Below are 141,041 nucleotides of genomic sequence, written 5' to 3' on the forward strand. Positions count from 1 at the left end.
GGGCTCCCCAGCTCACAGGAAGGTCCCACATCCCTTTGACCTCCCAGCCTGAGGTCCTCAGCTCAGCCTGGACCAATGCCACCCCAACCAGGCTGGACTCTTCCTTTCCGTCCTACCAGCCTCCAGAATCAGTCTCCCAGAAACCACCTCTGAGCATATCAATCTGCTTTGGAACTTGCAGTGGATCTCCACTGCCCATGAGATAAAGTCCAACGAAGCTCCTCGTCCCACACTTCACAGCCTGGTTGCCTCTGACCTCTCCAGAGTCCTCTGCTTGCACACACTGTACTTTCTGGCCAGATGCCATCACGTCCACCTCTCACCTCCAGACCTTTGCTCCTGCCAGACCCCTGGCCTGGCTGCCTTTTCACTCTGCCTTTACTGGTTTCACAAAGCCCTTCTCCGATGGTGATCCCACCACGACTGCCCCTCCCTCCTTGGATCCTGTAGCATTTTCACCATTTCTACCAAAAAAAAAAAAAGGGTCCCATGGTAGGAGATAAGGACTCTGAGTGATCCACTGCTGAGCTCCCCCGAATGAAGTCATTCGTTGGGTCATCGTGTGTTTGTGGAGCGCCTACCACACTCCTGGTTCTGTCTGGGGCCTGGGGCACAGCCGTGATCAAGACAGGATGGGACTCATACTGTACCAGGGGCGTTAATTCCCGAGTGAATCCTGGCTTTTGCAAAGACCTTAGCTTCTTTCACTGATGCCCCTCCAGACTCGGTGTCCAGCACCCCAGGAATCCAAAGCAGCCATTCCCTACCCCTGTTTGCTCATCCACACAATCGCCTGCCACCTGAATGTACAGAGCAGGTGTGCACACAGGCACCTGGGCACGGAGTCCTGGGGGCAGGGGACGGGGTGGTGAGGGCTGCATGTAAACGTGTGCGGGGCCGTCCGGGGTGCACAGTGGTGCTGGGTGGCCCCGCCCTCCACGCCGCCTGTCTGCGCATCTCACCCGGCCCCCCGGAGCTAGCGGCTCCCAGCACACTGTGCTCCTGCTGCTTAATTTTGCTGAACACCGAGTCCCAACCCCGTGTTAACTGGTTTTGCTCCAGCCTTTTGTGCCTCCCATTAAGTGAGGAAATGCCACCCATAAAATTTTAATTTTAAAAGCCAACTTGTTTGTTTTATGTTGAAATTCCCCAGGCAGCTCCAGCAGAGGGAAACAGACACGTTTTTGTTTCATTAAAGCAACTTGAGTGAAGATAAAAAAAGAAGCTGAAAAATTAGATTTAAAAACAGAGCAAGAAGCTTTTAAAGAAAATGAATGACAAATGAGCTGCCGCGGAGGGCGGCGGGGATCAGGCTCCACTTCTGCCCGCCTGCGCCGCCCCTGCAGGGAGATGGCGGGGCGAAAGAGGGAGTCGGACACCCTTGGCTGGCGCCCCCAAAAAGCCAGACCGTGGACTCCCTCCTCCTTGAAAGTTGCAAAGTGCTGTTCACTTGTCTGAGGAAGGAAGTCAGTGACATCTGCTTCAGCCACCAAAGCAGAATTTCCAGGTTCTATGTCCTAGAGGAAGCAGGCAAGAGGGACTCCACCACTGGGCCAGCAGCATCCTCTTCCTCAAGGACAAACTGCATGATGGTTAAGCCATCTGGGTGGCCCTGGCTCTACCACTTACCAGCTGCATAATGGAGGGCAAGTGGCCTCAGTTTTCTCATCTGTAAATGGGAATCATAATGTTACTTGGGGTTCATAGGGGTGTTGTGAGGATTAAACAGGTTAATACACTGAAAACACTTAAAACAGAGGCTGGTATGCAGTAAGTGTTTAACTAATGGTAGCTTTTACTACTCTCATCCTGCTGCTACTCTTCCACTCCCTGCTCCCTTCCTCATCTACACATCCCCTCACCACTCAAAGGTCCTTTTAATGATGTCCCTGAGCTAAAGAGAGACTGGGGGGTGGGGGGAGCGGCGGGGGTGGGTGGAGACGTCTGATGAAAGATTGGGAAACCCCATTCCATGGCAATTCTTTTTTTCAATTTATTTTTTTGGGCTGCATTGGGTCTTCATTGCTGCATGCAGGCTTTCTCTAGTTGCGGCGAGTGGGGGCTGCTCTTTGTTGCGGTGCACAGGCTTCTCATTGCAGTGGCTTCTCTTGTTGCAGAGCACAGGCTCTAGGTGCACAGGCTTCAGTAGTTGTGGTACACAGGCTCAGTAGTTGTGGCTCACGGGCTCTAGAACGCAGGCTCAGTAGTTGTGGTACGTGGGTTTAGTTGCTCCACAGCATGTGGGATCTTCTCGGACCAGGGCTCAAACCCGTGTCCCCTATATTGGCAGGCAGATTCTTAACCACTGCGCCATCAGGGAAGGCCCCATGGCAATTCTTGTGGGCCAAACCAATTCATTAAAATGTTATTATAATCCTGTCAAGGGAAGCCAGGCTCCCTGGGTTCAAAGCCCAGCTCCACCACTTACCAGCTGTGTGTTCTTGGGCAAGAGTCTTCTGGGCCTCAGTCTCTGCATTAATAAAATGGGAACAATAAGTGGATCAGCTACACGTTGTCATGGAAATCTAATAAAACAAGCTCTACGGAGTGTCCAGCACTGCTAAATGCCCAGTAAATGGCCGATGTTCTGCATCAGGTCTGGGGGTCCGAGGCTGTGGAGGTGGAGAAGGGGCTGGGCAGGTGGTACCATAATAGTGACCTCACCTCCCTGTTCACGGCTGTAGCCATGGAGTCGTTATTAATAGCGCTCCCTTTCATTCTCTAAAGTGTTCTAATCTGGATGACTAATTATATGGTCATCCTACTCCAAATCCCCCACATCAGTGAGCGGGGCTCAGAGCTTGCCCCCCGGGAAAAAGTCCTGACCCTTGACCTGTTTTCTGCCTGACTACAGAGTCCTATCCTGGAGCCCTAACCTCACACTTGGCTCGGGCTAAAGAAGCTCATTACCTCAGTCAGGGTGATGAAGAGTCGGGTTGGGGAGAGGCTGGGGAAAGGCCAAGGGTGCCCGGAAGGCACTGGGAATGGAGTCTGGGACTCCGGGACTCCTCTCCACCGCTGCCGGCAATTTACGCAACTCTTGATGCTCGACTTCCTCTTCTCTCCAGGGAAGCTGGGGGTGGAGGGATTAGCCACAGGGCTATCCTTACCAACAGTTGCAAAGATCAAATCAAACCAGAGAATGGATATGAAACTGTTTTGTAAACTGTAAAGTGTTGCTCACTTTTGACCAGCCACCGAAGCAGAATTTCCAGGTTCTCTTCCTGGAGGTGACCAAGATGGGGACAGAGAGGGTCACAAAGGGGCACAAATGCGGAAGGGGCGATCTGGCCGGTGCCTTGGCACGCAGAAGTCCTGTAACTCACAGCCTGTGTCCTGCAGAGCCTGACCCACTACTCACAGGCCCCCAACACCTGCCCAGGGCGCTCTGGCCCCCTCAGAGACCCATCCTACAGGCAGCAGCAACGGCTGCCAGCAAGCTCCATCCCTCTGTCTGCGGGAGCTACCTTCTCAGAAAAGCTCAGAGAGGACATCTTAGTGGCTGCAAAGTGGCACCCTTTTTATTCTAGGCAGAATTCTTTTCCCTTAGTTCCTAAATGGTACACCAAGGAACACCTCCCTACTCCCACTTGCCACCCTCAGCAGGATTTAATGACAGTTCTGAGAGAGGGGGACCCAGTGGGTGGGGCTCCAGGCTCACTCTTGCCCCCTCCCCTTTCCCCTCCTCCCCCCTTCCCCTCCTCCCCCCTTCTCCCCTTCTCACTCTCTTTAACCAGAGTAGCTCTATTTTATATATTCTTTCCAAGGTTTTGCTTGCACAGAAATTTCCACCGTTAAAATACCTTTTCTGCTCCTCCTCTTCTCTTCCTTCCTTCCTGAACCATTCAGTCCTAAAATCATCAGGGGCAGCAGAGCAAAGGAGACATCTGCATGGGGGTGGGGGAACCACTACGGACAGGAGGGAGGTGTCACAGCGGGGTGAGGAGGGGTCCACGTTGGGGGAGGCAGCCTCGCACAGGGTGTCAGAGCCCCAGCAGGGTGGGGAGAGTATCCCAAAGGGACAGCCTGGCCTGGAGTGTCAGAACACAAACGGGGTGAGGGGGCAGCCACACATGGGGGCAGCCCGGGGTGAGTAGGGCAGCCACGTGGGGGGGATAGGCCCAGCGTGGGAAACCAGAGGCCAAGCTGGATGAGGAGGGGGACAGGCTGGGATCCTAAGGCAGTGAGGAGGGGGTCTAAATGGAGGGGGCAGTAACCCTCCCTGGGGACTCAGAGTCTGAAACAGGGCAGTTAAGAGAGAGGAGGGACAACCCAGATCGCCACCACTCAAGCCTCCTTCTCCCCTTGTCCAAATCTATTCTAAAGCCAAGGAGGACCTGGAGCCCTTCCCAAATCAATTGAAGTCATCAAATATTCCCTGAGCACTGGTGATGTGCTGGACAGCATGCTGGGTGCTGGAGGAGAGAGCCAGGACGGAGCACGACAGCCCAGAGGGCAGGATGGCTCAGAGCCCACCATCATAGGACAGGGGTGATGGGAGCACCTGGGGGACAGGGGGGCAGCGGGACCACTCAGGGACAACAGGAACTGTCCAAAGAGGCAAGCTGAGCGGTGAAAGAAGATGACTTTGCCAAGTGTGCCGGGATGAGGGCAGCAATGACTCTGGACCTCGATTTCTCCCCCTGCCCATCCTCACCTGCCCAGGTTCATCCCATCCCCAGGGGCCAGAGCCACCAAGAACCTCACAAGAGGTCTTTCCATCCTGGGCCCCCAAGGACTCACCCTAGGCACAGGCCCTTCAGGATAGACAGGGAGCTTCCGGGGCCGCCTCACTTTTGTCCACACCCCACTTCACCTGGAGGCTTGCCTCGATGGGAAGGTCCCCCCTCTGCTTTCTTTTCTGACGTTCAACATCTCTCATCATTGAGACATTCTGCCTGGTGCTTGAGTCCCTCTTGCTTTCTTTATTAAGAAAAATGGCTCGCTGAGGCCCTTCCCCACTACTGCTGAAACACTGATAAAATCTGTCCCAGGAGAAGGTGGGGGGAAGCTGACCAGGTCAGTGAGTTGGGGGATGCACCAAAACCCTCCCTCAGGCACAGGCTCTGCTCCCAGTCCTTATTTTTTTCCTCAAAAGCCCTAAGCTATGATCCTTCCTTTTGGGGCCCCTCTGTCCTTCCCACACCTAGGGGAGATCCCCACTCATGCACCCCCAGCACAACAGTCCTTAGTCTGACTCCTCAAAGGGCCCTTTCGGCAGAGAAATGCTGGCAGGGTCCCACTCCAGGTGGTCCCTTCCATCTGGGCCTCAAGGTGGCCCGGCCCAGCCTCGAAAAGGAACGGTTGGACTCCATATGACCTGACTTTCAGGCTTCAAACGGCCCCAGGAGAGGTCGAGGCTGGACCCCAGAAAGGACTTCCTTTGGTTGAGATGCGGCAATGACGTTCTCGTGCCCCGTCTCCCTGCGGTCACCACGAGGGGGCGCCACAGCCCAACCCACGGGCTGTGTTATCAGAGGCCCGGCGGTGTCGCCGAGGAGCCAGGGAGGGTCTGGCGGGCCTCGGGGGCGCTGGGGTGCGGGGCTGTAGAGAAGCTGTTGAAGGAGCCCGAACCACCTGGCCGGAGGTGACACGCCCGCGCCGCGCGGCCGGGACTCGGGAAAGGGAGTGGCAACGGGTTTTGCCTAGTCATCGCCTGCGAAGACTCGCGTCACCTCTGATGTCAGGGCTTCCAGAGGCTTCGTTCCAGTTCCGGGCTCCAGGAAAGAGCGTCGCGGGGCGCAGAGGTTACACAACTTCCCCCAAGGTCGCGTCGGAAAGGACCCGCAGGGCCGGAATTCGAACCCGTCTCAGCGGGCATGTACCCGCCTGCACGGTCGGCAGGTGGCCGGGCTCCGCGTAGCATCCTCCCCAAAACCACCGCACAGCCCGCGCCGGCCTTGGCCTGGCTTCCTTCCTTCTCGTCCCTCAAAAGGTCTTTCATGGTAAGATCTCCTTGGCAGCCTTATAAAAAAAGATCCTCCTGAAACCACAAGTGTTTTTAAATGAATTCAGGTCCCAAATTCCCGGAGTACGGCGCGGAGGCGGAAGGTGACGGAAAGTCTTTCAGCGTGGAAGTTAGACGTCAAGGGCGCGGGGGCCCTCCCCCGACCTCCAGAGCTGGCGCTGCGGAGACACGAGGGCCCTCACGCGTCTCAGGAAGTGTCTGCTTTTGAGAACGCACCGGTCCTTGTGCTCTGAGTGTTTGGAGTCCGGTCCATTATGAGAAATCTCCTTTTGAGGATGGACATAGTCAAATCCAGATGTTGGCCTCGCAGAACAAAAAGCTCCCTCCAGACTCTCTTTATGAAGAAACAGGTTCTCATCCTTTGAAGGAATAACATCTCTTGATAAGTGGAATTTTTCCCCCCAGCCAACAACCTTCTGCTCTGACTTTGTTAAAACCGGTTTAATAGCCCGTCTCTGTTCCATTTCTGATGCCAGGATGGCAGTGACAAGGCGGAATGTCATCAGCTGCTGGATTCAATAGATTGAGTATGGCTTCACTAAGAAGAGAAGGCTGGATTTGTTTTTTTAGTATACATCATTTATTTAGATAGATTTCTTTTAGTTCAAGACATACATTCTAAAAGGGCAAATGTAAGATAACATACAGATTGTCAGAACAACTTCCCAAATTGTACACTTCATTTTGCTGATTCAAAGATGCTTGAATAACAACTTTTCAGAAAGAAGGATGCATTATTCACTAAGTGTAGACACTGATTGTAAAACAATCCCAGTAATATTCATTTCTTAAAAGTACATCTGGGCTTCCCTGGTGGCGCAGTGGTTAAGAATCTGCCTGCCAACGCAGGGGACACAGGTTCGAGCCCTGGTCTGGGAAGATCCCTCATGCCGCGGAGCAACTAAGCCCGTGAGCCACAACTACTGAGCCTACACGTCTGGAGCCTGTGCTCCACAACGGGAGAGGCCGTTGACAGTGAGAGGTCCGCGCACCGCGATGAAGAGTGGCCTCCGCTCTCTGCAACTGGAGAAAGCCCTCGCACAGAAACGAAGACCCAACACAGCCAAAAATAAATAAATAAATTTATTAAAAAAAAAAAAAAAAAAGTACATCTTAGGGGGCTTTCCTGGTGGCACAGTGGTTGAGAGTCCGCCTGCCGATGCAGGGGACACGGGTTCGTGCCCCATTCCGGGAAGATCCCACATGCCGTGGAGCGGCTGGACCCGTGAGCCATGGCCGCTGAGCCTGCACGTCCGGAGCCTGTGCTCCGCAACGGGAGAGGCCACAACAGTGAGAGGCCCGCGTACCGCAAAAAAAGAAAAAAAAAAGTACATCTTAAAATAGGGGAAATATGGACTACATATTTGTTGACTACAATATGTGTATATATAGCCAACAAGGATGTTTTATCAGTAAGGTCTAGTATTGCTGAAACTGAGAGCTCGAAGCAGGAATCCTAATTCTTCTTGCATACCACCAGTGATAGGATGCTCACTACCTATGAACACAATCCTTTTCACTGTGGGACAGTTCTGCCAGAGTTGGTTCTCAGTGCCTTGTCATCTCCGCGTTCTGCCCTTGGAGCAGGCAGGGTTATTGGTGCTCCCGTCTCTGCCCCCTGAGTCTCTCTTCTCTGAAGTCAGGATCCCCAGTTCTTCACTATCCTTTGCCCTCCACAGATTGGCCTCTGGTCTCTCCCTGTCCCCTCAAAGGTATGGCAACCAGAATTGAACCCAACCTTCCAGCTATCACCTCCCTCATCCTCAATCTATACCGCCGAAGATGCAGTCTGAGATCACATTAGTTTGGGGGCAGCCATCTTAACATGGGATTATATTGAACCTTCAGCCAAAACCTTTTTCATGAAAAATCTTTTCATTTTACATCCATCCCCATTCCATTTTACTTCAGGGAGTTTAGTCTATCATTTCGTCTGCTTTAGGTGATTTCGAACCCTGGTTTGGTCATTTAAAATACCAGCCGCTATACCTAGTTTTAGGTCATCTGCAAATTGAATAAGCATGCTTTCTGCACCTTTACCCGAGGTATTTACATAATGTTATGTGGTAACCTCACCCAGCCGGCCAGTGTCTCTAGGACTCAGTTTCCCCATCTAATAAGGAAAAGTGAAGAGATGAACTCTAGTACTAGAGCTTGTGTACTACCTGTCAGACACTACACCAAGCCCTTTGCAAATACCTCGATGTTAATTAGTCACACCAGTTCTATGAGGGAGGCATTATTATCATCCTCCCCATTCTACAGATGAGGAAAACAAGGCTTTGTAGGATTAGAATCCAGTCCTGTCTGGCACCCAATCCAACGCTTTTAGCCACAGCGGCTCATTGCCTCCCTCAGATATGATCTGGAATAGAGCCGTTGGGCCCCCAACAGCAGTCTTCTTACAAGTTGCTAAACAGCACTCCTGGGGCACCCCTCAAAGATCCCCAAGTGCCACGCATGGATCAGAAACAGTACAGAGCTGCAAGTTGAAGGGGAATTCAGAAAGGAATACCAGATGCTTCAATTATGATGTGTGTGTGTCTGTGTGTCTGTGTAGGTGTCTGTGTGGGTACAGATGATCAAAGACAAATGATGACCACAGAAAAGCGGACCTCTGCCCCCCGCCATGCCTTCAGAGCAAAGTGGATTAAAAACTTCAAGAATGACTGAAGTGAATGTGTTTGCCAGCTCTGTGGAATTGGGGGTTTGGCGTCAGAACTTCAGGTAGGTTTCTATACATAAAGAAAGTGATGTTTCTTACACACCTGGTTAGTAGTCTGGGAGTCAGGCCCACCACACACCAGAGCCAGATGATTCAGCCACATGGCCGCACTCCGTATTCCCAACAGCCCTTGAAAAAGACGCTATTTTCAGAGCTTCGTCTGTGGTAAAGCTAATGAGGTTTAATCTTGCAAGTGAGAGGCTCTCCCCAGATCCTACAGGGACAGTGCTTCACTTTACATTTGTAATTTTTAAGATCCCCCCACAAACTTCAGAAACTTCAGACCCTACAGAACCTTCTCTTATTGCTTTCCCCATTTTATAGATGAAGAAAAATGCAGCACAGAGATGTCAAGCAAGTTACCCAAGGTGGCAGGGCCAGGAGGTGGTGAAGTTGGGATTCAAACTCTTAACCCCCTCAGATGAACCAACAAGGGCTTGAGGAGTCTTCCCAGGGGATTCATGTCTTTAATGCAGTACTGGGTTTCAATTTCAATTTTGTGTCAATTTCTGTATTTTAATCAGTTAAGAAATACTTTGTATTGGGACTTCTCTGGCAGTCCAGTGTTTAGGACTCTGAACTTCCACTGCAGGGGGCACAGGTTGGATCCCTGGTCCAGGAACTAAGATCCCACATGCAGTGCAGTGCTGCCAAAATAAAAAAAAAAAAAAATACATTGTATTAATTGTTTAAAGGGCATTGCATGATTGAGAGACTGAGTGCTTGTCAAACGGTGATTCGCAGTTACTCCGTCCTTTTATCACTTAGCTGAACACTGCCAGCCCCTGGCATAGCTTTGCCTATGAAACAATTTAAAATTATTTTTATTATAATAACAAATTTTTTTTTTTTTTTTTTTTGCTGTACGCGGGCCTCTCACTGTTGTGGCCTCTCCCGTTGCGGAGCACAGGCTCCGGACGCACAGGCTCAGCGGCCATGGCTCACGGGCCCAGCCGCTCCGCGGCATATGGGATCCTCCCAGACCGGGGCACGAACCCGTATCCCCTGCATCGGCAGGCGGACTCTCAACCACTGCGCCACCAGGGAGGCCCTATAATAACAAATTTATAGTCTATACCCATCATAGATCACTGGTTAAAGACAAAAATCCTAAAAAACAAAATTTGATGCTGAAATACAATTGGGAAAAAAGTTAATGAAAATATTTCTGTAAATTCCTCCTATCTACACACTGCTTACATCTGATCATAATTTTCACAAGTTATTTGATAAATACTGTTGGGACCGCCAAGAATCCACCAGGATAACTAAATTGGGTCCCTACCTTACACCTGTGCCAAAATTAATTCCAACCTATTTTATTTTATTTATTTTTTTGGCTGTGCCACTCAGCTTACAGGATCTCACTTCCCCGACCGAGAGACTGAACCCAGGCCATGGCAGTGAAAGCTGGAATCCTAACCACTAGGCCACCAGGGAACTCCCTCCCACAGATTTTTTTTTTAACTATACATAAAAAGAAGAAACCATAAATGTGTCAGAAAAAAATGGGCGTATTTGTGTCATAATCTTAAGAATGGAGGCCTTCTTACGTATCACAGAAAAACCCCAAACCATACAAGAAAATGATGTTTCTCTACATAAAATTGAAAAGTTTTCCTGAGTTAAGAAAAAAGAAACACACATACAAAGTCAAATGACAGCTGAATAGGAAAGGAAAATATTTGAAATCTATCACAAAGAGCTAATTTCCCTTATCTTTAAAGAGCTCCTATGAATCAGTAAGGATAAAAGACCAATATTCAATAGAAAGATAGGCAAAGGACGTAAACAACTAGTCAGCCCCCAAAATGCAAATTGGTCTCAAATGTAAGAAAAAAGAACCTTCATCCTCACTTACAGTAAGTGAAATACAATGAGATACCATTTTGCATCCACTAGGTTGACAAAGATCAAAACGTCTGGTGACCACAGTGGGGCAAGGATATGGTGACATGGGCCGTTTTCATCATTACCGGTGGGAAGGTAATGGTACGATTTCTATGAAGAGCAATTTAGCATATTCTTCTAAAGCTCAGCACTCACATACCCTTTGTTATGGGTTGAATTGTGTCCCCCCACCAAATTCACATGTTGAAGTTCTAACCCTCAGTACCTCAGAATGTGACCCTATTTGGAAATCAGGACATTACGGATGGAATTAGTTAAGATGAGGTCATACTGGAGTGGAGAGGGGCCCTCATCCAACATGACTGTTATGCTTATAAAAAGGAGAAATGTGGACATAGACACACACACACAAGGAGAATGCCAGGTGAACATCAAGGCTGAGATGAGGTGACGCAGCTACAAGCCAAGGGACACCAAAAAGTGCCAGCAGGGCTTCCCTGGTGGCACAGTGGTTCAGAGTCCGCCTGCCGATGCAGGGGACATGGGTTCGTGCCCCGGTCCGGGAAGATCCCACATGCTGCGGAGCGGCTGGGCCCGTGAGCCATGGCCGCTGAGCCTGCACGTCCGGAGCCTGTGCTCCGCAACGGGAGAGGCCACAACAGTGAGAGGCCCGCGTACTGCAAAAAAAAAAAAAAAAAAAAAAAAAAAAGTGCCAGCAAACCACCAGGAGCCATGGAAGAGACCTGGAACAGATTCTCCCCGACAGCTCTCAGAAGGAGCCAACCGGGCCCCACCTGACCTCTGACTTCCAGCCTCCAGAACTGTGAAATAATAAATTTCTGTTGCTCAACATTCAGTTTGTAGTACTTTGTTACAGCAGCCCTAGCAAACTAAGACATTCTTTGACCCAGCAAGATGAATTCATCCTACTATGTATTTGTGCAACTGCAAAGTGGTGAGCAGATGGGGGTCTACTTGCAGTGCAGTTTGTAATAGCTAAAGGTCAGAAACAACCTAAATGTCTTATCAGTCACAAACTGCCTGAATAAATTATGGAATTATCCCAAAGTTCTCTTAGGAAGAGAGAAAAGAAAGGTGTAGCTGGTTGTAGAGAGGGCCTCGTTTGTATAAAAATAAAGAGAAACAAAGCAGAATGTAGGTGAGCAAATATTTGCTTGCAGCTGCATAGATTCTATCTGGAAAGATACACAAGAAATTGCTAACTTCAGTTGTTCCTGGAGAACAGGAACACTTTAAGGACCATGGAAAGGAGATTTTGGTTCTACTCAAAACACACCTGTACCTTTTGAACCTTTTACACTGTTTATGTAACACCTGTTCAAAAAAAAAAAAATCTGTGTATAACATCAAGATGCCTCTAGTACTTCAAAAACCAACAGGAAAAAGAAAATATAGCCATTTTAGCTTTTCATCTTTTGGAAATAACATCTATTCATACCTGAAATAGGTTATTTGAGGAGATATCTTCTCTCTTACCTCTTCGTTTAGAAACAAAGCACAAAATGTCTTTTGAAAATAACCAAATAAATCACAAAAATGAAGCACAAGATGCCAAAATTCTAAACTCCCATGTATTGAAAGCAAATCTATTTTTTAATTCATAGCATGTAGTTAAATTTCAATCTATAATGACAATTTCAGCATACATTCAGTCTCCAAATCAAGCCTAACAAGATATTTTCAATTCATTTGTCTATAAATCTTAATTTTCCTCATAAAATTAATCTAAATTCTATTAAACAGTTGGCATAACTTATTAAATAGGAAAGGGTCAAAAGTAGCCTTTAAAATAACAAATCTTATGAAATATACACTTTCTAATACAACCTTTGGGATCAGACTGATCTAAAATAAAATAAATTTTCTCAAAGTATCTTCTTACCTTGCAAAAAAAAGAAATTATCTTCTTTATTCGAAAAAGGGTTTGTGAGGTCATTGATCGCTGTGAAAACACTTGGAGTGTTCAAACACGTTGAGAAATACAACCTGGGCTCATCCTGTATGTTTGTGCAAGCTGTGAACTGAACAACTCCAGGGGGTGCCACTGAGATCATAATCCAAATTGTGCAGCGCACTGCCTGTGCGACCGGGCATATCAGTCCTGTGCCTACTGAAAATGTTGGGGGTCATGGAAGGTTTTTGGGGAGGAGAGGGTAGGTGTCAGAGGTGGGGTCACATAGATTGGGAGGCCAGAATCTCATGCATACAGCCTCCCATCTCTCCAGGTTGACCTCCCTTGTGGAGGCACTAGCAACAGAAATATCCTGAGTTTTCTCTGAGCCTTACAGCCTTGGTTTTCCTAAGGTTGGTGGCAGGAGGACCATCTGCCAGGGCCTACAATCATCTCCTTGGCCAGTACAACTCCAAGTCCTCTTTAATCACTTAGCAGCTGAGAAGCAAGGCCAAAAGAAGGGACCCCACCATACCCTTCATTTTACTCCTACCCTAAAGGAGGCAGAGGTGGCTAGCGCAAGAGGAGAGGTGGAGGCAGCTGAACCTGAAATGACATTCAGGACATTTGGCCTCCGGGACCGGCTCTACCACTGCCTTTCTGTGTGATCTTGGCAAATCTGTAAGCCTTTCTGGGCTTCTGCCTCCCTGTTTGCAAAACGAAGAGGATTATTGCCATTCTTTATCTGTCTCTTGGAAAAACACACAAAAGAAGACAGAAAAACACAAAGCTATGATTTCACAGGGAATGCACAGAAGTTCAAGCATTCCAATTATTATCATTAAACATCAAGAATTTGTCAGGAGGCTCTGAGCAGCTATAAAACCTCAAGCAAATCTCATGACCTCCCTGGGCCTTCGTTTTACCATGTGCCAAATGGCAAAGCTTGAATTAGATTAGCAGTTTGCTGACCTTTTCACCACTGAGAGTTTATTTTATTATTTCCAAACCATCCCCACAGACCTCACATTTTGTAAGATTTTATCCTCTAAGCTGTATTTAGGTGATTACTGTATACTTAAGAAATATTAAGTAATTACTGTTATCATTATAAAGGATATTTTTGGTTGTGACAGAATTTATGGGCTTACATAGGCAGAGTCTAGAACTAGGAATAGCTTCAGGCAAGGCTCGATCCAGCAGCTGTTACTGAGGACCAATGTTCTTCTAGTCTCTTGGCTCTGCCTCTCTGAAGTGTCACAAGGTGGCTTCCAGAAACTCTTGGGACTCCTTGCTTTTCTCCCTTGTGATTGGCAAGAAACAGAGAGCTTGCTGCCCGGTTAACATAAAGAAAAGACACAGAATTGAGACTCATTAACCTGGTTAGCCTGATTTGGGTCACATACCCTCTCCTGACCAATTACCAAACCTGAAGAATAAGACGTATTGATTTGCTTAAGCCAGTTAGGCCCCACTGCTGGAATGGGGTCATTTCTGACCAGATCACATGGCTGGGAAATTCCCAGCACTATTAGGAAGGGGGAATCGGACGAAGGGTGCTGGAGAGACACCAGCAAGTTCCCTGTGGTGTGTTTATCAACCAGTGATATCTCAAACAGCCCATCAGAACTTGTGACCAGCAGGTGAGCTGCACATTAGTGACCTCCGGGATCTTGTGAACTGGTCTCAATGACAACCTCATCTGTGGATGGCCACACTGACCACGTGAGTCGACGTCAGCCCAGCTGTGGTTAGACTTGGCCCAGATGCAAATTCACCCATGAAGCTTCTAGTTCTCTACTCCCACCCAGCCTTTCAGACATGGCTCAGCTGGAGGCCCAGGTGAACCTCAGACTCCCCAGTTCCCAGGCCTATGCCTGCCCTTTTCAGATACAAGAGGACATCTGTGAGCTGGATTTGGCAAAGAGGAAGCCACAGAGATGTCCACAGCAAAACATACCTGGAACCCCGGCTGCCTCGTTCACTGACTCACCACAGATTTACCAACATTGTGCCAGGTCGTGTCCCGGGGACCCATCTTCAAGGAGTCACAGTGAGGTGGGGAGACAGTGGTGCCCCAGACCATTACAGTTCAGTGTGGAAACACAGTGAGGCGGGCAGCAGCGGGACAGCGGCAGGCCCCTCCCCATCTCGGGCCGAAGGGCATGAAAGTCCACCCCAGCACTATGAGCAGCAGGACCACTTCAGCCCAGCCTGGACTCTCCTGGCCCGAGGGAAGCTATCTCTGGTAGCTTCAAGGATCTCACCAAAGTTGTGCCCCCCCAGTACAGATGGGGGAGTGTTCAACCCCAGGACTGGGGACCCAAGGTTCAGCACACCATCAGGGCCTTGCAGGATTCTCTCTGGCCCCTTCAGTGCAGTGGCTTTGGGTCTGGGGAGGAGTGGGAGTGGGGGTAGCGGGACAAGCCAACTCACCCTTTTGCCTGCCTTCAGACCCCACCTCTTCCTAAATCTTCAAAACCAGGTGGGATTCACTGGCTAAGCAAGCACACAGCGAAGCCAAAGGGGTCCCCTGCCACTGCTCTCTCCAACAGACACCTGAGATTCTACTACTCCTTTGAGTACGGCATTGCCCTTATCAGGTCGTCAAGTAAGTCACCAGTATTTCTGAGTACCTGTGTGGGTCTGATCTCCCTGTCTCTGGCAAATGGGGCCAGGGATGCCTGGGATGGAGAAAGCCTGGCTAGTCCCATTCTCAACCTTTCCAACATTAACTTGCCATGTGGCCAGAGGCAAGTCCCTTTCCTGCTCTGCCTCTCCATCTAATAAAATAAAGGTTCTGGTGGGCTTCCCTGGTGGTGCAGTGGTTGAGAGTCTGCCTGCCGATGCAGGGGACACGGGTTCGTGCCCCGGTCCGGGAGGATCCCACATGCCGTGGAGCGGCTGGGCCCATGAACCTTGGCCGCTGAGCCTGCGCGTCCGGAGCCTGTGCTCCGCAATGGGAGAGGCCACAACAGTGAGAGGCCCACGTACTGCAAAAAAATTTAAAAAATAAAAATAAAATAAAGGTTCTGGGATAATCAGTCTCTATGAGGCTTTCCAGCTCTAACAGTCCAGAATGTGAGCATTCAAGGTTCAGCAAAGAACAGGGAGCAGGGGTGGCTGAACTGGGGGAAGAGGGGGGCCATCTGGCCAGGACCTCACAGACCAAAAGGATATATATAGCCATAGATATAGATATATAGATATATAGGATATATAGATATATACCAATAGAAATGAACAAAGCCATCTATGCTTCTTATCTACAAGGCCCATGAAATTATATACATATTTTTTAAATAAACTTTTTAATTTTGGAATTAATTTTCAATTTACAAAAGAGTTGTAAAGATAGTACAGAGAGTTCCCGCATACCCCTCACCTAGTTTCAGTTTCCCCTAATGTGATCATCTCATACCACTGTGGTACGTTTGTCAAAGCAAAAAAAAAAAAAAAAAATTGGTACATCTCTATTAACTAAAATCCAGACCTTATTTGGATTTTACCAGCTTTTCCATTAATGCTCTCTCTGTTCCAGGATCCAACCAGGAACTATACTGCATCCACCCGGCATGTCTCTTCGTGTCCTATGGTCTGCTTCTGTCTTTCCATGCTTTTCATGACCCTTTCAGTTTTGAGGAGTCCTGATCAAGTATTTTGTAGAATGTCCTTCAATGGGAGTTTGTCTGAGGTTTTTCTCTGGGGTTACGGGTTTGGGGAAGAATACCACAGGGATGAGCTGCCCTCCTCATCATATACTGTTGGGGGCACATAATAGCCACTTGACTTATAATGGGGTGGTGGTAACCTTGATCACTCGGTCAAGGTGGTGTCTGCCAGGTGTCTCCACCATACACTTCCTATTGTTCTCTTTCCCTACTCTGTTATTTAGAAGCAAGTCACTAAGGCCAGGGCACATTCAAAGGAAGAGGAGAGGATAATTAGCCTGGAGAAGGGAGAACCTACACGTGTTATTTGTAAGATTTGTCTCTACCCCGGCCCCACCCAGCTAGTTATTTATTCAACAATTTATTTCTACCAGTACCAACTCAGGGATATGGATTTTATACTTTGGGTTACTATCTAATACTCCATTATCCATTTTATTGCTCTAACTGTTGCCGCTTTGGCCATTGGGAGCTTTTGGCTCCTGAGTCGCTTTGACACACTCCTACCCTTTTGAGTTTGGGGCACTTCCTAACTCGGGCACCACAATACACTCCAAGCTCATTTTTTTCCCTGTCCCAGCCCTAGAATCAGCCGTTTCTCTGAGGAAGTAATATATTTTTAAAACAAACCCTCCAATTATCTTGTCAATAGTCCAAATGTACTGCACCGCATTTGAATACATGATGAAAGAGTTCATTTGTTCAACTGAATTTTAAAACATACTTCAGGGCCTCCCTGGTGGCGCAGTGGTTGAGAGTCCGCCTGCCGATGCAGGGGATACGGGTTCGTGCCCCGGTCTGGGAGGATCCCATATGCCGCGGAGCGGCTGGGCCCGTGAGCCATGGCCGCTGGGCCTGCGCATCCGGAGCCTGTGCTCCGCAACGGGAGAGGCCACAACAGTGAGAGGCCCGCATACCGCAAAAAAAAAAAAAAAAAAAAAAAAAAAAAAAAAAAAACATACTTCAATTTTTATAGCTCCTAATGTGACAAGTCTTTTTTTTTTTTTTCTTTTTTGGCCATGCAGTGTGACATGTGGGACCTTAGTTCCCTGACCAGGGATCGAACTCATGCCCCTTGCAGTGGAAGCACAGAGTCTTAACCTCTAGACCTCCAGGGAAGTCTGACAAGTCTTTTTAAAATATATTAGGAGCCTCAAAACATGGGGGGGATCTGGCCCTTTCTCCATTTCCAGGAGGGCTTGTGGAACTGAACCTCTGCGGCCACACTGCTAAGGCTTGGGGGCAGCCTGCCCACGCTTCCTACAGTGGTGACCTAGCTCCTGTGTCCTTCCCAGTCTGAGCTGCCTGGTGGAGCAACCAAAGTCCTAGGTAATTCCTGGAACCTTTCTCTCTCCAGCCTCTCCTCGCCCCCCTGCCCAGGGGGCGACCAGTCCTGGAGCTCTGCAGACCCCACTCAGGTGGCCAGGTGCAAGCAGGTGGCAGGAGAGCAGGAAGCCTCCAGGAAGGAAGTTGGCAAGCCCAGCCACTGAGACGGGCGTTCAAGGGATGGGGGGGTGGGCGGTGGGGGGGTGGAGCGGGTGGGCTGAGCACATTAGATCCAGAGGGCTCCTGGGGATTCAGGCCAAAGTTTGCAAAATCCAGCTAGAAGTGGAGCAGGGTTTCCCCGCAGCAGTCCTGGGTTCTGCAGAAGAGAGTCAGCTTCTCGGGAAAGAGCCGCCTTCATGAGCCGGAAGAGAGCGAGACTGCGGCTCACTCTGGGAGGACACGGAGCTGCATGACTCATCACCCAGTCCTGCTGGCTCCCCCTGGCACAGTGCTGGGCAGCATAGGGCCTGGGAGTACGGGCGGAGTCCCAGCCTGGTCCTGGCCCAGGAGGCGGTCCAGGTTGGCAATCACAATCCGGCACGTAGGGACGTAGGCAGGGTGCTGTGGGAGCACCGAGGAGGAAGCAACTCAGCACCAAAGCAGTCTGGGCAGGCCTCACAGAGGAGGTGACATCATCAAAAAGAGGAATAGAATTGGCCAGGCAGCAGTAGGGAGGGAAGACGGGGAGGGCACTCCCGGGGCTGAGATAGGAGATGCAAAGGCACGGAAGTGTCTGCAAGGCCCTGGCACAGTGCCTGCCACCCAGCGAGTACTCCATAAATGCGAGGCATTATCGCTGTGGTTAACTTATCATCATTATGATTATTGACCTGGACTCATTACTTAATATTTTTACTACCATAAAGGCAGTTAATACAATGAATGAATGTCTAAATATACTGCACTTTTCACTGAATTTTTCCCAACTATAAAAGGGGCTGTTCTGAAGATTACGTCTACAGTACACACAGCACTGGGCAGGAGTAGTGGTGAGCACGTAGGCTGGCACACGGAAGGAGCCTCGTTTTCCCCCTCTCCTGGAGGCCAGCCCCTGGGGGTCCTGTGCCTGGAAGACACAGAAGAAGAGGTATTTGGGGGTCTTTAAAGATGACCAGACAACAAAGCAGGGACTTGGCTAGGTGGGATCATTGGTGGTTTCAAAAGTGACAAAGGTGGAACTTGGTGCCCTGGAATGGGAGCTCCTGGTCCTGGTTGCAAGTCTTTCCAGCTGGGACAAGGCAGGTTGTACCTGCCCTTCTATCCTGGCAAGATCCTTATTTCAGAAAAAATTGTACCTGGCCCTGGATGGGGCCCCAGCTCTGTGTACCAGCTCCAATCACGGTGTACCTGTTGAGTGTCCCTGTCTCAAGGCGAAAAGTGCCTGCCTGGGTGTACCTGTCTTGATAACTATGGCTCTGCCTCCAACCGTGTGTGTGGACCAACGCCTGTGTCCCGTACTGTACCGTCGGTGTACTTAGGTCTGAAAGTACGCGGCTGTACCTGTGCCTGTATCGCCATACACTAGGTCTGCCCGTGACTAACTCGGTACGCATACTTGGTTCAGCCTGGGCTTACCTTACGCCTGCGGGCCGTGCACTCCTGCCCTGCAGATGTCCTCGCCGCGGGAGGCTAGAGGTTCACGGAAGGGGAAGCTGTCCGCAGCTCCTGCCGGGATTCCTGGCCAGGCCTGGCGCTCTCGGGCTGCGGGGGCGGGTCCTGAGGCCAGGGCGGAGTGGGGAGGGATGGGGCGGGGATGGGGCGGGGCGGGGGCGGAGCAGGAAGGGGCGATGGCCGCTCCGCCCCCTGCCGCCAGGGCCGGCTCTCGCCCCCCCGCGCCCGGCTTCCGCGTCATGGTCCCGAGCGCCACCTCCCCGCCCACCCGCCCCGTATAAAAGCGCCGCCGGCCTGGCCCCGGGGACTCGGACCCATGGAGATGCCGCCGGTCGCGGCTGCCGCACGGCAGGGTGAGGCGCGCGCGACGAGGAGGGGGCGCGGGTGCGGGTGCGGGCTTAAGGGGCGGTTGGAGGAGCGGATGGGAAGGGCTTTGGCTGGGACTGACCTGAGCGGGAGGGACGTGGGGCCGGTCGGCTCCGGCCTCCCCTACGCCCAGGATCCTCCCAACTTAGTCCAAGTCGGAGGATCCTGGGGGTAGGGAGACCGAGGTCCGGAGGGGGAATAGAGCGCTCGCGAGGCGCTGGGCCGGGACACCCTCAGCGTCACCGAGCCCGGAGGCCAACCAGAGTTTCCCAGCAACTTTTCCCTCTGGTGGGTCGCCCCGGAAACTTCCCCTCCCCCGGTCCGGGAGTCCGGCCACGGGCCCCGCGCCTCCTGGCCTGGGCTCCGAGCACTGGGCAGGCGGGCGGGAGGAGGCGATGGCTTCAAGGGGGAAGCCCCCCCGCCCCGCCCCCCAACGCAGTTCCAACCCAGTGGGTTTCCATCTGAGAGCCCCGCCCCGCAGCTGTCGGGACGCGGCGAGGTCCTCGGAGGCCTCCCAAGACTTCTGGGTCCCCTGGGTTGGCGGGGGGCTGGGGTTGGGGTGGGAGGAGGGGTCAGACTGCCTAAGTTCAAATCCTTGCGCCATCAGCTAACAGCTGGATGACCTAGAGCAAGTTCGTAACGTCTGTGGCTCAGTTTCCTCCTTTGTATTATGGGAATGATGCTCCCCAGCTGGGAGGGCTTTGGAGAGGATAACAGAGGTAACACGGAAGATGGCTTTGCATTTTGCATACTGCCATCAGTCCGTGTGGTCTCATCCTGTTGGATGGGGCGGGGTCAGGAGAGGGGTGAGAGAGAGAGAGCCATTCCCCATCCCTAACCCTCATGGTTGTCATACAGGAGCTGTGACAAGTGCCTTCCACCAGTCGGAGCTGTGAGTGGCCGGTGGAGAGAGAGGCCCACCCAGGAAGCCACCCCACCATGAGTCTGTGGGAGCTTGAAGACGGCCACAGCTGCCGAGGGACCCCCAGGCCAGCCCAGGAGTCCACGGCTGAGGAGGCAAGGACTGCAGAGCTGCAGATGAAGGTTGACTTCTTCCGGAAGCTGGGCTACTCATCTGCTGAGATCCACAGTGTCCTGCAGAAGCTGGGGGTCCAGGCAGACACCAACACTGTGCTGGGCGAGCTGGTGAAACATGGGTCAGCGGCCGAGCGGGAGCGCCAGGCATCGCCGGACCCCTGCCCTCAGCTGCCTCTGGTCCCCCGAGGTGGGGGCAACCCCAAGGCCCCCATCCTGGAGCCCTCTCCCCCCGAGGAGGACAAGGAGGGCAGTGACCTGAGGCCCGTGGTCATCGATGGGAGCAACGTGGCCATGAGGTACATGTCACTTCTGTGGCATTCCAAGAGTGTGTCCGGGAATGGTGGCCGTGTGTCTCTGCACCTCTGGTAGAGAGGATTTCAGAAAGGAGTTTGACCTCTTCTTCAGACTGGTCTAGAGGAAGGAAAAGCCCTTTATGGAGGCCCTACTGTGTGCCAGGAGGCTCCCTTAATCCTCTTGGCTTCTTGGAAGTGGGTTTTAGGGATGTTTGAGGGAGCTCAAAGTGTTGCTCAGGGTCACACGACTGGTAAGTGCCAGAGCAAAGATTCGAACTCAGGTCCTTCTGTCTCCAGAGCTACTTATGCTCTTCAAGAGGGATCAGACTGTGGGCTCCAGCTTACTACATAGGAGCTTTCTTTCCTCCTCCATGAGATGGGGATAACCCACCCCTCAGGTGGTGGTTGTGAGGAGTGAATGCACAGAAGCTGGAGAGAAGTAAGGGCTCATTAATCAGTAGTAGTTGTTATTGTTACTATTATTCAGAGTCTGGCCCTGCTGAGGCCTTGTCCCAGACCTGGACTCCCATGGAAGCGGGCCCAGCTACTGAGGCCTTTGTAGCTGTGACCAAGAGTAACCTTGAGGATCTGGCTCTACATCAGGGGTGTGGGTGGGTAGCTTGATGCTTTGGCTCCAGGGGAGCAGTGACTTGGGTCACTTCTGCTGGAGCCACCTGTGCTGGACTGAGCTCTGAGGGCTCCCCAGGGGGCAGAGCCAGGACTCAGCCCCGTAACCATCCCACCTCTCCCCTACGCAGGCTCGGGGTGGGGGCGGGGGCGGGGAGGGGAGGGGAGGGGCGGCGGGAGGGCTGCCGCGGACCGCAGGGAGCCCAGACTTCCCTTCCATCCAGGCCCTGCCCTCTGGCCCTGCTTTCTCCCAGTCCTTTCAAGGCAGGCTGGTGAGTCAGGGTTGGGTGGATGGTTCACAAGGAAAGGTTCCTATGGGTGTGGATGGGGAGATCCCAGACACAGGTGTGAAGTGGGAAGGGCTCCTTCCCTGGCTTCCCTGAGGTCTCTCAGGTGGGCTGCCTAAGGCCTCTATGCCTTTGCCCCCTCGGCCCCTCCCACACCTGGCCCACCTGGCCCAGCTCAGCTGTCTGGCTGGTCCTGGCCCAGCTCAGCAGGTGTGCAGGTGGCCCTCTTCCAGCCAACTTTTGGGTCAGTCAGTCTTCCCATCTCTGAAATGGACTGAGCCTAGGTGGAAATTGAGGAAAGCTGGCATCCACAGGCCAGCGGCCGCTGGTCCCAATATGTGCTTCGAGAGTTAGGGGATCCCTCTCAGGCTCCAGCAGTGTTTGGCTGGGATCAGCCAGTGACTCCCTCCTCTAGGGGCGTGGGCCAGAGCGCTGAGCCCCAGGGGCAGCCATGTGCTGTGTGTGTTTGTGTCCCAGCAGAAGGAGGAGGGGCCTGGGCGGGAGGAGGGGCAGGTGGTGTAGTGGGTGGCCAGAGGCTGAGCCGCAGGGGCTTTCTGAGCTGGGGCAGTAGCAGGAGGGGAATTCCAGCCTCAAACTTCCTGTCTCAGCCGCTGCAGGGTTCCTGCCCTCCTGCCCCCTCCCGCCCAGGGCTGGCGGGCCAGCCCCTGCCATATGCAAATCGTGGGGAAATTCACCTCTGTTTCCTTCTAAGGGAATTTTTCTCCACTAGCTGGGCCCAGCCCAGGCAGATCTTTTCACCTGGGTAGCCTGCCTTTTGGCCCTGCCCTCTGCCCTAGGGCGGGAGCCGCTGAGCTGGAGTCTCCTACAGAATCGCACATCTTACCAGTGTCTCGTCAGACAGGCTGAGGGGCCCTGACCTTCTGGGCGGACAGGACTGTGGTGTGGGATGGGAGGATGTCTGGTTTTCCTGTGCCAGCACAGCTTCCTCCACAGCAGCGAAGGGGGGACTAAAGTTAGCTGTAGAGAGGCACTCCTGGCTTGGGAGGGCAGGATCTGGGCTTGACTCGAGGGACTGGAACATGTGTTCTACTTCTCCCAAGACTAAGGTTCTGACTACCTGCTTAAGGGATATTCTGGGGGCTAGGGCGGCTGAGAGCAGACTTGTCCCCAGCCGGGGTTTCTGATGCCCAGAAGCAGTACACTGTCCTGGAAGCCCCGGTGTCCCTTGAAGTCCCAGGGCTTGCAGGTGCTGGCCTGGGATGGGGCATATGCAGGTACACACATGTGTGTGTATAGAAGGAGGCAGGTAAATGCATGTGCAGACTGCGTACCTGAGGCAGGGATCAGAGGCAGAGATGATCCCATCCCCACATTTCTGGGGAGACAGAAGGCCTAGGGCAGGGGGAAGCACCGGGCGTTGCGGAGACAAGACGTGGGCCCTGACCCATCCCGCCAGGTCAGGGAAGGCTTCTCAGAGGCAGTGACACCTCACCTGGGTCCTGACAGAGGAGAGGAGTTTGCCAGATGCATGGTTTTCCCTGTTCCCAGCCTGCCCCACCCTCTGAACAGTTTGTTCAAACTCAAGTTTGGGAGCTTTTTTTTCTTTCCTAAATAAACCTCAGCTCTTCTGTTAGGGGCAGGAAGGCAGGCAATCCAGTACCCCCCAGATGTGGGGTTCAAGTTCTGCCTCTTACCAGTAGCCAGGGAACCATCAATGAGTCTCAGAGCCTTGTAAGGATGAAGCAAAGAGGTGTACGATGTACCTGGCCTCTAGCAGGTGCTTGGTACCCACCCATCCCCGCTCCGGGCCTGCTGTCAGGGTTGGCACTTGTCTTTGTACTGTCTTAGCATCAGCACCCGTGGTGGCTATGAGCACAGCCTCTGGGTCTGCATTTCGGTCGGACCACTGCTACTGTGTGATGCCAGCAACTGGTTGCCCTCTGTGGACCAGTTTCCACACCTGAATAAAAGGGCAAGTGGGACTTCCCTGGTGGTCCAGTGGTTAAGACTGCGCACTGCCAATGCAGGGGGCTCGGGTTCAATCCCTGGTCGGTCAGCTAAGATCCCACGTGACACGCAGCACAGCAAAAAAAAAAAAAAAAGTGGGGTGGGCCGGGGCCCTTTATTGATAGTACCCTCCTCAGAGACTTGCTGGTGATTCAGTATTGAGCGTGGAGATCAGGACCTGCCTTACATCTCTCAGTAAATGTTAACTTTTATTGTAAGCAGGCCGGCGGATGGCAGGGAGGCCCCACCTGGTGGGGGTGAGCCCTGCCTTCGGGCTGGACTTTGCCTCACCTACAGTTTACGGAGACCTTCAGCCCTGGGAGCCCCCCACCTCACTCCCAGACAGCCTCCGTGCCCGCCAGCTACCCTACCTCCCTTTCTACTTCTCTCGGGGCTCCAGCTATTACCGCCCCCAAGCCAGCCACAGGATGTGGTTGGCCATGGAGTTGCCTCTTTTGCATAACGCTTATTCTGTTTTATGTGCCAAATATGAGAGTCTGAGTTGTTCGCTAAGGGGCAGGGGTTGTCGGGGTGAGAGCCCCAGCTGACCCCTTCCAGCCCCCTAGCCTGGTCCTGGAGCCCTGCCATGACACCCAGTATTACCTGGGAGCCCCCTTCCATTCCCAGGAAGCCAGCTGGAACCTCCACTTTGTTGGACTGTCTTTGGCCTCAAGAAAACAGGAACGTTGTCCCACTGACATGGGCCCTTCTTAAGGAGGCTGCAGACCACCCGGCCCATTTTTCAGACAGAGAAGCTGAGCCAGAGCAAGCTCAGGGCTTGCTTCTGGACCCAGCCACATTTGGATGGGGTGAGGTCTGGTCCACGGCCCTGGGATATCCCATTTCCCAGCTCTCCTGCTGGCAGAGTCCCCAGAGTCTTCCACACCATCTTTTTGCCTCGGGTCATGCCTTCTCCAAAAGGGCAAGAAGAGAACAGGGAGTCCAGGCGTTCTGGGGAATTGGCAGTCAGAGGAAAAGCGGTTCCTTTCACTTTCAGAACGAAAGGCCTCACAGCTGCCTCCTGCCCTGTGTCCCTCGCCCTCCTCAGTCCCAGCCCCTGCGGTTTGAGCAGGACTGAACTGTAATCCAACTCTAATCCGGAGCAATCTGGTTTCTCCTTCCCAGCACCCACCCTCAGCCCTGCCGAGCCAGCGAGGGAGGGGTGGTGACTCAGTCAGCCTGTGTATATCTGTGTCCCCATGGTCCCCGTGCCTTTCCCCCACCCCCAGGTGTGTTGTAAGCAGCCTGACCCTTCCCCATGTGGGGAGCGGGTGCTGCCAGATTCCTGGGCGTTTCCTCACTGTCAGGAGACGGAACCTCAGGGAAAGCCCCGGGTCTGGCCATCCCGGGCGGTGTGGGAACCAGCAGGGAATACAGGCCCTGGGCCCCTGGCCAGAAGGCAGGGCGCTGAGCCCAGCGGCTCCACCGGCCAGGGCAGGGGCTGGAGTGCAACCCACCTCCCTCTTGTGCGGGCCTGGGAGCAGCGGGCCGACCCCGTCCTCCTCTCCTCCCCAGCCACGGGAACAAGGAGGTCTTCTCATGCCGGGGTATCCTCCTGGCAGTGAACTGGTTTCTGGAGCGGGGCCACACAGACATCACAGTGTTTGTACCATCTTGGAGGAAGGAGCAGCCTCGGCCCGATGTGCCCATCACAGGTGAGTGGCACCTCTGAAGGGGCCTGGTCTCCCTGCCCCAGGAGCCCCCATTCTCCTCAGTAGAGACCCTTTGGGTGTGAGCAACAGCTTCTAGGCCCCAAGCAGGGACCAGCATTCTTTTCCTGGCTTTTGCTGTCCTCAGCATCCCTGCTCTGAACAGCAGTCCTTGGAGATCACCTTGGGCAACCTCTGCCTCCGGGTCCTGGGCACCTCCCTCGCCTGATGGTGGCGTGCCCTTGCCATGTCCCCAACAGCACAGGGGCAGCATGGTGTGGCGGCTGAGCCCCTGGGCTCTAGAATCCTGGCTCAGTCCCTTCTGGCTCTGAGCCACTTGCCCCTCATCTGAGACGCGGGATGGGGTGAGGATTTGATAAACTCGCAGGGTTGGTCGTGAGGATCACACGGGTTAATACACGTAAGTGCTCAGAAGAGCGCCTGGCACATACACAGCAAGTGCCAGCTGCTACCATTGCTCTTACATGAGCCCCCCACCTTGGGGAGGAGAACCTGAATTTATTTCCCTGGAAGTCTTGAGATCTGGGGGCAGGCTGGCTGGGGCTGCCCGCTCCAAGAAAAGCAGCCCCTTCTGGGTGGGTCCTTCTGTTCTGGTTGAGACACTCCTCTGACCCCAGCTCAAGCCGTGGCTCATTCCTAGATCCCTCGAGAACAGGCTGGGCGCGACCAGGCCTGGTGTCCAGGAGGGGGAAGGAGGCAGCCCAGCTCTACTGAGGAGCCTTCCCTGAGCAGGACCTGCCAGGCTGTTCTCCAGGGTCCTTGGTCTTTGGGCAGCAAACTAGGCGCCAGGCCCAGCAAGGGGCTGGGCCTCAGCAGCGGCCTCTGCAGAGCCTCTTCCTGTTCCTGCGACCCTGGAGTTGAGAGCCCTGTGTCCGGCAACCGGGGGTTCGGGGAGCCCTGCGAGCTGGTTCTGGGTCCAGGCTGGGCCCTGACCTGCGCCCCTGCTGCCTCCCAGACCAGCACATCCTGCGGGACCTGGAGAAGAAGAAGATCCTGGTGTTCACGCCGTCGAGGCGCGTGGGCGGCAAGCGCGTGGTCTGCTATGACGACCGCTTCATCGTGAAGCTGGCCTTCGAGTCCGATGGCATCGTGGTCTCTAATGACACTTACCGGGACCTCCAGGGTGAGCGGCAGGAGTGGAAGCGCTTCATCGAGGAGCGGCTGCTCATGTACTCCTTCGTCAACGACAAGTATGTTCCCGCCAGCGCCGGGAGGTGCCTGGGGGAGGGGTGCAGCTGGGGCAGCTCTGCTGCGGGGCCGTGGCCTCGGGCCCAGGCAGCGGGCCCCACATAGGAAGGGTCAGGCTGGGACCAGACTGGGGCTGTCTGATCTGGGGAATGGAGAAGGAGCATGTGGCACAGGATGTGGTCGGTGCTTCCAAGAGGGCATCTGCACTCGCCAGCGCCGAAGCTCTGACCAGAGGCCGGTGGATGCAGCCTTCGATTCAGATGTTTGGCCTCAGTGAGCTCCCAGCAGGAGAGTCGCCCTAAAGGTGCCCATGGCTGCGGCCTTCTGGCCTGGGACCTCCACTCCCTTGGGACAGTACCCCCTAGAGCCCAGGGATGTCCTGCCGGGCAGACAGCAGTTTTAGGAGCTGCCCTCCTCTCCGTGCTAGCGAGGCTTCCTGTCCTGCCCCCTCGTCAGCACTGGGAAGTCCCCCTTCATGTCTCGCGCCTCCGCAGGTTCATGCCCCCTGATGACCCCTTGGGCCGTCACGGGCCGAGCCTGGACAACTTCCTGCGTAAGAAGCCACTCATGGCTGAGCAGAGGAAGCAGCCGTGTCCCTATGGTAAGAGCCCCAGCCCCACCCTCCAGGGCCCTCCTCACACCATCCCCTTCCTCTCTTGCCTGAGTCGGCCTGCGCCCCGCCCCACGTTCTTTCTCTCGAGGACCCCCAACCCTATGTTTCCTGTGCTACCCCCTTCCGTCTCCCACCCCCTGGTTCTAGAGCTCCCCTGGCTGAGAGACCTCCTTAATTCTCTCTCAGGGAGGAAATGCACCTATGGGATCAAGTGCCGATTCTTCCACCCCGAGCGGCCAAGCCGGCCCCAGCGCTCCGTGGCTGACGAGCTCCGTGCCAACGCCCTCCTCTCGCCCCCCAGGCCGCCGAGCAAGGAGAAAAGTGGCCGGCGGCCTTCACCTTCCTCTCAGCCCGGCTCTCTGCCAACAGAGCGTGAGCAGTGCAGCCCGGATGGGAAGAAGCTGGGGGCCCAGACATCCCCGGGAACCCACCGGGAAGGCCTGACACAGACCTTCACCCCGGCAGGCAGGAGCCTCCCACCTAGTGGGGGCAGTGGCAGCAGCTTTGGGCCCTCCGACTGGTTCCCGCAGACCCTGGACTCTCTCCCATATAACTCCCAGGATTGCCTGGACTCAGGCATTGGCTCCCTGGAGAGCCAGATGTCAGAACTCTGGGGGATCCGAGGAGGCGGCCCTGCTGAGCCGGGCCCACCTCGGGGCCCTTATGCCGGCTACCGCCCCTATGGGGCCGAGCTCCCCGCCACTCCGGCCTTCTCTGCCTTTGGCCGGGCCATGGGTGCTGGCCACTTCAGCGTCCCTGCTGACTACGCACCCCCGCCAGCTGCCTTTCCACCTCGAGAGTACTGGTCTGAGCCATACCAGCTGCCCCCACCCACCCGAGTCCTGCAGGAGCCCCGGGTGCCGGGCCCAGGGGCTGACAGGGGCCCCTGGGGCGGGGCAGGCAGCCTAGCCAAGGAGCGAGCCAGCGTGTACACCAAGCTGTGTGGCGTCTTCCCCCCGCACCTGGTGGAGGCCGTGATGGGGCGCTTCCCGCAGCTCCTGGACCCCCAGCAGCTAGCCGCCGAGATCCTCTCCTACAAGTCCCAGCACCTCAGTGAGTAAGCCGGCCAGCCGCCCGGGCAGCACCTCCGGCCTCCGAGGGCTGCCAGGCTGGGCTTTGAGCCTTCAAGCAGCCCAGCCCCGGCCCCAGCCTGGAGGCTGGACAGAGGGAGGATTCAAGTAGGGAAGAGAACCCACAAACCAAAGATACTGTAGGATTGGTTCTGGCACCTCTAGGCGTCTGCCCAAGGGGTCAGGAGCGATCACCCTGTTGATGCACATTGTATCTGTAGTTTAAGGAGACGCTGCCGGTAACGGCTGTCAGTCTGTGGCTGAGGCCCAAACCCTCCTTTCTCTCAGAGGGCGGGGAGGGAGGCAGCGGGGAGCAGAGGCCTGGGCTGGGGGCCCTCTGCACGGCCCCCCACCTCCGCCCCGTCCCTGGGATGCCGGCCTTGGCCGGCTCGTTGGGCACCGTGTGCCTGCCCTCTGTGGGCCCTCCTCTAAGCCAATGAGGCCTCGTCCGTGCTCTAGCGGGCACGGGGCTTCATGTTAGTAAGCAAGTTGCTTCTTAATAACCCCCTTCCGTCCCACTCTGTGCTCCTATCCCATCGCCCCTGCAGGGTCAAGGGCACTCTGCCCCACCCTCTCCCCCCTTCCTCTGTATTCAGAGCCGTCTCGCCCTTCCCCAAGGGGGACATGTGTCTGTGTGTGTACAGCTGTAAATGTTAAATATTTTAACTGGAAAGCCCTTGCCTCTCTTCACACATCAATAAAGTACAATGTGAGCCCCTCTAAGAGGTGATGGTCTTTGCTGCTTCCGGGTGGAGCCGGCTCCTGGGTGATGGAAGGTCAGCAGGTGGGCACCCCGGATCTGCCTCCACGCCAGCTCCCTGACCCGCTCTGGAAGGAGGGTTTTCTGAGCTCTGCCGAGAGGGCTCTGTCCCTTGGGGTAGAGGCATCCTTCCTGAGGCCTCGGGTCAGGCCTTGAGAGGAGGCGGCTGTGGACACATGGGCAGAGTGTCAGGGAGCAGAAGCGTGAAGCTTGGAGTCCTGAGGCTTCAGCATGGGGAAGGGGTGCTGTTGCGGGTGAGTAGGGGGATGGATCAGGCTGGCCCCTCCGTCTGCCCCGTGACCAGACCTGAGCGTTCCAGGACAGCTTGTAGAGTGGGCCTAAGGGCTCAGCTCTGTCCTGTCCTCCCAGATCTTGCCCTGCTTCAGGCCCGGAGTGGAGTAGGGGGCACTGGGGTGGAATCAGCCTGGAGAGGCCCTGCCAGGGTAACCTCCAAGCAGGAGGTTAGGGGTCCCTGGCCCCAAACACAAGAACAGGTTCTGCCACCACGAATGTTACCTGGGGCAAGTGACTACCCCTCTGGGTCTCAGTTTCCGCATCTATGAAGTGGGGATGATGATGGCACCTACCTTACAGGGCTATACCTTACGGGAGGATGTGAGATCATCCGTGTTGTGTTCACCTCCACCCACCATCTCAACCTTCCCATCTGCCCCTGGAAGGGAAAGGGCCAGGCAGGAATACACAATTTTTTAAAAAAATAAATTTATTTTATTTATTTTTGGCTGCGTTGGGTCTTCGTTGCTGTGCCCAGGCTTTTTCTAGCTGTGGCGAGCGGGGGCTACTCTTCATTGCGGTGTGCGGGCTTCTCATTGCAGTGGCTTCTCTTGTTGCGGAGCACGGGCTCTAGGCACCCGGGCTCAGTAGTTGTGGCTCGTGGGCTGTAGAGCACAGGCTCAGTAGCTGTGGCGCACGGATTTAGTTGCTCCGTGGCATGTGGGATTCTTCCCAGACCAGGGCTCGAACCCGTGTCCCCTGCATTGGCAGGCGGATTCTTAACCACTGCACCACCAGGGAAGTCCTACACAATTTTTTTTTTTCAGATAAAAATGAGGTATAAATGTTAAATATTTTAAGTGAAAAGCTGGACAGTCAGATGATCCCCAAACACCATCAGCAGTGGAAAAAATAGTTTTAAGAATTACATCTTTGGGCTTCCCCGGTGGCGCAGTGGTTGAGAATCTGCCTGCCAATGCAGGGGACACGGGTTCGAGCCCTGGTCTGGGAAGATCCCACATGCCTCAGAGCAACTAGGCCCATGAGCCACAACTACTGAGCCTGCGCGTCTGGAGCCTGTGCTCCGCACCGAGAGGCCGCGATAGTGAGAGGCCGGCGCACCACGATGAAGAGTGTGGCCCCCACTCTCTGCAACTAGAGAAAGCCCTCGCACAGAAACAGAAGACCCCACACAGCCAAAAATAAATAAATAAATAAAGGAGTTCCTTTTAAAAAAAAAAAAGAATTAACATCTTTGAACATTTCACCCAATTTGTACTTTTTATTTGTGAAGCTTTTATTGTCTCTATTTTTTTTCTAGAAACTGCTTTCCCATAGAATGGCTGTGCAGCATGTTGTAGGAAAGGCCACCCCGGTGATCTCCCTGCACATTAGGGACTCCCCGCGCCCCGCCAGTTGCTCTTGGCCCAGAACGCTCTGTAGAAGCCTGCACTTGAGGCAGGAATCTGCGTGCACGATGTGATAGTGACTGCAGCAAACGTTACTTCCAAGCCCCCATGTCGCGCTTTTCCAGGCGCTCTGTGCCTGTCGCGTCCAGCTGCCTTGGGACGCTTTACCTGCACCAGGAAATGTCGCTGCCTCGTTTATAAAATAGTTTTTCCAGTCGAGAACAGTATTCCAGATTAAAGGCTACTTATGGGCCTTTGTGTTTATAGACAGGAAGCTAAAATACCGGACTGTCCAGTTCATTATCAGCCGCTGACTGATAATGAGTGACTTTGCCCGAGGTCCCACGGAGGACTCAGGCAGGGCCTCTGATTGGGGTCCCCTGGCCCCACAAACCTGAGGAAGGGAGGGACCCAGACACTGGTTCGCAGTGACTCTCGGGCCCCTGAGGGGGATGGAGGTGGAGGGGGTGCCCTCAGCCCCGCCCCTCACAGCCATGTGGAGTTACGTCTGCATGGGGACCCTCCCGCGGGAGCGCTGGCCTGACCACCCCATGGCCCTGCTCACGGCAGGTGCGCCAGCAGTCCCACCCACGCGGCCCCCTCTCTGCACACCACAGGGCGGGGAGGGTCGTGAAGGCCGTGAGGCTGCAAGGGGGGCCTGGAAGGAGAAGTCGGGCGCCTTCCCCCCTCTGCCCATCCCACCAGCCTGCTCTCCGTAAGCGTGAAGGCTCACACTTGGTTCCTGACCAGAGCTGAACTCTTGGTCATTCACTGCTTCTGCTTTGTGGGGAGGGGAGGAAGAGGCAGATTCCACAGGCAGGTGGGCAGTGGACAGGCGGCAGTGGGCAGCAGGTCCGGGCTTGCTGTGGTACCGCCTGGCCTTGCTGGCTCGCCGGCAGGCACGGACAAGGGCAGCAGAGCCCACACGGCAGATGCGAGCTGGGGCCGGGCTCGTGGAGGACTGAGTCAGTTCACTGCCCTGTCGTCTTTGCTTTCCCGGCAGCTTCGGCCTGGCTGGGCTGGCCGTCCAGGGTTCAGAGCTTCCCCTCCAGGCCTCTTTCTCAATCTGGCTTCCGGGCAGAGCTGCTCAGAGGCTGCCAGGCCCAATGCCCAGCATGTTTCTTTCCCAGGACTTGGGTTTTAACTGCGAAGTTTTCCTCACCACCTCCTGCCCCACCCGCTGAAGCATCTTTATTCACGAGGCCTCAGCGTCCCCGCCTGTGAAAGGGACATGATGGTCCCTGCTTCTCCCTAGATTTGACAAGAGGACACCTCAGTGTGGCTGGTGGCAGCACAGGAGGGAGCAGCCCTGGGTTCGGGTCCCCCTCACTGGCTGTGGGGCCTCTTGGGGCCTGGGCGGCCCTCTCGGGGCCTGGGCTTCCTGGCCTACCTCACAACACGGTTGTAAAGTGTGAGAGAAAGACAAGTACCACGTGATATTGCTTATCTGTGGAATCTAAAAAAATGGTACAAATGAACTTATTTACAAAACAAAAATAGTCACAGCTGTAGAAAACAAACTTATGGTTACCAAGGGGAAGGGGTGTTTGGGGAGGGATGAACTGGGAGATTGGGATGGACATGTACACGCTACTGTACATAAAACAGATAACAAATAAGAACCTGCTGTACAGCACAGGGAACTCTACTGAGTACTCTGTAATGACCTATAGGGGAAAAGAATCTAAAAAAGAGCGGATATATGTATATGTATAACTGAGTCACTTTGCTGTACACCTGAAACTAACACAACATTGTAAATCAACGATACTCCAATAAAAATTTTTTAAAATAGGGCTTCCCTGGTGGCGCAGTGGTTGAGTCCGCTTGCCGATGCAGGGGACACGTGTGCGTGCCCGGGTCCGGGAAGATCCCACATGCCGCGGAGCGGCTAGGTCTGTGAGCCGTGGCCGCTGAGCCTGTGCGTCCGTAGCCTGTGCTCCACAACGGGAGAGGCCACAGCAGTGAGAGGCCCGCATACCGCCAAAAAAAAAAAAAAATTTTTTTAAATAATAAAAGAAAATAGTGTGAAGGAGAGAGTGGCAGGGCCAGAACGTGACCCTGAGACAGGATCTCAAGCCACTGAGGTGCTGGGGGGGATCAAGCTCCAGTCACTGCCCTGCCGGCTCTTTCCTCCTTTTGTTTTCCTGGTTCCAGGGGCTGAGAAGCCAAGGGGGAGCGTATGCAAATCCCTGCATTGGGAAATGACCCTGGGGCGCTCCCAGAGGATGGCCTCCTGCCAGCCCTTCCCCCAACCCCCCTAGGCCCCTACACCCCACCCTGGGGCTCTCACCAGCAGGGGCCTGACCCTGGGTCTTCTTGCAAGTTCTGTCCTGCACTCGGGTTAACCACACTGGGGCGCAGGATGACTACAGAAGCCTTGGCCTCCCTGGCAGAGAACTGGATGCAATTCCCTGCCTGGAGGTCCCTGCCCCCGCTGTCCCCATCGCACCGCGCCAGCCTGACGAAACCCTACAGTCCCTAAAGATCTGAGGGCCAAAACTAGGAGCAGGAGAGCTTTGAGGCTCCAGGAGAGCAGCTCCTGGGCAACCTCCACCCCAGTGCGGCTAACACCCCAAACAGCACTGGTCTCCTGCAGGGTGGTAGCGGGGAGTGGCTGGGAGAGGCCACCAGTCACCATCCAGCTGCCACTTCCTTCCTCTTCCTGCCACGCTCTGTGCCCTCCCTCCTCCCCCCAGGTCCCCTGGAAAAGCCAGACTGTGTCTCCCCTACACAGAAGGGCAAGCCCCCTGCCCTGAAGGAGGCGCTGGGCAGGTCTCTGTGACAAACAGACTGGGATTCAAGGGGACACAAATCTAGAGTTGGGGGAGGGGTAGTGCCATCAGCCCAAGCCCTGGGCCCAGCTGGTCTCCAGGGGTTCCTGACGCTAAAGAAGGAAGTTCCGGGATCCTAGCACTTTTGCCCCAGGGATTCTCAAACCTCTGGCTCATTTTTTTTCCCTAGACCATATAGCAGGGTGGGTAGAGGGTGGTGAGTAAGAGCCTGTTTTGGGGGCCTCCTAGTTCATGGGAAGGGTGTGGGAGATTTGGCTGAAAGGGACAGGAAGTAGGGCCCTACAATTAAGGAAAATGAAGCCTTCCCAGGCCATGGTATGTAAATCCTTCTGGCTAGTTCCTGGACGGGGAGGAGGCCCCAGGCTGTCATTCTGGGGTGTGGCCTCAAAGCCCGACTCAAGGCCGCTACGGGTGATCTTAAGCTGCACACCCATTTAAGAAATGGCTGCAAAACTAGGTGGGAGAAATGGACTGGGCAACCCACCCACCGCACAGGGTTAGGAGGTTGCTAGGAGGCAGGTCACTGGGAAGGGTCCAAAGGCTCTGATTCTGGCTGCTCTCCAGAGAAGAGCCTCGCTAAAGGCCACTGTGGGCGCTGTGGTGCTCTGCCTGCCACCTGCTGGCACCTCCTGGTAAGGACTGCCTGGGGAGCAGGGGGCCTGCTTAGCCCACAGGGCTGCCAGCCCAGGCCTGAGCACAGGGCCTAGAAACTGGGATGCTTGGCAGGATCCGAAAACACAAAACTAAAGAGAAAAATATGGAAAGTAAGTGCTACGGCAAAAACAGGGAATTCTCAGTGGTCTTTGCAGCTCCACCTGGAAAGCAACACCAGAGTTCACAGTCTGCCCTACAAAGTTTAGAGTTCCAGAAAATTCCAACTGTTCTGGGTAACAAATTATCAAAGAAAAATTCTCAGGAACTGGACAAATAGGGAGGAAAGGAAAAGGAGAAAGAAATACTTGTATTCCTTTTTTTTTTTTTTTTTTTGGCTGCACTGGGTCCTCGTTGCTGAGCGCGGGCTTTCTCTAGTTGCGGCGAGCGGGGTCTCCTCTTCTTTGCGGTGCACAAGCTTCTCACTGCAGTGGTCTCTCCTGCTGTGGAACACGGGCTCTAGGTACGCGGGCTTCAGTAGTTGCGGCGCCCGGGCTCTAGGGCGCACAGGCTTCAGTAGTTGTGGCTCGGAGGCTGAGTGGCTCCGCAGCATGTGGGATCTTCCCAGACCAGGGAATGAACCTGTGTCTCCTGCATTGGCAGGCGGATTCTTCACCACTGCGCCACCAGGGAAGTCCCTGTATTCCTATTTTTAAAGTGATATGGAAGATAAAGTCACAGTGAGTTCCACGTATTTCAACCCTTTGGCTCAGCCATCCCACCGCTAAGCACAGTGTTTGCAAAATGATGTGTGTAACGCACCACAACACTGCCTGAAACAGCAAAAGATGGGAAATAACATTAACACTATCAGTAGAGGACTGGGTTAGATAGATTTTGGTAACAAATGGAATGGAGTATTAGGTAGCCAACAGAAACGAGGCCGCTGCATTTACAGAACATTTTCTAAGCTATATTACTAGCTGAAAAAAGTATGCTCCCCTTTCGGTAATAGTCACACATACGTGTGCATGTTGCTCATGAATGTACAAGGTTCTTCTGGAAGGGTACACAGGAAACTGTCTCCGGGAAGGACAACTGGGAGCAGAGGGACAGGTGGACTGACTTTTCATTGACCGCACTTCAGTACCACTTGAATATATGCCACTTGCATGTATTACTTATTCAGATTAGATTGTTGTTTTTTTTTTTGCGGTACGCGGGCCTCTCACTGCTGTGGCCTCTCCCGTTGCGGAGCACAGGCTCTGGACACGCAGGCTCAGCGGCCATGGCTCACTGGCCCAGCCACTCGGCATGTGGGATCTTCCCGGACCGGGGCATGAACCCGCGTCCCCTGCATTGGCAGGCAGACTCTCAACCACTGCGCCACCAAGGAGGCCCCAGATTAGATATTTTAAAGCATCCTTGGGTAGAGAAATAAGTTATGGGGGGTGGGGATGGGGATCTGAGGAGGCCTGTATTGGCCAGGGGTCTCTAATGTTTATTCTTTTTTTTTTTTTTGGCACCACGCAGATTATGGCATCTTCGTTCCCCAACCAGGGATCAATCCCTGGCCCACAGCAGTGCAAGCGTGGAGTCCTAACCACGAGACCACCAGGGAATTCTCAGCTAATGTTTATTCTTGTACACGAACGGTGAAAAGTTGGTGCACACCTACCCCCAACATGTGTATGTTGTTAAACCATGATAAGTGCCATTTTGGAAGATCAAAATGGTTGACTGCTTGTGGTTCAACCTAATATTTATTTACAAATTACCTTACATGTACTAATGAATGAATATTTCTGCATATTATATAACACAAAGTGAGGAACTAAGTAAGGCTGAGCCAGAAAGTAAATATAAACCAAAGGCCTGCCGTGTTCTTCCCAGCCCCCAACCCCTCCCCTTGGAGACCAGCACCCTTTGAAGTGGGGATCAGAATCAACTCCGCCACAGCCCATCTCAGTGAGGAAAACCGTTTCAAATCATGAAGCTTACCGCTTATAAAATTCAGACCTGATAATGTTAACTTGGATTAACACAGGAATGAGAACCTCAGCCCCTTCTTCTTCTCTCTGCACCTCCCAAGCACATCGCCCTCGCAGGGACTCAGTATGACCCCAGCCTGGGAGAAGTAAATGTGTGCAGAGCGCAGCCCTGCTCCCCCACTGCAGCATCCCCAGTCAGGCTTCCGATGTGAGTTTTTAAGTGTAATGATGCCTCAGTAATTTGGAGTAAGGCTAAGGGGCAGAGGAGTCAGAATAAAAGCAAAAACTAAGTCACACAGTGTTTCAAAACAGCATACTTACTGCTCTCAAGCTTAGGCCATTTAATACTTGTTTCAGTTCCCTTACTTGGCACACAGGTCAAGAAGTCAAGAATACTCTCTTTAGAATACATACTTACAGGGTACTTACATTACCCCAGCACCCAAAAGCTCAATCTTGGAGTCGGAAATAATGCTAATGCCTGCTTCCTCCTCTTTCACAGCAAGGGATTTTCTTCTAAGCAAAGAGAATAAACTCCATGATAGGGTAAACGTTTAACCTAATTATGGATCAATTTCCTACAGCACTCCAAAGGGCCCCAAGATGGGGACAACAGCTTCGACAGGCCATGCTCTCAACCCTCACTTAGCCCTGTCCAAATTCACAACGCTTCCCTCGGTCCCTCCCCTGGGCCCCAAATAGCTTCTCACCTCCTGCTTTGTAGGTTGTTCCCGTTCTCCATGTTCAACTTTTAGGGTCTGATGGTGTTTAGAGCACTTTGAGCTATTTCCTCATCTCCTGGAAGAGGGTACTTGAGACTCCCTAGGAAGCTCTATACAGGCACCATCCTCCCAGGGTAAGACATAAAGTGCCTGGATTTTTTTTTAGTATCTTGTAACTACCAAAAGGAGCAAAGGACAACCTATTCCCATCTTAGAGATGAGAAGGTTAAAGGCCGGAAGCCAAGTACTATTCCAAACCCAACCAAGCTGGTGAAGGCAGTACCTTCTCAGTGGTCCTGGCAGCCATTCCAGGGCAGAGGTCACTGGTAGGGGCAGCTAAGATGGGAGGACACAGGCCACCCAGCAGACCACCTCCACCAAGTGTCACAGATAGGAACTGCGAGGGCAACTGCCACCTAAATACACGTGTTCCTCCACTAGGAAGGTTGTTCCTCTAATCAAGAACTTGATCAAGGTCATAACCTTATCCTCTTTTAAACTCAAGCAAACTTAAGCTTAGCTGATAGCCAAAGTTGCAAATATCACAAGTATGGTAGGCAGGGATCTCCCGGCATTTTTTCCCAAACCAGCCCAACATAGGGAACCTAAGTGATCTCTCAAGACTCTTGTATCTCCAGTATGTCTGGCCAACTTACAGGAAAGTTGTGAGGTCTCCTAATCAATGATTAAACTTTATAGAGAAAATATGTATAAAGCAAGCCATGTCTCTAACCATAATTACACATACGTAGAGGTATTCATACACATAGATATGCTTTTAATAATATATCTTTTTAAGAGTAGTCCTACTCTATCTCTAGCAAAAGTCAAACTGTGAGAGTCAGAAATATCTTCAGGTTTGCTGTGTGCTGTCCTCAGAGTTAAGGAAACCACTGGGATCCCATCCTTCCCTCCGGGGAAAGGAGACTGACAAAAAAGGATACAGAAAGCTTCTGGTTTCCATTGTCTTTAGTTTTGTTTTTAAGGAACAATCTATATAAGAAACTACTTCCTTAAAAAATCCCTGAAGTTCTGCTACCAAAGACATAGGCAAAGACATCTAAATAGCCACAGAGTCAAAAAAAAAAAAAAAAAGTTTATTTGAGAACAAGAGGAAGTTTTTGCACATCTGACAAGGTAGACGTGTTTTGATAATAGACGCCATCCATATTTCAGATCTACCAGTATTGCCACAAATGGAACATATTTTTTCTAATGAAGATATGGACATAAGTAAAGGACTATGACTAAATAGAGTCAAAGGAAAGGTGAGGCCCCACAGCTTATCCCTTAGACTGATTCATGACACAGGATTTAAATCGAACAATCCAGTCTCCTAATGCAGTGGTTCTCAACTTGGTTTCTTATCAGAATGCCAGGGACTCTTCGAACGAATATCCCCAATACTAGGCTGTACCCGAGTCAGAGTCTTGGGGAGTGGGACCCAGGCACTGGTATTTTTTTAAGCATCCCAGGTGATTCCAATGTGCAGCCAAGGTGGACCGCTGCTCCAGAGGCAGGTAACACCCATCAACAGGCTCCTCAGCCCATCCACCCTGAAAGGAAGGGGCATTTGCTGGGCATCGCGGCCTCTCGGTGATCCTGTCATTCACTTTGCTCAAGGACTCCAGGCGTTATCAGCTTTGGGTACAATGTAGAGCCTTTCCATTTGCCTTAGTGATTTTTAGAGCAATATTTAATCAGGCAAATACCATCAAAGAGAGAAAAGATGGAAAAAGAAATTTCCGTAAGGCATGATACAAATAAGTAAGTGAAAAAACAATCTCAAGTTTAAAAGTGAAGGATGAGAAGTCAAAGCCTGTGAAATTTTATTTATACAAAAGAATAAAAATACCTATTTTAAAAGGACTGATTTAAACTTATGTTTTTCAGCTTTCCTGTTCCTTGAACATGAAACTGCTTCCAACTCAAAAAGATTTAAGATAAGTAATTATTAAATAAACACTCTTTACCTTCCCTCTGCAAAAAAAAAAAAAAAAAAAAAAAGCCAAGTCCCCATTTTATTTATGGTAAACCAAATTATTTTCAGTTAAGAATATTGGCAACTGCACGAAACAGATTATCAGATATGTCAGCAGGAAGGTATGAGCTGTACAATGGCATTACAAAAAGTCCCAAAAGAAAATAAGATGGTAAAAACAATCATAGAAAAATGATAAAACACAAACAAAATAAGAAAACGCCAGATATTTACAGCCTCCCTCTGAAATGTGACTTGTTCTACGTTCAGCATAAAACAAACCTAGAGAACATTTCTCGATGCGCATCACAGATGAAGCTGGTGCCAGCCAGTTTGACGGGAGAGACATTGGTTCCAAGAAGTGAGAAATGCACAGTTAGCAACTTGCTGGGCTTAAAACAATGTCTTGGGTCTTCCTGCAATTGTTACTGAAAATGACACAAAATAAATGCTCCGATATGGTCTTACAGAAACGACTTGTTTGTCACCACATTTCAGAACAAACTACTCAGAGTCACAGGCACCGGGTCTGGGAAAGCAGAGATGGATGGCCACGCAGCCAGGTGAGGGGTGTTTATCTTTGTGAGGTCGGAGGAGGGAAGCAGGGCTCTATAGCCTGGACGCTTCTGCACTAATGAGTCTTCTAATAATCCTGAAGAGAGAAAAACAAAAGTCCCAACTTATTCTCAGCAGAACATTGATAAATTCTCACCAACAACCCTGCTAGGCTATTGCTCTGTAGCCAAAGATTCTATTTCAAATATGACAGTCAATATTTCACATCGAAAATGGCTTGTCTTCTGAATCCACAAAGGGACAGAAACATCAATTCTGCCTTATTAGACCTGAGAACTCACCAGTTAGAGGCATGGGGGTGGTGAGGAGGGGTAGTATTAACAGTTCATTATTTAATCAAAGCGAATTTTTCTTCAGTAAAAAATGTGTGAGCCCTTCTCTCTCCAAAATATAAAGAAAGTACACAAACCTAAAAGTCAAAGTGCATCCAGATGGATACCCCAGACTTTAAAACAAGAACTGTGACCCCAGATTAGGAACACTCAAGCTCTGAAGACAAATACGTTTTTCTAGCCATCTACAAAAATCACCAGCCTCTCTGAAATGGTCTGGCTGATACTTACAGCTCGTGGTTTTTTGTTTAACTTCAGATCAATCCTGTGATAGGAAAGATAAAAGATATTTGCATTTTAATTTACAGAAAATGGGTCCAAGAATCAGCTACTGCATAGGGCACAAGCTATAACAAAGACTATTTGGTTAAGTAAAATCCACATTCTTCATTAGACTATGTCATATTTAGTTGTTTACCCAGATATTATTAAGCAAGTATTTATTAAAAACATGAGCAGATACTCTTGCCACAAGGTAAACTTAGATGACTCAAAAAGAAATACACTATAGCAGTTATAAAAGTCGTACAATTTTTAAAAATTATTCCAAAATTACACGTTAAAGAGCTTGGATTAAGAGGGCATGCTCTACGTTAATGTGTTAGCTCTGCAACTATGCTGCTGATAATCACTGAGACACTGAGTGATTAAGAACAGGAAAGAGACTAGGAGTTTGTATTCCTTGGACATGAAACACAAAAGAAATTCAACAAATTTCAATTTTTAAATCTTTCCAGAGCAAAACATCAAGATCTTAAACTATCAATCTCCTTATGAAGCAAAGCCAGGATATCAATTTAAATATTAATCAAAGTAAAGGTTATCTATTTTTAAAGAAATTAAAATGCATAAAAGTGAAGTTTACTTAATTTTGCTTAAGTTATTAAATAAAATGTTACCTCCATCACGTTTTTCTGTTTTTAAAAAAAACTTCCCAGCCTAACCTAATATACATACCTACAATTAAACAGATAAACTATGGGTTAGAAAGGTCTCAGAAAGGCATATCTGTCTCTACACACTAAACAACACAGCACAAGTACTAATTCAAATCAAACTTACTCAAAGTCATAATCAAACATGCCAGACGGGCTGAGGGGCAGCATTTGAAAGGAAGAAAGCAATAGAAATTAATATCCTAATTGAATAAATTAGTTGATTAGCCACCCTAGCAAGATTTGTAGAAACAAAATCACTTTTAAGAATCTTAAGCCACAAAGTTTCAAACATCAAAGATTCTGTGGTTGGGAGATTCCCTTCCCTCGATGGATTTCATATCAGAAGAACAGACTATAAAAAGAAAAGTTATTTCATTAGAAAACTAGATATCTGCAGGGCTTCTATTAACTGCCAGATTCAGAGTTAGAACTTTTAAAATATTTAATTATAATGAAAAATAAACAGGGCATTTAGAAGAAATAGAGAACAAAGGGTTTAGTCACATAATGAAAAGTGCTTTGAAGACAGTACCAACAACTCGGCATAATATGCTTTCACTAAAATGAAAGATAAAAATATCATACATTTTTGAAAATAGAAAACATTCTGCAATTTCTAACTCGGGTTTTATATTTAAGCATGTCCAAACATGGTACTCCTTTTCTCTGCATTCATGCTAGAAGCCAAGGGTTGAATCAGAGTCTAATTCCAAAAACCACAGAGCCATATTACTCTGCCCCTGAACTGGTGAAGGCAGTTAACGGTTTATGTCAGGGCTACAATTATGGAACGCCGAAGTCTGCAGTGCGCCTATTGAAACAAAGGGAAGTTGACATCCACAAGCACCCAAGCCGTAAGGGTCCAGATGGAAGCAGCCTAGAGGAGAAGGCCGTTTTGGGCCATCGCCGCTAACAGACCACGGGCTGGGCAGACCTCCAAAGCAAATGTTAACCAGGGGCACAACACCAGCTCCTTAGCTGGCTCCAGAGCCTTTCAGACTGTAGACAGGAGGTAAAACAATATGCATAATGGTTGTATTTCCTCCTAGCCAATGTTTGCAAGAGTGAAGCTGGAAGAAAGCTTAACTTCAATAACCTTTATGCAACAGTTTCACTTAGGACATTTGGGAAAAGTATACAGTAAGTGTACAAACCAGGAACTGTCAGAAATTCAACTTTCAGCCTAACTTAACTTTGTTCAGAAATTAAAGAAGTAGACTGTACCTATTTCATGAAAACGTCACAAACTACCTAGAATTCTAGAGCTTGGTACAGTATCAAAAACCTGTAAGAGCAGCTATAGGTTATACTGATTTCAACTTTTTTCTTTAAAGACACTCGGACTTATCCTTCAGATATCACGTAAAATATAAGACTTTAGAATCTTGTGATCATTCATGAATGCTAAAAATTATCTGATAGATTTTTATATTCCTAAAGAGGACAAATTCAAAGTTCTTCCTTTTTTGCTAGGGTACTTATTTATTTCCACTTTGCTTTACTCATCACTAAACAGTGTCTTCCACATGGTGGGTATTCAGACTTTTGTTGAAATAATTTACTGTTGACTTTTATCTGACAATATGGGGTGTGGTACATTGAAGGAGAAACGACACTGTACTGGGAGCAAAGTTACAAACGTGTAGACAAAGTGCTCCCCCACGCCCGTCCCCCAATCAGTCAGACCCACTAAGACATTAGTCAGGGGCGAGGGGTTTGGGCCAGACACAATTCCCGACTAAAGATGGCAGGAATCTGAGAAGGTAAACCCAGCAGGATACTGAACCTGGGGAATACAAAAGGATCCTGCTTTCCAAACAGAAAGCCCCATTGTGAAGGCAGTAACTAACATCAAATATCTTTTTAAATCCTAGTATGTTTCTGGAAGGAGTTAGTTCCTAGGGCCAGGAGAGGAAAGGGTAGGAAATGCTGTTACTATGGAAATCTACCATCAATCTGCAAGAAGAAAGTTAAGTTCAATGCCTAATTCCCTTTTATCAGCTGATCAGTATCATTAAGGAAAATAAGGTATTACCTGAAATAAACAATAGCTATCAATAGAGTCTAGTGTACCAGGAATGGAGAAAGTGTCCCAGAAACTTTCAAGGAATTTACCCCTCCTCTAGATACTCTGAAATAGGAAAATAATTATCCCATTTAAAATGACACTGGTGTAAACTTAATGAAAGCAAAACAGAGCATGACCTTTTTATCTTGACAATTTAAAAAAATATTTTTAAGAGTATGGATCTCTGCTGTTTATGATAAACTAGCGTCAGTCCTGTCACAGCGATTAAGCTGTAGCCTTACCAAAAAAAAAAAAAAGAAAAGAGACAGAGAGATGCAATTTTTGCTCTCTCTTACTGCACTTATGAGATTGGCGTGGTGATTTCTGGTTTGCAGAAAAATGTTAAGCTGCAGTCCTTAGTCACTATCCGGAGGATATACTGTTTCTGGGTCTGAAAACCACTACCATCATTGACAAGAAAAACTCTTAAAAGAATTAAAGAATCAGTTGATGCCAAGGAGGCTTAAACCCATTAGAGTTAATTCTGTATTATCCCTGTATGCCACATCTGGCAAAGGTTAACAACTGTTAATATCCTGGGTGCCTGAGGGAATGTTCTATGGGACAGCCCAGGCCAGAAGCAAACTGACTGGCACAGGGAAGCCCACCCATTTCTTGCACGCCCCCTTTCATCTCCTCAGCATGCAGGCTCCTAAGAGGAGCAGGACAAAAGCCAACCTGGTGGATATCTGGTTTTCATACCTCCCAGAAGGTTTGAGGCCATCCCTTCCTCTAGAAACTACTGCTTTACCCTCTCTGAGTTCAGCTGTATAATTTCCAATTACCTGAGCTAACAGGCCACGGCATTATCATATAAACCCCAAGCAGAGTGAATGCTAAAATCCTCTCTGGGTGGCACCTGACCTCTCTGTCCACTGATGTGATTCCTATCTCATTAGGCACTGCAAAAAAACACAGTGAACAAATATTTTCTAGGAAGGTGCTCTCGTATCTTATAGTCCTTATACTGCTGAAATCAGCATTTTACGAAGATATGTAAAAATAGAGAAATCATAAGCAATCAAAAAACTTGTATTTAAAAAGCATAAAGGCACTATCAGATCAGTTCTGTCCATCCTCCAGGGAATAAGAACAGGCAGGGATCAGGATTAGGAGCAAAAGACTTCTCCCACTTTTCAGCTTCCCAACACATGCTAGTGGCATTTTCCAAATACCAGTACACAGATTCCATTTCTATTTCCCTTTTTCTCTTCCGAAAGGACTTCAAATTCACTGTATTAAACAAAAGTTTTATGGAATCAAATCCTTCTACACTAGAAACACTGAGAAGGATGTCTTCCTTCACAGTTACTCTAATGCCCACTAATTCCCCCCTTAGAGAAAAATTAGCCTGTTTCACTTGGACCAAATGAATTTCTTCCCATCAGCAACAGAAAAGACCACACCAATCCTGAAAAATGTTTATTCTATTAAAGTCCCTTCACAGCAATGGTCACGGAAGCTCTAAGTGGGTGGGGATAGGGTGGGGGCATAGAGGGTGGGGAAAGGTGGTCCCTACCACTGACCTGTGCCGGTTTTTATTCTTTCGTTTTTTATGGCTGCTATGATGACTCCCTGAGGAAGTAGAAGAAGCAGCCTTCTGAGGTTTCACTCCCTGCACAGATCCATCCAGATCCTCAGGATCCTCCTGGCTGGGCTCATTTTCCTGATTGTGGAAGTCTGGAGAAGTATCACTTTCCGTCCCACTTCCTGGCTCCCCTGGAGGGAATAAACACAAGTCCCCCAAAGCATCATCAGTACTCCTCAGGCAGTTTGTCCACCAGTCAGGAAAGATTTTCTGAGCACTAACACATAGAAAAAGACTTGTTTCCTACCCTCAAGGACCATATGTTCTAACTGACAGGAAGATACATACAGTCAAAGTTACCAGAGTTCCTGAGAAACTTGTAATCTGAAAACAATGTAACCAGAGGCAACAGACCTAAGGACAGCTGGGAGATTGGACCATAGAACCAAGATAACCTCGGTACATAAAGGTTATTTAAACAAGAATATGCTAATGGGATTAATAATTACACAAGAAGCATTATCAAAAACATTACATAGGTCTTCAGGAGGTGAGAGATAACCTTGGGAAAACATCCTACAGCTGGCCCTGGTCCCTTCCCCAGACCACATGGGAATCCTGACTTTCCATCAAGAAAAAGGGCCCAGGAGGAGAAGAGCCCCATTACCTATGTTACTCTGAGAAGCCTTAAGAACATTATTTTAAAAGTGGTAATACCCTTCAGCTGACAGATATTCCCAATTTTTTAAATTTATTTTTAACATCTTTATTGGAGTATAATTGCTTTACAATGGTGTGTTAGTTTCTGCTGTATAACAAAGTGAATCAGCTATACATATACATGTATTCCCATATCTCCTCCCTCTTTCGCCTCCCTCCCACCCTCCCTATCCCACCCCTCTAAGTGGTCACAAAGCACCGAGCTGATCTCCCTGTGCTATGTGGCTGTTTCCCACTAGCTATCTATTTTACATTTGGTAGTGTATATATGTCCATGCCACTCTCTCACTTCGTCCCAGCTTACCCTTCCCCTCCCCATGTCCTCAAGTCCATTCTCTACGTCTGCGTCTTTAATCCTGTCCTACCCCTAGGTTCTTCAGAACGATTTTTTTTTTTTTAGATTCCATATATATGTGTTAGCATACGGTATTTGTTTTTCTCTTTCTGACTTACTTCACTCTGTATGACAGACTCTAGGTCCATCCACCTCACTACAAATAACTCAGTTTCGTTTCTCTTTATGGCTGAGTAATATTCCATTGTACATATGTGTATGTGCCACATCTTCTTTATCCATTCATCTGTCGATAGACACTTAGGGTGCTTCCATGTCCTGGCTATTGTAAACAGAGCTGCAATGAACACTGTGGTACATGACTCTTTTTGAATTATGGTTTTCTCAGGGTATATGCCCAGTAGTGGGATCGCTGGGTCGTATGACAGTTTTTTTTTAGTTTTTTAAGGAACCTCCATACTGTTCTCCACAGTGGCTGTATCAATTTACATTCCCACCAACAGTGCAAGAGGTTTCCCTTTTCTCCACACCCTCTCCAGCATTTACTGTTTGTACATATTCCCAATTTTAAAACATCCCTCAGGTATATTAAATAAGCAAGTTCAAGAACAATTTGCATAAATATGTTTTTAAGAAAAATTACATGTATTTTGGTAAATGTATACTTTTTCTTACTGAAAGGAATTTCTTGAAACTCTTAATACAAAAGGATGGGGGAGGAGAAGACTTTCACTTTACTGAACTGTTGAAGAATCCTAAATATGTACATACATTACCTGTTTCTAAAAACTGTCAAAAGGGGTTATGCGAACAGCAGAACCAGGGACCACCTTTCTTCTTTTTATGTCTTTGTATTACAAACTACTGGGAAGAGATTTCAAACTGAGTAGCACATGGATATGAGAGCTAAAAGAAAGAGGCAATCCCAAAAAAGCAGAAGAGAGAAATTAGAAGCAGATCTCAGCAATCATGAAACCCTATTTTTGAACACTTCGTGAAAACAACAGAAGAAGGAGCTCTAAAACTAGGAAGCTAGAAAAAGTATACTGACCAACCCTGTCCTGAGGTTCAGGAAAACTGATTTCATATAAAAATTAGCACAAGAACTTCAAAACTTACTACACAAAGCTAGAGTAACCAAGACTGCATGGTACGAGCATAAGAATAGACATATAGGTCAAGGGAACAGAATTCAGAGTCCAGATATAAATCCTTACATTTATGGTCAATTGATTTTCAACAAGAATGACAAGACAATTCAATGAAAAAAGAATCGTCTTTTGACAAATGGTGCTAAGATAACTGGATATCCACATGCAAAAGAATGAAATTGGAACCCTATCTCACACCATATACAAAAATTAACTCAAAATGGATCAGAGACCTAAATGTAGGAGCTATAAAACTCTTAGAATCTATTGGATTAGGCAATGGTTTCTTAGATAAGACCACAAAAGCAAGCATGACAAAACAAAAAATACGTAAAGTGAACTATATCATGTATGTAAAACTCTTGAACTGCAAATATCACCCAAAAAGTAAAACAACCCACAGGGGTGAGGTGAGGGCAAAATGGGCAAAGGGGGTCAGCTATATGGTGACAGATGGAAACTAAACTTTTGGTGGTGAGAACACTGTAGTATATACAGAAGTCAAAGTATAATGTTGTACATATCAAACTTCTATGTTATAAAACCAATGCTAACTAGAAAAAAAAAATCACAACCCACAGAATGGGAGAAAATTATTTGCACATCATATATCTGATAAAGGCCTGTATCTAGAATACATAAAGAACTCTTAGAACTCAATAATAAAAAGACAAAAAAAAATTAAAAACATCAGCAATGGATTTGAATACACATTTCTCAAAAGAAGATATACAAATGGCCAATAAGCACAGGAAAAGATGCACAACATCATTAGCCATTAGGGAAATGCAAATCAAAACTACAATGAGATAGCACTGCCTACCCACTAGGGTAACTATAATGGAAAGACAAACAGTAACAAGTGTTGGTGAAGATGTGGAGAAACTGGAACCTTCAAACACTGCTGATGGGAATATAAATTGTATAGCCAACTTGGAAGACAGTTTGGCAGTTCCTCAAAAGATCAAACACTGAGTTAACAAATCACCAGCAATTCCACTCCTGAGTATATATCCAAGAGAAATGATAACATGTTCACACAAAACTGGTCATAAATGTTCACAGAAGTATTATTCACAGCAGCAAAATGTCCATCAACTGATTAATGCATAAATAAAATGTGGTATATCCATGCAATGGAATATAGGCACAGCTCAGAGACATTGTGGATTTGGTTCTAGACACCACAATAAAGCGAGTATCAAAATAATGTGAGTTACACAAATTTTTTGGTTTCCCAGTGCATATAAAAGTTATGTTTACACTATACTGAGTCTATTAAGTGTGCAACAGCATTATGTCTAAAAAAATGTACATACCTTAATTTAAAAATATATTATTGCTAAAAAATGCTAACCATCAACTGACAGCACAGGGTTGCCACAAACATTCAATTTGTAAAAAATGCAGTATCTGCAAAGTGCAATAAAACAAAGTATGCCTGTATTATTCCGCATTAAAAAGAAATGCAGTACTAATACATGCTCTGTTTGGGAGTTTTTAAGTGTGATTATAGTGTAAAGGGCCTATCATTTATATAACTACCATATGATCCAGTAACCCCACTTATGGGTATTTATCCAAAAGAACTGAAATCAGGATCTTGAAGAGATATCTGCACTCCCATGTTCATTGCAGCATTATTCAATAGCCCAAATGTGGAAACGACTTAAATGTCTGTCAATAGATGAACGGATAAAGAAACTGTGGTAGGGCTTCCCTGGTGGTGCAGTGGTTAAAAATCTGCCTACCAACGCAGGGGACACGAGTTCGAGCTCTGGTCTGGGAAGATCCCACATGCCATGGAGCAACTAAGCCCATGTGCCACAGCTGCTGAGCCTGCAAGCCACAACTACTGAGCCCGAGTGCCACAACTACTGAAGCCCATGTGCCTAGAGCCCGTGCTCGCAACAAGAGAAGCCACTGCAATGAGAAGCCAACGCACCACAACAAAGAGTAGCCGCCGCTCGCCGCAACTAAAAGAAAACCCATGCGCAACAAGGACCCAACGCAGCCAAAAATAAAATAAATAAATTTATTTTAAAAAAAGAAAATGTGGTATACACATAACAATGGAATATATTATTCAGCCTTAAAAAGAAGGAAATCCTGTCATATGCCACAACATGGATGAACCTGGAGGACGTTATGCTAAGTGAAATAAGCCAGTCACAGAAAAACAAATACTGCATGATTCCACTCCTATGAGGTATCTAAAACAGTCAAACTCACAGAAGCAGAAAGTAGAATGGTGGTTGCCAGTGGCTGGGGGGAGGGGGGAGGGGGGAGTTGCTGTTTAATGAGTATAAAGTTTCAGTCATGCAAGACAATTAAGTCCTAGAGATCTGCAGTGCAACTCTGTACAGTTAAGACTACTGTACTGTGCACTTAAAAATCTGCAGGTCTGGACTCCCTTGGTGGTGCAGTGGTTAAGAATCCACCTGCCAGTGCAGGGGACACTGGTTCGAGCCCTGGTCTGGGAAGATCCCACATGCTGTGGAGCAACCAAGCCCATGCGCCACAACTACTGAGCCTGCGCTCTAGAGCCTGCAAACCACAACTACTGAGCCCACACACTGCAACTACTGAAGCCTGCGTGCCTAGAGCCCATGTTCCGCAACAAGAGAAGCCACCGCAATGAGAAGCCCACGCACCACAATGAAGAGTAGTCCCCGCTCACTGCAACTAGAGAAAGCCTGCACACAGCAACGAAGACCCAATGCAGCCAAAAATAAATTAAAAAGTAAAAAAAAAAACTGACGATCTTATGTTTAGTGTTCTTGCCACAATTTAAAAACTATCATTTGGCAATATATACTGAAAGGGACTTCCCTGGTGGCGCAGTGGTTGAGAATCCGCCTGCCAATACAGGGGACATGGGTTCGATCCCTGGTCCGGGAAGATCCCACATGCTGCGGAGCAACTGAGCCCATGCGCCACAACTACTGAGTCTGTGCGCTACAGCCCGCGAGCCGCAACTACTGAGTCCATGTGCTGCAACTACTGAGGCCCGCACGCCTAGAGCCCATGCTCTGCAACGAGAAGCCTGCGCACCGCAATGAAGAGTAGCCCCTGCTCGCCAGGACTAGAGAAAGCCCACGTGCAGCAACAAAGACCCAACGCAGCCAAAAATAAATTTTTAAAAAATTTTAAAAAAAACCCAACATACTAGAATATGTATACAAAAAACGGGGGGAGATTTCTGAGATTTTTCAACATAATATAGGGGGTGGAGGTGAGGGTAGGTAGGGTGTGGATAGGACAGGACTGGCCACAGTGTGATGGTTTGGGGGCAGTGTGATAGGTACACAGGGATTCATTGTTTTGTCTGTATTTGCATAGATTAAAAATTCACTCTAATGAAAGAGTTTAAACGTAATCTTTTTCCCCCTTATTTTACCCCAGTGTATCTGTAACAGGCCCTCCCAAGGTATGCCTTTAAGGATGGGAATGGCAAGACTCGTCTTGGAAAGTCCAGGGTGTTTTCCAACACCAACGACCAATTCCCTGATTCCCCAGACACCAACACTTGAATTTAATTCTGACACTAACTACTGGAGTCAGGGCAGAACCCACAACTTAAGGGCTCAGTCCCACAAGAGTGCCCCCTACTTCAGACACCAGTCACCAGTCCTGGGCCTCCCAGACATCCAACAGACCAGCCATAAATCAGGGGTACCACAACCCCCGCCTCAGGGTCAATAATTTGCTAGAATCACGAACATGCTTTATTACAAAGGATACAACTCAGAAACAGGCTAATGGAAGAGGCACACAGGGCAAGGTATGGGGAGCGGCATGGAGCTTCCTTGCCTTCTCTGGGCTGGGAACCTTCCCAGCACTGCACCATGTTCACCAAGAGAAATTCCCATCATTTAGGGGTTTTTATAGAAACTTCATTATGCAGGCATGACTGATTAAGTCACTAGCCATTGGTGATGAGCTCAATCTCCAGCCCCCTTCCCCTCCCTGGAGGTTTCAGGGGTAAGGCTGAAAGTTCCAAACTTCTAGTCAAGGACTGGTCTTTTGGGTGACCAGCCCCCACCTGATGCTATCTGTGGACGAGGGAGGGGTGGTGAACACAGCCACCGGTCATCTCATTAGCATACAAAAGTCTACTCTTTTGCATGCTAGTCATTCTTTTCTTTTAAAATTTATTTATGTATTTATTTATTTTTGGCTGTGTTGGGTCTTCATTGCTGTGCACGGGCTTTCTCTAGTTGTGGCGAGTGGGGTCTACTCTTCATTGCGGTGCGCAGGCTTCTCATTGTGGTGGCTTCTCTTGTTGTGGAGCACAGGCTCTAGGCAAGTGGGCTTCAGTAGTTGTGGCTCGCAGGCTCTAGAGCGCGGGCTCAGTAGCTGTGGCACACGAGCTTATGTGCTCTGCGGCATGTGGGATCTTCCTGGACCAGGGCTCGAACTCGTGTCCTCTGCATTGGCAGGTGGATTCTTAACCACTGAGCCACCAGGGAAGTCCCATGCTAGTCATTCTTAATATTCTGGAGAGTCCAAGAGTTTTAGGAGCTGTGTGCCAGGAAGGGGGACAAAGACCAAATATACATTTCCCTTCATACTACAGAAAGTAACTGGGCTATATTTATGAAAATCATTCTTTGACACAGTAGTGACACTTCTGGGACGCTGTCATACAGAAATTAAAACTCCACTGCAAAAAAGCATATGGGTACAAGGACGTTTACTGTGACACTGTTCATAGCAGAGGAAAAGGGAGATGATGGGAATATTCATCAACAGAGGAGGAACAACCAGACTAGGGGGTATTTTCTGGCTTTTAAAAACAGTGCAGGACTTCATGTGGCGCAGTGGTTAAGAATCCGCCTGCCAATGCAGGGGACACGGGTTCAAGCCCTGGTCCGGGAAGATCCCACATGCCGCGAAGCAACTAAGCCCGTGCGCCACAACTACTGAGCCTGCGCCCTAGAGCCCACAAGCCACAACTACTGAGCCCGCATGCCTAGAACCCATGCTCCGCAACAAGAGAAGCCACCTCAGTGAGAAGCCTGCGCACTGCGACGAAGAGTAGCCCCCGCACACCACAACTAGAGAGAAGCCTGTGTGCCACAATGAAGAGTCTGTGCACCGCAACAAAAAAGATTCTGCATGCTGCAATAAAGATCTCACGTGTGGCAACTAAGACCTGACGCAGCCAAATAAATAAAGAAATAGGGTTTCCCTGGTGGCGCAGTGGTTAAGAATCCGCCTACTAATGCAGGGGACACGGGTTTGAGCCCTGGTCCGGGAGGATCCCACATGCTGCAGAGCAACTAAGCCCGTGCACCACAACTACTTAGCCCATGTGCCACAACTACTGAAGCCCGTGCGCCTAGAGCCCGTGCTCCTCAACAAGAGAAGCCACCGCAATGAGAAGCCCACGCACCACAACAAAGAGTAGCCCCCGCTCGCCGCAACTAGAGAAAGCCCATGCGCAGCAACAAAGACCCAACGCAGCCAAAAATAAAAATAAATAAAATAAATAAATTTATAAAAAATAAATAAATAAGACTGCAAGATGCTAACAACAGCTGACACAGACAGTCCTTACCATAAGCCAGGCACTGCTGTACACACTTCAAATATATTAATACACACAACCCTCACAATAGGGTTAAAAAGTTAAAAAAAAAATCTAACGAAATATAAAAAGATGAGTCTAAGATGGAGAAGTATGGTCAGGACAGCCTTCCTCTAATGTACTCAATCCTATTTATTCAGATAAAAAATGTCATCTCTGGGCTTCCCTGGTGGCGCAGTGGTTGGGAGTCCGCCTGCCGATGCAGGGAACGCGGGTTCGTGCCCCAGTCCGGGAGGATCCCACATGCCGCGGAGCGGCTGGGCCCGTGAGCCATGGCCGCTGAGCCTGTGCGTCCGGAGCCTGTGCTGCGCAGCGGGAGAGGCCACAAGGGTGAGAGGCCCGCGTACCGCAAAAAAAAAAAAAAAAAAAAAAGTCATCTATGAAAATGCAAATGGTGGAGGCACTGGTTGGGGAAGGAGCAGGCTGACAGGGCATGTAGTCACAAAAGCTTTGGATCACAGACAGGATTGCAGAAGGGACACAGAACTAACTGAGGAGGGGCTAGGCACAGGGGAGAGAAGGGTTAACTAAAAAGGTGGGAAACAAGTAAGGAAGGCAAGTTAGATACGGCAAATTTTCTCTATGTTGCAATTCTACTCAAATACACTGAGGAGCAAAACCAACTATTTACTCATTTGGGGCCAGTTGCTATGGGAGTTCTGAGTAAATGGATGGATGAATTGGTCATATTCTATAAAGTGGGTACACGTGTACACACGCACACATGCAAACACAAACAAAGCAGCGTAAGTCAAATCAAAGGCCTATGAATAGAGTCTAGGCAGTAACCAATGTCCCAAAGGGCTGATGTGGATACTAAGTATTATGGGAGTCAGAGAAGAAAGAGCGGATTGTTCAGGAAAAGCTTCACTGAGGGGGTGGAATTTAAACTGGACCTTGAAAAATGAGAGCCAAGATAAGTACAAAAAATAGCACATGCAAAAAAGTGCAGAGGTGAGAAAACACAAGGTATTTGGGACAAATAAGTCAAACAACACCTTTTAAACAGAGAGCTTGAGAAATGACAGGTGAAATGGAACGACAGGTTGAGCAGAGTCATAACTGTCAGACTAGGGGATCTAACACGGGGGACAATACGAGGGGATGTTAAGAAAACTGACTTGTTGCTTAATCTTTCTGAGCCTGTTTCCCCGTCTGTAAAATAGGAATTCTTTCTCTCACGTCTTGAGTATCTCTCTCTTTTTTTTTTTTTTTTTTTTTTTGCGGTACGTGGGCCTCTCACTGTTGTGGCCTCTCCCGTTGCGGAGCACAGGCTCCGGACGCGCAGGCTCAGCGGCCATGGCTCACGGGCCCAGCCGCTCCACGGCACGTGGGATCTTCCCAGACCGGGGCACGACCCGTGTCCCCTGCATCGGCAGGCGGACTCTCAACCACTGCGCCACCAGGGAAGCCCTTGAGTATCTCTTATGGACGAGACATTGGGCTAGATGCTTGGGGCTACAGCCATATTCCCTATCCTCAATAAGTAGCTTTAGGGATTAAATGAGATAATGTAAAGTAAAATGTTTGCTTAGTGTCCGGAACACAGTAAGTGTTCAAATCTCAACATCTTTGAGATCTACAAACACATAAGTCAAATTCCAAGCAATCAGTCCGGGTTACTTGCAGTAAAACAGCTGCTAGCAGGACATAACAAGATGAAGGCATCCAGAATTTCGGAACAGGGAAGTAACACCAAACAACTAACATGTATTGAGTTCTCTGTGCAAACACATGCTTTAAGATTAGGCTAGAAGCAGTTAATAAGAGGGACTGGAGCTGGGGAGACTAGATTAAACACTGTTAATGTACAAAGTGAGAGCACAAATAATCATTTCCTTCCTCGGCTCATGGAAGCAGAAGAGAAGTGATATAGCAAGAGGACTGGGTTACAGCCTATCAAGGTACAGCAGCAAGTCGGTCAATCGACTGCTGCTGACACCATGAAAAGACACACAAGTTTGCCTCTCACTGACATCAAACTGAGCAACTCATTCTTAGAGCAAATGACGTCAAATTTCAAGTTAAATACATCTACAAATGAGATGCTCTACTTAAAGGACTAGCTACTGAATAGTGCCGCAGCAGTGACTTCTGATCAGCACGAAACGTTTAGAGGCAGAAAGGAAGGCACCCAGAACAATGCTCATGCAGCTGTTCACTTACCTGTGCAATGATGTAGATGCTGGAGGGGTTTGCTTTGATGAAAGCTTCAGAGAAGCCCAGTAAAACAAACAGGTGAGAGTGCTGATCCTTTACAGGAAACTGGATAAAATCTGCCTGCTTTGTTTTTCTTTTACTTTATTCTTTTTAGAAAAATAAACAATGCTTCACTAATTAGCATAAAATTCCCCTTTGGGACCATGCTAATCCATTCTCATTCTAGTGTAGGTACATAAGAAGCCAAAGGAAGTAAAAGTAGTGCATTTTTTGAGGAAAATTTCGGAACAGTTCAAAAATAAATGCCAAAAGTACAAAACTCCAAAATCCTTGAGATCTGAGAATATACAAGTACAAAATCTAAGAGAAAGGGTTGTTTTCTTCATTGCCACCAAAGATCAAAAACACAGGAGTCATTCCACAAGATCTGTTATACAAAAATTCTGAGACAACGGAAAGACTCTGTACAAAGGAAAAAAAAGTGAAAGGCAAAGCAGACCATTCCTCATTCCTCTCTTGGAATTAAACTTTGGATCTTCTGGGGACCCTCAAGCCTTGAACTTGGTCCAAGAAGTCCTAGCAGAAGCAAACACAGGTCTTCTCTGGAAGACAGCACCTTCATCCCAGCTGTCAAATTATTCTACAAATACTTTTAACTATAGTGAACAGAAGTACACAGTCAAAGATAACCAAAAGGCACACAGGGAAATTAGATTTCATGAGTGATACAACAGCAGAAACAACAAACAGAAAGAGGCTCGTAAAGACTTCAGAAACTGAAATTAAATACAGACTACAGAAAACCTATGCTTACTATACTTAAAGAAGTAGGGACTTCACGGATGGCATGGTGGTTGAGAATCTGCCTGCCAATGCAGGGGACATGGGTTTGAGGCCTGGTCTGGGAAGATCCCACATGCCGCAGGGCAACTAAGCCCATGCGCCACAACTGCTGAGCCTGTGCTCTAGAGCCCGCGAGCCACAACTACTGAGCCTGTGTGCCACAACTACTGAGCCTGTGTGCCAAATACTGAAGCTGCACACCTAGAGCCCGTGCTCTGCAACAAGAGAAACCACTGCAGTGAGAAGCCCGCGCACCACAACTAAGAGTAGCCCCCGCTCGCCACAACTAGAGAAAGCCCGCACACAGCAACTGAGACCCAACAACAAAAACCCAATGCAGCCAAAAACAAACAAATAAATAAATTTTTTTAAGTAAAAGAAAAGTTTGAAAACAACTGCAAAGAAAGGTACTAAAAAACCACATAGCAGGGGCTTCCCTGGTGGTGTAGTGGTTGGGAATCCACCTGCCAATGCAGGGGACATGGGTTCGAGCCCTGGTCCAGGAGGATTCCACATGCCGTGGAGCAGCTAGGCCCATGAGCCACGGCTGCTGGGCCTGTGCTCTGGAGCCCGCGAGCCACAACTACTGAGCCCACGTGCCACAACTGCTGGGGCCCTCGCGCCTAGAGCCCATGCTCTGCAACGAAGAGTGGCCCCCGCTCCCCACAGCTGGAGAAAGCCCACACACAGCAATGAGGACCCAACGCAGCCAAAAATAAATAAATAAATTTTATATATATATATATATATATATATATATATATATATATATGTATATGTATAAAAATCACATAGCAGATTTTTTAAGTAGTTAAGTAGAATTTCTGGAAATTAAAAATGTAGTAATAGGACTTCTCTGTTGGTCCAGTGGTTAAGACTCTGCACTTCTAATGCAGCGAGTGCAGGTTGATCCCCGGTTGGGGAACCAAGATCCCACATGCCACGCAGCATGGCCCAAAAAAATTTTTTTAAGTATAATAAGGGCTTCCCTGGTGGCGCAGTGGTTGAGAGTCCGCCTGCCGATGCAGGGGACATGGGTTCGTGCCCCGGTCTGGGAAGATCCCACATGCCACAGAGCGGCTGGGCCCATGAGCCATGGCCGCTGAGCCCGCGCGTCCAGAGCCTGTGCTCCGCAACGGGAGAGGCCATAGCAGTGAGAGGCCCGTGTACCGAAAAGAAAAAAAAAAAAAGTATAATAAAAGATTTAAAAATCAAGAGAAGGTTTAACAGTAAATCAGACTCAACTGAAAAGAGAATTAGTGAATGGATAGGTCGGAAAAAAAATTACCCATAATGCAGCACAGAGACGAAAAAGAAGATATAGAAAAGATAATAAAAGACATAAAGGATGAAATGAGAGAGAAGGTTTAACTTACATTTAACCAGAGTACCAGGAGAAGAGAGAAAAAATGGAGCAAACACAGTATCTGAAGAGGTAATAGCTGGGAATTTTCCAGAACTGATAAAAAATACCAAACCATAGTTTCATGAAGTCCAATGAAACCCAAGCTAGATAAATTAAAAGAATGAAACCCAATAAAATAAATTTAAAATAAGTAAAGCAAAGAGGAACAGAAGAAGAAAGTAAGCTGGATGTGGTACTAAGATTCATTCCCCGAACACATGCTATAAATTCCTATTTGCTTTCTAGAGAGGAACCCCCAAATTTGGCTTTAAGCATTTTAGCACCCATACAAAGATGGAAACAGTCAATTAGCAGGTTTTCAGTAAAAACCAACTAGTCGTTCAGGGAAAATAACTATTCCTAAAGGAGATAATAATTAGTAATGATAATAAACGTTTGCAACGTCCTCTTACAGTAACAGAGTGACACGTTTTACAGGACCAAAATGTTACTAAGTGCAACTTTAGAGGGAAGACCAAGGAATACCAATATGATATATTCCAGAAATGGGGCTCAATCCACGGGGAAGATCTTAGGGGAATGGATGGCCTCCACATGCTCCAGAAAATCTTCAATACATCAGTATTTGTCTCAAGTTAAGCTGCTGAAAGCAGTGGCTTTAGGAGTCTTCCTGACCCGTATCTAGGCGCAAGCCTTCTGTGTGGGTAATTAGGTACAGAGCCATATACTAAACTATCCGCTAAGCCTGGAGCAGGATAATAGGCTCTTGTGAAAACTGAGGAGTCAGACATCATTCCATCGCAGCTCACAGGAGTAAGGTCCAGAATGTTCTTAACCAGTCTTGTTACTCCACAAAGCAGATGAAATGGCTCTACATTCTAGAAGTGGTATTAATGGAGAAGAAATAAGATTTAACTGACAGTCATAATGAAAGAAAAAATCAAAAGGACTTGGTCCAACTGATTAGGCTGGCAGAAAGGAGTCAAAGCTGCCTACAAAGTTTTGAAGGACGGAGAACAGAAGTACTGTGAAACAAAACAACTAGGCAGACACATTTTGAAGGAAAGAGAACAGCTCAGTTTTAGACAAAATGTTTGAGTCTGACCATCTGAGTGGAAATGTCTAGAAGACATTTTCTAGAATTTTCTAGAAATGCATGACTAAAGCTCAGGAAAGGAGTTAGGGATAGGGCTAAAAATTCAGAAATCTGTACATGGAGATAATAATTGAAGTCACTGAGCAGTTCTAATTCCCATACTACCAAAATCCCTTCTCCTCAAACCACTGCCCTGGTAATGCAAACAAGAGAACTTGATCCCACAACAAGATATGCCATGTGAAAATACCCAGCCACAATACAAAAAGCAGGGTGTGTTTCAGAGTGACCGGACCCACAGGGAGAGCATCCAATACAGCTACATAGAGTCTGATACAGCAAGATAAACCTGCAGTTCTAAGTCCCATCACTAGAAATTAGAAAGGAGTTAGACTGTATGGCTTACATACAGAGAATGATACAATTTCTCTACGAAGTAAATACTACCTGCTCTCCATTTTAAATTTAAGAACACACAGGTACATTCTGTTCATAGGATCAGAATTTCCTAAGAATTATTAAATTGGGTGCATGAGGATTTATTAGATATGTCTGAAATTTTCCATGATAAAAGGGTTTTTTTAACTTTAAAAAATTCCCTAAGACTCAACAGGAGTGAAGACATATCTCTGTGTCTCTGAACAGGTGAAGGCAACCTTCACGTGACTGAAAAGGCAGGAAGGACACGGTGGTTTCTTCCCCCAAAGAAAGACATGATTAAGGATACCCAAAAGGGCTCCTAACTTCTAGAAAGAAGAGGCAAGAACAAGAGATGCAGTCTTCAGATACACCGTTGGATAGGAATTAAATATAGGGGCGATGGTAGCTTAAAAATAAACTGATGAAAAAGTAAAAAGACAAACTTACTCTTTTCAATGAGCTGGTCCTGAACTCCTGCCAATGCACTTACTGCCTAAAAGAAAAAACCACCAGTTACTATAAAAATTATCACAGATCTCAGGAGAGCACTCACAGACAGAAAGGAAAGAGACAACCAACTCACAGGTGGACAGGAAAGAGAAAACTCACAGAAACTTAACGGAGGTCTTCCTTAACAATGGGCCACAGAAAGATCCCCCCGCCTCACTTACAGCTGCTGAAGTAACTGAGGATTTACTGAAGAGCCGCTCTGCTTCCTTAAACTTCCGGTTCCTTCTATCGTTTTTGCTATTGGAGTTTCTAAAACACACACAAGAAACTCATTATAAGCACCAAGCTATGTCTGTGACTCAAGCTGAGGACACACCAGGACAAAGGTAAGGAACTCTTTTTTTCTTTTTTTTTTTTTTTTTTTTGCGGTACGCGGGCCTCTCACTGTTGGGGCCTCTCCCGTTGCGGAGCACAGGCTCCGGACGCGCAGGCTCAGCGGCCATGGCTCACGGGCCCAGCCGCTCCACGGCACGTGGGATCTTCCCGGACCGGGGCACGAACCCGTGTCCCCTGCATCAGCAGGCGGACTCTCAACCACTGCACCACCAGGGAAGCCCAGGAACTCTTTTTTTTTTAAATTACCAAGTTCCATACAGAAATGCCTCCACACCACTTAGATTGACCAAAATGACCTTCATGCTGAATGCCTATGTAGACAGAAATGTTTTCCAATGGATGGTATGTGGTCCACTGTGACACATGAGAACATGAGATTACTTCAGCTTTAGGTTCACAATCATTTTCACTTAATATGTATTTATTTTAATGCCTACTATTTAAAACATCTAGCACAGACTAGTGCTATGAAGTATCTCTGTTAAATAATCTTAGTTTAAAAAACTTAAAGGGCTTCCCTGGTGGCACAGTGGATAAGAATCCGCCTGCCAATGCAGGGGAGACGGGTTCGAGCCCTGGTCCGGGAAGATCCCACATGCCGCGGAGCAATTGAGCCTGTGTGCCACAACTACTGAGCCTGCACTCTAGAGCCCGCGAGCCACAACTACGGAAGCCCATGTGCCACAACTACTGAAGGCTTTGTGCCTAGAGCCTGTGCTCTGCAACAAGAGAAGCCACTGCAATGAGAGGCCCACACACTGCAACAAAGAGTAACCCCTGCTCACCGCAACTAGAGAAAGCCCGTGTGCAGCAACGAAGACCCAACACAGCCATCAATCAATCAATCAATCAATCAATAACTACGTAACTACCTAACTACCTACCTACCTAACTACCTACCTACCTAACTACCTACCTACCTAACTAACTAACTTAAAGAAAGAACCAGAGTTCCTTAGTGAAATGACTGATACCAGGTCTGAGACAAGAAAAGGACAAGGATGGGACCTCCTTGGTGGCGCAGTTGTTAAGAACCCGCCTGCCAATGCAGGGGACACAGGTTCGAGCCCTGGTCCGGGAAGATCCCACATGCCGCGGAGCAACTGAGCCCGTGCACCACAACTACTAAGCCTGCTCTCTAGAGCCCGCGAACCACAACTACTGAGCCCACACGCCACAACTACCGAAGCCCAAGCACCTAGAGCCCGTGCTCTGCAAGGAGAGACGCCTCCGCAATGAGAAGCCCGCACACCACAACAAAGAGTAGCCCCCGCTCACAGCGACTAGAGAAAAGCCCGCGCGCAGCAACGAAGACCCAACACAGTCAAAAATAAATAAATTAAATAAATAAAGTTACTAAAAATTTTTTTTAAAAAAAGGACAAAGGAATCAGCCTGAGGAGGCTCCCTCGGGCCACGCTTGGGACAAACTAAGCATCAAAAAGGATAATGATGGGTGTGTTAGCATTGTGAAAAGTCAGTGAGCTAAACACTTATGATCTCTGCACTTCTTTGTATAGATTTCAATAAATTAATTTATACTAAAAAATAAAATAAACCTTTACAAAGTGACAGTACTAGATCCCAATACGCTGTTTTTTTTGTTTTTTGTTTTAAATCCATGCATCTAGGGCTTCCCTGGTGGCGCAGTGGTTGAGAGTCCACCTGCCAATGCAGGGGACACAGGTTCGTGTCCCGGTCCAGGAGGATCTCACATGCCGTGGAGTGGCTGGGCCCGTGAGCCATGGCCACTGAGCCTGCGCGTCCGGAGCCTGTGCTCTGCAACGGGAGAGGCCGCAACAGTGAGAGGCCTGCGTACCGGGGGAAAAAAAAAATCCATGCATCTACAGTGATTCTAAAGAGAGAGAAAGAGAGAATGAAAGGAAAAGAAGATAAAAAGGGAAGACTCTTCTTTCAGAAGAGTAATGCCAGTAATAAATGTAAAAGGAACAGTAAAATTAGAATCATCATTTTGCAACCTCCATTATAATAACTAATTCAGATAATCAACAATGGATACTAAAACCAGTGACAAAAATTGGGGTGAGCAGTATAATCACACTGCCTAAAAAGTATAACCTCCAGGGACTTCCCTAGTGGTCCAGTAGTAAAGAATCCACCTTACAACGCAGGGGACGTGGGCTCGATCCCTGGTCAGGGAACTAAGATCCCACATGCCGTGGGGCAACTAAGCCTGCGTGCTAAAACTACTGAGCTTGCACACCTCAACTAGAGAGCCCTTGTGCACCCTGGAGCCCATGCGCGCCACAACTAGAAAGAGAAAAACCTGCACACCACAACTAGAGAGAAGCCGGAGAGCCGCAACTAGAGAGAAGCCCACACGCCGCAATGAGGAGCCCGAGCACCGCAATGAAAGATCCCGCGTGCCACAACTAAGACCCGACACAGCCAAAGATAAATAAAATAAATAATAAATAAATCTTAAAAAATAAAAATAAATAAAATGTATAACCTCCGAAATTACTTGTTAATTACAAAGAGAAAAAAATAACTTTTACAATGGTGAAATCATATGATCAAACTTAGCAGCACCAATAATGGGGTAATCTGTCATTATGTGCCTCCTGATAAAACAGAAGTAAACAACAAGAGGTACACAAATCACTAATGCAACATTTTTGCCAAAAATATTTAAAGGATCTCTCATGAAGTCACTATAAGAAAAACCTAGAATTGGAACACTCTACAAGACAATGTCATGAACAACCTTACCACCAAAAAGGGTGGGAAGCTCCTAAATTAAGAGACTAAGGAGACACAACAGCCAAATGCAATGCACAAACACTCACTGGTTCAAAACAAGGTAGCAATGCATTTTAGGAACACTTAGGGAAATATGAATAAAGACTGTATATTACATAATTCTATTAATGTAGTGCTAATTTTCCAGGCATGAGAATTGTTGGTTCCGTAAGAAAGATGTTCTTATTCTTAGGAGGTACCTGCTGACATAATTTAGGGCAAATGTCATGATATCTGCTTTTAACTTTTAAATGGTTTAGCAAAAAATATATATACATATATATATGGGAGAAAGGGGAGATATAACTACAAAGGGGTAGCATGAGGGAGATCTTTGTGATGATGGAAAAGTTCTGTATCTTGATTGCAGTGGTGGTTACAGGCATCTACCCACATGATAAAATGACAGAACTACATATACACATTATACCAATGTCAATTTCCTGGTTTTGCTATTGAACTATATGGTTACATAAAACCCCACCACATTGAGAGTCCACCGGCCGATGCAGGGGACACAGGTTCGTGCCCCGGTCCGGGAAGATCCCACATGCCGCAGAGCGGCTAGGCCCATAACCCATGGCCGCTGAGCCTGCGCGTCCGGAGCCTGTGCTCCACAACAGGAGAGGCCTCAACAGTGAGAGGCCTGCGTACCGCAAAAAAAAAACAAAACAAAACAAAACCCAACCATTGGGGAAAACTGTACTGTTTTTGCAACTCCCTATGTATCTATAATTATTTCAAATTAAAAAAAAATTTTAAGTTTAGATATAGGGGTGTGTGTTAATACATTATAGAAAGGGAAAAAAGAGAGGAAAGCAAATGTGGTAACAAGTTAACAACTGGTGAATGCTAGTGAAGGGTATCAAGAGATCACGAACTCTTCTTTCCATTTTTCTCTAGATTTGAAAATTTTCAAAAAATTTAGAAACTTCTCAAGAATAATATTACTAAATAAACCGTGGTACAGTTGGCACACAGGTATGGCGAATCTTGTGAGGGTGGGACTCGTGACTGATTAAAATGTGGAAAACACTTGACAGCAGCGCTGGTGTGTACGGTATCACATGCTGTATTTCCTTTAAGCTTCACACAATCCTGTGCCGCTGGCCCGATTTCCTCTACTATACAGATGTAGGATTTGTCCAGGGTTACTCAGTGAGGCAGTGGCCGAGCCAGAGTCCAAGCTCAAGTGCAGACCTCTGTCCACCCCACTTCACTACTGTCTCCCTGCCAAGTCACTACCGACAACATACACAGCCCTAAACACAAATATTACTAGGGCACAACACAAACACTACAGGCTTCTGACACTCACTTTTGGTTGGTCAGATACCGATCCCAGCCACGTATAATGTTGCCATACATCTGAGTGTCTTCCAGGTAGCTTCCCTCAAAAGCATAGATCTGTCTCTCCAAGTTTGCCAGTGTTTCCTGAGAGATGAAAAACAAGGAAGTGGTTAATGCCTTCTACATGCAAGCATTAAGCCTAACCAAACTGAAATCTTGGTATCAGACTTATAAACTCAAGTTCAACTATACAGAGCTAGCCTTGTGGAAAGAAGGCTGACATGCGCAGGGGCAGGCTGTTTCAGACTAAGACAGTCTAGACCCATCTTGTTGGATCCCTTTAAGAACAAAATGGAATAGAAAGAGCCTGTCCCCATTAAACTGTACACCCATGCCAAAGTTTGCACGTACTCAGGGGCTTCGTGGAAACCCAGCTGTCAAGAACCTGGGCGGAGGAAGAACGTGAGCAGTCTCCACTCCCACGCATAAAAGATACTGCTACCGGGAGAGGGAAGGGTGATCAGCCTTCCAGCGCCAACTCGCTCCCCTCCCTGCAGGCTCCGAAAGGCCGCCTGCACTGGGCTGCGGTTGCTATGGAAACCTGGAAGGGCAGCTTCAGGTGAGATGGGCCTCCCGATGCCCAAGCCAAAACGCGAGGGGAGGGAGGGCTTAGCCACCAGGGTGCAAGGGGTCCCGGGTGCGTGTCACAATTCCTAATTCACTAGACTGAGTCCGCTTCCCCTCGCCTGTCACCTTCTAAGATGTTCCCAAATACATCACAACCCTGCCCATCAAAAACCGCATCCAACTAATCTACTCCTAGTCCCCAAAAGGACATGCGCCCCTCCATCTTCCAAAGGCCTGCCTGGATGTGTGGGTCCCCCTCCCACACCTGTCTCCTACCCCATCCCCCAAAGCCCACTGGCAAGCCCGAACCAATCTCCTACAGCCTGCCGACAAGCCCGGTCCCAAACCCTCAAAATCATGGACCCGCCCGCCCTCGCCCACCCTCGCCCACCCCGCAGAGCTCATGGACATTCTCCTCTCCAGGGCTCCCGCACGGAAGCCCCCACCCCTGGCGCCATCCTTCCTCCACGCCCCCACCTGCCTAGTCCCCTTCCCCCTCCCCGGCTCCGCGCCCCGCCCCCGGCCCCGGCTCCCTGCTCCGGATGCGCACGGCCGGGAGGCCGAGGCGCCGGGGGGCCGCGCAATGCGCAGCCGTCCTCAGGCCGCCGGACTCCCAGCCGCCGCGCTGCGCCGGCGGAGTAACGAACGGCGCGGCGGGGCCGGGTCCTGGAGGCGGAGGCAGGCACGGGGCCCCAACCCGGGCGCCCCCGGTGCCAGCCCTCACCGCCAGCTCCTGCTTCCGCTTCACGAGCTCCGCCAGCTCCCGCCGGGTGTCCGGGATCTGCGGCGGCGCCGCCTTGTTGTGCATCGCCATGTTGTGCTGAGGCGGGCGGTGGCGGCGCCAGGCTGGGGGCGGTCCTTGCGCGCCACCGCCCGCCAGGGGGCGCCCGCCGCCACACTGCGCCTGCGCTCGCGGTTTCCGGAGGCTCGCGGTGCCGCGCCGAGGTGCCGCGCCGAGGTGCCGCGCCGAGCTCCCGCCCGCGGGCTCGCGCCTACCCTGCCAGCAGGACCTCAGTGTTGGCCTCTGCTCTTGGTCCTGGCCGAGTTTCTGCACCACAAATTCACCGTGTCCAAAATCAGACCTCTCCGAAGTCTCCTCAGTGAATGACTTTCATTGTCCGACGAATTGCCCAAGTCAGAAACATGGGTGCCATCCTCACCCTCCTTCATCCGATCCAAAACCAAGTCAAGCCAAGTGGACTCGACTCCGGAAGAGCCCGCAAATCTATTTTCTTTTGTCTGCCACCTCCCTCATTCATCCAGGCTCTTCTTATTTTTTTGGCTTCTCCCGTTGCGGAGCACAGGCTCTGGACGCGCAGGCTCAGCGGCCATGGCTCACGGGCCCAGCCGCTGCGCGGCATGTGGGATCTTGCCGGACCGGGGCACGAACCCGTGTCCCCTGCATTGGCAGGCGGACTCTCAACCACTGCGCCACCAGGGAAGCCCCAGGCTCTCCTTATTTTTTGGTACATTATTTCAACAGCCTCCTGTTTCCACCCTTAGCTCCATTTAATCCATTATTCACAGTGGTGCCAGGATGATTTGTTTTTGGAAAGCAAATGTGGTGTCACTCCCTCGGTTAAAACCTTTTCATGGCTTCCCATTGCCCTTTAGGGAGACAAATATGTGTGGTAGTTAAGGACACAAACGATCCAGAACTACCTTGTTCAAAATCCTACCTCTACCATTGATAAGCTGTGTCACCTTGGGCAGGTAGCTAAATTTCACTTGTCTCAAATTCCTCATCTATAAAATAGAGGTAATAATAGTTCCCACCTAATACGATTGCTGTGAGAAGTAAATCACTTAATGTAAGGGGCTTGGCAAGTAATAAGGACTATGTAAGTAAAATCAGTAAGTCTAATACCATTAACTTTGTATTCGCCTGCCCCCTGCTTACTTCTCCAGTCTCTGATCTCTCCATTTTTCAGCGTTCTGCAATTTCACTGGGAATCTAGGTAGGATTTTTTTTTTCATCTTTCTTGCTTTCTTGCTTTCCTTCTTGCATTCTTCTTTCTTTTTTTTCCCCCTCCCACCTTGCTTTGAACTTCTTTGTTTCTTCAATCGTGGATCTGTACTTTCATGCAGGTCTGGGAAATTCACAGCTATCTTTCTTCAGATATGCCTCTGCCTCATTGTCTCTCTCCTTCTATAACTTAGATTAAACATAAGAATCCTTTATTTTTTTTACACACTGTTTTTTCCATCCTTTTGTCTCTGCCGCATTCTGGATTCCTTCTATGTGTTGAGCTTGTAAACTGGGGTCTTGCTAAATTCCTTTATTAATTGCAGGAGGGTTTTTTGTAGATTCCTTGGGATTTTTAATGTAGACAATCTGCAAATAGGGAGATTTATTTCTTTTTCCTTTCCAGTCTGTGTGCTTATTATGTCCTTTTCTTGCCTTACTATGCTGGCTAGACTTCCAGTACTATGTTGAATAAGAATGGGCGGAGAAGATATCCTTGACTTGTTCCTTACCCTAAGAGGAAGGTATTCAGTCATCAGGTTGAGGAAGTTCTCCTCTCTTCCTGCTTTACTGAGAGTTTTTATCATGAATGGGTGTTGAATTTTGTCAAATACTTTTTCTGTATCAATTGTCGTGGTCATATGATTTTTATTCCTTAGCTTCTTTATTTTTATTTATTTATTATTTTTGGCTGCATTGGGTCTTCGTTGCTACTCCTTGTTGCGCTGCGCGGGCTTCTCATTGCAGTGCCTTCTCTTGTTGTGGAGCACGAGCTCTAGAGTGCAGGCTCAGTAGTTGTGGCACACGGGCTTAGTTGCTCCGCGGCATGTGGGATCTTCCCGGACCAGGGCTCGAACCCAAGTCCCCTGCATTGGCAGGTGGATTCTTAACCACTGCGCCACCAGGGAAGCCCTCTTAGCTTCTTGATATAGACTACATTGATTCACTTTCAAATGTTGAAACAGCTTTGCATATCTGGAATAAATCCCTTGACCATGTTGTATAATTCTTTTTACATATTGCTAGATTCAATTTGCTAATATTTTGTTGAAGATTTTAGTAGCTATGTTCATGGGATATTGGTCTGTAGTTTTATTGTTTTTGTTTTGTTTTGTTTTGTACTGTTCGGTCTGGTTTTGGTATCAAAATAATAATGGCCTTATAAAATGAGTTGAGAGGTGTTCCCTGCTTTTCTAATTTCTGGAGATGGTATAGAATGGTGCTAATTCTTCTTGTAATGATTGGTAGCATTCTTCAATGAAACCATCACTATATGGGCCTGGATATTATTTGGGGGTAAGTCTTTTAATTACAAATTCAATTTTTAAAAATAGTTATAAGATTATTCAGATGATCTATTTCATATTAGGTGAAGTTTTGTAGCTTATGGTTTTGGGGGAATTGATCCATTTCCTCTAAGTTGTTAAATTTATGTGCATGAATAATTTCTTTTGACCTATCTTCCAGTTCACTAATTCTCCCTGAAGCTTCTGTTAAAGGGATTTATTGATGGGTTTAGTTATTGTATTTTTCATTTCTAAAAAGGTTCTAGTTGATCTTTTAAATAACTCCCATTTCACTTGTTGCCATTTCTTGTTCCCTGTGGGTATTTTTAAGTTTGTCATTTATTTCTTTGAAAATAGCAACCATGAACGTTTTTTTTGGTTGTTTGTTTTTTGCACTACGCGGCCCCGTCACTGTTGCGGCCTCTCCCATTGCAGAGCACAGGCTCTGGACGTGCAGGCCCAGACGCTCCGCGGCATGTGGGATCCTCGCGGACCGGGGCACGAACCCGTGTCCCCTGCATCGGGAGGCGGACTCCCAACCACTGCACCACCAGGGAAGCCCAACCATGAACGTTTTATAGTACCTTGTAATTCAAGTATCTGAAGTCTTTGCCAATCAACTTCTGTTACCCGTTATTTCTGTTGGTGAGAACCTTTTCTTGTATGCTTTTAAAAAAATAATTGTATCTTTGCAGAAAAATATGTGGAAATAACTGGAGGGGAGATAAAACGTCCCTTCCTCCAAAAAGTAATTTCATTTATTTATATCAGACACCTGGAGGCACTAATAGTACAGGGTCGTTTTCTTTTCTTTTCTTTTTTTCTTTGTATTTAGTATAGGGTCATCTTAAGCCAAGTTCAAGGCTTGATGTTTTCTGAGCTCCAGCCTGCAAATCCCTGGGAGGATTCAATTTCTGTTCCACTCTTATTCTGAAAGGTATAGCTCTCTGGCATGCCAGCTTTTTGTGGGAAACATGTTCTATTAGACTCATTGTATGTGGGTTTTGATTTTTGTCCCATTCAATCCAGGGTAAGGTCTGATTTGCTAGAATCAAATATGGTTTGTCTTTATATGAAATGTGGTTTCCAGGCATCTACGCTCCATTTCTCTCTGGATTATTGTTATCTTCACTTTTGGCCTGATAACTCTCTACTTACTTGTCAGTTCTTGGATGCCTTCAGAAATTTTTTTAATTTATATTTTATCCAGAAATTTTAGCTGTTTTCAGCAGGAGGATTCATAAAAATAACTTAGTCAGTCATTAATAGAAACCAGAGGTCTCAATCACCCTCTTTCCCCCATTGAACTTCAAGTGCTTCCAAAGCCTCATTTATCACCTTAGGCATTTCTGAGTGCTAGTCTCTGTCTAGAAATATCTGCCTGTTTTGGCATCTGCAAAATGTAATGATAACAGAAGCCTGCCTCATAAGGTTATGAGGAGGAAATGAGTTAATGTATGCATTTCTGCAACATATAAAATGCTCAGAACTGTGCCTTGTACATAGAAAGTGTTCCTAGACATTGGCCAGTTTTATTAGAGGTCTCAGTACATGCATTCTTAGGCTCCCAATGATTAAATATTTGTCGATTTTTCTGAATCAACATGATGATTTCCAACTAGTTCTGACTATGACTAGGTGAGGTGAGGATTTACCTAAGCCACACCCTACCCGTGAAAGTCCCACTCACTAGGATTTCCTTGAACATCCTGTGAATCAGGAAGTCTCATGAACCAGCTGTCTCTTCCCTCCTCAAAACTCTCCACGAAGCTCCACTGGGGAGATGAGAGGGAACAATTCAGATGAAAGACCATTGAACCAGGACTGAGGCCATTTCCATCCTAGCTCTACCACTGCCTTGCTGAGGGAGCCTCCGGTAAACAATTTTATGGGATCCTTTCCACATATTCCACTGCAGTCCTGTGGCCCCCTGGCCTGCTCAGTCTGAAACAATGTCCTCCCCTACTACTGGCTCAAAAATCTACCTATTCTCTAAGGCATACTTCAAATCCCACCTCTTCTCAGCCATACAAAAGAATGAACTAATGCCATTTGCAGCAACATGGGTGGACCTAGAGATGATCATACTAAGTGAAGTAAGCCAGACAGAGAAAAACAAATATCATGTAATATTGCTTATATGTGGAATCTAAAAAAAAATGCAAATAAACTTATTTTACAAAACAGAAAGAGACCCACAGACATACAAAACAAACTTATGGTTACTAAAGGGGAAAGGGTAGGGGGAGGGATAAGTTAAGAGGTTGGGATTAACATATACACACTACTATATATAAAATAGATAACCAACAAGGACCTACTGTATAGCACAGGGAACTATACTCAATATTTTGTAACAACCTAGAAGGGAACAGAATCTGAAAAAAAACATATATGTGTGTGTGTGTGTGTGTGTGTCTGTATATAACTGAATCACTGTGCTGTACACCTGAAACTAACATACTGTAAATCAACTCTACTTCAATAAGATACAAATAAAAACTAAACACAAATACCATCTCTTGCAAAAGGTGCAGCGCACCTCCAAATTACTGCTCTGTTTCTAACTCACAGCTGTAAACCAATTGCTAGCATAGTAAGTTTATGTAACCATTGACTGATTGGATTAATTCACTTTAACTTTAGAGTAAATATGAACAAATCGACTGTCTTTTGAAATTGTTTCCGGGACGTCCCTGGTGGCACAGTGGTTAAGAGTCTGCCTGCCAACACAGGGGACACGGGTTCCATCCCTGGCCCTGGAAGACCCCACATGCCGCGGAGCAACTAAGCCTGTGTGCCACAAATACTGAGCCTGCACTTTAGAGCCCACAAGCCACAACTACTGAAGCCCGTGTGCCACAACTACTGAAACCCGTGAGCCTAGAGCCCATGCTCTGCAACGAGAAGCCACCACAGTGAGAAGCCCACGCACCGCAAGGAAGAGTAGCCCCCGCTTGCCACAACTAGAGAAAACCCACGTGCAGCAACAAAGACCCAACGCAGCCAAAATAAATTTTTAAAAAATAAATTAAAAAAAAAATAAAAGTTTCCCACTCGATAAATATACTGGAAAGTTGACCCAAGAGACTGAATGAAGCTTTAAATCCCACAGCTTTAATTTAAGTCAAATAGCCCGGGACTTCCCTGGTGGCACAGTGGTTAAGAATCCGCCTACCAATGCAGGGGACACAGGTTCAAGCCCTGGTCTGGGAAGATCCCACATGCCGTGGAGCAACTAAGCCTGTGTGCCACAACTGCTGAGCCTGTGCTCTAGAGCCCATGAGCCACAACTGCTGAAGCCCACACACCTAGAGCCTGTGGTCCGCAACAAGAGAAACCACTGCAGTGAGAAGCCTGTGCACTGCAACGAAGAGTAGCCCCCGCTCGCCGCAACTAGAGAAAGTCCACATGCAGCAACAGAGACCAAGTGCAGCCAAAAATAAATAAATAAATTTGAAATAAATAAAAAATCAAGTAGCCCTTTCACTTGATATAAACTCACACACCCAGGAACACTGTGGGATCAGAACATTCTTTCACAAGCAGGCATTACTGGCATGTTATGTGCATGTCACACTTAGGCTCTGATGAACGTGGCATCATTTCTTTCCTCACATCCACTACTAATTTCCACAAAGGGAAGGATGTTAAAAAATATAACCATCTGTGCACCATATCAAATCATAAATAAATATATTTATATTTATATATGTTCTAAGCCTTTAAAAACCAAGCTGTATTGTATATTGGCATTTCAATACAATAACACAAAAATTTTTTTTCAGTTATCTGAATTGATTACTCTGCTTTCCCTTATCATCAGGATATAATAAAAGTATTTAAAAGTTAGATCACCAGTTGCTCTTAATGAGCTATCCTTTGTCAGTGTCAGAAAGAGGGAATGAGAAAATGACTGGGAAGAGGCTCCTGGGGAAAATCTGAAGATTCTGTCCCATACCTCAGCAGAACCGTGGGCCACCACAGAGGATTTGGGGGAGGGGCTCAGAAGCAAAGGGCTGTTTTGCAGATCGCTTGATTTTAACAGCTATGACTTGCAGACAAGATAGCCAGGGTGGAGAAAGGGTGGGTGATAAAGCAATGGCAAATAGCTAAAATGAACATCAGTTTCTAAGCAATGAATTAATTCAAGAAGAAAGTTTTAGGATTTTGTCAACTTCAAATGAGAAGTCTGCTGGTGATATCTGGCTTTGGAGATGAGTAGTATCTTTTCTTTCCCTTTCTCTTAAAAAAAAAAAAGTGTGTGTGGGCGAGGAACACCATCCCATATATCAATGTTTGGCATGAAGAATCTCTCAACCACTGCACCACCAGGGAAGCCCATGAAGAATCTCTTAATCCAGGAAGCAAAAGTCTACTACACAACTGGGACCTTTTATTGAAAATGTAGGCAAGGACTTGCCTGGTGGCGCAGTGGTTAAGAATCTGCCTGCCAATTCAGGGGACACAGGTTCAAGCTCTGGTCTGGGAAGATTCCATATGCTGTGGAGCAACTAAGCCCGTGTGCCACAACGACTGAGCCCGAGCTCTAGAGCCCTCGAGCCACAACTATTGAGCCCTTGTGCCACAACTACTGAAGCCCACGCGCCTGGAGCCCGTGCTCCGCAACAAGAGAAGCCACCGGTATGCGAAGCCCGCACACCGCAATGAAGAGAGTAGACTCCCACTCGCCGCAACTAGAGAAAGCCCGCGTGCAGCAACAAAGACCCAACGCGGCCAAAAACGAATAAATAAATTTATTTTTTTTTAAATGTAGGCAAAGTGGTCATCTATCACAATGTTCACCAGGATGGTGCTTGAAGCCAAGCCTAAGGCTGCCAGGAAGCAGTAGTTACACAAATTGAACACGGAGGCCCTGGAGATGCCAGATTAGCGCCTCATCCCAGGAAGAGAAAACCATCAGCCTGGATCAAGAGAAAAACTCATCAAAACACATTTTAGACATGCACGTATGTAATAGTGCTTCCAGGGGCCAGGGCACATTGGGTGAGGATGCTAATTGCTCTTACATTGTTTCTTCCCTCATGTAACCTTTCACCTAATTAACCTAAGTGTTCACTCTTCAAAGGGGATCTTTTTTCTTTTTCTTGTCATGACACACAGGTTGTGGGATCTCAGTTCCCTGGGAAGGGATCAAACCCGTGCCCTGTGCAGTGGAAGTGTGAGTCTTAACCACTGGACCGCCAGGGAATTCCCCAAAGGGGAATCTTTTCATTTCTTTTGAATAAACATTAGTCAGCAGCCCTTCCCCGCAATAGTCAACATTGAACCCTGAGTACATCTAAGTATGTGAGACCTCAGTGGAAAAACAATGGTAAGGAAGACCATCTAATAATGTCATTAGTTTCCACCCAAGAGAACAGTTAGCAGGAGCACTGACTTGCATCATCTCTCCTTCCTCCCATCCCACCCGCCATCACCACCTGAGGTCGAAAGAGCAGGGACAGGGGCCAACTGGTATGAGGTCCACTATGTATAACCTGCCCCAACTCTTGACTATTCTGGGAAGGCAAACCCCTTCACTGCCAACTCAGAAAGCACTGCTGCTTCAACAGGACCACCGCTCACTCGCTGAAATGTGACGATCTGGATTCCAGTGCAGGGTGAGTCCTATCACCCCCAGGGCACCCTCCACAACTGTCTACTTTTACCTCCAAAATATTGATACAAAGATTTCTTTAGCAGCAAATATACCTATGAACACAAGGTCCTCTGTGCTAGGAAAGAAGTACTCTTTGAAAGGGGGCTATATTTACAAGTTTTATTATTTTTTATTCCAAAAATACATATAAATGAAAACCTGCTCTTCAAATGCAGGGAGGCCTTTGCCTGTAATGCAGTATTACATTTACATCACAAAACATTCTCATAGGAAAATCAATATGCAGCTCTTTCACACACAATTTTTTAAATATATACATACACACACACACACACACACACAATAGATGTAAGCAGTTATGACTTTCCTACTTACACATATTCCTCTGGTGGAAAATTAGGAAACTGGGCAATTCCCAATTGCCCAGGTAAATACAACCTCTCCGAACATTTTTTTAAAAAGATGGAAACATGTAAACCGCACAACACATACACGTTGTTAGAATAAAGCAAGGACCCTGCCACATAAATGACAGTGTGTTTCTCAAAGAAGGAAGAATGGAGATAACCTCTAAATAAAAATGCAAAGTTGAAGATCAAAATTGTTCTGTACATGCTCCATGGAGAAATCAGAGTTCTCTCACAGGAAACAGATCCACGACCCATTTCAGCCTCTCGTGACATGTAATCAGCACCCACTGGCAGTGGCCATGACCTTCCTGTACAGTCATAAGCTTAAGCAGGCTCCACAAAGCATCCGTTTAAGTCCAACAGTCAATAATGAGGTCATGAGGTAAATCTCCCCCACCCCCCTGCCCACCCCCAAACAACGAAGTGCAAAATCAATTTCTATGACTCAAGAGCTCAACCAGGTCAAAGCTTTGGTATATACTCTGGAGGCTGTTTTGGTGATAACCAAAGCTTAGTAAGATTCTCTGTTTAGGGGTTTGCCCCCAAGACAAAAACAAACCCGGTCCCCAAAGCTTAACAACAATATAAATAAAGTAACTGTACAAAGAAAGCAAGCCATAATTCCCCTTCAACCAGGGCTTTATAGTTTCCTGCACAGTAGTTCTGAAAGCACCAACTCAAGCCACGATGCTTCTACTAAAACACAATGTGTTGGTGAGACTGTTCAGAAAACAAATGCCCACAGAGTGTGCACGTGGCTGATGTGCCACAGAAAAAAGTTCAACCAAACATAAGCCAGTTTTCTTACACTGAAACATAAGCTGGTCAGCAACAGAAGAAAGACTTAAGGCAATAAGAGGCGTCACAGAGAGCACGGGGGCGCCCTCTGAGTCAGTCCCAAAGCTTTCGCAGAAAGAAACGGTCTCTCGAGAGTCTGGCTTGTGTTTCAGTTTGCTAGCTGTCAGATACTTCCTCCTCCTCCTCGTCATCCTCGTCTTCTTTCCTGTCTACTTCAGAGGTGTCCGAGGACTCGTGGAGCAGAACGTACTCTCTGCTGCTGAACCCAAATTTAAGGACATCCTTTTCCTTCAGTTCGTAGTATCTCTGTGGCTCAATTCGCTTGTTGTTCAGGAACGTTCCATTGCCTGAGCCAAGGTCAATGATGTAGGGCTTCACCCTGCGGCCAACTGTCCCATCAGCGCGGGTATATTCCACAAGCCTGGCAGAGATAAAGGAGAGAAACCTGTGAGCAAGATCCTGCCTCAGATCATCCAGCTCTTTGCTAACGCAGTCTAGATGTAAATAACCTGGCTTAGACACAGTTCAAGTTCAAACTCTAGGAAGTCAAGGGAAAGGCATGGCCATGGATTCAGAAATTGGGAGCAAGTAGAAATGGTGAGAACTGGTCACTGGGCGGGGAGGATTCATGGTAGATCAAAGCTTAAAATGCAGAATCCAAGGCCTCTTGCCATGGTTAAGAAATACATTTTTTGCATTTTTTGACACTTTTTGCATTGTTTATAATCCATATAATGCTTCTTTTACCTATATTTCAACATATTTTAGCTTCTGTCCCAATGGGAATAAACCAGTGGATTTGGACTTCAGAGTCAAGGGAACAGATGAGATGATCAAAATTGTTCAAATCAAAATTGATTTGAGCCAGAGTTCTACTACAGTGATTATTTATTAGGCAAGCCACTTGGCTTTGCTGAGCTTTCTCATCTGTCAAATGGGGTATTAACACCTGTCCTCGCCTCCCCACTGGACTGCTGTGAACATCCAACAATAACAGATGTACTACGGAAACTGTCAAGACACAGATTCAGCTAACATACGCCAGGCACTCTCAGCTTTATCTCCATTTAACCCTCATAACAGCCCTGCAAGGTAGGTAGAAACCGAAGCCCAGAAGACTGCCTTGCCCCAGGACAGACACCTGGTAGGTGGCAGTGGCAGGATTCAAAATCTGGATTTCTGACACCAAGTTCCAGCCTGTTATACAAATGTAAGCAATTACTTGTATAAAGCGATTATTCGTTAGATGAATAATACTCCTTAAGACTAATACTAGATACGAGGGGTATGGGCTTCTTGTGCACATACAGGCACACAGACCTCAGTAATCCTAACTAACCGAGACGCTGGGCTTCTGCTGGCACTTCAGTTCCCCTCTGCAGATGTACGCTTACCGGTACTGAAAGACGGCGTGCTGCTTTGAACAGGAGGGGTGATCGATGGGAATGTCTGCGATGCGGCGGTGTCGGCCCAGGAGGTAAGCGCTCTGTCGGTGGATGTACATCACTGGAAGCACCTCATCATTTTTAAAGGGGTAGAGACGCCACCGTTTTTTGGGGATACGTGCTTCCGGGGGCTCGCTGTATTTAATGACTACACCCCGAAAGGTGTTGGTGTCCTCAAGAAGTGCCCCAGAAAGTTCAAAGCTTGGCTTTTCCTTAACAGGCACTTCTTTGTCTTTGTTGTTGCTGCCAGGGCCAGGCTGAGGAAGTGAGTCCTGAGATGCGTTACTGCCGGCTTCGTTCTTCTGGCGGTGCTCCCGGCGCCGGGCGTTGTGAAACTCCCGCTCACCTTCCTGCGCCTGTAGGTTCTGGGCATCTCGATCCCGTCCCTGAGGCTGCCCGCTGCCAGGCCTCTCGTCCGAGCTTCTCCTCTGGTGGAAGTGGCCGCGGTGTCTGTCTCGGTCACTGTTCCTAGCTCGCCTGTGTTCCTGTCCTGAGGGTTCTCGGTGCGGCCGATCCTCCCGGCCTCTCCGGGGATGATCCTCACGTTCCTGAAATTCAAACAGATTCAGGAAAGTAAAGGCAGTCCACAGTCTATGAATAGAGCTGCAGTCAAAAAGTCATTTGTGCTTTGGACTTTGGCATTCAGAGCAAAATGTCCCACAGAAATAAGGTTACCAGTGGTGGTCATGTCCCCTTGCAAGGCCACCACACAGAACAGGTGCCCTAGGCTGCTGCCCAGCTATAGTGCTAACGGTGCACACCCACGTTCAGAGCCCAGGAAACAAGAACACCTACAGGCAGACTTAGAGGGACACGCATACAGAATCAGAACTAACAGAGAGAGTTAAGTAGTCACATACAAGATAATTACGTGAAAAAAAAAAGCTAGCTTTCTCTTACACCCCAAAGAGAATGTAATAGTAATTTTAAAAGATCTGATTTCTATACCTAATATAAAATTAAGAAATATGCAAGACATATAAGAAACATATAGTGCTTGAATCAGCAGCACATATACTAAAATTGGAACGATACAGAGAAGATTAGCATGGCCCCTGCGCAAGGATGACACGCAAATTCGTGAAGCGTTCCATATTTTTAAATTTGTGGGTTTTCTTCTCCTGTTTTTCTGCCTTGTGTCAATTTTTTTTTTTTTTTTTTTTTTTGCGGTACACGGGCCTCTCACTGTTGTGGCCTCTCCCGTTGCGGAGCACAGGGTCCGGACGCGCAAGCTCAGCGGCCATGGCTCACGGGCCTAGCTGCTCCGCGGCATGTGGGATCCTCCTGGACCGGGGCACGAACCTGTGTCCCCTGCATCAGCAGGCGGACTCTCATCCACTGCGCCACCAGGGAAGCCCCATGCCTTGTGTCAATTTTATTATTAGTGTAGCCCTAAGAACTCAAGAGGGGTAGCAATAGTACCATCACAGATTTATCCTGACAAAAATAAACAAGCAGTTTATTTTTAAACATTAAAAAAAAAGAAACCTATAAAAATTTACTAGAGTTGACCCTTGAATAATGAGGGGGTTGGGGCACAGGGGCACCAACACTCCAACTAGTTGTAGTCGGCCCTCGGTATACCTGGTTCCTCTGTATTCAAGGGTCCGAATCCACAGATTCAACCAACAGGGGCCATGGAGTACTGCAGTATCTACTATTGAAAAAAAAAAATCTGCATATAAGTGGACCAGTGCAATTCAAACCCATGTTGTTCAAGGGTCAACTGTAACAGATAGATTTTTTAAAGATCTGAAAAAAATGAAGAAACACACGATGGTTTCTTAAAAAAGACTGAGCATTGAAAATCAGCACAGGAGATAATGGGCAAAGGATATTAACAAGGAATTATCAGAACAAATAAATATTTAATGAATACACGAAGATAGGCTTACCCCGCTTAATCTAATAACTAAAGCATTAGAGTTCAAGAGGGGGGCCCCTGCACACTATGAGCAAGGCTGCCCCTCCTGGAAAGGGGTAGAGAGGAAATCCTGAGCACCAGGACTGAGACCTTGCCTCCACTCCCCCGCCAACCCCACCCCCGGCCTCAAGGCCTTCTCCCTACCATACACAGGGGTCAAGTAGGGGTCTGCTTGCTCAGAGCAGGACCCAGTTTTCCTAGACTTCCAAGCCTCCAGAGACAAGTATCAAGAGGCAGGGAGCCTCAGACACCCAACCCTCCTACCCCAAGACATTCACAAGTTCGCCACCACCATCTGCCTTGAGTTAACCAGAACTCATCTCCTTATGCCCTTTATCCCTGATTAAATGAGTCACTGTAAGAAGTCACAGAGTCCAGGTCATCACCTCTACCTCCCTTGTACTCTAATCCCCATAAGGCTCTGTACATCAAGGATTCTGTCGCCCAATCTGTCCCCTCCTTCAACTCCTGAAGCTGTTGTTGCACTACGCCCCCTGGAATGGAAAGCTCAGCAAAACTGATCTACATCCTCCACGTTTTCTCAGATCGTCCCCATCTCCTTTTGCTCTAACAGAACCCTGGCTCTGCCCTGAGCACACTGCTCCCCTGCAGCTCCTCAAATGGTGGCTCACCTCCCCCAACTCCCACCATCTCTGGGTCTGGACATATGGCAGGTGTCTTCCTTGCTTCTCACTGCCAATTCCAGAACACGCCCCACCCTTTTCTTTCTCCCTAAAAAACCCAGCTGTGAATCTCACGTGAGACCACCGTCACCCATTACTCTCACTGCTGCTGTCATTTACTAATCCTGAGTCACTTCCCCTCACTTGGTGCCAGTTTTACTTCCAGCTCAAGTCATTCTCTCCAGCATTACTCTTGGTCATTTCGATAATGTGCTGGCATCTGTTCTTTGCATTTCTCTCTTCCCATCATCTTATTTGTCTCCTCCCTTCTCTTCAGCCACTCACCCCCAAGGTTATACACGAACCTTTTCATTTCCAATAACTGCAACCCCTCTACAATTTCAATTTTAAGCAGTCCTCCTTCTGCCCATCTTTCCAGCTCACACTTTACCCAACTCTAACAATCCTTATCCCAATAAGACTCATCCAAGCCTTTGATCCTCTTACCTTTGCACAGTCCCTCGCTCTCTTCCCTTCCTAACTTAATTCCATGGTCAAGGGCTTCCCCGGCGGCGCAGTGGTTGAGAGTCCGCCTGCCGAAGCAGGGGACACGGGTTCGTGCCCCGGTCCGGGAAGATCCCACATGCCGCGGAGCGGCTGGGCCCGTGAGCCATGGCCACTGAGCCTGCGCGTCTGGAGCCTGTGCTCCGCAACGGGAGAGGCCACAACAGTGAGAGGCCCGCGTACCGAAAAAAAAAAAAAAAATTTCCATGGTCAAGCAGTATGATCACTCCCATGCGGAGATATTCAAATCCTTTGCCCCTATGCCATTCTGTTGCACTGTCCTGGCAAAACCACAATCAGCATTAAGCACAGCAAAGTGGCTAGAGAAAAAACACAAACCATTCTGAATGGTCCTACCTTAGAAGCATGACGCCAAGCCTCCTTAATGACGCCCAGCAAACATCCTACATTTTCTTGATCTAGTCATTCTCCCAGATGACTGTTTTACCACTTCTCTGTCCTCAGATCTCCTACATGGTCTTCCCCATCCCTTATTTACTCAGAAGGGATTTTCTACATCTACCCACCCATCAGTATCTGTACCCATATACTCTGTCTTCCCTTCCTGTCACCATAAGGAAACTATCTATGCTTCTACCTAAAGCCAATTCCTACATCTGGGAGCTTCCCTCTCATCCAGAATATTACTCCAGTGATTCTCATCTCTCTTGTGCGTAATCTACTTCCCCGTCCTGCAGTGCATCATTCCCATCAGCACAGGCACCTGCTCTTCTCTAGAACTCATTTCCCATGTCAGCTTCCACCTTATTTCTTCACTCCTCTTTGAGTAAAACTCCTCAAACAGTTTGGTTTTAATCAGTCTCCAATTCTTCTCCCATCTTCTTTTGAACCCTCCAATTAGGCTTCACCCTTACTACTCCACTAAAATTGCTGGTCAAGGTCACCAATGACCTCCATGTTGCTAAATCCAATGGGCAATTCTGTCTTCGTTTCCAAAAAGTATATACCAGACAAAATTAGTAGACACTATGGAGAGAATATGACAAATTACAAAACCAGATAACACAAAATAACTAAGATTTCAACATATACTCTCAATTATTGATAAGTAGGATAATATATATTTTTTAATGAACATCTTTGCATAGAATACACACACACACACACACACACACACACACACACACCAAAACATAAAGGAAAAGAAGATAACGTTAAGTATAACAGAGCCTTGAAGTATAAATATCAAACTATTAAAATGGCTACTTCTGGGGAGTGAGGTGATTTTTTTGTTTGTGGGAAGGGGTGTGATTTTGAGGCTAATGAGAGAAGTAACCATACACTACATAAACCATACTCTCACTTTCTATTTTACAGAATTCTGTGTTATGATGAAAAAGCAAATGATAAATTTATTTTTTTTCTGAGGTTTCCACAATCCTGTTCCCCTCCTCCTTTTTTTTTAATTGAAGTATAATTGATTTACAATGTTGTGTTAGTTTCAGGCATATAGCAAAGTGATTCAGTTATACATACACACACACCCACACACATATATTCTTTTTCAGATTCTTTTCCATTATAGGTTATTACAAGATATTGAATATAATTCCCTGCGCTAGATAACTTTATTTTTTTTGTTGTCTTTTGTTTTCTTTTTTTTTTTTTTTTTTTTGCGGTACGCGGGCCTCTCACTGTTGTGGCCTCTCCTGTTGCGGAGCACAGGCTCCGGAAGTGCAGGCTCAGCGGCCATGGCTCACGGGCATAGCCGCTCCGCGGCATGTGGGATCTTCCCGGACCGGGGCACGAACCCGTGTTCCCTGCATCGGCAGGCAGACTCTCAACCACTGCGCCACCAGGGAAGCCCGAGATAACTTTATTTTTTTAATGGTGGCTGAGTGGTGCAGAAGAGAATATCTGTAAGTACAAGTCATGCTTAAGTCAGAGGCTGTGTGCACTCTTATAATCCAGGTGAAAGTCACTGACTTTCAGCTGCCTGTCAAGCCCTCAAACCCTTTTGCTCGAGAACCATTTCCAAATTTCTAGCTGATTAATACAATGAAATCAGCTTTTTTAAGAGATAATTTGAGGTCAGGAGGGAAGTTAGCATAGAAAAGCAAACTAAGACACTTCAAAATAACAATAATCACAAAACAGTTCCATGCTATAAGCCCCAGGATTCACTGTAAAGTGCTGATTTAGAAACTAGAGGTAAAGAACTGCAAGTTCTCTACAATAATACTGCACTATAATGATGTAATGTGGTAAATACTGCTTCAATGGCAATCATATTACACTATATAAATGTATCGAAGTAACACAGCTTTGCACCTTAAATCTACAAAATGTAACATGCCAAAATTATTACATCAAAAAAGTAGCAAGTTGTACATAAACACACACACACACACACAAAACTACAAGTGGTTTGAGAGGTTCTATCTGGGTACTGGGGTGCCAGTGGCTGAATTCTGAGATAGCCAAGGCGGTGCCTGACCAACTCATACAACAGACCATCAAGACTGTCGGGCTTTGTATCTTTTTAGGTAGCAGACAGTTGGCCCACAGTCTCTCAAATTCATAAGAAAATCCATTTTCTTAATCCCAGTGTCTCTATTTGCACTTTGTAACAAAGAGCTTCTTTAAAAAGAAGACTGAATGCTTGTCCATCGGGACTGAGGGCAAGGCGAGAGCGTTTGCTCTCACTACTCTTATTCCACATAGTGCTGGAGTCCCAGACAGTGCAGCAAGAGAAAATAAAATGCATACACACTGTAAAGGAAGAAATAAAACTGTGCCTATTTGCAGATATGATTATCTATGTAGAAAATCCCAAGTAATCTACCAAAAACCTCCTAAAGTAAATGAATGAGTTCGGTAAGGTCACAGGATATAAGACAAACATACAAAAATCAATTTTATTTCTATGTACTAGCAATGAACAAGTAAACAATGAAATTTAAAATATCACTTACAGTCACTAAAACAAATTACTTAAGTGTAAATCTAACAAAACACGTATGGGACTTGTACACTGAAAACTACAAACACTGATGAAAGAAATCAAAGAGCTAAATAAACGGAGACACACCTATGTTCATAGACTAGAAGACTCAACATAATAATAATTTAAAAAACCCAACTCACCCCAAAATGCAAGTTTAACACTATTCCAATCAAAATCCTAACAAGATTTTTTTAAATAGATATAAACAAGATTGTTCCCACCTTATAGTAAAACAAACTTAAAATAGACCAGGGACTTACATGAAAAACATTAAGGAAAAAACAAATCTTCAGGATCTAGGGCCAGGGAAAAAGTTCTTAGACATGACACCAAAAGCATAATCTACGAAAAGAAAAATAGATAAGCTGGACTCCATCTAAACTAAAACTTTTGCTCTGAGAAATATCCTGTTAAGAGAATGACCAGAAAAGATACAGACTGGAAGAAAATACTGGCAAACCACTCACCCTAAAAGGCCTAGTATCTAAGAATATTAAAAAAGAACTCTTAAAACTCAATAGTAAAAAAAGCCAAATAATCCATCTAGAAAATAGGCAAAAGATCTGAAGACACATGTCACCTGAGAGGAAATACAGATGGCAAATAAGCACATGAAAAGATGTTCAATACCATTAGCCACTAGGTAAATGCAAATTAAGATCACAATACCACTACCCCACCTGTAAGAATGGTTAAAATAAAAAAATGGTGCCAGTACCAAATGCTGGATCACTCACACGACAGGTGGAAATGTAAAATGGTACAGCCACTGTTATGGACTGAATCATGCCCCCAAATTGATATGTTGAAGTCCCAACCTCCACATCTTAGAATGTAACCAAATTTTTTGTAGATAAGCTCTTTGAAGAACTGATTGAGTTAAAATGAGTGAGACCCTAACCCAATACGGCTGATGTGGTTAAAGGAAGAGCTAGGAGCCAGGGATAGGAGCACAGAGGGAAAGGCTATGTGAGGGCACAGGGGAGAAGGCAAGCCAAGGAGAGAGGCCTCAGGGGAAACCAAACTGCTGCAACTTTGGTCTCGGACTTCTAGCTTCTAGAACTGTGTGAAAATTATAGGTTCAGTTGTTTAAGGCAGCCAGTCTGTGGAATTTTGTTATGGAAGACCTGGCAAACTAACACAGCACTCTGGAAAACAGTTTGGCAATTTCTTAAAAAAATTCAACACACAACTACCATACCATCCAGCAGTTGCACTCCCGGGCATCTGTCCCAGAGAAAAGAAAACTTATGTTCGCACAAACACCTGCCCGCAAATGTTCACGTAGCAGCCTTATGTTTAATAGTCAAAAAACTGGTAACAACCCAGATATTCTTTAATGGGCAAATGGTTAAATCCATACCACTGAATATGACTCAGCAATAAAAAGGAATGAACTACGGAGAGAGGCAACAACCTGAAAGAATCTCTAAAGAATTTTGCTGAGTGAAAAAAGCCAATCCCTAAAGGCTTGTACTGTGAGATTCCATTTACACAGCATGCTTGAAGTGACAAAATTATAGAAATGGAGAAGAGATTAGAAGCTGCCAGGAGTTGAGGGGTAAGGGTGGGAGGGAACTGGGTGTGACTATAAAAGGACTACATGAGGGATCATTGTGATGGAAATGTTTTGTTCCTTGACTGCACTGATGTCAACGCTTTGACTGTGATACTGTTCTATAATTCTGTAAGATGTTACCATTGGGAGAAACAGCCACTTCTGTATTATTTCTTACAACTGCATGTGAATCAACAATTACCTCAAAATAAAAGGTTTAACTTAACAAAGCAAGCAGGGAAAAAAAACAAACCCAGTTTTTAGAAAAGCCCATCGCAAGGACAGGAGAACACATACACAACACTCTTTAGCTATGATGGGACAGGCTCTAGGTTTGGAGCCAGTATGAAAACATCTGAATCCACCTACCTGCTTTACTTTGACTGTTGAGTGGTGAGGACTTCGGCTTCTCTTACTCCGGGGAGACTTGCTTCTTCTCCCTGAGGACTTGTTTTTCTTTCTGGCTGGAGACCTGTTCAGAGAATGATACATGCAGATTTTATCTCAATTTTCATTCCCTAATACAAATTAGCTTCAAGTATCAGGCTTACCTACTAACAAAAACACCACACTTGTGCAGGTCTCTGCTGATCACACGAAAGAAGTAAGGAGCTTCACTTTTCTAGCCCTAATGTCTGCCACATACATAACTGCCTACTGGAACTTCTCATGTAGATGACATAACTCTAGATTCCCATCCCCTCAAGAAACTTTCCTCTGTCTTTGCCATCTGGGTAACTGGCGCCACCATCCACCCTGTTCCTCAGGCCAAAAACCTAGAAGTCACCCTTGATTCTTTTTCTGCTCACCACCAGCAGCCCCCCACGCTCCTCTCCCACACAATCACACTCAATCAACCAATCAATCAGCAAGTCCTCTGGCTCCATCTCCTCCCTCTCCCACCTCATTCCAACCACTCTCCTTGATCCCTGTACTGGATCCACCCCCCCATCCCCCATTTCTAGAAGGAACACAATTGATTCCACTTCAAGTTCTTTGCACAGCCTATTCCCTCTGCCTAGATCTTTACAAGGCTGGATTATTCTTACCATTCAGGTCTCAGGTCAAATGGTGGACTTTTCAGAGAGTGGTTCAGTGAGAACCATTTCCCTCTACCCTCTCACTATCACATTACTGTTTTAACCTACCCCTAATACTTGTTACTAACTGAAACTATTTTTTTTAAATTTCCTTGTTATTTTGTCTCAGGGCTATAGCACGGTCAGTTTCACCAGGGTAGAGATCATCTATGTTCATCCTTGCCGCCCCAGAACCTAGGACGGTCTTCTTTTTTCTACATATACATACGTATATTTTTTAAAGTGTTACATAAATATTTTTCCACATTATTTTATAACCTACGATGGTCTTTAGCACGTAATAGGTACTCAGTAAAGCTACGTCGAATGAATTAATAAATGAACGAGTCTAACAAGAGACAATATTTTTCCACAGAGTATTAGACAGATCGCCTAGGCCCTCGATATGTAAACTTCTTGGAGCAGATAACTGAAAAGATAACTTCCGCACTCCGTTTGCAGGCAAATGGGGAAAATCTTTCATTTCAACTTAAACGATCATTGCTTAACGAACAACTTAAACTGGACCATACCCGGTACCCAGAAATGGAGGAACGAGATCCTGTCCAGCAGGCATTAGGCGCTTAACGCCCAGCTATGACGCAAGTGACAGGTAACAGAGTAAACGTTCCTTAACACAAGCACAACCGGTCACTTCTATCGCCTTAGGATTAAGTCCAAGCTGCAGCGCTCAGCGTTCAAGGTGTGTTTCTGGCTCTAGCCCTGTTCTCCTTTCTCAATGAAACCGACCTAAGGTCCACCCCGGGCTGCTTCTCACTTACCGGCTACCTCCTCGGGCTCGGTTCCCGCGGTGACTCGGGCGGCCCGACTCGCCGGCCGGTGGGGACGGACTACCGCCGGAGGAGTCCGGGCGGCGGTGCACGGGAGGCGCGGATTCCGGGCTGAGGCGCTCCTGCTTCACCACCACCGCCGCCGCCGCCGCCACCATGTCCCCGTCCCGGTGCCTTCGTCGGCTCCCCCGATCCCGCTCGCTCTTCACCTCCTTCATACTAAGAAACCTGCGGAGCCCAGGAAAAAGATGTCCGAAGCACTCCTGTCCCCGAAGGAAATGACGGACCTGACTCTAGGACTTCCGCTTCCGAGTGCACGCTCTCCCAGAAACCCTTGTGACGGAGATAACGCGATACGATTCCGGAGTGGGCGGGGCCTTAGTGACCCGACTCGAGAGGCGGGAGATTTAAGTTTCAAAAGCAAACTTTTGGGAAAAAGCTACTCTCAAGGATGTTTGTTGCCCTGTTATAGTAATTACGGAGCACAGAGACAACCTACATGCCCAGCGATAGGAAAGATGTTATGTCGCCATTCGCAATGCTATTTACAAACTATATGACAATGGAAAAAACCCTGACTTGTTAAACGAAAGAAGCAAGATACAAAATTGTGCGCAGTGTGTGATTACATTTACGTTTGGGAATACCAAGGAAAGAGGAAGAGAAGGAAATGCAATCACAGATGGTAGCCCGTGGGCAAATCATTAGTATTTACCCTCTCTTCTTGCGCTTTCTGTTATGTTGTCATTTCTCCATTTACTTAAAAGCCAATACTTTTTAAAACCCGGCAACTTCAGATGCCTTCCTCTGGGAATCTTCCCCAACCCTTCGCTGAGGAGTCAGATGATTCCCATTTTGCAGATGACAAAATTGAGGGTCAACGAAGGTGATCTGCACCTAATTCAAATCACGAGCTAGACGCAGCACAGGGATTCGGAACTGATGTTTTCCCTGCTTCCAAGAGTACCAAGGCGACCCGGTGAGCACGTGGCCTGCTAAACTAAGCTAAGAGATCTTTCCGCGAAGGCTGAGCAGAAACTCTCGCGCTGATGGCTCCGCCCCGCCCCGAAGCCCCGCCCAGGCCATGAGGGCGGAGGGGAGGTTTCCATGGCGACGGCAAACAAGGCCTGACTGGAGGGCCGCAGCTGGGCTACTACTCCCGCCGCCGCCATGATTCCCCCCGCGGACTCTCTGCTCAAGTATGACACCCCGGTGTTGGTGAGCCGGAACAGAGAGAAACGGAGCCCCAAAGTAAGGACGGGTCTCAGAAGGTGGGGGAGCACGAAGCTCCGATGGGGAAAGACCGACCCCTGCCTTGAGGATCGGGAGTCCCGAGGGACAGAGGCTGCAGTGACTGGGAGTAAAGGGAATTGGGACCGGAGAAGGAGGGTAGGAGAGCGGTACAAGAAGCCCAGATCTTGGGTGACCCCAAAGGGCAGATTTAGGATGGGGAAGAAAGTCACAGGGAGATGGATGGGGCTCACCCTTTTTCACGGTAGCCCCAAGAATAGATCTGGGAGTGATTGCCCCATCACTAGAGCAGAGGCCTGAGCAGCTGTGCCAGAAACATTTCTTCAAGAAGATACAAGCATTAGGTTGGGGTGGAACCAGAGATTCTTCGTGACCTCCTTCAGCTCTGAAACATAACTTCGGCTGAGAAGACGGGGGAAAGTGAGCTGGGAAGAGGGGAGAGATGTGCAGGAGAGCTGGAGCAACCCAGTGGGCCAGGGTGTGTGGAGCTGAGTGTCTGAATCACCTCCTGCCCCAACTTGTCCCTCCCTCTCAGGTTCGGCCACTGAAAGTCAGCCCTCAGCAGCCCGGACCCTCAGGTCCCGTCCCACAGCCACCAAAGACCAAGCTCCCCTCAACTTCCTGTGTCCCAGATCCTACAAAGCAGGCAGAAGAAATCTTGAATGCCATCCTGCCCCCGAGGTAAAAAAGCAGTGGCTGGGAGGAGGCCCAGGCTTTTGCATCCCTGAACTTGGGGATGTGAGAGGAGAGGAGGCACCTTGTCTCTGTTTCTGACTGAGATTTCCTCCCAGCATCCTAGAGTTTCTAGAGCTTGCACATGGGTAGATCCTGGTAATGTGGGTAGTGGGGAGACCTCTTCTCTATCTGCCATCATTTCCTGAGTGCTCTCACCCAGGCTTATGGCTTTAAACATCACTTATATGCTGATTGCTCCCACAGGTCTTTCTGCAGCCCTGTCCTCTCCCCTAAACTCCATACCTATATATTCTACTACTTCCTCATTACCTTCATGAAGATGTCTAATAGACATCTCAAACTCAACATGTCCAAACTAAATCACAATGTCTTCCTTCCCCCACCCAGCTCATTCTCAGTCTTCTCCTTTCCACTAGGGGCACAGGCCACCTTTCATTCCCTTTGATCTCTCACATCACATGTCCTGTCCTTCATCACATTCTTTTGGCTTTCCCTTCAAATTATTTTCCAAATCTGACTGCTTTTTACTCTGCTTCCACCATCTATTTTTTTTTTAATTTATTTATTTGGTTGCGCTGGGTCTTAGTTGCGGCAGGCGGGCTCCTCAGTTGTGGCATGAGAACTCCCAGTTGCGGCATGCATGTGGGATCCAGCTCCCAGGGATTGAACCCGGGCCCCCTGCATTGGGAGTGAGGAGTCCTGAGTCCTCCTCTAGGAGGCCTTCCTTCAGACTCCTTTCTAAAAGAGCTCCCTTCTTCACCATCCCCTTACCCTTCTTCTTTCTTCTGCAGCCACAATGATCATTGTGATCACAGTGCCTTTCAACTGTTTTTAGGTAATAAGTTGACAGCAGTTTTTAAAGTTATGATGGAAAGGGGAAACAGTAAAAGCCAGGCTGCAATCTCCTCTGAAATGGAGGTCAAAGGAGGGGAGGGTGTTTTTCACTTGCTTCCCTTTCAACAGTGCATGGAATCCTCTCCCTCATGGTGGTTCTGCCCTCAGGGCCCCCGTCGTGATTCCAGAAGCTGGCTGTGTCTCTGACACAAGGTTCGCTACGGGGGGCCCATATAGGTACACACCCCCAATACATACATTCACCTCTTTCTGATTTTAGTATATGTGCTGCTGAAGCGAGCACCATTCACCTCTTTCTGGCTGGCACAAGGTTTATAGTCCCCTGTGTCTCCTACCCACAAGTTGGTGGGAATTTCCGCTGGGCCTTCCGTTCAGATCAAGCAACAACCACCATCAATCTGCCCTCAACATGTTAGGAGTGTAAGATCTGGACCGTGGATGATGACCTCACAGAGGGTCGTGGGAGAATGAAGATAGCCTAGCCCCAAGATAGGGGCCCCGTGGAGGTGGCACAGTGGGTGTGGCTTTGGAGCCACACACTCATCAAGGGAGGAAGCGATGGAGGATTCTGGTGGGTCGGGGACAGAGCCGCCCCTCACTCCTCCCAGGCAGAGAGCACAAAGGGCCATCTCTGCTCACATCCTGAGGACCCTGTCTGGTGGATGGGGTTCGCTCAGCCTGGCTGTGTCTGTCCCGCAGGGAGTGGGTGGAGGACACGCAGCTCTGGATCCAGCAGGTGTCCAGCACCCCCAGCACCAGGATGGATGTGGTCCACCTCCAGGAGCAGCTGGACCTGAAGCTGCAGCAGCGGCAGGCCCGGGAGACCGGCATCTGCCCGGTGCGCCGGGAGCTGTACTCGCAGTGTTTCGGTGAGCGGTACTCGAGGGAAGCTACACCACCCTCTACTTCCTCCTTCCCTTCCCTTCGCACAGATCCAGGCCCTGAGTCCCCCGCAGCTGAAGCCTGCCCCATCCTGGAATGTCTGTCTCCCCCCTCCTGCCCCACCCCGGAACTGCCAATCGTGCCCTCTTCCCCCTCCCACCCCACCTTGTCAGTCACCGTGTTCCTGACGACCTGCTGGATCTTAGTTCCCCGACCAGGGATTGAACCCGCACCCTCTGGAGTGGAAGCGTGGGACCACCAGGGAAGTCCCAATGTGTTAGTTTTTTAATCAGAAAAATTTAATGTTCTATATTTATATCCATCCATCAACATTAGGCCTTGGTCCAGAAAAATATTTCAGGGTGATTTGTTGTAACCCGACAGACGCAGGGATTTGAGATCTCCCTCCTTGGGTGCTGGTGTCAGATGACTAGCCCTCAGTCTAGTCTCACCAGCTCGTGTGGACTCAGACATGCAAACCGCATCCAAACCCTCAGGCAGCTGCACGGGACTAGCAGGCTCCCTTCAGTCTGAGTGTGATTCTGGTTTGCCCTCCCAGTCAGCATTTATGGAGGAGACGGGTGGACAAGCTCTAGACCCTGCTGTTTCTGGCCCCAAACCAGTCCAGCCAAGGGGGCACATAGGAGTTTCCAGCTGCTTTAAAACAGCCACCATGTTTATATTGAAAAAGTCAGAATTCTTTGAACAGCACCCAGTTTCTGCCTAACGGTGGAAGAGAGGGCCCCCACGGCCACAGACAAACCTGGGCTCTTGTCTGCCTCTGCACTGGCCAGACCAGGCTTGCTGATGGCCTGTACTCCCAAGTGCCAAGTTCAGAGCAGTGGCTGCATGGCAAGGCGCCTCCCTGAGGCCCATCTCCAAGTGAGGAGGACATACCCTAGTGCCCTTCCGACTTCCCAGTAGGAAGGTGGTTCGCAGTAGGTGCGGTGCATTTCCCCTCCTGCCTGCCTTCTCCGACCTCGCGATGCGTGCCTCGGCAGATGAGCTGATCCGCGAGGTTACCATCAGCTGTGCGGAGCGAGGGCTGCTGCTGCTGCGAGTCCGGGACGAGATCCGCATGACCATCGCTGCCTACCAGACCCTGTATGAGAGCAGCGTGGCATTTGGCATGAGGAAGGCGCTGCAGGCCGAGCAGGGGAAGTCAGACATGGAGAGGAAAGTGAGTGGTTCCACCAGGAGACTTTGGCCCTCTTCGACTCTTCTGTCCATCTCAGGGCCACAGCTCGTCATTCCAGCACCAAATTCCGGCCTCCTAGGTGCTCTCCCATCACCTTAGTGAGGACCCTTTGGTTCAGTGTCATGGCCAGTCCAGTCATGGCAGAGTTGTCTCCCCTTGGACATGCCCTGCCAGTCACTGACCTCCCACTGGGTGGCAGTACAGACCCTGGCAATGCCTTGGGTTGGACAGCTGTGTCCCAGGTCCCCTTCACCCAGGCACTCACACTGCCCCGTCCACTTGGCAACGTCCCAGCATGACTGGGGATTCTGTCCTCAGATTGCAGAATTAGAAACGGAGAAGCGAGATTTGGAGAGGCAAGTGAATGAGCAGAAGGCAAAATGTGAGGCCATCGAGAAGCGGGAGAGTGAGAGGAGACAGGTGGAGGTGACAAAGCACAACGAAGAGATTCAGTTCCTGAAGCGGACTAATCAGCAGCTGAAGGTAATCGATGCCCAGGCCCAGGTGGAGCTCCTGCCACCCCTGTCCCCGCCCCCGGCCCTGCCAGCTGAGCAGGCCAAGTATTTGGTTCCTTGTCCTACACTGACTTTCAATACTGCCAAGGAGTAAAGGACGCTGACTTTTGGGGAGAGGTGAGGGATCATTACCCAGATTCTCTGTCCATCTCCATCTGGCTCTGAAGAGAGGCTGTATACTCAGCTCTGAACCCCCATGACACCTCAGCTGGCTCTCCAGTGGAGGATTTTTTTCCCCTTGGATAGAAGTTGCCTATCGTCTGGGAGAGGTGGCTATGTCAAGAAGCGGGACGTCTGTCCCATGGCAGCTGGCGCTTTGGAGACTTCTTAAGAGTGGGCTGAGTCTCTCCAGCCGGCTCTCATGGGAGTGCTTTCCTACCTGCAGTTCCCTCTGAGGCCCTGCATTCGGGGCGGGCAGGGAAGGCCCTTCGAGACGGAAGAACCATTTCAAATCAGGAACCTTCCCGAGGCGTGTGGTCAGAGGAACCCAGCTGTAGGCACTTTTCATCAAAGCCCTTTTGCTGATGGTATCCTTTTATCCAACTGAGCTGCAGGGAGGGAGGGGGACTAGTGAAAAGGGCTGGGCAGGGGGCCAGGCTTCTGAAGCTCCAGGCTCTCTGTCTGGTCCAAAGGTGCTCAGAGGGTTGGGCCCCAAACCAGCATCATCCTCATCACCGCAACTTTCAGAAATACCAATCATTGGGCCCAGCCCAGAGCTACTAAATCAGAAACTTTGGGGTTGGGGTCCAGCAAGCCATTCTAACAAGGTCTCCAGGTGATTTTTTTTTTAACTTTTTATTATGAGAATTTTGAAACACAACGTAGAATAATGCAATACACATCCATGTGCCCATTACAGAACTTCATCAATTGTCATCATTTTGCTAATCTTGCAGAAACAAGTGTTAATTATGAGATAAAACAGGATTCAAACTTCATCAAAAAGAGTAAAATATACTTTTTTTTACCAACAAATGGTGAAGGTGGGCAGAATCACTGCATGCTGCAACATTCTCCATTCTGATGTTTGCCAAAGTTTGAGAACCACTGCTCTAGATATATGGCCTATTGACGTTCAGTGGCAGTCTCCCATGGCCCTGGCCCGGAGGGGCCCCTAGATGTATCTCCTTTTCCTCCCTCATTTCATAGAAGCTTACATTCTTGCGATTGGCAGGCTTGTTGGTACTACAAGCCAAGGCCAGGCATTTGAGATAAAGAAGGGCTTGTGTTAATTGCTAGTGGAGGATGACATAGATTTTCTTGTTGCTGAGTTTAACAAAACAAAGAAACTTTCACAGCCAGATGTGAATCTGTTTACTTAGCAGTCTCCCTCCCTTATCTGCCATATTCTTTTATCATAAGCTCAAGTTCCTCAGTTCCTCCTATGGTATTGGCGGCAAGAGCAAAGCAGAATACCTTGGCATCTTTCTAACATTACAAGCAACCTTGGAATCCCCAGGGTGAAGGACTCTTTAGAAGTGAGTTATTTTTATTGGCTCAAAGCTGCACTGCAAATAAAGCAGTGTTTGCAGTCCGCAGAATAGACCTACTTAGAGATCTGTTCACACACCCTGAGAGTGAATTATTTTACTGGCTGCCCGAGGAGCAGAGTTAAATAACTCCCAAGTGTCTGAAGCTTTACACACAAGATGGACAGCTCCCTACTCAATGGTGGCAATTTTCTCTAATTGGGTATCAGGTTGTCTCAGTGGCTGAAAATCTGCTGTTTCCAAAACCTCTTGTCCCGGCACAGAGCTCCCAGGCTCCCAAACCAGAGAGCCAAATGTTTAACTTAGCAGACATACTCAGGCTTGAAATCTGAGCCTTGAAAAACCACTATTTCAACAACTTTTATTCAATTTCCTCTTCAATGCCTTATATTACACACTGAGCAGCTATTGTATGGAAACCAGGATAGCTCTGATTTCTCCTAATGCAGCAAGACTGAATGCCAAGCCAGAGACCAGCTAATCTAGAAAATATGGAGTTGGGAATGAAGGGAAAGACACTTGGAGTGGCAGCATTTGAATTATTCTTCCCGGAGACTTTTATCACCTCTCAGCTATTTGTGTCAGGCTGCAAGTTCAAATATTAACGGAGTTTGCTTTTGTTTTTCAGGCCCAACTGGAAGGCATTATTGCACCAAAGAAGTGATAATTTCCATATGAGTCTCAGCAAGCACTACTACCCCATCCTAAGCCCTTTGTAATAAAAAAAGCTTCCTGAGTGAAGCCATACCCCTCCCCTGGTCCCACCTATGTATTTGTCAGAAGCCACACCACCGCCCCAGCGTGGTGCAACACCTACAGTCTGGCAGCCAGGCTCCGGGCTGGACAGCAGAAGGCGGTGTGGCCCAGGAAGTCTCTGTACGTGGCCAACCTTGGGATTTGCCAACTCCAACAGCGAGACTCAGAATTCACCCCTTTTGGCTGTATCCCTCTCAGGTGGAGCAGCTCCTTTCTCACTGTCACTCCATACTATTACTTATTTCCAGCCACACAAAGCTGCTTCTCTGCCCCGCAATTCATCTTGTCCCTTAACCCGGGCTCCTGTGGCCTCAGTCTTGCCCTTATTTGATGTCTTTTCATCATCCCTACTCCAGTGCAGTTCTAGTACCCCATTTTGGAGTTTTCGGTTTATACCGTGTCATCTTATCCCCGCTTGCCAAGTCACTGGACCCCATCCTCCTTAGTTTTGGACTGCCTGGGTAGGAGGCAATGGCAGGGTCAAACCCATGGGTTTCAAGAAAGTAAACATGTGCTGGAAAGAAATACAGGTCACGGTGTCCACTGTGAGCTGCCTGGACCTCCGCTCCTCCCCCAGCACTGATTTGTTCACTTTGCTCTGCAGACAATCAAACCCCAACCCTACAGCCTGACTAGCCCAAACCTCACTCTCAGTTCTAATTATTCATGACTGGGCCATGGCCTGTAGACAAGTGCATTTTACTATTCCTCGTAAGCTAAACTCAGTTTGGAGGTTCAGGAGTCTTCTGATTTCACAGACCCAGAAGACTAAATGAGTGACATAAATCCTTGATTCAGGGCACACCAGCAGCTCAACGAGTGCCACCATTCAGTCAAACTTCACAACTAGCATGACTAAGGCGGCACTAACATCTCCCCTCGGTCAGAAGGCCTCAAGTGCTCAGTGTTTTCTTGGAAAGGGGCTCAGGTCGGATACCTGTCCTGGCTAGGGCTTCCAGGCTCACTGGCTGAACTGCAGTCCAACGAGAAGAGCTGTGTTCCACTGAGTCAAACAAGCCCTCTACACTCTAACCTCCAATTTGAAGTCACAGCTTTTACCCTCATCCAGGTGTCCTGAGCAATTAATCCCAAGATTCCACTAAAATGGCCTGTCTGTGCTCTGTCATTTTCATGGGAAAGAACTGTGGTCACCGAGATGTGCTGGTCCCATGACTCCTTGACAGTACAGCACCCATGTCCTGTTAGGTTCCCCTTGCAGACTCAACGACGGACAACACAAGCTGCTGTGGCTTTTTCTTCGTATTTTAAAGCCTAGGCTCTGCACATGACACCCCTAAAATTTTCTTCTTTTTACAGTACTATTCCAAAGAGCTTCTGTCCTAAATTGCTCATTGCCAGTACAAAAGAAATACCACACTCCACATTTTCTACACCTCAGGCCTGTTTCTGTCAGATATCTCCATATGCTTGAGGAACTCACAGGGCTAATTCAAGCGTCAGAAGTTCCAGTGGACCCCATCACTGAGATCCTTGGGGGTGAGGGGCTTATCTTTATTTTCACTAGCACTGGTGAATGGTTTCAACTGTCAAATCTCAGAACAGATGCATCCATGGCCTTCGAAATGCCAACTGGGCATGAAGAAAATGAACAGAGTTTCTAAGTGCATATTTTTGTAGAATTTAATAAACAACTTTTAAAACGTTACTGCTTATGTTTCAAGTTCTTGTGTCTGTTTTTCTGCCCCTCTGAGTCACTGATCTTCTTTTTGTTCCTGTTCCTATTTTTCACGTTGTGTGTTTCATAGTAGCGTACACCGACTTTTCTGGATCGTTGCTGCCGTGTTTCTCGCCTCCGCTGTAAAAAATGGCGCACACAAAGAGGGAAAAAAACCAATCAAACACTGAAAATCATAAAACAGGCCCCCCTGTTTCTGTATTCTATTCCCACGCTGCTCCCACAACTACCAGAAGCAGCGCCAACAAGGGAGAGTTCACCTCACAGACCCAAGTCTGAACTTCCATTGTGACTTGTGACCACTCCAAGTTACAGAGTGTCATTTGGTCCAACCCTCATCCAACGCTTGAATCTTTTCTCCTGAGCTCCTGACAAGTGGTCCTCTGGTCTAAGGCTGATCACTCTGATAACAAGCTCCCCACCTCCGAAGAGGGCCCCCTCCAGCTCTGGAGGGCCCAGTTACAGAGCTGAACTGCACAGGAGGCGGTGACCTCTCTGCCTACACAGCTCTGCTGCTCACGTGTCACTTCCCTGAGGACACATAAACCCAGCAGACTCTTCCAAACAGTAGTCCACGTGTTTGAGGATAGCCATCAGGAATTCCTAAAACAAGACATAAGCTCAAGGACCTTCATGCAGCAGCCCACTCCTTGATCCTGTTTCACTGACCTCAACTAGGTCACTTAGGACTGGGGTTTCTTTTTTTTTTTTTTTGCGGTACGCGGGCCTCTCACTGTTGTGGCCTCTCCCACTGTGGAGCACAGGCTCCGGACGCGCAAGCTCAGCGGCCATGGCTCACGGGCCCAGCCGCTCCGCGGCATGTGGGATCTTCCCGGACCGGGTCACGAACCCACGTCCCCTGCGTCGGCAGACGGACTCTCAACTACTGTGCCACCAGGGAAGCCCTAGGACTGGGGTTTCTTGATTTCAACTCTAGACCATTAGTTTCTGAGTGAGTCTTAAGAAATGGACTTCCCCTTTCTACACCTGGGCGACGTTTCAGACCAAAGCACATACTTCCTTGGACGTAAGCGTCCTGCGAGTTTTGTTTGACTGCTCCTCCTCTCTCTGTGCCTTCCTCTTCTTTCCCTTTTTGGTAGGTGCTGGAAGCGAAACACAAGCACACACAGAGGAAAGAAACAGGAATTGTTTATTCAAAATGTGTCTGAATCCTAAGGTGGGAATGAGCTTGATGTGCTGGAGAAGGAAGGCAGAGGCCGGTGTGAAGGGAGTGTGGTGAGCAGAGTAAAGCAGGACGAGGCTGGAGGCTGCTAGAACTGGGGGCGCCGAGTGGCCTTGGCGGGGTTTGCATTTGTCTTGAAAACACACCCAATGTATGGAGCTAGTCCAACCACATAAAGAATAAATACGTGAACCATCCTCCCCGCAGAAAAAACTTTTGTCTTTGGACCCACCCTTAGATTACAATGTTCATAATGTACTCTTTTTAGAGGAATTTTCCCAAATCACCCATTTAACCCCAAGACATGTGCAGAATAAAAAGAAGAAAAGCCCATTTGTGTGATGAATAGTAAGTGGAACCAGGGTTACCTGCCAGATATGATAAATATCTATGTGGATGACAGTACGAGAGATACTTTGGAGATTAAACTTAGATTCCCCAACGTTCTAACGATGCAGATCACATCCACATGATTTTAATAATTCAACTGTACCTGTATCTTCGACGTCGTCTTCAGCTGTTCTTCTCTGTTCTTCGGATTTTGCAAAAACCACTTTACTCAGTCCCTTGGATATTCTGAAAGGGGAAGAGTACAGCAATGGGGCCGTCCCACACTCCCCCCGCTGCCCACACAGGCGCGGACGCAGGGACCGCGACAAGCTCGCAGATTAACGAAACCCCGCTCCCCTTCCCGTGGTTAACACCATCCGTAGAAGCAACATTGTATTGGCGGCTCCTGGGCATTTGTAAAAGACAGAACTATCAATACTAAGCTTCTCATACTTCAGGTAGTTGAATTTGAAAAACGTACAGATCACTTTTTTTTTTTTTTTTTTTTTGCAGTATGCGGGCCTCTCACTGTTGTGGCCTCTCACGGTGCGGAGCACAGGCTCCGGACGCGCAGGCTCAGTGGCCATGGCTCACGGGCCCAGCCGCTCCGCGGCATGTGGGATCCTCCTAGACCGGGCACAAACCCGTGTCCCCTGCATCGGCAGGTGGACTCTCAACCACTGCGCCACCAGGGAAGCCCCAGATCACCTTTTAAAAACGGCAATACCCTCCCCAGCTCTACAAAAACACTGCTCCAATCCTCATGGCAAGTTTCTGGGAAAGGGATGAGCAAACTACAATTCGTGAGAAGATGAGGACGCTACCTGACTGCTGAAAACTTCTTAGCTTTGGCTTTGTTTAAAAACCTCTGGTACTTAGCAATCTTTTCATCCAGGGCTTGAATAATGGCCTTGGTGTTGTTTCCTGCGTGTTCTTCATGGGACTCTGCATAAGACTCTTCCTCTTCGTCTCCTTGGTGTTCCTGTTCTTCCTCCTCCTCCTCCCTCTCCGCGGAGAGGCTCTCCAGCTCTTCATCAATATCAGACATCTCCAGAGGAACGAGGTCATCCCCAGAAAACTGAGGCACGACGTTGATTTTGCCAAAGTTCTGCCGGACCCGCGCCAGAATCTGCTGCATTTCTGAATCGGCGCCACCGTGACCGGGCTCCTCTTTTTCCTTCTCAATGATGGATTCCGACTCCTCACCTACAGTTTCTGTGACTTCCTCTTCTGGGTTGTTCTGGGCTGTTTCTGTGGCAACTTCCAAAGATGAGGAGGATGGAAGCTAGTCAGGCCAAAAAGGGGTGGGGTGGGGAGAGAAATGGAATCAGAAAATGAAAACTGAGTTTCTTTTTTTAATTTTATGTTATATTGGAGTATAGTTGATTGACAATGTTGTGTTAGTTTCAGGTGTACAGCACAGTGATTCAGTTATACATACATATGTATCTGTACTTTTTCAGTTCTTTCCTCATTTAGGTTATTACAGAATATTGAGCAGAGTTCCCTGCTGAATTTCTGGACTAACATACCTTGCTCTGAAATGAGGCAGTCCTCTTCTCAGGACTAAGGGCAAGTATCGAAAACATGAAAACATGCACACCTGAGTCATACTGTTAATCTATTTTAAGTCAATGTGCATTAAACCCTGAACCCAGCATGGAAGGATCAGAGGAATACAGCTACGGTCCCAGAGGATGCGCCAACCCTGAGTATTTAGCCATCAAAACCAGTCAGCTCTACAATGTAGACAGGGGAGGTTCTCTACACTGTTCCTGGGGACTGCAAGGAATGGGGGTTGCTGAGAAAGCACATCCCAAATGAGCACACACCTTGGGACTTCCCTGGCCGTCCAGTGGTTAAGACTCCGTGCTCCCAATGCAGGGAGCACGGGTTCAATCCCTGGTCATAGAACTAAGATCCCACACGCAGCACGGCCAAAAAAAAAAAAAAAAGAAAAAAACGGGTAATTCCAAATGAGCACACACCATAACAGAGGAATGAAGGCCCAGCTGAATGCTGAGGGCGATCGCAGCACTAGTTTAGAAAGCGTGAGGGCAGAGGAGAGGCACTGAGGAGGCACCTCGAAGGAAGGAAGGTGTGAGGAAAGAGGAGGGAACCTCCTAGGAGTTCAGAACGAGCCCGGAGGCGGCCTGTCCCGGGGAAGGGGCGGAGGGAGCACGGGCTGGCAGCGCGAGCCCTCACGCAGCTGACGCCACTGCGCACTCACCACTGAGGCTCGCAGAACTCAAGGGATTTTCCAAAGGCAAAGGTGGCTGCGCGAAGCCTTAACTGCATCAGGAATCTGCATCAAAAACTGCATCAAAATTCGTAGGTACGTTTCCGTACATTTTCCAGGTAAGGTGGTTTTTAGCCTTCGGATTCTCAAGGGGGTCGCTGCCACCACCAAAAAGAGGAAAGGAGGAGGGTCACGGAGCGGGGGCGGGGGACGACGGACACTGACTATCTCAAGTTAACGACTAGACGTGGAGGAGGAGTTAGAGGAAGCCCGCCGTTCCCACACAGGGCCACACGGAGCAGGGGCGGCCTCTTTGGGTCAGAGGCCACGGCCACGTGGCCCGCCCGCGACGTCCTCCCGGAGCCACGACACACCAGGCTCGCTCCGCCTCGGGTGCGCTGCGGGTTCTGCTCCCCAGGCCTGCAACGCTAGCCTCTTGTGACACCTGCAGAGCTCCTCCCTCCCATCACTAGGGCCCCCCCGTCAAAGGCCACTTCCTCAGAGGCCGTCCCTGACCACGCCACGTACGAGGCACTGCCCTGTCTCCCACAAACCCCTAACCCTGCTTTAGCCTCCCTCACAGCAATCAGTACGTTACATCCGTTACATCCATATCTGTTTACTACGTGTCTCTCTGTAGGACAATAAAAGTGCGCATTTGGTCCTCGACCCCCAGTTCCTGGCACAAGAGCTCCTAAAACCCTTGGAATCTCCCGGGTTAAGACAGGGGTGTCTTGCTTTTGTTATCTGTAATAATCCCTTCTCCCCCAAAGTTATGCTAATGAGATGACTGTGGTGGGACCTAGCTTCAGACTGGGGACTGGTCACCGGAGAGCCCAAGCAATTGCTGAGAGGGCTAGAGATTGAGTTCAATCACCAGTGGTTGATGATCTAGTCAACCGTGCCTACGTAATGAAGGCTGAACTTACACACCTTGCATACAAACCCTTAAGGACGGACGGGCTCTGGGGAGCTTCTGGGTTGGTGAACACACTGACGTGCTGGGAGGGTGGCCAGCCTGGAGAGAGCATGGAAACTCCACACCACCCTCTACCCCATACTTTGCCCTATGCACCTCTTCCATTTGGCTGTTCCTGACTTGTATCTTTTGTAATAAACCGGTAGTCATAAGCAAACCACTTTCCTGAGTTCTGTGAGTCCTTTCAGCAAATTATCAAACCTGGGAACCTCTGAACTTGTAGTCAGCTGGGCAGAAGTGTGGGTAGCCTGAGAACCCCATCTGCAGCTGGCATCTGAAGTTGGGGTAGTCTTGTGGGACTTAGCCCTTAACCTGTGGTCTGCACGAACTCTGGCAGTTACTGGACACCCAGTTGGTGGCAGAGGCTTGCATAACGGGTATGGAAAAATGAAAGCTATTTGGTATCAGAGAACACCAAATACTCCTCCACTGGCACGTGTATGCGTGCGTGTGAACGTGTGTGTGTATACGTGCAGGAGGGCAGGGCCTTGTCCCGCAGTACTGGTTGTTTGGTGGTTTTAGTGGGGAGAAGGGAAAAGGTTGAGTAACATCAGTTTCAGATATGCTGATTTTGAAATGCTGGAGAAAATATTCAACTGGAAATTTATAGCTGACAATGGAAACTCTGGGAATGGAGCCCGGTGAGAGAAAACCAGAGAAATATGGACCCAAAAGATTAGCATGGAAGCAGAACTTAAAGCCACTTCTTCAAGAGACTTGGCTGAGCTCCGAAAAAGACCCTAGAAATAGAAAGGCAAAGTGTCAAAGCTGGAGCCCTGAGCAGTCCACTGCTGGGGGAGGGACATGGAACAGGAAGGGAAGCTTTTCAATCTAGACCAGAGGTCCCAAACCTAAGACTTTCCCTGAGCATCCACTGTACCACTCTCCTTTCCCACCTGACCACGAGCTTCTTGAGGGCAAGGACCATGTTCATTATTCCTATGCTCCCAGTTCCCGGCACATGGTTGGGCGTAATGTCCATGAAAGAAAAGAATCTTGGAAATGCCTGTTCTTCAAGCAGAAGACAAGACACAAAAACCACAAGAGCACTCACATTTAATGAGCCCTCCTTTTTCAAGGCCCTGAAAACTGGCATTTACACTCAGGCTTCTATCACACATCTACTTCCTGGTCACCCCCCCACCAGGTCACAGCAGTGGCACCCTGGGATGGGAGACACGGCAGCTGAAAGTTCTACCCTAAAGGAAGAAGACGGCGGTCCAAAGACACACCACAGCCAGGTCAGTAACCATGCTTCCTGAGAGAGGGGTGCACCCTTTTCTTACCTGGGGGGCTACAGGGGGCTCTGCATTGGGCGGCTTCACGAAGAAAGGAATCCGGCCCCTCTGCCAGTCATTGAGGACCATTTTCCCCACAGTCTGCAGGTCAGGCTCTCCACCCTGAAATGTCACGGGAAGAGGCCCAATTAAATTCAAACAACAAAACCACCTCCTGGTGTGGAAGCACGGCAGCGGTCCCAGCTGGCACCATCTACGTGCCGAGTTCCGCACTTCATACTGCTCACACGTGCATATAAAAAAGGTCCACACGAAACACGCACACGCCTGCAGCACGTCCCAGTCTGAATTCTCACAAATCCTGGCTTACCTTCAATAGCTTCCCTGTCCGGAAAGCTAGCTTCTCAAGAAAGTCCTCAGCGTTCTCCCAAGAATCAATTTTGTATGTCTTGCTGATATATTCTGGCTTTGCTCGTTCAAGTACAGCACCAATGTGGTCTTCAGGAGTCTTAATTTTTTCAACTTGAACCTAAATGTTCATAGGAAAGCTCTTGCTTACTGACCTGATTATGGAAGGAGTGAAGTTCCCAGTGTTCTCTGTAACCCTATCTGAAAACAGATTTCAATGCCTCAAAGCAAGCGGGGCCTGGCAGGAGCTTAGCCTGGAGGTGGCGAGATGCAGTTGGCTGAGAGGAGCGCCATGGACAGCCGACCGCAGCCGCGGAGCCCAGAACTCAGCTCTAACCTCGGCTCACCACAAACTGACAGTGTGACTTCCGCACATAGTTTAAACTGGAACCCTTCGTGCTACTGACTTGCAGAAATGGTTAAAAGTCCACCCATCCCAGGACACAAAGAGAAGGGAATAGTTTAAGAAAGAAGGGGAGGAACCGCCCAGGATGTAGAGCCAGAAGCACTGGTTAAGGTTAAGTGGGACCATTTAAAGCTCTCGGTCGTCTTCAGAAACAAGTGAGGAAGTGACCGAGTTCCAAAATGACTCAACCCATAAACCCATGAAGATGAATTAGCTCTAAACATAAACAGGCCCTGCTTCCCTTTGGAGCCCATGTGTAAACGACAAACTCTTTTGTGGGATGACATTGACCAGATATGCCCACGGTTCCACTAACTCCTCAAACAGGCTTAAGTGGAATGGAGAGACTGCCCTGTTCAGTGTCATGTTCCTCAAGTTTGGTCAGACAGGCTGACCCCAAACTGTCTGCTGAATGAGTAAAAAGCAAAGGTATCCAGAGTTCCCCCACAGAGCGCTGGCCCCAAAAGGCAAACAAAGAGCCTCTCGGGACCAAAATACTCACGACTCCTTTCAGCACAATGTCCGTCTCTGAGTCCTCAGAGGGGTAAACCACACCGGGACAGTCGATAAGGAATATCCGGCGCATCAAGGTAATATACTGCCAGACCTAAAAAGCAGAGACTTCCCCAGGTCAATCCCTGAAAGCGATTTCACAAACCCCTGATGCTCAAGAAACTAGAGAGGGGGGTAGGGGTCAGAGAGGAGCAGCCTGCTGGGTAATGAAGCTCCAAAGCCCCTCCTCTCTTTGGGCCGCGCATGAGGCACCTCCACGAGGCATAAACTATAGTTTCCAACAGCTAAGGGTCTAAAAATAATGCAGAGGCAGGACCTCCATCTAGTATTGTGCAATAACGTCCAGTAAAGCTTTTTCTGATTTTTAAAAGTACTCCTGGAAGCTTAATACTGCTTGGCCCCTGTTCCTTTCAGCAGAACCACAGTGCTCCCCAAATACCCTGTGTTCCAGGGTAGGACCCCCAACCAACAGAATCTACCCTAAAATTGATTTTCTTTCTTAACCCAGGCACCAAATATTCTTGGGTTAATTTTGTTTATCAAAGCAAAAGGTTGGAGTGACAATTTAAAACAGACTCCATCAGCACATACCAAACCACGCCAAAGCCAGGCAGTGGCACACAAAGTACTCTTAGTCTTATCAAAAAGGGCAGAAACAGCCCCAGGACGTTGCCAACTATTTATTATATGGAGACTAAACTCCCAATGGCGATCTTCATCCAAGAGAAGCAGACAGACATCTCCATGTCCTGAATTATCACCCTCCATGGAAATAAAGTAAGTCAAAGCAAATAAGACTCCCTTGAGCCAGACATACCTTTGTTTCACCTGCAATGGGGGCCACATTGCAAACCTTCTTGGAGCGCAGCGTGTTTATGACAGAGCTCTTGCCAACATTTGGATAGCCAATGAACCCCACGCTGATCTGTTTCTTGTCAGTGTGCAACTGTTCAAAAAAAAAGAATACACACCACATACACACAGAGTGAACATCCCATGGGACAAACAGGTTGTGTTACTTTGCTACCATAAAGAATACTGTACAAAACTATTGCTACGACTTGATTTAAAACCCAGACACGCACCACCTGCATAGTCTGAGTGGGCTGCATACACATACTCATTAATAAATCAGAGGTGAGTCAGCTCCTCGGTTACTCATATGAAATTATTCTTGAATGTTTTAAGGTTAAAAGTACGTAGGTTGAGAAACAAAGGAAGAAATAGCTTGTTAGTCATCAGTTTAGGAGAACACCATCCACTGATAAAATGTCTTCAGGGAAGAGAACCTTAGCAGATGCAGCAACCGGCAATCCCATGACCCATCCCTCTTCTTCTCTGCACTACGTATTTTGCATTTTCACTGCTAAATGTAAACAACAAAAGAAAAGAAAGGCAGCTTCAAAAGCCAGATCACTGGGTGAAAGTCTCAAAGAAGCAGAACTCAGGAAGAGTCTACAAACGGATGGGGACTTCCGACTGGAGACGGTGGATGGCACATCCCTGCCCACCTCACTCCCTCCAAACTCCACTGGAACCACAGCGTGGGAATTCACACACACACACCCACAGAGCCAAACATATAAAACCAGAGCATGCGCTGGAGATGAGACAGAACAAACTAATGTGTGATGTTAACAGAAGACTAGCAGTTAAAAAGTAGTATCTAACTTGGCCCACTACAAAATAGGAAAGCTACATGGCTGCAAAGGTAGAAAAACTAAAAATGCAGCAAATATACTGCCAATGAATCACGAAAGACCTTGGGAATCAGCAGTACAGACCCCTCTAAGGGTGTGACTGAAATCCAGAACACTGACCAGTGGACCGTCTGTAGAAATAGCCACACCTCTCCATCCCCTCCCTCACCTGGCATGGGTGCCCAACTTCTCTACCCCAGAGCCTTAGGAGAGATAATGACTCTTTTGAAACCCTGCATGTCTGCAAATATCTTTAATTTTCAGACCTGAAAGCGACGCTAGATTTAGAGATAACAGTAATTGAAAGCAAGTGTTCCCTGAGTGATTAGTTGAAAGTCTAAATATTGAATAGTACAACCCCAGCCTCCTACTCCCACTGAGTTCCCAGAACCCTGGCAGCCAGGTCTATATACGCCCAAGCTGGAGACAGGAAGACTCCTTTCTAGGGAAACTCACAGGCCCAGGAGTAAAGACCTACAGATGGGACTTCCCTGGTGGTCCAGTGGTTGGGACACTGTGCTTCCACTGCAGGGTACACGGGCTCGATCCCTGGTTGGGGAACTAAGATCCCACGTGCCATGCAGTGCGGCCAAAACAAACAAAAAACCCACCCTACAGACACTGACATCTAGAGTGTCGCCCAACAAAATACTGGGTTTCTGCCCAGTCACCTACAGTGAAATCTCTCATTCAACAAGCCCACCCCCTGCATAAAGTCTCTATAGCCCTTTTTTGGTGGCTCACTCTTAAATGAGTGGAGAACCAAGAATAACCAGACATCTGAAGTGTGACTCTAGTAGAAAAGACAGAAAAACAGCAACTTGGAGGAAACAGTGTCAATGTAGGAAAATGTAGAGGAAAATTTCCAAATACCACTATCATTGTTCTCAGAGACAGAGAAGCCAGTGCATCCGTGAAACAACAACAGGCTATAAAAGGGAGCAGGGCAATTCATAAACAAGAGCTTTCAGAAATTACAAATTAAAAGTGAGAGGCAAAATAAATTTTGTGATAGAACAGATAAATGATCAAGTCAAGGAAACTTCCCAGATAATAGGGTAAAATGTCATAAATGTACTGAAACAAAGAAAAGAAAAGAAAATTCAAGAATTGGGAATTCCCTGGCGGTCCACTGGTTAGGACTCTGCGCTTCCACTGCAGGGGGCATGGGTTCGATCCCTGGTAAGGGAACTAAGATCCCACAAGCCGCGAGGCGAGGCCAGAAAAAAAGGAATGGAAATTCAAGAATTAAACCGGAGATAAAACCAAATTCCTGAACAAGAACAGAGATGAATGGGGGGCATGGCGTGGGGTGGTTTCCAAAAAACAGTATAGGACAAATAACAGACTAAAAGTCATGTCCATGCCTAGCTCACTGAACAATAAAAGACCCACCTTAAAGCACATCATTGGGACATTGTAAAACAGGAACTTTTTTCAAAAAGATCTCAGCCACAAAGGATTAGGAGTCAGAACGGTCTCAGATTTCTCAATGGCAACATCGGAAGCCAGAAAACAATGCAATGTGGTGCCTTCAACATTCTAAGAAGAAACGGTGTGACGGTAGTATGAAGACATTTACAGAATGCAAGGTCTCAAAAAATGTTCCTTCTAAGCACTCCTTTTCAGAAAGCTTTTGGAAAACAGGTTCCATCAAAAGGAAGGAGTAAACCAAGAAAGAAAAGGGATCCAGTGAACAAGGACAACACAGCGAACAGCCATGGGAATCCCCCATTCAGAGAACGGGGAAAGGAAATCCCAGGAAGACCCAGCAGCAGCCTGGGGAGCAGCCAGTCCACCTGGAAGGGAGGTGCCAGACACTCTGAAAGTTCCCACACTACCAGAGGATTTGGTGATATGTCAGTGACAAATATAACGGAGCTAATTAACACCAGATAAAACAGAAGGTCCTATTAGAAAGGAATTATAATCATAGCACTGTGGACCAGCAAGGACTGACACTCCAGTCATAATAACCTAAACACTAAATGAGTAACAGTTTAGGCAAATGTCGTACAAGGACAGAGGGAGTGGAGAGGGAGGACGGGGGTAAGACACCTAACCCTCATTTTCCATAGCAGGAACTTAACAAATACGTAAAACGGAGGGGGGTGTGAGATGAATAGAAAAATAAAAAATAAAAAATACCAGAAGTAACAGCTATGAGTTGGACGAGTTCCTTCTGGGAAGTGGGGAAGGGTGGGACAGAGGACAGATGTCCTCTGTTAGAAGCCAGGTAAGAGTAAATGAACACACAAATACAAAGTTGCAGGTACAGAACATGAAGCTTCGAGAACATGTGCTGTCAGGGCCTCTCTGAGGAACTAGCATCTGACCAGGGATCTGAGGCTGGAGTTCGGCAGGGTGCCTTCCAGGCAGAGGGAAGAGAAATGCACAGCCCGGGAGCCCAGAGTGGGGATATAGTGTGGGGAGGGGGCCCGTCGTCATCACTGAGCCGAGGGTGGACCATCCGGTGCCAGGGACACGGCAGAAACGGAAGCAACGTTTGTCAGGGATGGGGGTACAGGCTGAGCTAGAGAGTACTTCAGAATCCCTGAGGCTCTGTGAGTGTTCACATCTCCAGAACACAATGTCCTCACTACCGAGAAGATGTGGAAGGTGAGGCTGGTAACTCTCTGACACACCCTGGGAAGAGAAATTCTCACACAAACCCACAGCTGTCCAACTCCAGGGGGGACAGGTCAGGTCGCAATACCTTTCCAAACTGCCGCAGAAGCTGAATAAATGCTCCTTTGCCAAAGGGGTTAGTAAGACTTGCGTGGAAAGCAAGTGTTGGGTAATCTTGGGAGAGGATGGCAACCCATCGTTTCTAAAGGGAGAAAAGAAAAGAAGCTGGTAAACTGTGAGCTGTTTATTTACAACATAGGAAGAACCAGAGCTTGAATAACAGGATGGTACTTCAAATACACAGTTGTCTAAGGAAAATGTTAGCTGTAATTCTTTGAAATATTTTTTTCAAGTATGACAGCTGATGCTTTGTCTTTTTTTCTTTTAATTGATTTATTTTTGGCTGTGTTGGGTCTTCGTTGCTGCACGCAGGCTTTCTCTAGTTGTGGTGAGTGGGGGCTACTCTTCGTTGCGGTGTGCAGGCTTCTCATCATGGTGGCTTCTCTTGTCACAGAGCACGGGCTCTAGGCCCATGGGCTTCAGTATTCGTGGCATGCGGGCTCAGTAGTTGTGGCACACGGGCGTAGCTGCTCCGCGGCACGTGGGATCTTCCCGGACCAGGGCTCGAACCTGTGTCCCCTGCGTCGGCAGGCATATTCTTAACCACTGCACCACCAGGGAAGCCTGTCTTTTGTCTTATAAACACAAAACAATATTCCCAAAATGCCTTCATTGCTACTAAATGCAACTAATGTAACATAATGTGAAACAGACCTGGGGCCTCGGCAGCCGCCCCTTCTGAAGGGTGCACACCATTCATCCTATGGGCACTGCAGCTGTCCCACTGCCAACCATCAAGGGTCAAAGGTAACTGCCCAGGACTTCCCTGGTGGTGCAGTGGGTAAGAATCCGCCTGCCAATGCAGGGGACATGGGTTTGAGCCCTGGTCCGGGAAGATCTCACATGCCTCAGACCAACCAAGCCCGTGTGCCACAATTACTGAGCTTGCGCTCTAGAGCCTGCGAGCCACAACTACTGAAGCCCGCGCGCCTAGAGCCCGTGCTCTGCGAAAGAGAAGCCACCGTGATGAGAAGCCTGCGCACCGCAACGAAGAGTAGCCCCTGCTCGCCACAACTAGAGAAAGCCTGCGCGCAGCAACAAAGACCCAACACAACCAGAAATAAATGAATTAAAAAAAAAAAAAGGTAACGGCCCATCATCAGTGAAGCCCATTTTAGTTTTGTTTTCGATGAGGACACTTGAACGACTACACCCTCAATAGTGCAACACCTTAACTGCTGCCCCAAATCCTAGAGACCACGACACTGACTTATTCATGGGTAACTCAGAGCCTGCATAGGCCGTGTGGCCTTGGTCACCTGTTTTGCATTAGCAACTGTACTTACCGTTGCCCAGGTTGGAACAAGGTCACATTTGTTAAGAACAAAAATGAGGTGTTTCCAGGGTTTCTCCTTTTTCAAGTAAGTCTCAATGTGAGGGGAACGGGTACCCATTGGATCTCTAGCATCAAGAACTTGAACTACAACATCTGATGAATCTATCACCTGCAAATTCAAAGAGGCAAAAGTGACTTGCTACAGGAGTACAAAGGCAAAATGAAAGAGAGAAGACATTTAAGGGAACCTGGGAAAAATAAAGCAACAATAGAGATAACCTCTCAACTGTCTTATGAGGAGAGCAGGTGGTAGCCAATCTCAAAGCCCAGGGATCAGTACTCAAAAAACTGTTTTCATCCTGTGGGTATCTGAAACTTGTTGAATTCCAAATAGAACTAGCTTGGATGAAACCTGTCTATTTCACAACTGCTATGCATTAGTGAGCAGAACCATTTACTTCTTTTTAAAAAAAGTATTTTATTTATTTATTTATTTGGTTGCACTGGGTCTTAGCTGTGGCTCGAGGGCTCCTTAGTTGTAGCAGGCTCCTTAGTTGTGGCATGCGAACTCTTAGTTGCAGCATGCATGTGGGATCTAGTTCCCTGACCAGGGATCGAACCCAGGCCCCCTGCACTGGGAGTGCAGAGTCTTATCCACTGCACCACCAGGGTAGTCCCTCATTTACTTCTTAGACCTCTAAGTTTCCATGTTACAGATTCTGAGTATTTTACAAAAAACTAAAAAATTTTGTTTGCTTTCATGGTATTAGTTTCCTATCATGTTACTATTTGATGAGGTGACTATGCTTGAAAGTCTTCGTCACAGAGAATATTACTTGAGTGTGGACCTAAAACTCAGCCAGCTGAAGAGAACTAGACTAGGACTCAGGAGACACAAAGCCCCTTGCACTAACTACCTGGGTAAGCTGGGGAAGGCATTCAAGCTTTCTAGACTTGAATTCTCACCTGTAAAATGAGAGGGCTAGACTAAGAAACTCAAAAATTCTCATGCAGCTCTAACCATGTATAATAAATCTCAACAGGAATATCATTTTAGCAGGTAATCCAAAGAAATATTAACAGAGAATATGTGAATCTATGCAATGTGGTTATTACTATTATATGAGTAATTTAAAAATGCAGTTATCTAGAACAATGGTAGTACGTGCACAGACATATCCATCCTGGAGGTGGAATTTGTATTGACAGAGCTTCAACAGATCCAAGTCAGTTTTCTCATATAAGATCATGAAAGCCAAAGGAACCACTCAGTGAGACAGAATTTAAAGTCTTACCTTGTAGAGTTCACCCCATATTCTTTTAGACTGTCCCTTTTTATATATCTCTTCTTGGGCTTCATTTCTAAATAAGAAAAGACCCAAAGTGAGCAAATGAAGCACTATAAAGATTAAAAGGATGTTTTAGGGAAAAAACCATGTGCCAATGGAAAGCGGTATCAAAACTAGTACCAACATCACTAATTATTAGAGAAATGCAAATCAAAACTACAATGAGGTATCACTTCACTCTGGTCAGAATGGCTATCATCAAAAAATCTATAAACAATAAATGCTGGAGAGGGTGTGGGGAAAAGAGAAGCCTCCTACACTGTTGGTGGGAATGTAGATTGGTACAGCCACTAAGGAGAACAGTATGGAGGTCCCTTAAAAAACTAAAAATAGAATTACCATATGACCCAGCAATCCCACTCCTAGGCATATATCTAGAGAAAACCATAATTCAAAAGGATGCGTGCACCCCGATGTTCACTGCAGCACTGTTTACAATAGCCAGGATGTGGAAGCAACCTAAACGTTCATTGACAGAGGAATGGATAAAGAAGATGTGGTACACATATAGAATGGAATATTACTCAACCATAAAAAGGAATGAAATAGTACCATCTGCAGAGATGTGGATGGACCTAGAGATTGTCATACAGAAGTAAGTCAGAAAAAGCAAGACAAATATCGTATAATATCATTTATATGTGGAATCTAGAAAAATGGTACAGATGAACTTATTTGCAAAGCAGAAATAGAGTCACAGATGTAGAAAACAAACTTATGCTTACCAAGGGGGGAAGGGGGGTAGGATGAATTGGGAGATTGCGATTGACACGTATACACTACTATGTATAAAACAGATAACTAATGAGAACCTACTGTACAGCACAGGGAACTCTACTCAGTGCTCTGTGGTGACCTAAATGGGATGGAAATCTAAAAGAGTAGATATATGTATATGTATAACTGATTCACTTTGTTGTACAGCAGAAACTAATACAACATTGTAAAGCAACTATACTTCAATAAAAATTAAAACAAAAAAAAACAACTAGTTGTAGATGGACCAAAAATTGACTTAATTTAAAAAATGACTATATCCAAATGCCCATCGACAGATGAATAAAAATAAATGTCATGTATACATAATGGAATACTGTTCAGCAATACAAACAAATAAAGTACTGATACACGATACAACATGGATGACCTTGAAGACATTATGCTAATGAAATAAGCCAGATACAAAAGGACAAATACCATACAAGTGCACTTACGTGAAGTACTATTTAAGAGAGAAGTCAAACTCATAAGAGACAGAGAACAGAACGGTGGTTGCCAGGGGCTGAGAGGGGGGAATGGGGAATTAGTGCTGGATGGGTACAGAGTTTCAGTTTGGGATGATGTGAAAAAATTCTAGAGGTGGATAGTGGTAATGGTTGCATAGCCATGTGAAGGTACTTAATGCCACTAAATTGGATGCTTAAAAATGATTAAAATGGGACTTCCCTGGTGGCGCAGTGGTTAACAATCCACCTGCCAATGCAGGGGACATGGGTTCAAGTCCTGGTCTGGGAAGATCCCACATGCCACAGAGCAACTAAGCCCGTGAGCCACAATGACTGAGCCTGCAAGCCACAACTACTGAGCCCGTGTGCCACAACTACTGAAGCCCACACACCTAGACCCCATGCTCTGCAACAAGAGAAGCCACTGCAATGAGAAGCCCACACACTGTAATGAAGAGTAGCTCCCGCTTGCCACAACTACAGAAAGCCTGCGTGCAGCAATGAAGACCCAACACAGCCAAAAATAAATAAATAAAATTTTTAAAAGATTAAAATGGTAAATTTTGTTATGTATATTTTACCACAATAAATTTAATTTTAAAAAAGCAACTATAATTAGGCAGTCTGTCACAGAGAATTATGAAAAGGAATCTGAACCATAATCCACACTCCACAGCTCCCACGTAGAATGAAACTTTCTTGATAAGATTGAGAATCTGCTTATTTACTAGCCTCAGAGACATCTACCCAATGTCCCTGGAACAAGAATAGTTTTGTTTCTCCCCCACTGCCGACTGTACCCTTTGGAGGTGGAAAAAATTCAAATCAGCAGAAGCATACAAGTCCAAATAGTTCTAAGAATAAATGAACTAGCTGCCTCTTTTTGCTTGGCCTCGAGCAGCTTGACTTTACCTCTAGGAAGCCCAGGGCTAGTGATGGACTGAGGACAGCACCAAGGCAGTGGCACTGCAGGCAGGGGACAGCACCTCTCCACTAGGGCACCTCAGGAACATGTGAGGGAGAACCAGGAGAACTAAACTGGTAAACCCTTTCTGGAGGGTAATAAGGCAGCCGCCTATCAAAAAACTGCATATTCTTCGACGTCATTTCACCTAAGAATTTATCCTTGGGGAACAATTAAGAATGAGAAAGAATTAGTTACACTGATGTTTTACCCTAGAGTTGTTTACCATAGGGGAAAACTTTGAACAGCATAAATGTCTAACCATGGGATTGGCCACAACAAAAACCTACTCTGACATGAAACATTATGTCGCTGTTGACTAAGAACTGACATGGAAATATATTCTTAATAATTTAGAAAAATATATTAAAATAAAAGCAAGTTAAAATACAGTCTTAAAGTATTATATTTATAAATAAAAACATCCAGAATAATGTATATATATACATATATATTCTTAACTGATCCTTGACCTTCTTTTGGGTATGAACCCCTATGAAAGTATGATGAAAGTTATGGATCCTTCTTCTCCTCCCCTTCTCTAAAAACAACAAAACTCCACTTCTTTTATGCATGTACATAAATTTTCCATATTATCTTCAGAGGATCACAGAAACCTCAAAGGCCATCAATGAACTCCCCCCACCCCCAGTGGTCCAGAGGAAACCCTGAGATTCACCAAAATATCAACAATGCTTAACATAAGTAGTGGAATTATGAGTGCTTATTTTCTTTTTGTTGTATTTCCAATTTAACTATATTTTAAAAATTTGTCTATGATAGAATATACTGTTATTATTATGAAGAAAGTGTTATTTATTTTTATTTGGGGGGGAATTAAGAGACCAATAGTAAACAAGGCGCCTTAAATTATCTTCAATCTGGCCCCAACCAGTTTCACTGATTTTTCTAGTCTAAGGGAAGATCTCCATCTATGCGATAAATCACCGAGCTTCTTGCAGGTAAATAACTGTAAAGAAGATGTCCATTACAGAAGAGCAGTTGAGGAGATGTGCATGAACTTTATAACTGTACCTCACACCAGTGTCTTCAGCTACCAAGTCACGATCCTTCCCCTGGTCATAGCTCTCAGTGGACATTTCTGCATTTTCTATAAGTGACTGCATATCACTTGCAAATAAATTTGGTCGCTTCCTCTGTGCTTTAGGGCCAAATGTAGTTTCAAAGCTTTCAGTATCAAGGATGTGCACCTTTGAGTTCTAAAGAAAAAGGAGAATTATAGGTAACAATAAGCAAAGCACTGAGAAAAAGCAAAAAGTTCAAAACCTATCTGGGAAAGGCTTTCTGCTTTCATTTTTGCAAAGCTCAACCCATACCAAAATCTACAACATGGATGCAGCCTGACTTCAAATCAGAAATCCTTATTTAAATAGCAAACGCACTTGTTCTCCTCTTCTGAAAGCTCTGTAAGCTTTCCTGGAGAAATACAAAATACAAATAATCAAAGCAAATATGAATAGCTGTGTGTAAGACTTGCCAAAAACTCTGCTTTATTTCATTTATCATAAACTTTAGTCAAATGTAATTACGGCTACAACACTGAAAATTAACTTCTTTTTTTTTTTAGCTTTCAAACAAGTGCATAAAATTTGCCAAATCCACAGATTTTTGTCAAGGACGATCATGCTCAAATTTGTTTTTTGTTTTGTTTTGTTTTGTTTTTTTAACCCAACTGTAGGGCTTCCCTTGTGGCGCAGTGGTTAAGAATCCGCCTGCCGATGCAGGGGACGCGGGTTCAAGCCCTGGTCTGGGAAGATCCCACAGGCTGCGGAGCAACTAAGCCCGTGCGCCTCAACTACTGAGCCTGCGCTCTAGAGCCCACGAGCCACAACTACTGAAGCCCGAATGCCTAGAGCCCGTGCTCCACAACAAGAGAAGCCACCACAATGAGAAGCCCGCGCACCACAACGAAGAGTAGCCCCCACTCGCGTCAACCAGACAAAAGCCCGTGCACAGCAACGAAGACCCAATGCAACCAAAAAAATAATAACAATAAAATAAATAAATTTATAAAAATAAAAAAAAAACAACTGTAAATGCCAACTTTTTCTTGGAAGTTAATTTCTTTCATGGCTAAAAGGAATTGCTTTTTTTGTAAGATGCATTTTAGTTTCAGATAACATTTTTCCTAATTTAGGTAACGTTTTTATTAAATGCACATGCAAAGTCTTCAGATGAAAAACATCTAGCAAAAGTCCAAAATAATAGTTTAGATGTGATAAAAGGAACCTGATCCTAACTAGAACTTGATGTGCCTGTAAAGGAGTTACGGGCAGAGGAATTTTTGAAGCAGGATGAAAGTCAAACTCTGAGTTAGGATCTATCACATAACAGTATGTTAACAGCCAGCAGAGAATATCCTCAAAAAAAAACAAACACCCTCTGCCCCCCGGTACAGGCTCCTCTGTAAGCACCAGCTACGAAACGCGGAAGACAGAACAACCCAGTGGCTTCTGAACTTAACAGACACCTCTCCAACTCCTAAAGATCCTTAAGCTATTATCAGTCTCTAACTCATCTCTTAGTTTAGTTTTACTCACTATGCTCCAACAAGGGAACATCCCCGAACAGAATAGTCATGTTATACATGAGAACTAGGTTCTAATGTCACTGGGAAAATTATGATCAAAATTATCCTTGAAAATCTCTCAGCCTATAACGTACAATATACCTGGATCTGTGTCTATAAACCTGTACCTTAGTAAGTACAAGGCAGTAATATGTCTATACACTAAAATACAGAGACAATGTAAGTTACAGTACTTCCACTGTAGTACTGCTACAGAAACACAGTAATTGTAATGCACATACAGGTAAATGTGCAAAAGTTAAAAGCATATCTGATTTGACTCCACCGTGCAGCAAATCTCAGAATCAGATTTCATAACAAGTAGTAGCTATTGCTCTAAAAATAAAACAGGTAAGGTTTTTCAAGGCCAGAGCAGAAAACTCATCAGTTACTCTGAGTACCTGCCTGCACCAAAATACAAACTGCTGCAGCTGTGGGCCCTTCATTCTATGCATCAGACATTTAAGCACTGAATTTTAGAAGCACTGAACAACTGCCATAGGGAACAAAGCAATAAATCCATAATAGAACTTCTCTGTTCTTCTCATAAACAGGATTCAATAGTTGGTTAAAAGATGGCTTTAGGGAGGACAGAGAGAACAAAGGAAGTGAGCAACTTGTCTGTGGTTCATGAATTACACTCAAGTGTTTCCCTGAAAAAAAACAGTCACTCCACTAATAGGTGCCATTCTTCTAGTCTGTCATAAAACAAAGCATAATTGACAAAACCTGAGGCAATAGCCAGGCCTTGGGTTTTACTTTGTTCTGCAAGTAAACACTTTTCTTTGAACTGTTTATAATCCATGTATGCATGTCAGTGTTTTCTTCCCCTCCTCATGCTGGAACTGAAGCTCTGTGCTGTACTTATATACATTTGTGGGAATTACTATTCAAAGCAAGTAAAAATGTGCAGGCAGGCATTAGGCCATTTCTTTGGTTCCGTGTGAAACTAATTCCAATCCAGCCAGATTCAGTCTTTACTGCACTTCTAACTTCAATGATTAACAACCAATCTGACTGGCACCCTTTCCTTCAGCTGAAAAGACTCTCTAAGGAACTCTCAGAAGCTGAAAGTGCTCAACACCAAAGGTCTCCCTCCTACCAACCCAATCCTACTTCTATGTTTCCCCAAAGTTTGATGGAACTACCACTTAAACAAGTTTGCTTACCAAAAACATTTTAAAACAGTATTGATAACAGCCATGATCTATTTAGGTCTAAGTAAGTGGTGGCCTAAGTGCTCGCCATGTGCCAAGAGCCTTACTGGATGTTTCATCTGCATCCAGTCACCCGAGGAGGGGGTCACCTTGACTTACCAGTCAGGGAAGTGAAAGCTCACAGAGAACCCTAACTAAGGCTGCAGCAAGGGACAGAGCAAAGACTAAAATTCAGGCCTGACTCCCAAGCCTGTGCTCTGGTCCACTACTACGCCACTGAACTTCTCCGACAGAAGTCGGTTCATGCTAAAGGTGAGACCCCTAACAAAGGTGAAAGGAGAAGTCTCAGAAAGCTTATCGGTACTGCTTCAGGTACTATTCTCTATGGAAAAACAAGAGCAAAGTATGGTAGGGAGGGATCTGCGTGGTTTGCCGGGGACATCCTCCATCTTACATGAGGCCGGATTCGATCATGGAGAAGAGACATGGGTAACTTGCTTTGCTTCATGACAACTTTGTATGGATCCTTCAAGACTGTGTCCATCTCCTCTTGAAATTTTTGTAGCGATGACTGCTTAATCACACGTGTATTTCCTGTTTCACAAAAGAATGTTGCTGTTTAATAAATAGCTCCTTACATCTTCCGCCTCCATCTTCCCAGGGACACAGTGAAAGGTAAGATTTTATTTTTTTTTATTTTTATTTTTTAACATCTTTATTGGAGTATAATTGCTTTACAATGGTGTGTTAGTTTCTGCTTCATAACAAAGTGAATCAGTTATACATATACGTATGTTCCCATATCCCCTCCCTCTTGCGTCTCCCTCCCTCCCAATCCCACCCCTCTAGGTGGTCACAAAGCACCGAGCTGATCTCCCTGTGCTATAAAGGTAAGATTTTAAATTGCCCTCACTCACCCAAACACCTGACACATCCATCCCACGTAGCCATTTTCAAACTTAAAAGAAGGAAAATAACAGAAACCAAAAAACAAAAAAACTGCCTCTCCTGCACTCATTCACTAAGAACTAATCCACCAACCCAGACACACAAAGGGTTTCAATAGTTTTCCAAGTCCAATTTCCTGACTGGATGAAACTGAAAAATAAACATCACTGAATGGAACTGAGATTTGACAAATGTCCTACTTCCTGCTAGATCTGGCAAAGAAATTTGGAGCCAATCACAGCTGATCAGTTAGCATACTCAAGAGAATCCCGAAGCACAGCACCTAAGAGTCATAGCGCTGGTTTTTAGGGTTATAAGGGTTTGACGGCACTATTAAATTAATCAACAGGGCTTCCCTGGTGGCACAGTGGTTAAGAATCCACCTGCCAATGAAGGGGACACGGGTTCGATCCCTGGTCTGGGAGGGTCCCACATGCCACAGAGTAACTAGGCCTGTGCACCACAACTACTGACACTGCGCTCTAGAGCCTTGCACCACAACTACGGAGCCCGCACGCCACAACTACTGGAGCCCACGCACCTAGAGCCCGTGATCCTCAACAAGAGAAGCCACTGCAATGAGAGGCCTGCGCACCGCAACAAAGAGTGGCCCCTGCTCACCGTAACTAAAGCCCACGTGCAGCAATGGGGACCCAATGCAGCCAACAATAAAGTAAATAAATAAATACATTTATTTTTTTAAAAAATCAACAAAGCCCTGCAAGGGAACAAAATGAAACTATATAACACTGCTTGGAGAACACCTTGGAAGTGAGAGATCATATTCACTAAACAGCGCATTGCAGCACAAATGCCAAACTCAAGGTGAAGACGACCACGCTGGCGGGGATGGTGACAATGACAGCGGTTAAAGCTTCTATTGTACTACTTGCTGGACACTATTCTCGGCACTTTACATAAGAGTATTTATTCATTTAATTACCACAACAGTCCTATGAAATAGGTGCTGTTTTTATCTGCATTTTACAGATGGAGAAATTGATGAGCAAACTTAAGAACCTGACCATGGTCCCAGATATGGCAGAACTAGGCCTCAAACCCAGGAGGTCTGGATCTAGTGTCACCAGACCTTGCCACCATGCTAAAGGCCTCCTGAAGGAGTTCTCTCGGACACTTTTCTGTGCTGCAGTTTCCTAGGGGGTACCAATCCCACCAAGAGACGTTCGAGATGTGCAAAGGTAGGTGCCATCTGTCCCCCAGAAGAGAGGTCAAACAGCAGGCAAAGAATGCGGTCTGACCATCTGATGTGCCCACACGGCTGGCAGTGGCTGAGGGAAAGGCTGAAAGCCCCAATAGAGATGAAGGTGGAGTTTCCAAAGAAAGAAATCCTGCTTCCCCAAGGCCTCTGGAGATACACTATTCATTCCTGGGAAGGACCAACGAGAGGTCCTTTCATTGTCACTCAGTCCAGATACAACCCCACTAAGAAAAAGTGTTTCAGAGGAACTTCAGGCTAAAGGCACAAACACGCCTGCAAGGCACCTCTCAAAGTCACCTCTCCAGGTGACTGGAAATTAGGAGAGGAGCGTTCTAATGAATGCTAGTCATTAAGGATGATCTCATCTGTCTAAGAGGTTCACTCAGGGTGAACAATGAGGGGCTCTTTTCAAAAAGAAGTCATTTATGGAAGCCACCGCCACGACTTTTCTCTGCACTTTTCCCACGGTGGGGACTTCTTATCTCATCCCTTTCTCATACTGTCCTTGGCAGTTCCCCTCACCCCAGATACCTGCCTCTTATTTTTATTTATGTATTTATTTATTTTTGGCTGCGTTGGGTCTTTGTTGCTGTGCGCGGGCTTTCTCTAGTTGCGGTGAGCGGGGGCGACTCTTCCCTAGAGTGTGCCAGCTTCTCATTGCGGTGGCTTCTCCTGTTGCGGAGCACAGGCTCTAAGGCGCGTGGGCTTCAGTAGTTGTGGCATGAGGGCTTCAGTAGTTGTGGCGCACGAGCTTAGTTGCTCCGTGGCATGTGGGATCTTCCCGGACCAGGAATCGAACCTGTGTCCCCTATACTGGCAGGCAGATTCTTAGCCACTGCGCCACCAGGGAAGCCCCCAGATACCTGCCTTTTAGATACCTGAACATTCTACCCTTTTCCATACAGCGCACATTTTCTAGGGTAAAAGTAGCAGAGGACCACACTCACCAAACCACTTAATGTTCGGCTCCACTCTCGCCACTGTGCCAGAAGCCACCGTTGACTGATACTGCAGAGGCTTAATCACTTTACCACGGCTGTTCCTGAATTGAGGAAATAACAGATTTGGGTTGACAACAGAAGAAAGGCTACAGCAAAGCTGGGTTTACAGAATACGTTTTCCATCAAAAGGACCTCTTTTTTTTTTTCTCCTTCCAGTTTTAAGTGATCATGAAATACAAATTTTGGTAAACAAAAAGTACTTCTACATTCAAAACAGATTGCCTCAAAGCCACTTAACCTCTTGCAACAGAGCACGTAATGATTTTTGCTAGACGAATAACGACTAATGACCATGTTTAAAAATCTGCTTACTGTTTGTTTGCTTTGAAAAAGAAAACTGCATACTTGAGTCTTTTTTGGATAATTATTTGAAGGCTGGTTTAAATGAATTTTAAGTAGAGGATGATTTATGCTGGAACTCAAAATTCTAAAACAAACTGCAGAGTAGGTGACTAAGGCAGATTAAGTTCATTGACATTTGTGTTTTAGACACATCTTTTAGAACGGATGAAGAATCCAATTACCAAACAAATTGAATAAGACCAAACAAATTGAATAAGACAAAATAAGACCAGGTCGCAAAATGCCACACTCAGCAAGCCCCTGTGGTAGAGGCTGCCTCAGCAGATCTGAGTTATGATGAGTTTCCAAGTGCCACAATGTTGTGATCTAAAGTATGTCATTAAAAAAACAAGTTTTCTGGCCGCTTTCATGACACCATCCTACACGCTTTGTTAAAGAAAAGCAGATTTCTATCTGACAGCTACGTACCTTGAGATTTAACATGCCATTTGTGTAGGCCGAGGCTGTGAGGAACAAGGCTGTTGTACAGTCCAGTGACACAATCACTATTTCACCTCCTACTATGCATGTCTTTAACCCAAAATTCAGTTTATCATATAAAACGGTATTTGAAAATACACTACTCCTATCTGGGGAAAGTGGGGGTGGGAATATCAAAGGCTTAACAGGTGTCAGCTATAAGTCAAGGGCAGGAAGGGAAGGGGAGAGGACACCAGCGCCCACGCTCACCTGCGCTCCTTCTGCCTGTACATGTTCAGGCGTCGGATTGTGGCCCGGTCCCTCATGTTTTGGCCTCCTGCTCCTTGAACTCGATCTAGGAAACACAGAAGTGGACTGAACACTGTTGGATAGCCAACAAGTCTAAGTATAGCCATTGCTTCAAACACACCAACTAGTTCACTCAAAGCAGGCAAGCTGCCACCTCACTGCAAAATCTCCACTTTCTCCACGTGTTGCTCCAACAAAATCATTCCTGGAAGCTACATGGTATGACAAAGTTGACCTAATCTGGAACCCTCCGTAGGACTGTGTTTGAAAATGACAGTAGGTAATATTTCTGAGCACTGATTATGGCACTGTGCTATCCACATTATAGGCATCGTCTCATGTAATCCATACAACAATCCTACCAAGAGGGATGCATTATCCCCATTCTGCAGGTTAAGACACTGAGGCTCCGTAGGTAAGCATCTTGTACAAAGATTTTTTGTACAAGAGCCAGAATTTGAACAAAAGCATCAGATCACCATCTGTGCTCTTAACCACTAAGACACCTACCTCTGGGTCTCAGTTTAACAAATACTGAGTGCCTGCTACAGGCAAAGCATCACGAAGACTACGATTCTGACACATAAGTGTTCCTAATGTACCAGTTTCTTAATTTCCTAATGTTTGACCTTAGTTTTATCAACAGCAAAATAGGTAGTGATTCTTGCCTTACATCTCAGAGAGAAAGAGAAGGACAAATTAGCATAGTAATACCGGCTCAGCTTCTCATTTGGGGATGCCTTTAAGTCATCTGTCTTGAAGTCATGCAATAGAAAACAGGCAGAAATCACAGGACTGGTGGCTCTACTGCTCACTACGTGTGGCAGCTGTGACAAGCCACTTCCCCTATTTTGGCTCAGTCTCTTCACCTATAACATCATGATCTCTAAGGGCCTCTTCAGGTTTAACGCTGTCAGATCCCAGTCTACACAAACTGAATAATTTATCAGCGGTCCAAGTAAAACATTCAACATGAATTAAAATAAAAAACTTTAGGCCATATTTTAATATGTTTTATTAACTAAACCCAAATGGAAGGGACTCCCCCAAAGGCTATCTTGTTCATTCTGTGGTAGAACCTCAACAAAACTCATACACATCTTCAAAAACATCTTTACTGAAACAATCATACTTATCTGTAGCATTTTCTATGCACTTTACCGGATGGGATGATTCCAAGATTTGAAATCCAAATCATCATGGGATGATTCCAAATCTACTAGCCCTTTCTCATTTAAACGGTCAAAGCTAAGGTGGTAGGCAAGTGTGGCCAAGTGTAAAGAGTCAGCTGGGTCAGCCTACATCACTTTTAGTCTGACTTTATCTAATTTATAGTACTTCTAGTAATTCCTTGAGCTGGAGAGCTGGACTCATACAAGACTGAACTAGATTGGGGGAGGGGCTTCAACACCTGACACACACAGGGACCCAAGAAGAGGTCAAATTTAAGTGTCCCTTCCAACTCAGAGCTTCCCAGTCTCTGCACCTCACAGCTGGAGATGCCCCAAGGCTGCCAGGCCTGTGTTCACTTTCCCGGCTTTAGAGCTGGTGCCTGGCATCTAGCCTTGACAGGCGTGCAAGACTGAGCCCTCCTCAGGGCCTATAAACAAGTAATCATCTTCTCCCTTCTCATCCCCAAAGACCACTCTGCTTGAGGTCACTCCAAGCAAGGCCACCCGGTGTCCCTCCCTCCAAGCTTCCTCCAAGCCCCACCCTCCGCGAGCCCCGCCGCCCGTACCAGGATTTGTGCTGGCTTTAGAGGGGTTGATGGTGCTCCGTCCTTTGTACTTGGGCTTCACCATCTTGCCGACGGGACGGGGACCGGAGCGTTGGGTCCGGCCTACGTGGGGTAAGAGATCTCGTAACTTCCCAAGCCGGGCTGAAACAACCCGTCCGAACCACGCCGGACCGCGTGCGCGGGACTACGTCACTTCCGCTCGCATCCCTTCCTTCCCCTGAGCGACTTCCTGCGAACGAGAGGCGCGCGCCGCCGCACTCCAGGCTCCGCCCCCGCCCTGGCCTCTTAGACGTCTCCCTGCGTCGAGCCCCGCCCCTCTCTCTCCCTAGCAACCACCAAGCTGCCCTCCGTAGCAACCGCCCAGTTACCCTGGACGCCCGGCCTAGAACTCCTAGTTGGGTCCACCCTTAAATGTAGATGCCTCTTCCCAGGCCAATGACAGAAGGTTAAGTTTAATTATCTTCTGAATTTGTCTTCTAAGCCCTTCCAAAAGTGGGCGACTACACATAAGCCAAATACCAATGAGATCTTGTCACCCTTCTGAAAACTCCCACAGCGTATCATCACTCTCAGCGTTAAAGGAGAGAGAGAGAGAGAGAGAGGCAGAGAGGGAGAGAAACTGAAACTCCTTGCTATCCCTACAGATTTTTGCATGATCTGGTCCCTGCCTATTTATTTGACCTCATTTGTACCTTCCACTCTCTGGTTATTCTGACATTTACACTGGATATTCCTTCTGCCTGAATCATCATTTCCCTAAACCTTGCATAGCTAGTTCCTTCTGGTCATACAGTTCTCAGCTCAAATGTCACCTACAAGTAGGGCTGCAAAATTTAGCAGATAAAAAACACAGGATGCCCATGGGACTTCCCTGGCAGTCCAGCGGTTAAGAATCTGTGCTTCCACTGCAGGGTCCCGGAGTTCGATTCCTGGTCGGGGAACTAAGATCCCACATCCTGCGCTGTGTGGCCAGACAAACAAACAAACAAACAAACCAGGATGCCCAGTTAAATTTGAATTTCAGATAAACAATGGAATAAGTTTTAGTATAAATATTATATGTCCCATGTAATATTGGGGACATATTTATACTAAAAAAAATTCACTGTTTATGTGAAATTCAAATTTGATTGGGCATCCTGTATTTTACCCAGCAACCCTTCCTCTTGGGGGAAGTCTTTCCTGTCTAATCTGTCTAAATCACAATCTCCCATTCTTTTGCAGTTACTCTGTTATAGTATTCTGTTTTATTTACTTCATGGCATTTATTACTAGCTGAAATTATGTTATTTACAGGTTTATCAGCTGCTTCCCCCAAAACTAGAATGTAAGCTTCTTGAGAGCAGGGACCTTGAAAGTTTGTTCACCACTGTGTCTTCAAGACTTCAAAAAGCACTTAGTAAGGACTAAGTCCTTACTACTAAACATAGTAAGGACTAAATAAATATTCACTGAATGAAGTAATGAATAGATGGTGTCTTACTTGGTGCTGCTGTAGAAAATGCCGTAGACTGAGTGGCTTAAGCCACAAACATTGATTTCTCACAATTCTGGAGGCTGGGAAGTCCATGGTCGGGGTGCCCATATGGTTGGCTTCCTAGTGAGAATTCTCTTCCTGGTTTGTAGACAGCTGTCTTCTCACTGTGTCCTCCCATGCTGGAGGAAGGGGGAGTGTCTTCCTCTTCCCATAAGGGCACTAATCCCATCATGGGGGCTCCATCTTCATGACCACATCTAAACCTAATCATCTCCCCCCCCACCCCCGCCTCCAAGACACACACACACACATACCATCACATCAGGGATTAGAATTTCAATACATGAGTTTTAGGAGGACACATTTAGTAAATAGCAGATGGGAATGTCTCTGCATTCCTGAGGGGGAATGAGGGCAGTAAGACCCAGAAGTTTCTGTTTTTACTAGCCAAAGTCAAGTCTCTGGATGTCTGTGTTTTAACCAAGAAGACTCCCTCTTTTTTTGGCACTTCAAGTTGTCAGGAAGTGTCCATCACTGTGCCTTCAGGTTAGGTCAGAGAAGAGGTGGTTAGGCCTGAAGAAGGTGGATCCTGGGTGGGGTAGCTTGTTCCATAAAAACAACTTGGTATAAAGTGAGCTTCTCTAATTGTGGGAGGGATGATTGGGTCTTTATTTCTCTGAGTCTGAAACAAACAAACCCCAAAACAATCTTTCTAGAGCAAAACCAGGCCATGTCCTAGACAAGAGCGGGAAATACCTTCAGTTCCTTGAGACTCACTTTATTGCCCCCAGGGCAAGTACCATGAGCTTAAATGCAAGTTTGCTTGAATGCCCTTGACCTTGACATGGTGTTTGAGGAAGTCTCTCAGAGCTGACCAGAAGCAACTTCACACCCAGTGAGGATCCATAGGTGTCCTCTTCTGCCTCACTCTGTCCCTTTGGTCCCCCAAACAAGGGTGCCATAGCCCACTTCTGGAGAATAGACTAGGATAATGTATTTCTGATGCCTCAATTTGGTTCAAACCAGAATAAACACGAATGGCAAAAATCAGCCCATGAGCTCATTCAGGCTTTGATCAGTGACATAATTTCATTATGAAATTTTGAATCAGGCTGTTGTGAAGTCTTGCCAAGGAGTTTCATTTTCCCAGATGATATGGCGGGTTGTTTCTCTCCTGTTCTCATACTCAGCTTGTGTTTAACATACAAAATTTCCATCTATTTTTATAACGTGATCCATCAATTCTTTTACAGCAGTATTTGCTGACCCCAACAACCAACCTCAGTTCTACCAGCAGATAAAAAGCCTCATCAAGGAAAGTCAAGCTAAAGTTATTGGTTTGGTTTGCCTGCCCTGCTTACCGCATGTGTAATAAATTTTTCATATATATCCTTCCTCAAGTCATGGTGACCAGAGGAGGCTTGACATACCTCCAGGCCTATAATTTCTCAGCTTTAAAACTGACATATTAATTTAACTACCCGGAAAGACTGCAGTGTGGTCATATGAATTATGGTACATGAAAGCATTGTATACCCAGTACACACCATGTAGATGGGATGCTTTCTCTTTTCCTCCAGACCCAGGGTTAGCTTCTCACTCCCTGGAATCTTGCTCCTAGTAAGCACAGGTGTGTGTGAATGGGAAGATCCCAACAGGAATAGAGCAGAAAGGTGGTTCAAAATGCCAAACTTTGTGCCAAGTTCTGATAGGAAAGAATGAACTGGTGTTTTCACGGGAGGCAGAGAATCTTGACCCCGCTTCCTTCTTCATTCTGTAAAAACATTTTCATTGGGATCTAATGGACAAGTAGCAGCAACTTCTAAAGAGGTGTTTTTTCAAAGTGTGATCTGAGGACCATCAGCATCAGAAACACTTGGGGGAGTTGGTAAAACGTGCAGACTTTTTTTTAAATTGAAGTACAGTTGATTTACAATGTTGGGTTAATTTCTGCTGTACAGCAAAGTGATTTGGTTATACATATATAGACATTCTTTTTTTATATTATTTTCCATTATGGCTTATCACAGGATACTGAATATAGTTCCCTGTGCTATACAGTAGGACCTTGTTGTTTATCCATTCTATATGTAATACTTTGCATCTGCTAATCCCAAACTCCCAGTCCATCCCTCCCCGACCCCACCCCTGGTAGCCACACGTCTATTCTCTGTGTCTGTGAGTCTGTTTCTGTTTTGTAGATAAGTTCATTTGTGTCATATTTTAGATTCCACATATAAGTGATATTATATGGTATTTGTCGTCTTCTGATTCACTTCACTTAGTATGATAATCTCTAGGTCCACCCATGTTGCTGCAAATGGCATTATTTCATTCTTTTTATGGCTGAGTAATATTCCATTGTGTATATGTACCACATCTTCTTTATCCATTCATCTGTCAATGGACACGTAAGTTGTTTACATGTCTTGGCTATTGTGAATAGTGCTGTTATGAACACAGAGGTGCATGTATCTTTTTTAATTATAGTTTTCTCCAGATATATGCTCAGGAGTGGGATTGCTGGATCATATGACAACTCTAAAAAATGCACTCTTGAGCTTCACCCAAGAGCTACTGAAATCTGACCCTCTGGAGGTGGGGCCCAGATTTTAAGGAACTTCTCAGGGCTTCCCTGGTGGCGCAGTGGTTGAGAGTCCACCCGCCGATGCAGGGGACATGGGTTCGTGCCCCGGTCCGGGAGGATCCCACATGCCGCGGAGCGGCTGGGCCCGTGAGCCATGGCCGCTGAGCCTGCATGTCCAGAGCCTGTGCTCCGCAACGGGAGAGGCCACAACAGAGAGAGGCCCACGTACCGCCAAAAAAAAAAAAAAAAAAAAAGAACAGAACTCAAATGATTCCTGGGTACACGAAAGTTTGAGATCTGAAAAGCAGTCTTCCCCCAAAGTCCCCCTGAGGCTTTCTGATGAGCTGACTGGAAGGCAGTCCTAGTAAGACCCAGCCCCTTTCCCACCTATCTTAGATCCTCTCTTTCTCTCTCAGCAGAGCCAGGGTGAGGAAGGCTGCGGCAGTGTCTTGTGCTCTAAAAATATACGTCTTGGCTCTGCCCCAAATGCCTTGATATTTATGCTGCAGCCTGAGGGTCGTTATCCTTTGGCAATGATCCACTGTAAGGCCATTTGCTCTTAGTTAGTGCCAGCTTGTTGGCTTAGCCTTCCCGGTTGAACTGAGAGCAGAGCCTTCTCTATTCAGTTTCCCGTGTCTCTCTGGCAAGTACTGATGAAGTGACCCCTGCCTGCTGGGGCCAAGAGTTGGGCCCCTGGAGTGGCTGCTTCTCAGTGTGAAACAGTTACCAGCCCCCATGCAGAGGCTCCAGGATCCTGGAAGAACAGAGAAGCACTCGGAATATATTTTTAAAGTTTTGTTACATTTGTAGAAAACAAAAAGAGACAGTCCTTGTTCAGACAACCTCAACAAGGGAATACAAAAAATAAGGTGTGTTCAATTGGAGCTCCATGGACCAAACTGCTATCAGTTTTCAACCCAGGATGCCAGGGAAGTTTTAGACAAGCTTATAGCAAGCTGATGGGCTGGGTGGCTATGGAAAGCTATCAAAAGCTGAGAGATTGACCCCTGGGAACCCCAAGAAACTTCTCTTCATGGATGATGTATCTGGTCACCACTTCTAAGTGGGAAAAACAGTCTATATTGGTCTTGGTGTTCATCTCATTGCTGGGTAAGGAGCTCTTCAAAAAGATCCCCATGGGCTTCCCTGGTGGCGCAGTGGTTGAGAGTCCACCTCCCGATGCAGGGGATACGGGTTCGTGCTCCGGTCCGGGAAGATCCCACATGCCGCGGAGCAGCTGGGCCCGTGAGCCATGGCCGCTGAGCCTGCGCGTCTGGAGTCTGTGCTCCGCAAGGGGAGGGGCCACAACAGTGAGAGGCCCGCGTACCGCAAAAAAAAAAAAAAAAAAAAAAAAGATCCCCAGATTAAGCTTTGGAAAAATAACTAGCAGCATTTTTCTCCTTCCTATCACCGAATCCCTGTGGTCCTCAGCATACTCCGCTTAAGAAAATCTGAGAAGCAATTTTATGAGCTGCTATTAATGGCCTCTAATTTTCAGACTGGTTTAGATAACTCAAGATTGCTGGCTGTGTCCTGAGAAGTGAATCCAGAACACACACTGATGTGGGAATTTGAAGGATAATTCCAAATCGTAGATAAGTGTTTAAGCTCCAAGGAGGCTGGAGGGCCCATATTAAGTCATCTCCCCAGGATCAGTGTGTTTCCTATTACACTTGATATCTATCTGTCCAATGATCCTTTTGATTTTTAAGCCATTAGACTAAATCTCTGTGTAATTCTTTACCCCCTCCTCTCCTGCCCACCACCCCCTTTTCCTTAGGGAAACACTTTTTAAAAATGTTGACCAGGTACCTTAGATTGTTTCCAGAAGAATAATGTCACATAAAGAATCTGAACTCAACTCCTGAAACCAATGTGTCAGGGGGACCTCTGTCTGTCAGAAGGTCAGCCTTGCCCTAGGGGCAGCTTCTGCCCAACAAGACACTGAGGTTTTCCTTGGCCTCCTGTATCCCTCTTGCTCCTTTGTCTGCTCTAGTCTAGACTGGGAAGAAAATCTTACTTCCAAAAGAGAGACCCAGACTGAGGTATGGAAGAAAGTTAGGACAAATACATTCTCAAGCAGCAGAGGAAGAAATGGTCAAAATCTTGATTTCTGTATTTTTTTAAGAGCCTTGATTAGAAAAAGACAAATCTGCCAACTCCCTCATCTCAGGAAAAAGCAATCCTTTCAACTCACTGTGTAACCAGGTTGGAGGAATCTTCTAGACGCTTTAAACATCTATTTGAGAGACTTTAGAGCTGTCAGTTTCACTTCTAGCCAGAGCTGGGCAAATCCCTAGGATGCTTGGCCAAGTGTGCCTAGGACCTGGGGACTCAGATTTCTGCTGTGTTCCCCTTCCCTCACCTCACCAGTGCACCAGGCATAAACCAAGTAGCTTATTTCTGAGGGCAGGGGTAGGCAAACTACAGCCCTCCCACCAAATCCCAATAGCCGCCTGTTTTTATAGGGCTCATGAGCTAAGCATGGTCTTCACATTTTTAAATGGTAGAAGAAAATAAAAAATAAGAATAATATGTTGTGACACCTGAAGCTGATAAGAAATGCAAATTTCAGAGTTCATAAATAAAGTTTTATTGGAACACAACCACCCCATTTGTTTACACACGGTCCACGACAGCTTTGGTACTACAATGACAGAGATGAAGAGCTGCCCTGCAAAGCCTAAAATACTTACTCCCTGGCCCTTTACAGAAAAAGCTTGCCCACGACCGAGTCCTGGGGCTCTGGTGTGTGTTCCGCGCATTGAACAGGCATGTAACCGACTAGAGCGGTCAGTTGCCGTTGCCCTCTGAGAGTGAAAGTTGCCAGTCTCATGATGGAGTTACAGTTATTTTTTTCTGCCCAGGGAATTCAAAAGATGGGGTTCCCTACACATCTCAGTGTAGCTGATGCTCTAGTGGACCAGCAGGGGGCTCTCTGCAGAGGTTTACATTTCATGGGGAGGAGTGCGGAGGGAGCCTGCATTGGAGGAGAATAGGGGTCTGGGAAGAGGGACACTGGCCAAGGATTTTTTTTTTTTTTTGGAGCCCAAAGGAGAAGGGAGCTTCAGGCAGAAATCCAAAGAGTCCCTTTGTCCAGAGTCTTTGTGAGATGGGCTTTGGTGATCTTGAGGCAAAGAATTTCAGCTTTGCCCAATGAGGTTTAGGTGCATTGGGATCTTCAAGGTCTGCACCCAGGGTAGGCAGCTTCAGGAGCATCCTGAGGTAGCCCCCCGGGGCCCAAGGCTGGTGCACATACCGGCAGCCATGCAGTGGTAAGGCGGCCTTGAGCAGCTTCACAGCAATGACTGATGAGAGTCTGGAGGGGAGAGGCAGGACCTGGTGGGTGCCTGTGAGGACCCTATGGCATTATTTGTGAGCACATATGATCCATGCCCTGGATCCTCCTCCTCTTCTTGATAAACTAGTGAGACCTGAATAGGCTGGGTGTCATGATACGCCGGTGGGGAAAAGGACAGGCAAAATGTGAGTTTTTACACAGCTCGGCGGTAGTGCAGCCAAACTCCCTAAGTTCAAGTCCTGGCTCCACTGTTTATAAGCTGTGTGCCCCTGCTCACTTCCCTTTACCTCTTCGTGCCTCAGTTTTCTCATCTGAAAAAGGGGCATAACAAAAGTACCCACGTCACAGAGCTGTGTTGAGGATGAAGTGAGGCAATGCAAGTAAAGGGCTTAGGATAGTGTAAGTGCTATATAGATGTTGGCCATTGTTATTATAAGTGTGTCTCCAACTATAACCATAGCTTCGCAGCTTCGTGAGACTTGGGAAAGGACAGGAAATGCAAGAATGAATCCCACAGTCTCTGCTTTCAGGAGCTGATGTTGGGCTGGGGACACTTAGATGTGATAAAGGTGTATAGACAGTCCATAGAAACACAGAGAGCAGGGAGCACCTTCACATACAGATTCAATCTGGGGATGAAATATGAGTAGCTCCACAGATGAGAGCATGGAGGAAGAACATTTTAGGGGGAGGGAACAGCATGGACAAAGGCACTGACATTTGAAAGTTCATTGGTACTGGGCACCATTGAGTAGTTCTGGGCAGAAGAGTAGGTGGGATGGGGGATGGGAGTGGAGGGAGGTGACTCTGGTAAGCTGGGTTGTCACAACCAGTGGTGACCAATGACAAAGAGATCAAGGTCAGGTTGCTCTTGGTCCAGTGCCCTAATGAACTTTGATGCTGGCCTTATTTTTACTCCCAGAAGGAAAAAGGAGTAAGCCATATCAATAGCTACGATCTCCAGGAATAATATGAGAATAAACACATTCAAGCGAGACTTTTTCATTCATTCACTTTTTTGCATTCACTTGACAAACATCTAGCCTGCAATAACAAAAGACAACTGCAACTGGTGGAAAATACAGGGGACATATGTACTGAGCAAGGCCTGGCTGTGAAGGACCTGGGGCTGCACATCGAAAGGAAAGAAAGACACGGGATGGTGGTGGGAGGGGGCTGGAAAAGCTCTGGGGGGAGCAGAAGTGTTAAAGTTGGTCCACATGGAGAGGAATCAGAAGGACCAACAGGGTGAAGCAGGTTTTTTAGAAAAAGAGGGAAATGGGGAGAGGGGAAACCATGGGAATGCAAAGAGAATGTGTTTGTGAGAAATTGAGATGCAATGTCTATGGACATTTTGTTGGTTTGGTGGTGGGAAAAGAATTGTAAATATGCATGGTCGGCAAATACCTCATACAAAAAAATACCTTGTGAGAATGGATGTGAGGGCATGGGAGAAATCAAACACAGTCTTCAGCAATGGATCTGCCCTTGGGAGACAGGCCAAGTACATATTCAAGGCAGTTGTTGCCAGTCTCCCAGCCCCTGGGTCAGATCCGAAGTCTGAACCAGAAGGGTTTTCTGTGTATCTCAACTGGCACAAGCAGTTGATGGGCCATCATCATGCTTTTCTGTCTGCTCCCCTCCTTCCATGTAGAGTCCAGCCTTTGAAAGGTGGCTGGAGAGGCCAGGATTCCACTTGGTGGCCAAAGAGAGGTGGTTCCAGCTTCAGGCCAGTCCCAGAGTACGGCTCACTTTGGACTTTGCTCCGCCTTTGGCTCCCCGGCCCCATGGCACATCAGATCAAATGAGTAGAGAGCAGTCCAACGCCCTTTAGGATGTGGTTTCCTCATGCCCCAGGTGAAAAGCACAGAAAGGACACACTGGCTCAAACCAGGAGCGATTATCCAAATGTAAAGCCCTCAAAGATGAATCTAATGATCGAGATGTTCAGATGAAAATGCTGGGTTCTGCAATCACAAGCCTGCTCCTCACTTGGCCTTGACCCCCGAGTCCTCCCTCTTTGAATCCTCCAAGATGAGACAGTGGGTTCAACAGCCCACATGGCCATCTGCACGTGCCCTCCAGGCAGCCCTGGGGCCAGCAGAGCCAGAGCTCATGGGGCCGTCAACTCAACTTCCCCAGCTTCTTTCCAAGTCAGTGTCTTGCTCCAGCTCCCAATCCTTGAAAGTACACTTCTCATGGTCCCTGGGATTGTGACACCCTCACTGTCACCACCATTGCCAAGGGAGCCATCCAGCACTGGCCTGGGAAATCACTTTTCTTTGTTCCTTGAGCTGCCAGCTTGTTTGACAGGCTTGGATCTGGTCTGGCTGTTCCAGCATCACTTAACCCCCTCCACTGCTCCCAAATCCCTGTTCCCCCTCTTCCAGTTCCCCTGCCCTGAAGGCTGCCGGCTTATTCCTTTTGGAGATGAACTCATTGTTGACTTTAACTCACTTCGATGTTTCCCAGGGAAGCATGCTGGCGGGAGGCCCACCCCAGCTCCTAGAAGAAGACAGCAGGGCCGGTGCCAAGACTGGGTGCCAGGGGCCTTGGAACTGCCAAAATGCCTCCCATTTTATGGACAGGCCTGGCTCGACCTGAAGACATTCCAAGTACTTAATCAGCAGCCCATGGTACATATTGGGTTGCAGAGGGAGCCCTCAGAAGCCAGCCCTTTCAGGAGATGAAACTCAGCCAGAGGAAGGAGCCGGCCTTCTCCATGGGCCAGGCTGATGCTCCGCAGATGGAAAAAGTGCCTCTCAATAACTATAATCAATAACCAAAGGCGGGCAGCTGCTGTGGCCTGGCCTGAGGGGCCCTTGGGGGCCCTGGCTCTGCCCTCTTTCCCGCACAGGACTGAGTCCAGCCAGGAATCCATCTCACCCACTACCCTGCACCAAGCTCCGGGAGAGCGAACAGGCGAGGGAGGAACCATATTTCACATACTTTCTCTTTAAAAATGTAGCCCTGTTTCGCAATTTCCTACTTAAGCTCTGGAAGGCTCTAGGGTAGGACCCAAGCCACCCAGTCCAACCACTGGCCTGGGTCTCTCGTCCTTCCCACCACTAACCTGGTAGGCTAGAGGTGGGAGAGAAAGGTAGGGACCCAGGTTGAGCGGCTCTCCCACCCTCCCCATCAGGGCTGCTGACCCAGGGTCTATTTGATGCTGAAGCCAAGCAAGGCTCCAGGCAAAACCTGTTTATTCTTCACCCTGTGTCAGCTCTTTCCCTAGGGAGAGCCAGGAGGGACACCACACCAAAGCAGGTGCACCCAACTCTGGTATGCTCCGTCTCAGCAACCCCTGAGGCACCTAATCTCTAGATTTTCTCTACACCCCTATAACTAGGCTTTTGTTCCGGCTCACTTTTACTAGCCAGGCAGCACTCTAGTCCCTTTCCAATGAATCCATTTAATCCTTCAAAAATGGGACCTGTTCTCTCTGGTTGTTTTCTCCTTCCTTACCACCGTTCATCAGGGTTTTCACCGTTTAAATCTAATCTGGACCACAGCTGGAATCAGGAGCAAAAAAAAGCCAGCACCTGGATTACGGGCCCTGTGTCAGGGACTTGAATTGGGCCCAGGAAGCTGACCTTTTTCCTAAATTCTCTCTGTCCTTCCAAACCAAACCAAACCAAACAAACCGGGGTAGAGCGGGGGGAACATACTTAAAAAAACAAACTCAGAAAACACAATCCCATCACCCGAAATACTGAAATGGAAAACAAATGCATTCTCTGGAGAATTGATCTGAAACATACCAGAGCTGGCACTGGGTAAGGTGGTCAGAAATGTGTTAGCCCGAGCAAGTCTGCGACCCTGTAGAGGGAAAACTTAACATTTTCCAAATGACACTGTGGCCAGATAACAGCAGTATACACATCACATGCTCTTGTTGCCTAAACCTGGGAGTAGGGCTAGGAATCTTCTTCTCTTTTTAAATATTTATTTATTTGGCTGCATTGGGTCTTAGTTGCAGCATGTGGGATCTTCACTGCGGTGTGTGGGCTTCTCTCTAGTTCCAGAGCACTGGCTCTCTAGTTGTGGTGTGCGGCCTCAGTAGTTGCAGCACATGGGCTTAGTTGCCCCTCAGCACAGGGGATTAGTTGCCCCGTGGCATGTGGGATCTTAGTTCCCCGACCAGGGATCAAACCCACGTCCCCTGCGTTGGAAGGCCAATTCTTAACCACTGGACCGCCAGGGAAGTCCCAGTGGTAGGAATCCTGACATGACTCCTCTCTCCAGCACACCCTCACTCTGAAAATCACAAAGTGTGACTTCTCATCCAACCTATGGTCTCCGGCCTCAGGTGGGCTGCTTCTAAGGCTGCGAGCTTCTAAGGCTGGCCCCCCATCTTGAAACCCATACCCTGCCTCCAGCTCAAAAAAAGCATTGTTAGTCTTGAAAGGACAGAGTGAGACCGATGGGGGTAGATCCAGGTGGGAATGTTTGCAAGGACACACTGGAATTGTACCTGGACGCACCAGTATATCCGTACCAGGAGAATTCCCTCCCACCGGTAATTCTGCAGATTTGGAAGCTCAGGACCCCCTGGAGCTCCTATTAAGTTCCCTCCTTTAATTGCCTAAAGCATCAAGAGCGGCTTTAGGAGGGGTGCGGAGAAGCGGAATGCCTCAGCATCACCCAGGTGATGCAGGAGATACAGGAGGATCCAGCTCACTCTGATTCTAAGATTCTGGGTTTTGGTTTTGAGGTTTTAGAGGAAAGCTGAGGGCAGTGCTTCTGAAACGTTTAACATGCATGTGAAGTACCTGGGGGATCTGTTACAAGGCAGATTCCGATTTCTAGGTCTGGGAGGGGCCTGAGAGTCTGCATTTTTAGCAAACTTTCAGATGAGGCTGAGGTTGCTGATCCATGGCCACCCTTCAAGTAGCGAGGACCTGAGGTTCTGGGAGATGAGGACAAATCAGAGCCGGAGACAGCCAAGACATGCAGGGCCTGATACCCAAAGACAGAAAAACAGAGAAGCAATGGTGCACGCAGATAGAGCCAGGGGCTGATGAGGTGGGAACAGAGAAAGACACGGTGACAAAAAGTGGGACAGAGTCAGAGAAACAGGGAGGGACAAAGGCAGAGAGACCAAATCAGAGATGGACGACGCATAGGGCTAGAGAGACTGGCAAAGACAGAGCCGGGGCGGAGAGAGAAGGCAAAGTAAGGGGTTGGGGAGAGGCCGGAGGCAGCCCGTGACCACCCAGGCTCCTGACCAGCAGCGAAGGGGCTCAGAGATATGGGTGGGTCGAGCCCCACAGTGTGTCAGGTGCACAGACCTGAGATTCCCCACTTCCAAACCTCCCAGCCTTCCCGCTCTGGCACCCCCGTCTCTTTGCTCCTATAAGAGCTGTCCTTCCCCACAGAGTCTTTCAGTACTGATTTCCCCTTCTCTCTCCTGTGTGTTCAACCTCTTCCTCTTAACTGGACCCTTCCCAGCAGGTTTTAAACATTTTCAAATCTTTCCCACCTAAAAAAAGAAAAGACACTCTCTTGAGCCCATATCTCTTTCTAGCCCCTGTCTTACTTCTCTTTCTCTCGGCTAAACTTCTGGAAAGAATTTGTGCTGAATTCTGCCTCCATCACCTTCTCCAAACAGCTCTGGCTGAGGCCACTACTGGTGCACATGTTGTAAGTCAGTGGTCAGTTCCCAGGCCTCGTTTATTTGCACCTAGCAGCTTTTGGTCCTCTTGATGTCCCCTCCTGCTTGCTGGCTTCTGGGACGTGACACTCCCTTGGTTTTCCTTTGCCTGCTTGTTCTCTGACTCTTCTGCCAACCAACCCTCTGTTATCTGATCTTTATCCTTGGAGGGCCCAGAGCTGGGTGCTGAGGCCTCTCGTCACCCAGGGCTCTTCCCAACCCACAGCCCCAGTGATCTTCTCTATGCCTGTTGGCATTCCAGCTCAGACGTCCCCTGTGCACGCTAGACCTGTATCTGTGTCAATGCAATGTCTACCCACTCTCGTCACCAGGATGTCTCATGGGCACCTCAAACTCTACACGGTCAAAACCAAAGTTTTGGTCTTCTTTCTCCTCCCAAACTGGTCTTCCTCATGAGTTCCACATCTCGGAACACAGCACCATCCTCTGTCTGGATGTTCAAGCCAGAAATGGGGACTTTGCCCTTGACACCTCCCTCTCCCTTTCTCCCCTTTTCCATGTCTGGTTTATCGCCAAACTCTGCCAACTTTATTTTCCAGATACCTCTGATTGTGTCCTCTTCTCTCCATTTCCACTGTCACCACCACGTCTCACCTGGATGACAGCAACAGCCTCCTGAACAGCTTCCCGAAAATCTGTCGTCTCTACAACGGCCGACATGATCAGACTTGCCTTTTGCAAATCTGATCCTGTGGGGTGGCTGCTTAAAACTCTTCAGCGGCCTCTCTTGGCTCTGAGAATAAAGACCCAACTCTAGGCGACCTTTCTGGGAACATCTCACCTCTCTTGCCCTCCAGGCCTCCCAGCTGTATTGGCCTTCTTTCAGTTCATTGAACACCAAGCTCCTGTCTGCCACAGGACATTTGTATGTGCTGTGCCCTCTATATCGGACTATGCTGTCCAATACAGTAGCCACTAGCCACGTACGGCTAGCGAGCAATTGAAACGTGGCCAGTGCAACTGAAGAACTGAATTCTTAATGTTATTTCATTTCAATTAATTAAATTAAAAATTTTAAACATATTCAATTCAGTTATCAGAAAATTTTAACCTACTCTTTAAACACTTTGGGTATGTGAATCTACTTTTCGACTTGAATTTTTATTAAATCAAAATACATATCAAGTATTCCTGGTGAAAATTTAGTGTCCGAATTAAGGTATGCTTTAAGTATAAATATACACACAGAATGTTGAAGACTTAGTTTAAAAAAAGAATGTAAAAGATCTCACTAATAATTTTTTATATTGATCACATGTTAAAAAGATAACATTTTGCATATATTTGGTTAAATATAAGATATAATTAAAATTAGCTTTACCTGTTTCTTTTTACTCTTTAAATGTGGCTGTTAGAAACATGTTAAATGAGATAAGTGACTCATATTGTATTTCTATTGGACAGCACTGGTCTAGAATGCCGTTCCTCATCTTTGTGTGAACTCTTATTTATCCTTCAGAGCTTGGCTCAAAGGTCACCACCTCTAAAAAGCTTCCCCGAAATAGGGTCTCTTATTTTTATTTAGTTTTATTTACTTTCATAGCTCTGTGTATGTTTCAGTGGTTGCCTGCCTTTAACTCCTCTCATTTATAATTATACATTTATTCAAATGATTACTTGATTCATGCCTGTTCCTCCACCAACCTCTAAGTTCCATGAGAGCAAGGCCCCTGTCTGGCTCCCCTCTGCAAACCAAACATTCCTCCAGAGCCTGGTGCCCGGATGGCTACCAGTGGACACTTCAGAACACCACAAGAAGTGATTTTATCCCCTGTTCTACCTTCCCGTCCAACGGTCCCCAACCATCTCAGAGAGCCTGAGCACTCCCTCCCCCTAGAAGGGCCACTATAGCCCTTCAGTATATAGATTCTACCTCTCCCAGGTGAGAAGTCTCCCTTTACAGCTGACCAGAATCCTTCCTGCTGCAAGCTGGCCGAGACCTTTGTTCCATCCTTAGAGGTAATTAGAGCAGTGTTTCTCAAACTTGAATGTGCACGCCAGTCACCTGGAACCTTGTAAAAATGCAGACTCTGGTTCATCAGGTCTGGGATGGGACCTGAGATTCTCATTTCTAACAAGCTGCCTAGTGATAATGTTGATGCTGGTCCACAGACCACACTCTGAGTAACAAAGATGTAGAGAATCTGGTTACTGCTCTACACATCCCCCAAGTTTTCTTCCTGCTCTGGACCTTCTGTAAATTAGACCAGGAGGGGTCCCTTGAAATTCACTTCCTCCTCCCGTGTACTCTACCAACCCCATACCCTGAAAAGAAACGTGGTACCTGTGGCTACTGTTGTCATTTGGTTTTCGTTTTTAATTTGAAATAAACCTTTAAGCAGTTTTCAGAGTCAGGAAAGCCCTGATATGGATCATGGAGGTGTAACAATACTCTCCAAAGATAAAGTCACACAGCTGGAGATGCTGAACACTCCTCAAGCTTTGGCTGCCGTCTGCCACACCAGGCTGGTGCTATCAGCCCCTCCAGAAGGCTCCACTCTGCAGAGTTTGGGCTTGGACGCTGGAAAATGTTCTCTCTGATGTGTCCACTGGGAACATCACAAACCAAGTGTGTGCCACTAGGCCCTCTGCAGGGCAGAGATGAGCCCTCTGCCTCCCTGCCCTGCTGACCCAATGATGGCCGAGGGACAGAAATGTCTTCCGGTAACCTCGATTGTGTGTGTGTGTGTGTGTGTCCACGTGTGCGCGGGCACACGTTTACATGTATGTCAGTTACACGTTTGGACATGGGACCTGTGTGCACGTATCTGTGTGTACGTGTATGTATGGAGAGTGTGTGTAAGCGTTGCCCCCAGTGCTCGAGTTCGGTAAAGCTCTCATCACACAGAGCAGGGCTGGACTCTTTCTGCACGGGCCTGGAGGCTGAACAGTGTCCCTAGGTGGACCCCGCAGAGGTGACCGGCCCCACTGTCCCTTGCTGCTGCCGCTGCTGGCCCTTGCGTCTCCGAGCGCCGGCACCCGCCTCCTTGTTCTCCTTCCGGCCGGGGTTCCTGTTGGCATGCTCCCGCCGGCCCTGGCCACCTTTCCTCCTCTTCTGCCCTGTAAGAGTCAACAAAGGGCGTCCTGACACAGCAGGGAGGCCCTGGGCATGGCCAAGGGCCCGAGGAGGAATGTGGTGAGGAAGCTGGGCGGTGGGGGGAGGCGGGGAGGAGGCCCATAGGCAGTCGGGGTCCCCTCAAGGACTCCTCTGAGAAGCAGCCACTGCAGAGGGCGCTGCAACATGGGTACAGAGAAGGGGTCCCGTGAGCCTTTTCACCCTGCACCCCTCGATGAACCAGACGCCCGCCTCTTCCTCACGTCTTCCTCAGACCTTGGATCCCAATGGGCTGAGGGCATCTCCCAGATGGTCACTGCAGCTCTCAGGACAGGCAGGACGGCCCCCCCCCCGCCACTCCTCCACCCCAGGACACTGCCACATCATTGCCACCTGCAGGCTGTGTGACCTTGGCCAAATCACTGCACCTCTCTGGGTCTTAACACCCCCTTCCACGTCCCCATCATCTGACCTCGGAGGGCACTTCCAGCGCCGACATCCACTGGCTCAGAAGAAATGGGGAGGGATAGGGCCATAGAAGCTTCCCAGCCCATCACACAGCTGCGGGGCCCACTCTCTGCCTGGCATGGGTTTGCACAGTATGGGGTCCTGGCCTGAGCCCTCTCCTGGGCCACAGGCAGGAAGCAGAGGGGGTCAGAACTCCCGTGGCTGTGCTGACCCCCGACCCCAGGGAGGTGAGGCCGCAGCTCACCCTCCGGGCAGGGCGTCCTCCTCCCCGTGCACCTCCGGGTCTCCTTGGTGTCGGAGCAGACGGTGTGGTCCCCCCCAGGGGCGTGGAGCACCCTCCGTGTCCGCTCCTCCGAGCCCCTCCGGAAGCCACAGAGCTTCTTCTTCTTGGAGCACGGCCCCCACAGAGACCACTCGCTCATTTCACATTGTGCTGGCAGGAGGGGAGGGAAGCAAGAGGAGAAGGGGGTCACGTCTCCTCCCCTGGCCCCGAGTACCCCAGGGGAGCCCCTCCCATCTGCTCTCAGCCGCAGCCCCAGGCTAGAGGCGTCTTTAGTCCAGAAGGCAGAAAAGTCCTGAGGGAAAGCTCAGAGGGTGGTGGTGATGAGCTTTCGCTGCACAGGGCCCAGCCCACGCTCTCCCTGGCTGAATCCCCCGCCCGCCCCTCCTCCGGGGTCCTGGACCCTGGGCCACAGCATTTGCCCACCGCGCCTTCCTGCCTTACCGGGGCTGCTGCACTCCATGGTGCCGTTGGCAGCCGCAGAGCCCTCGGGACAGGCGGGATAGCAGCGGCCCTTGTGCAGGTACAAGCTCTCCTTACACTTGGTGCAGAAGTTGTGGCTGAAGCAGGCCTCACAGTGTTCGATCTTGCATTCTGAGGAGAGGGCCAGATTGGGGGCCTCTGGCTCAGCCGCGGATGGACGCCTCCCCTGGTCCCCGTGGCCACCCAGCCACGCCCACTCACACAGGGCAGGAACGGGGCCTGGGGCTGCAATTACCGCAGGGGAGTCTTGAGAGGGAGAGAAAGGAAGGCAAGGGGATGGGGGGAGAGGAGACCAAAGCAGCCTCTCTTGAGGGCTGGCTGGGACTCTTGCCACGGTCAGCCAACCTCAACCCCAACCCAATCCCAGGCCCGGGAGCCCAAAGGGAGGCCCAAGAGAGCCGGTTTCAGAGGAGAGGAGATTAGTGGGGGCGAGAGGAGCGTCCCAGCCTCTCACGGCACCCCAAGGACCACCTAATCAGAGCTGAACCGAGGGATACAATGACACCCTGAGAGTGGCTGTGTAGTCTCCTCTCTCCCTATCGCTGGGCATGCACAACACACCAGAGCCTGGTTCTCCTCCTGCCCGGGGCAGCAAGAATCTGCCTGGAGTAGGGGAGAGCAATCCCAGGGCAAATTCCTCTGCCTCTACAAGGCCGGGTTCCAGGAACCACCTTGGTTGGACTCCTGGGTCCCTCCCTGAAGCCCTCCTGCCAGCTCTCCCTCCTCTGGGGAAGTGGGGGGAGGGTGGGTTGCCGGGCTAGGCTAGAAGCTGGAGGGGTCTTTCACAATCTCTCCCTTCCTGGATTGTGGGTGGAGCTGACTTCTCCCCAGTCTCCACCCCTGAAGTCTGGGATGCCAGTTTCCCAGAAGCTGGCACAGCCAGGAACGCCCTACCCCAAATCCCTGAGGACCAAGAGGGCAGTCCCGGGGTCCTACCTCCGTTCTCACAAGCTTCCCAACGCCACCCCACCCTCTGTGCCTCCTGGCCTCTGATTCTTGGGTTTGGTGGCAGGCAAAATATGAACAAAAGTAAGAATAACAGCAGCTGTTTATTGAGTGCCAGACCCTGAGGGCTTCCATATGCCTCTTACAACAACCCTAGGGGGTAAAAGCAAGCACCCACATTTTGAAGATGAGGTTTTGAGAGGCTGCCACTTGCCCAAGGTCACACAATGAATAAGCAGCGGAGTTGGGATTAGAACCCAAGTCGGCTGAACTTGGATCAGTCATTTCCCCTGAGACCTCGAAGTTATCAGCTATGAAAAGGGTAACATCACTTAAGTCTGTCTCCCTCCAAAGGTGGTTGGGAGGCTCAACTGACAGGTCTGGAAATGCCTTCTAAACTCCAAGGCTCTGAACAGAATGGGAAGGTCCCTGGCGTTGCTTACAGGAGAGTGTTCGCTGCATGTCCCCCAGCTGAGAGGGAGGTGTGACAGCATGTGTCTTGGAGCATGTGGGACGGTAGCTGGTGTGAGAGAGCGGAGCAGAGTGAGAAGAGTGGGGGGAAAAGGGTGGGGAGAGACGGCTGACCAGGGCTTGAATTTCCCTGCCCTCAGTGGAGCCAGCAGTGATTTTCTGGTTATGTGTCTCAGAGGCATCTTTCTGGCTGCAGTGCAGAGGGAGGGTGGAAGGGAACCAGATGAGGGTTGGGGGACAGATGAACAGGCTATTGCAGTGGTCGAGGAGAGACGTGATGGGACCCTGGATAAGACCATGGCAGTGAGGATGGAAAGAGCATGAAGGAGGCACAGTTTGGCTATTGGATGGATGGGGTGGGGGCATAAATAAGAGGTTGGCTCTCAGGTCTGTGGCTTGGGTGATGGGTTGGGACACTGAGAGTGACCCAATACAGGTCAGCGCAGGTTTGGAGGGAGGAGATGTGGCTATGGTATGGGTTGGAAACGTGGGTGGGATGTCTGGGGAGAGGTCTGGCCAGCAGCTGGATATTTAAATCAAGAACTCCCCTCCTGGGCTTCCCTGGTGGCGCAGTGGTTGAGAGTCCGCCTGCCGATGCAGGGGACACGGGTTCGTGCCCCGGGTCCGAGAAGATCCCACATGCCGCGGAGCGGCTGGGCCCGTGAGCCATGGCCGCTGAGCCTGCGTGTCCGGAGCCTGTGCTCCACAACGGGAGAGGCCACAACAGTGAGAGGCCCGCGTACCGCAAAAAAAAAAAAAAAAAGGACTCCCCTCCTCTGTATCCCTCTACTCCTCTTGTAGTCCATCAACAGTTCAAAGCACTGCCCCACCCCACCCCCACCCCATGTCCAGAGCTTCCGGCGCCCTTGCCCAGCCCCGCCCACACTCACTGATGCACTTGTTCATGTCAGGGTTGCGGGCATCAAAGTATCCAGGTGGGCAGGACGGCAAGCAGACGCCCACCTGGCGGATGTCGTTCCTCTCCAGCAAGATGAACAGCTTGGGTGAGCACTTAAGGCAGCCGTTGACCTCCGAACAGAGCTCACAGCCTTTGGCACAGGCCTGGCTCCCCTCGGCGCTGACTGCAAGGATGGAGCAAGGGTGAGAGGCAGCTGTGGGAGAGACCTCCATCTTTCCCAGGATCCCACAAGGATGGGAAGTGAGTAGACAGGAGTTTCAGCCCGTAGAATGAATGTGCTTCTCAAAAAGCACAGGCCAGGCTGGTAGCTCTCTGCAAGGCTGCTTTATAAACCTCCCCAGTATCTGCTTTCAAGCAAACTAGCACAGCAAGGGCTGCCATCCACCCTAAATGCCTCTATTAGGTCCAGGTACAACACAAACTCACCCTCCAGGCTTGCTCCATCATCCCCAGAGGAGGCACTGAAGCTGCACCCATCCTGGAATTTACACATTCCCTCATCCCCACCCCCACCCCAGAGGAAGGAAAGCTCAGGCTCAGGTATGGATGGAGGGCTTTCGTCCTTGAGAAAATTTTAAGGACAAGAGGAAAAATGAGAAAGAGGCCACCTGCCCAGAGACAGGAAGACAGCTGGAATAACCCACGTCTAGAACAGTACTCTCAAGCAGAGATGAGTCTGTTCCCCAGAGGACACTTGGCAAAGTCTAGAGACGTTTCGATTATCACACTGGGGAGGGGTTGCTAGTGGCATCTGGGGGACAGAGGCCAGGGAGGCCGCTAAACATCCTACGATGCGGGGGGCAGCTCCTATAAAAACAATGTGGCCCAAGATGTCAAAGGTGCTGAGCTTGGAACCATCCTTTGAGCCAGCATGGTCCCCAGCGCCAGCGTTAAGTCTCAGACCTTTGATCTTGTTTCCTCATTCACTTGTTCAACCAACACTCACCCGGCCCCTCCCAGGTACCATGTGCAGTGTGAGTGCTGGGGACGTGGAGGGGAAGACGCCTGGCCAAGCTGAGCTAATCTCTCAGGGGTGCAGACGGGCCTGCAACCAGGAACATGCTGGCAGCCACAAGACCAAGCGATAGAGGACCCAGAAATAAGGAAGGAAGGAGTCACAGAGGAGGTGCCATTTGGGCCAGCTCTTGAAGAATAAGTAGTGATTTGTCCATTGGGAAGGGGAGACAAGGGCCCTCCAGGGGCAAGACCACAGAGGCGCAGAATGACCCCAAGAGAATTGTGGATAATTTGGGGTACAAGTGAAAGATAAGGTGTCCTATCAGGAGGGGCCTTTTATATCACGCCAATGGACTTGAATTCCATCCTGTTGGGCAGCATTTCCTAAAGAGTATTCCTTGGAACGTGATTCCCCTAAATGTTCATAGAAGGATGTAGAGAAAAGGCCATTGCACCAGGTGAGACTGAGAACCACTGGATCCAACAAGT

General features: G+C 47.9%; 6 protein-coding genes and 1 long non-coding RNA gene across 14 annotated transcripts in view; 2 read left to right on the top strand and 5 right to left on the bottom strand.

Moving 5' to 3' along the window:
- Positions 1–1,975: 1,975 nt before the first annotated feature.
- Positions 1,976–19,149, bottom strand: LOC309800112. Of its 2 annotated transcripts, none has more exons than XR_014293398.1 (3): positions 19,029–19,149; positions 2,429–2,470; positions 1,976–2,278 (listed from the first exon to the last, which is right to left on the bottom strand). It is a non-coding gene; the product is annotated as an uncharacterized lncRNA (long non-coding RNA). The 2 variants fall into 2 exon arrangements; XR_014293399.1 differs by lacking the exons at positions 1,976–2,278; positions 2,429–2,470 and adding exons at positions 9,267–9,340; positions 12,448–12,507.
- Positions 19,150–19,375: 226 nt separating this feature from the next.
- Positions 19,376–29,153, top strand: ZC3H12A (zinc finger CCCH-type containing 12A). The gene is made up of 6 exons (XM_082613945.1): positions 19,376–19,417; positions 20,289–20,764; positions 25,159–25,298; positions 26,269–26,503; positions 26,996–27,102; positions 27,301–29,153. Exons 2-6 carry the CDS (start codon positions 20,370–20,372, stop codon positions 28,173–28,175), a joined length of 1,752 nt encoding a protein of 583 aa, XP_082470071.1. The 5' UTR covers positions 19,376–19,417; positions 20,289–20,369; the 3' UTR covers positions 28,176–29,153.
- Positions 29,154–34,331: 5,178 nt separating this feature from the next.
- Positions 34,332–64,129, bottom strand: MEAF6 (MYST/Esa1 associated factor 6). Of its 6 annotated transcripts, XR_014293397.1 has the most exons (8): positions 64,003–64,129; positions 62,680–62,795; positions 58,425–58,512; positions 58,201–58,246; positions 44,108–44,300; positions 40,475–40,532; positions 39,807–39,840; positions 39,193–39,319 (listed from the first exon to the last, which is right to left on the bottom strand). XR_014293397.1 is itself a non-coding variant. In XM_082613950.1 (7 exons), the coding sequence occupies exons 1-7, from the start codon at positions 64,090–64,092 to the stop codon at positions 39,311–39,313; spliced, it is 576 nt and encodes a 191-aa protein (XP_082470076.1). In that variant the 5' UTR covers positions 64,093–64,129; the 3' UTR covers positions 37,763–39,310. The 6 variants fall into 6 exon arrangements, 5 of the variants coding, with proteins under 5 accessions (XP_082470079.1, XP_082470078.1, XP_082470076.1 ...); XM_082613950.1 differs by lacking the exon at positions 40,475–40,532 and having other exon boundaries at positions 37,763–39,319; XM_082613952.1 differs by lacking the exons at positions 39,193–39,319; positions 39,807–39,840; positions 40,475–40,532 and adding an exon at positions 34,535–34,679.
- Positions 64,130–72,298: 8,169 nt separating this feature from the next.
- SNIP1 (Smad nuclear interacting protein 1) lies at positions 72,299–85,281 on the bottom strand. Its single transcript, XM_082613946.1, has 5 exons — positions 85,029–85,281; positions 84,305–84,541; positions 82,813–82,915; positions 74,756–75,354; positions 72,299–73,782 (listed from the first exon to the last, which is right to left on the bottom strand). Exons 2-5 carry the CDS (start codon positions 84,529–84,531, stop codon positions 73,518–73,520), a joined length of 1,194 nt encoding a protein of 397 aa, XP_082470072.1. The 5' UTR covers positions 84,532–84,541; positions 85,029–85,281; the 3' UTR covers positions 72,299–73,517.
- Positions 85,282–85,414: 133 nt separating this feature from the next.
- Positions 85,415–93,599, top strand: DNALI1 (dynein axonemal light intermediate chain 1). Of its 2 annotated transcripts, XM_082613947.1 has the most exons (7): positions 85,415–85,564; positions 86,100–86,245; positions 87,815–87,984; positions 88,999–89,177; positions 89,514–89,678; positions 90,096–90,179; positions 91,829–93,599. In XM_082613947.1, exons 1-7 carry the CDS (start codon positions 85,484–85,486, stop codon positions 91,862–91,864), a joined length of 861 nt encoding a protein of 286 aa, XP_082470073.1. In that variant the 5' UTR covers positions 85,415–85,483; the 3' UTR covers positions 91,865–93,599. The 2 variants fall into 2 exon arrangements, with proteins under 2 accessions (XP_082470073.1, XP_082470074.1); XM_082613948.1 differs by lacking the exon at positions 90,096–90,179 and having other exon boundaries at positions 91,829–93,594.
- On the bottom strand, positions 93,584–120,138 carry GNL2 (G protein nucleolar 2). Its single transcript, XM_082613944.1, has 16 exons — positions 119,936–120,138; positions 118,159–118,243; positions 117,073–117,167; positions 114,413–114,552; positions 111,247–111,431; positions 107,968–108,034; positions 106,683–106,841; positions 105,365–105,478; positions 101,766–101,894; positions 100,938–101,042; positions 99,992–100,150; positions 99,670–99,783; positions 95,990–96,450; positions 95,329–95,411; positions 94,670–94,755; positions 93,584–93,772 (listed from the first exon to the last, which is right to left on the bottom strand). The coding sequence occupies exons 1-16, from the start codon at positions 119,997–119,999 to the stop codon at positions 93,620–93,622; spliced, it is 2,199 nt and encodes a 732-aa protein (XP_082470070.1). The 5' UTR covers positions 120,000–120,138; the 3' UTR covers positions 93,584–93,619.
- A 15,563-nt stretch (positions 120,139–135,701) lies between these two features.
- The window catches only part of RSPO1 (R-spondin 1), a 15,468-nt gene continuing 10,128 nt past the window's right edge, over positions 135,702–141,041 (bottom strand). The window contains exons 2-5 of the mRNA XM_082615072.1: positions 139,567–139,758; positions 137,222–137,371; positions 136,742–136,930; positions 135,702–136,034 (exon numbers count right to left, since the gene is read on the bottom strand). Coding sequence (XP_082471198.1) covers positions 135,871–136,034; positions 136,742–136,930; positions 137,222–137,371; positions 139,567–139,758 — 695 coding nt within the window. The 3' untranslated portion in view covers positions 135,702–135,870. The remainder of the gene's footprint in view (positions 136,035–136,741; positions 136,931–137,221; positions 137,372–139,566; positions 139,759–141,041) is intronic.

This window comes from Mesoplodon mirus, assembly GCF_964341445.2.
Source record: "Mesoplodon mirus genome assembly, chromosome: 3".
NCBI lineage: Eukaryota > Metazoa > Chordata > Mammalia > Artiodactyla > Ziphiidae > Mesoplodon > Mesoplodon mirus.

Bases quoted from the DNA above. Each gene is read 5' to 3' on its own strand.
- GNL2 (XM_082613944.1), bottom strand. From the start codon at position 119,999: ATGGTGAAGCCCAAGTACAAAGGACGGAGCACCATCAACCCCTCTAAA. The intron at 101,895-105,364 runs GTATTGCGACCT...TTTTTTGAACAG, and splicing joins TTCTGCGGCAGTTTGGAAAG to TTGCACACTGACAAGAAACA. The intron at 101,043-101,765 runs GTATGTCTGGCT...TCTGCTTTTTAG, and splicing joins CCATTGCAGGTGAAACAAAG to GTCTGGCAGTATATTACCTT.
- ZC3H12A (XM_082613945.1), top strand. From the start codon at position 20,370: ATGAGTCTGTGGGAGCTTGAAGACGGCCACAGCTGCCGAGGGACCCCC. The intron at 25,299-26,268 runs GTGAGTGGCACC...GCTGCCTCCCAG, and splicing joins GCCCGATGTGCCCATCACAG to ACCAGCACATCCTGCGGGAC. The intron at 27,103-27,300 runs GTAAGAGCCCCA...ATTCTCTCTCAG, and splicing joins GAAGCAGCCGTGTCCCTATG to GGAGGAAATGCACCTATGGG.
- SNIP1 (XM_082613946.1), bottom strand. From the start codon at position 84,531: ATGAAGGAGGTGAAGAGCGAGCGGGATCGGGGGAGCCGACGAAGGCAC. The intron at 75,355-82,812 runs GTAGGTGGATTC...TTTGAATTTCAG, and splicing joins CAACAGTCAAAGTAAAGCAG to GAACGTGAGGATCATCCCCG. The intron at 73,783-74,755 runs GTAAGCGTACAT...TATCTCTGCCAG, and splicing joins CACGCCGTCTTTCAGTACCG to GCTTGTGGAATATACCCGCG.
- DNALI1 (XM_082613947.1), top strand. From the start codon at position 85,484: ATGATTCCCCCCGCGGACTCTCTGCTCAAGTATGACACCCCGGTGTTG. The intron at 86,246-87,814 runs GTAAAAAAGCAG...TCTGTCCCGCAG, and splicing joins AATGCCATCCTGCCCCCGAG to GGAGTGGGTGGAGGACACGC. The intron at 87,985-88,998 runs GTGAGCGGTACT...GTGCCTCGGCAG, and splicing joins GCTGTACTCGCAGTGTTTCG to ATGAGCTGATCCGCGAGGTT.
- MEAF6 (XM_082613949.1), bottom strand. From the start codon at position 64,092: ATGGCGATGCACAACAAGGCGGCGCCGCCGCAGATCCCGGACACCCGG. The intron at 58,513-62,679 runs GTGAGTGTCAGA...TGTGTGTTTTAG, and splicing joins CGGTATCTGACCAACCAAAA to AAACTCCAATAGCAAAAACG. The intron at 58,247-58,424 runs GTAAGTGAGGCG...TTTTTCTTTTAG, and splicing joins CCTCAGTTACTTCAGCAGCT to GCAGTAAGTGCATTGGCAGG.